We start from the raw sequence: 138,085 nt of genomic DNA, 5'->3' as shown, positions 1-138,085 counted from the left end.
TCTGTCCTGCAGAATTTAGATGTGCCACAGGTACAAAATACTGGAACGAAATGGCTTAATTACCTCCTCCTTGTGTAGACAAGTTGTCCAGAGCCTTGCTAATAACCTAATTATTCTATTCAGGTGGTGCAACAGAGGCACATCTAAAAGTTGCAGGACAGCGGCCCTTGAGGACTGGAGTTTGACACCCCTGTTTTATGTCATGTCCAGATTACAGGCTGACCAGAGCTTTGGGAGATGTTCAGTGTTTGAGATACAGTTCTGGAGCCTAACCCTGCTTCTCCACAGCTTTCTCCCTGACCCGGCGCTGCATCCCCTGGTCTCCATGCTGCTCTTTGTTCTCTGATGGTCTCTAATAAACTCTGAGGCCAAAAGCAGAACAGCTCCAGCTATGCTTCGATTAAATTAAACACTAATTACCATCAGGAGATTATTTGGTTGCATGTGGGTTTATTCAGTGTATTCAATGAATTTTGCACTGTCTGGAATGATTTCACTTTTAAGTCATTGGCAAAAGAAAATGTCTACTTCTCTTTAACATTTGAAAACATTTGTCTAACTGGCAACAACACACCATCTGAAGTCTGAAGTGTGACCATTAGCAGTACTATAGTACTTTATGTAAATGTTAAAATTTGTTTTGTTTTCTGCTTCAAATCCCAGCTAAAAAATACATATACTGTACTATACTCATAAAACGTGCAGCCGTAACAAGAAAGGCATCTGTTAAAGAGATACTTCTTCCAATTCCATTGTGTTGGTAAACATTTGGTTAGAAAACACAGGATTCAACTAATCATATAGCCAGTAGCTGTTCTAGACCTAATTTACCACAAGGTTTTTAAGGGTGGCACAGAACAAAAGAATGAAACCAAAAGCAGGGGATTGTTTAATATATGAAGTGAGGCAGACTGTGATCTTGTCTCAATGTGGCTGAAGCCAGGAAAACAACTTCTTCATTTTTAGTCCTTTGTGAAAGTAAAAGTGCGGAGGGAAAAAATTTCATTGGTCCAAGATAAATTTTCTATGTCAGCGCGTATCATTGTTAGAAACTGATTTAGTATTATCTCATCAGTACAGGGGCCATAGCAGGGGCCAGTACTGTTATGTTACTGCTGCTAAGTGACTCTTACGAGGTGGAAGCAAGTCGGTTGACTGACTGTTGAGGCGGGAAACGGTGATAGAAGCTGCGCGGAACAGCGACCTCTGCTGATGGAGGTTCAGCACCAGCTGCAGACAGAGAGAAAAATGGAGTCAGAGAAAATACCCATGGTTAGCAGGATTTTCAGACTATGAGATCTCTGGGGAAATAAGGAGCAAGAGTTTAGTTTAGTATTTAGTTCTCTACGAGTATTTTAGAGCTTCATCAGAGTCATTAAATGGAAAAAGCTTGTTTCAGTAAAAGACATTAAAAAAAAAAACAACATTGGGAGGAAAACAGAAGGAAAAAATAGTTCAAGTACTAATTCATCACACAATCAGAACTATGTTTATTATGGTGAAAATGAGCAACAATCTGAGGTCTATTGTTACTGAGTATCATGTGATCAGTACTCACATTAATCCAGCAGGTGGCGGTGTGCGCCTACAAACTGTCCACTAGAAAACTGAGAGAAGAAGAAATAAAAGGGAAAAAGAAAAGGAGGAAACAACACAGCTAGAATACATAACGTATTTATTTAGAGTAATTTTCCAAGAAATAAGATCCTTTATGGGATCTTTTGAATTGAAACTGTTGAATTGCTACCCGCCAAAGGAAGCCCTTCTCTAGCTCTACATCCTTATAAAGCCACCGCATATTGCTGCGTAGTCTCTGAGTTTTAGCAGCTAACGCTAGCTGATACTTTCTGTAGCTGTCAGCTGGTAAAATTGGGAACGAAACGACAACATGACTCGACATGGGAAGAACTGCACAGCCGGAGCTGTTTATACTTACCATGAGAAGAGGAAGGACACAGGTGAGCTTCACTGAGCAGCAGCATCTGTTGGCTAATGGTGTTACTAATGGATCCTGAGCTAAACACACACCAGATCAACAGACAGGGTGAGGGTGGCTATAATAATGAGCGGATGGGTCAGAACCTAAATCCATTCATTGTCTTCTGTTTATCCCAAATCGAGTCCCGGAGTTTACAAACTGTTAACTGATATATATGATATAGGGATGTAATTACTTTAGCAATGATCCGAATCATTTCACATTTTATAGATCTGAAATGATAAACTAGGTTGTTTATTATGTTTGGATTCATGTCTGAAATGTAGCTAGGAAGACTTGTCAACAATAACACATTTTGTTGGAAGATAAATTGTCCTATAAATTATTGCAATAAATGATCATATTGGCATTCTGAGAGCATTTGCAACTAATATAATAATAAAGTACATCCTCTCAAAGATCAAAAGACTTTAATTTCTAAAGAACGTGTAACAGGAGAACTGGAAAACATTGGAAGTATCCAAAATAAATAAACAAGCAGCAAAGGTCTGCTTGTTTCCAACATTTTTCAAAATTTCAGCTTTTTTAATGATATTGAAAGGGAAGCTTCTATTTAACGATTGTTGTCTAGCTGGAAATTATTGAGCTCATTCTAACGTGTCATGCGATTGATTGATCTGTTTCTTTCTTGTGGTGGGATCATGTTTACTGGTCACCAAGGAACAAAAACATCCTCAGGAAATAATGAGAAACAAGCCCAGGACTGAAGTGAAAGGCAGAGCAGCTGAACTCTGACCTTTACACAGTCCTGGTCCGGTCTGTCTCCTTTCAGAACCTCCTGATACCGAAACGTGAACTGGATTCAGATATTTATACGGAACTTTTTCTAGATTTAATGAAATTATCTGTAAAGTGTTCCTGCTGACTTTGTTGTTGGTATGCTGTGTCAATATCATCCTGTTCAGCGGCGTCTGGTTATGGAACCCAGAGCGTCCGTCTGGGAAAAGATGCTATCAAAGACTTTGACTGCTGCTGTCTGTCCCTGCAGCCCTGCCAGGACCCTGTGGTGACGTACGATGCTCTCTCAGATCCACTGCACTCTCACACATGCACACACAATCACAGGTTATGATTTATGGCTTCATCGTATGTAATAAGGAGCACAGAAAACAGCGTATATCCAGAGCACATAGAACCCCTGAGACAAAAGTTCAACTCACTCTTGTGACATCAGTAAACGGTTTTCAGGCAGACATTGTTTAATCAAGACGGACATTTTGTTGTACTTCAAGAGATTTTTCTATTTTTGATAGCTGATATTTGTGGTACTTTGCTGTAGAGTGACAAGTAACTTTGTACACGTGCACACACACACACACACACACACACACACACACACACATACATACATACATACATACAGTAATGTTAGTTTATTTTTTCCACAGCCCAGATGGATATTTGTATGAAAAGCAGGCCATTCTTGAATACATTCTGCACCAGAAGACAGAAATAGCCAAAAAGATGAAGGTAAGATCATCACACACCTAGGTGCTTATTGTCAGGAACTACAGCTAGGTTCTACTAGTTGTGTCCACAGTTATATCAATTCATAATGACTGGGACAAACATAGTCCATAATTCTACTGTGTAGTAGGAAGTCTTGCTGAACATCAATTCAGTTCAGTTTATTTCTCTATTCTCGAAACTCGGCCAGGTTAAACTCTGAAACACGGAGCTAAGTCCATCAGATGCAGAAGGAGAACATGAAGTTGTTGGCACCATTATCTCTGCCTCCAGGAAGGAGTCACGGCTAAACAGAACACCAGACCTGCTGAAGCTTGGAAGAAACAGAGAACATACTGTTAAAAGCTGAAATTACAGCAAATAATTCAAAAATGGAGAGTAGTAGAATAATGTGGTCAGTTTGTCCTCCAGTAGCTTATGCCCATAGCAGCATAACTACAGAGGATAGAGGATCAGGATAACCTGAGCTATTCTTCATCAAAAGGAAAAATTTGAGGGTGGTTCTACTCATGTTATCAACTCCCAACCTGTTACCATAGAAATGCCCATATCTCACCAGTGTCCAATCACAGCTAGAAAGAATAGTGCCAAAGTTCAAACAAGTACTAAGAAACATTCTCAGTAATTCTTGTGTGAATGTTCCCTCTGTGGCCCGGCAGGCGTATGAGAAGCAGAAGCAAGCTCTGAAGAGCACCAACCAGCTGGAGTCCAAGTCTGAGGAACGGCAGAGGGTGGAGAGGTTTAAGACCAGAGAGAACAGCATCGTGTCCAAACCCATCAACCCGTTCACATCCGGTGCCACTCTTACTCAGCGCTGATTCTGAACCGTTAAACAGAATTTGTTGCCTCCTTCCAGGTTAAAGTATGGCTTTTTTTTCTTTCTTTTTTTTCTTCAGGGCAGAAGAAGGAGAGTGAAGCGAGCAGCTCAGGAGAGGCGTCCACTGCCAGTCCAGCCCCCTCCTCCAGCCAGAGCCTGCCCAGCTTCTGGATCCCCTCTCTGACCCCAGAGTCCAAGCCCACCCTTCTGAAGAAACCCGTCAGTAGAATTCCCCTTTCACTGCTGTTTGTTTTTTGGTTCACTTGTTTTTATTTTTGATGTTGTCTTCCATTCATCTGTTGATGAAATCCTGCTCACCATGGCAACCACCTCTGGAACAACTCATCATACCTGCCTTTCCAGTTAGCTTGTTGCCTAGTAGCAGAAACATTTCATAACTATATGCATAAAATTAGTCATTTCAATAAAACAAGCTCATTTTATTTTTATTACACTAGCTGGAAAAAAATTGCTTCCTGCCTTGAAGGCATAACATTATGACCACTGACATCATGGCACCTGTTGGTGGGTGGAGTTATATTAAACTGTTAGTCCTCATAGCTGCTGTGTTAAAGTCCTCAGATTACTGAAGAACTTAATGCTGGTTCTGATAGAAAGGTGTCAAAATTCAGATACATGATCACAGATAAATTAGATTCATGATCAGCGTTAACAGATAATACAGCTGATAGAATATTCAATATATAGAATATTCACTGAACTTTGATCCAGACCAGCACAGCATTCTGGGAGATACAGGCAGAGGAAAGGCTTTAGCTGCTCAACCTCTGATGACTAGCTAAGCAATGTGACTAGCATAAACTAACTCACTCACTTTTTGGTTACCTAGCAACAACATGTTGCGTAACTTGCACAGCAGCCTCATAACTGTTTAAAAATAAAAACAGCGGCGTGAAGTGAAAACTGGATAAAACAGGAAACGACACACCACCAGGTTAGCAGGAGTCCAGATATCTGAAACAAAAAACAAGCCAAGAATTCTGAATATCGACTGATATGAAACGCTTATATTGTGGTACGTTTTTTAGTCATGTCATCCAGCCCTGACAGTTTGTTGCACATATGAGGTTGCACAGCTGCAGAGCAGTCAAGTGGTCATAATATTATGCCTGTTTGGTGTATAATTAAACTGTTCAGCTGCTCTAAGATGTGCTTCACCCAGAAAACCTCTCAACATTCTGTTTGTGGAACTTTTGATCCATTCATGCAGATGCCCTGCAGCTGGCTGCTATGTGTGTGTGTGTGTGTTCTTGTTTTTAGTACAGTGGAAGGACCATTTTCCTACCAAATAATGCATTGTGGGCACCAACTGCCCCATCTGGGTCCAAAAGCCTGGACCCCATAAGAATGCTGATTTTGAATTAGGGGTCAGGTTTAGGACTAAGGTGTTAATTGAGTTTAGGTTAGGGTCAGAGAAATGACAACGAATGGAAGTCAATGTTAAGTCCCTATGACATTAGAAAGACAATCTGTGTGTGTGAGACAGAGCATGACTTTGGAAATGCATTAAAGGGATGAAAGAGCAGATTTGCTTCCTTTTATCCACTCTCTCCTCCAGCATGTGACCCACTCTGCTCTGCTCTCCTTCCTCAGCCTCTTGCTGGTGTCAGATTGTGTAAATGATCTGGAGCTTGTTGCGGGTTCAGCTGTTTGCTTTCTGCATGGATGTCATAGTGTCTGCTGATTTAATGTGTACCTTTCTGTTGGCACAGCTCTAAAGAGAGGACAGGTTGACCCTCCGGCTGAAACTCATCTTCATGTCAGCACTCTGACGATGTGTGTGTTCTCTGTGTCAGAGTAAAGCTGTGCTGTGTCCCATGTCTGGGCGACCCATAAAGATGAACGACCTGATCCCAGTGAACTTCACCCCACTGGACTCAAGCCTGGACAGGGTGGCCTTGCTCAACCGCCAGGTCAGTTTACTCACCAGTCTGTGCTCACACTAATGGGGGGAAAAAACCCAGAGAAACCATGTCTGGAAAACAAACCTGGTTTAGATAGAACAGTTTGGAGCATAGCAGGGTTTCACTCCAGTCTGCTGCTTTCTGCCCCCAGGAGAGGTACGTGTGTGCAGTGACCAGAGACGCTCTGGGTAACAGTGTCCCCTGCGTCGTCCTGAGACCCTCGTGAGTCCTTACCGCCATTACTGTCACACACTGCAAAAACACTCAATCTTACCAAGTACTTTTGATTTAGTTTCTAATCTTAGTGCACTTGAAATACAACTAAACTAACTGACAAGTAACTTTTCAACCAGATATAGAAGCTTGTGTTAAGTCGGTAAAATTGATGAAAAAAGTACTAGTTCTATTGACAGATTATTTCAGTTATAACACAGTGAAATAACCTGCCAGTGGAACTGGTACTTTTTCAACAATAATAAGGAATGACTGGCGCCTATGTCTCTCCGAAACTAACTTAGCTTTGTTGTGTTTCAAGTGCACTAAAACATTTGAACTAGAAACTAAATCAAAAATACTTGGTAAGATTTAGTGTTTTTGCAGTGCACATCAAGTGCTATGTTTCAGCCTTACCACAGGGTGACTGATTCTCCTGACTGACTGTTTCAGAGGGACTGTAGTGACTCAGGAGTGTGTGGAGAAGTTGATAAAGAAGGACATGACTGACCCCGTGTCTGGAGCCAAACTAACAGAGAGAGACATCGTCCCACTGCAGAGGGTAGGTAGCTGAAAAATCTGCTACTAACAATGAAGAGAGCAGTCGGATGAAATTTAATTGTTCTTCCTTGAGTTACAAAAATAGTCAGTAACACATTTTGATGAGGAAGCCTTAGGCAGTGTTCAGAGTTCCTCTGTCTCCCTGTGAGAGCTTTGTCTGTGTGTAGCTGAGCTCCAGCTGTCTGTGTTTCCTCCCAGGGTGGAACCGGCTTCGCAGGCTCTGGAGTTGACCTGAGAGCCAAAGAGGCCCGTCCAGTGATGCAGGCATGAGGATGTGAGGATGAGGAGGCATTAGCAGCTCAATGAGGTGTCACAGCCTGATGCATCTGTGGAAGATTTCTGCAGCTCGTTGCAACCTGTAAGCGTACAGTTCCTGGGTGTTTTTTTTTTTTTTCTTTGAGTGGATGCAGTGGCCTTTCTGAATGAAATGGTAAATAAAACATTTTTTAAGCCAAGCTCTTCCTGAATGATTACTTGCCTTCGTACAGTTTGAATGTTTAACGTGAGGAAAATAACGGTGTGCTCTAAGTGTCGGGTCAGATGAGGTTTGTCCAGTTGGAGTTGTTTTTCACAGCTCGTCGTGCTCCTCCACCCTCATGCCTCCATAGTCAGTGATTGTGCTCGTCCTGAAGTAGTCTGTTTGGTCGAGCACTTCGGACAGAGTCAGGCGGCCGTCCTGATGAGCAGAGACAACACATTTTTATTTCATAGTGTGTGGTTTTAAAGTCTCCAAACTTTTTTCCCATCACATCCTTCACAAGAACACAATGACGTCAGAGGAAAACACGAGTATTTACGTTTAAGTCAACTTGTATGGAATCTTGCATAAATATTCATACCTCATTACAAACACGCTTCTAATAGATCGCTAAACCAAGTGAAATAAAAATTGACATTGAGAAAATGTTTTTTGTTAACTAAAATAAAACGGTAATTAATGGTGTAAAGCTAACTGGAACTGTTTATAAAAATGACTGAACCACTGAAATATATCATTTCATGTTGATAGGCTTTTGAACTGATGTGATTGATTACTGATGGATTCCTCTACACACACAAGCAGTTTACGTCAGCTGTCTGACAATTACGGCACAACGTACTCCTGACGGCACTTAAGTTAGTCTGCAAAACAGCAAAAGTTGGATGAAATTAAGTCAGTTGTTGTTCAGGCATGGACTACACTGGCTCCAATAATTCCCAACAAACTCTCCTGACTCATTTATATTTCACTCTCTACACATATTACACACCAAAACAGGTTTTTCTGTTGGGAATCAGAAAATGTGACGATCATTGATGTGACATTTACATGTTTATGGCAAATAGCCAAGAGGATGTAAGGAGTGAACAGATTCTCATCCCTCTCACTGCCTGGTGTTGATCATACAGAGCTCTGTGTGAGAGGAGCCCAGGCAGAGAAGCAGGTTTATATAACTGGTGTTGGACAAACTTCTGGTGCTAGAACTCTGAACTAATGTACAGAATGTGACTCACTGAACCTGAGCGTGTCAGTAACATGTCAGTGCTCTGAGTGAGTCTTTAAACTCTGCAGCAGCTTGAATTTTGGGCTCAAATTCAGCCTTTCCACGCCTGTACTGGTCACATGACCGCAACCATTCTAACGGACGTTCCCCAGACTGGTGGGCGTCACTACAATGGATGCGTCTCATCAGCTTCATACCTGACATAAACTGCATTTTTCTGTTCAATTCTGGGTTTTCACTGAACATGTTTATCCTATTCACCTTATTCATAGCCTTCATGAGGCTTTGCGTGATTTATCCGCGCCCATAATTTTTTGTTTTGGGAGCTCGTTCAAAACACACAAACGAAACGTTTATTATTATTAAATTATTACAGCCACGAACAGCACAACAGTTACTGAGCTCCACAGGGGCATCTTACGACACTTTCCAGTGGCAAGTTGCTCTAGAACAGGTTAATGTGTGGTTCGGTTCGGTTCTGGTCCAGTGGGGAGATTCTCCGTATTACGGTCTGGAGCGCAGCAGCTGCGGTCATTTCTCTGCTGATTTCTCAGCAACGGAGAACCTCGAGGTTCTGGTTGTGATGGACTAAATAATCCCAGATATTTTATTTTGTCTTATAAATACATTTTGCTGGCCCAATCATAATGATAAAGACTCAAATTATGAACTTTATTATTTTTAAAATTCAAACGAAAAATAAAATTCACATCACACCAAGCTAATATTATGTAGTTCTGGTGTTTTATACTGTCGGCACAAACGTGCACCTCAGATCTCTGAGCAGCTTCTCTGCTTTTCTCTTTATTACTTTCAGAACTTCAGAGAAACGAGCTGCTAATTTACGGTCAGTCCGTTACAAAACGTAACGATCGTGTTCCTGTCGCTCCCTGTGATTAAACTCACAGTTACGATCATCTGTAGTGAGACGCTCTCTAATAGCAGACGGTGTGTCCGTAAACAAGTTTTACTAAATATTGAATTATAACCAAAAAGAGAGATGTAACTTCTATCATAAATATAGACTAGCAAAAAAAACCAACAAATTACAATGAAATACTGCTACTTCCGGTGGGCGCCGGAAGTAAGACCCATAATCGTTTCTCCAGTAAGCCAGTAAGAATAAAGTGGATAAACCTGGATGAAAAAAAACACTCAAGTCTTGGTTTTAAATGTGTCAGATATCTTTGTGGTCTGTGTTACTAGAGCAGCTATATGAAGGAGTCTTTTCCTTTCAGTCTATAGTTATATTCAATAAAATTAAATGTTCTTCACAATGCGTCTCATTTGTCAGATTAAAAGTATCATTTATAAATATATTTTTGTTTAACGTATTAAACATAATTTTTGTTGCCCACATTACATTTTTAAAAATACCCGTTTTATTGGTCTGATGTAATATTCAAATTACATCGAAGTGGGAAATAGTCATAATTAACCAGAATAAAAGCAGGAAAACATCTGTGTGTAATTCATCTACAGCGAGTGTTTAACTTATGTTAAACACTCATGTAGTCACTGAAATAACTTGACTTTTCATTAATAATTCTACTTTACTGAATGGGTCAGGAGAACCTTAACTCCTGAAGTGAAACTCGTTGAGGAAAATAAAAAAATAAAAAAATTTTAGCAATGAAATATTTTGTTTTAAATTCTTGAGAACTTTCTTAATGCAGCATAGAGCTCTACTTCCAGCAAAACTGTGTCATATTTCTACCATTTACAGCCTCTTTAGATTAATACAAAAAGTGACATTTCATAATTGTTAATACATATGTTTTTATTAGGATGTAATGATGTGATTTTCTTTTGTCAGACTCACCTTTTAAAACACAACAAGGTTCTGAGTTGCCTCAGATTCTAGAACACTAGTTCTATTTGGAAAGGCACAGATCAGGATGTGATATTCTGATCTTAAATGTGTTTTTATTGGCTGGAAGCTGAAAATTTGAATTAAACAAAGGCTTGAAAACAGTTTGTGGAATTAATCTAGTTCTGTGTGTGAACCGAGTTACTGAATAAATTAACCTTTCAATTATATTATTCCAGTTTAATGAAGATGATTGTATCTAATGACTCAGATTTGCAGCAGTGAACCTCCAACCTTCACAGGTTGATGAGCTTCTTTACTGAGTAACTAAAGCAAAACAAAAATCATACAATACAGCTTAAACACCACAAATATTTGTACAAAAAGACTTTAATTGTCAAACTATAAAAATTCTGTAACAAAGTCCATCATTGACCTCTTTCCCCCCCTCCAATTTCTGCCCTTTTTAGTGGCTTAACTTGTTCAAGTTACATTTTAATAGAAATCATTTCCTCTCTTCTGAATATTGTTTCCCATTAGAATCCACTCAGCCTCTTTTTCAGCATTACCGTCCTGACATACACAGTATGTGACTGCTTCCTGTAGCAGGGTCTGGAAGCTACCAGCAGAGATGCACCAATCAGAATGCAGAGACAGATTTCATGTGTTGTTCAAGGAAGGAATACAGTTAAGACCATAATTATTCATACTCCTGGCAGAAGGTTTCTTCCAGGAGGAACAGTATTTTGGGGGATTTTATTAACATGTTTCATCTGATTGGGGGTAATATTAATATTTTGTAGCGGCCAAGCCAGAGAGGCAGCACTGACAGAATTTATGAAGGGAGTTAAAGATGATGAAGGTCAGTAAACTGTCCAACTCTAAAGCCTTTCAGCTCATCAACAATTATCAAAATACCAGAGAAAATATGCAAAAAGCTGCTCAGTTTTGATAAGATGGGTCTGACTGCTGTAATGGAAATTATTTTTTTTGGCAAATCAAGTAGACATTCTGATCTGATTCTGGTCAAACAATGCAGCCAAGTTCAGTTTGTTATTTGAACAGTTTTCAAGGAAACCCAGCAGATTGACCAGCAGCATCCTCTCATCCTGGATGAACACGTAGCATCGATGGACAAGGGTATGAATAATTTTGAGTTTAACTGTAAGAACAGAATTGAAATAATATGTTTTTCTAGCTTTCCTGCCATGAGCAGTCATTAAGAACATGCAAAGGCAACGTCACACTGAGAGAACAGTTCCTAGAAAACAGGGTTGTAAGAAGACAGAATTCACATTTAGCATGTTTTTGCATCTCATGCCAAAAACAACCATCTGTGTCTTTTCTTTAGACAATGCATTTCTTTACCTGATCACTGAGATTTCCAAAAGCTTGCTAACATTTCCAAAGCCAGCATGTTCTGCAACATGAGCAGAAACACGAGCAGAAACACCGCTTTACTAGTGCAGCCTTCCTGTTATCTGCTCAAACTGCCAGCTCCTTCTTCAAGTTGGCAATAATTGAAAACATAAGGAACACGTGAGAAGCAGTTTGAGTCTTCTCTCAGTAACTACATCCACAACAAAGAGCACCAACGAGACCTGGTAGTGCTTAGCAAGGTTCAATCCCTGATCAGGGTAAAACATTTTTTTTAAAAAGCAGGATTTTTGAGTGACCAGCAGGTTACTGCTCATATCTGCTGATTCCTCAGTGCATCTCTAGTTGCAAACCTTCCATACATGAATAAAGGGGCATGATTAACCAAGACTGCCGCATAATGAAGAGTCAAAACTTTAGAGACTTAAGTGAACCTAGTTCTAACCCACCCTTCTTCCCCACCCCCAAACGTCCAAAGGACACTTCATCAAAGTTCGTCATGTTTCTTTGTTAAATCTTCACCATAATTGGTCGCCTGGCTGCCCACAAACATGTTCCAATTGGCCAGAATTTCCTTCTTGGTGATTTTCTCGTCCTGTTGAGTGATTACAGCATTTCATCCAACATGGGTTGATTGGGAGGTGATTAAGGGAAGCAGGAGAAAGGAGGGATGAAGAAGTGAGAGAGCGAGAGAGAGAGAAGATGATTAGTAATTAATTCAATTAAGCAATTATACATCGCTGTGCTGCCAGCAGAGGTGGAACCGAGTCTGTCTAATGTCTGGAGTCAGGGCCTGAGTCGAGTCAAAGTCCTAAATAAAATGTTAGATTTTAACCCGTCACTTAACTCAATATGCAACTTAATCACAGTAATGAGTTCTAGAAACTGAACATTTTTAAAATAGATGTTTAGTTTTTTAGATAAACCAGCAAGAGAAACCAAACTAAAAACAATCTGAGCAGATGTTGAGTTTTAAAGTAAATATTAACTAAAAACAAAACAGAGAAATTAAAGAGGGAAATAATCCATAACCAAAATAAACCCACTTGATTTCTTTACAAAATTATAATAAAAAATGAACCAACTGCAACAGTATAATATAGCTTTGACATTATTTTATGAGTAAGATAATTAAAATTATTTCTACAACTGTAGGAAATTAAACTTTCTGATTAAATTGATCTTAGAAGCTTCTGGCTTAAAGCAAAGAAACTAAACATAATCAGACAAAATGATTCAGTTTTAATAATGAACATCGGTAATGTTACCATAATGTTTGCTTTTGTAAAGTTAGCATGTTGCAGAGATAGCCATGTGATTCAACAGCTGATTTGCCATCTTTCTAATTTGATGAGAAAACCTGCAACATTTTGACTCCATGATTCAACTAGAGAATAAAATCAATCATTTAGATAACAGTAACTGTAACTTTGGTGAAAAAGTAAAAAGTCAAGTCATGTAATTAATTCATGTCGTAGAAATATTAATCTGGCGTCATGTAATCACAGCCAGACAGATCAAACAGGAAGTAAAGAGATCCTTTGATTCCTTGGTCTGTTTGGGTTGACCCAAAAGTGAACTGTGCTGTGGAACATTTTAAGCGCACACTTAGGGGATGAATGTACTGTTTCTAAGCAACCATGCATCTACCTTGTTTGTGTCGGTCTCGTGGATCAGATGCTTGGCCTCGTTGTCAGCATGGTCCACCTCTCCTGGTAGAACCCACTGGGCCACTTCGTTAGCATCCAGGTAGCCGTCCTGCAGCATGAACGAAGATGGAACCTTATTTTATCTGGCTGGACAGAACTGGACCAGAATCAGCAGCAGCAGCAGCAGAACAGGAGACGGGTAGCATCGAGTCACCAGCAAAAAAAAATGGGACAAAAACCAGCACCAACTGGTTTGTTCCTCATCAAAAGATTGACTGAAAAACTCCAATTTAAAGGGACAGTGTTATGTATTTTCCAGGCACCTTGTGCTATGAAAGTACACCATCAAGTATCAATACATTGTCTTCTATTATACAAAGCTTTTTTTTCTTAATAAAAATTTTAAACTCCAACTTCTTTTAAGTCATATTTGATTAAATTGGGCCTCTGTCTCTTTAAGAACTCCTGCTGTTTTTGAAACTCCACCTTCAGGAAGTAATCACAAAATCCATTACAAAAAAATCCCATGAAAATCACATGTGCCACATGAAAACCACACACGTGGTTCATACAACTTTTCACATGTGAATGATGTGTGAATAATGTGAAAGCACATGTACAGTATATGTGTGATTTTGGGACGTTTAGTGGTAAAATCACATGGGATTTTTTTGTAAGGGATGGCTCCTCTATTACCTTGTTAACAACTTAACCAGCACTGCACTGAGAAGTAGCTCCTATAAGCTCAGCAGATACACAGTTCCAGCAGATGTTTGCTAATTGCTGCTGGCTAGTCTGAAGGAGCTGAGTGGGAGAGAAGTGGGTGAGAGCTTCTATGTGAGGAGGAAGCTTGGCAGGACAAGCTGTGCCTTGAAGGCAGCACTCTGTCCATCAAGGCATTTTGCAGAGCTGAAGGGTGATAGTTTGGACACACTATCACCATGGTGATGCCAGAGTTATAGTGGTTAAAGGAAATCCGTGTGTTAGAATGGCCTACTCAAAGTTCTGACCTAAAGCTGCTGAATAACAGTTTAACATTTCCCTGGAGATTTTTGTAATAAAAAAAAAAAAAATCACAAACCATTTCCTATTGTTCTTCCCCTTTATAATCATACAGGACTGTGTTGGCCTGTCACATCAAATCCTGAGAAAATACGGTAACGTTTTAAGACATGATGAAATGTTCCAGGTATGAGCAGCTCTCACCTTGTTGACGTCTCTGAACTCTCCAAAGTGTTTCCTCTCAGTCTGGACCCAGTCAGGCTCCGACTCGCCGTCCTCCATTGTGTACATGTCACCTGGTGAGGGCACACATGATGAGCACCAGCTGGTTCCAGTGCAGAGGTAACTGGTCAGACTGGAAACAGGGCTGACCTACCAATATACTCGTGGAGGTTGATCTTTCCGTCACCGTCCTTATCAATGTCCTCCATAGTTTCCTGTAGAGAGAACTAAGTGATTTACTGAGTTTCATTTAAAGGGCCAGTATTGTGTGTTTTCCAGGCACATAGTGCCTTTCTATAGCACAATCAAGTAACTATGTGACCTTCAATTTAGTGTTGAAAATGCTGTTTATGTTAAATATGACTTAAAAGAAATATGACTGTGCAATTTAATGCCTTGAATTTGGGCCTCTGTTTCTTTAAGCACTCTTGCTCTGATGTTTCCCTTTGGCTACAACAATATTTCTTCTTCAAGCCTTTAACATTGTTCTTAGAAGCAGTATAATGAACTCAGCAGATGTGTAGTTCCACCAGGTGTTTGCTAATTGTTGCTGGCTAGTCTGTAGGAGCTCAGTGGGGAGTTGCTGCTCTGTGAGGTTGGAAACTGCAGCTCTGCGGAGAAGCTTCATTCTAAAAAGTGGTGCTAGCTCCCCCCGCCCCCCAACGTTTTGCACAGCTGAATTGTTGCCATGGCGATTAAAAAGGATTTCTCAAATATGCATGAAATGATTAAAGCAACACCTAAGGTATGTTTTTAATGAGGGAATAACATTATAACATGATGTAAATGTCAAAAGTAACTGCCCCCATTATTTTATGACACTCTGATAAATAAAGAAAAAATGTCTTTGAATGTTTGCAGTCATTTTTACAACTGATGAGACCAATATGTCACAGCATACATAACTGCATACACTAGTCATAACATGGCCAACTGAATAAAACTGATTGAACTATTTTTTCCACTCGTTACATCACAGCCTGAGCTCCACTGGTCCCTTGAGGTCCGCTCATGTTTCTGGCTCCACAGTCACAAACAGATCAATTTAATAGGGGCCTGCCCATAGCATTGCATAGGGATAGAATCCCTATGCAATGCTATGGGCAGGCCCCTATTGTTCTACACCTCAAAATAACTGCCCCTTCCTACTACCGTTAATGCGGCTCGTAACGCTGCGTGGCCCCTCACAATATATATATCAAAACGTGCGGCTCAATCCTGTGAGGGGAGCTATTACTTTTGTTGGCATTTCGAGTAACTGTGGCGACATAATTAACAAAAAACGAGCCAAATTTAACTCAAAACAAAAGTCTAACTGACACAAAACAGTGTCAGTTAGACTCAAAATAGACAGAATTTAGTCTGCCTCTCTGAACTGCTCTTTAGAACCACAGTGATGGCAGAACGTCAGAACTACAGACATGGTGGAACAACTGCTATAAACTCATCGCATCTCTGAATGGTGCTGTTTATGTTATATCTTATATGCATATCATCTAGTGGTGGCAAAAGCAACAAAATGCTACTATGCTCTGGACATGATGACATGCTTTGATTAAATTAATAAATGTGATTCCAGTACCAAAAAATTAACTTTATACCAGATGAGTCTCTCTAACCTGAGAATGTGAACCTGTACTGGGCTGATTCTGTGCCTTCAAATAATTTTAACAATACTCCTGGAAAAGATTCATAACTTATAACTCTGAAACAGGAACAGGTCTGAAAAACAGCCTGTGTGCTACACTCAAGAGAGAGATTCATTTGATGCATCAAAGAGTGATGTCATCACTGCTGATATCATTGTTACCAGTAGAACTGAACATTCTACTGATGCATTAACATCAAACATGTTTTGAGCGTCAGGCGAGTCTGGTTTATATTCAAGGTCTATGTGAAGCGTTGGATGCGCTAGATTTGTCAAACGCTCCAAACGGTTCAAATCGCGCCGCGCTAGAGGCTTGAAGCACGATGCAACGGCCCTCGACGCGCCTCCACATAGACTTTGAATGCAAACCAGCTGCGCCTGACGCTCAAAACGTATTTGGTGTGAACGCACCATTATATGTGCAGTGTCATATTAGGTTAGTGCTTCTCAATTCCAGTCCTTAAACCCCCTGCTCTGCATGTTTTAGGTGTGTCTCTGTTTCAGAACAGCTGTTCCAGAACAGCATGACCTCTTCTGCAGTCATCAAGTACTGCAGTAGCATGTTAATCACCCACAGATTCAATCCAGGTGTGTGGCAGAAGGGGAACACCTAAAACATGAAGGGCAGGGGGCCTGAGGACCAGAATTGAGAAACACTGCATTAGTTCCATCATATTAGGACCAGGCTTTGGTCCTAATATGATGGACTCATTGTTTTGGGTCAGGGGTAACATTTAGAGGTAAGATGCTAATTAAGTTTTAGTTAGGGTTAGGAATAGACTAATATTGTTTGGGGTTAGGGAAAATGTGTGGATTAGGCAAAATCGCAGCTACTAAAATGAAGGAAATCAATGCAAAGTTCTAATATGGGTCGAAATAGTTTTGACAAACCTGTACAGCATTTTGTTTTCTAAATCATTATAAACAATGATGATATAATATTAGGGTGTTTTTCTGCCAATTGTGTAGCTGCAGTGTACTAGTAGTCTAATGCGTTGAATGTGCTGAGACACATTCAACGCATTAGAAACCAATCAGAACCAAAGGTTTGCCTTTTGGTTCTGATTGGATGTTTCTGGATAGTAGCAGAGCTAGATACATTTTCGCAGATTCTCTGTTTCATATTCTACTGTCAGACACTTTTAACAAATATTCATCCATCCATCATCTAACACACTTATCCTTGCGCACACACATTCACACCTTAGGACAATTTAGAGAGATCAATTAATCAAGCAATTAATGCCGAGTGTTAGCAAAACCTAGGTTTGGATAGTGACCTAGGTTAGTGCCACTAGGTTAGTGCCACCTGGGGGTGGGTCGGCGTAAAGGCCGAGCCGGGCATAGATTGGCCTTCATGCCAACGCCAACATGAAGCCCCTTCATGCAACCAGTGGAGGTTGGTCGCATGGACGTCTCTCTTTCCTCTGACCTCCATGTTTGTGTGGAGGTTTGGCTTTGCGTGGACTCCTCTGATTGCAACCTGGGTGTGGGTCGGTGCAAAGGCCGAGCCACGCTATGCATGGAGACCCCTGGTTGATTGGAGGTCTGTATTTCGTTAGACCTCCCAGATAGATTGGACGTCTGTCTTTCCTCGTACCTCCCTGGTTGATGGGAGGTCTGTCTTTCGTTAGACCTCCCTGATAGATTGGAGGTCTGTCTTTCCTCATACCTCCCTGGTTGATGGGAGGTCTGTCTTTCGTTAGACCTCCCTGATAGATTGGAGGTCTGTCTTTCCTCGTACCTCCCTGGTTGATGGGAGGTCTGTATTTCATTAGACCTCCCTGATAGATTGGAGGTCTGTCTTTCCTCGTACCTCCCTGGTTGATGGGAGGTCTGTCTTTCCTTGAACTCCTCTGTTCGTAGGGAGCCTTCTATTTGCAGGGGAGCCTCTGGTTGGGTGGAGACTCTAGGATGGTTGTTTTCCAGAGCAAGTTTTAACTTCACCTTCAGGTCTGCAACCTGACCCTGCAGAGATTTCACTGTTTCCTCCTGTTCTTTGAATTTGGAAGCTTGCTCTGTGTGACTTTTGAGCTGCTCCTCATATTTAAGTCTCACTCTATATTCTTCAACCATTACTTCTATCAGACCTTTATTGCGGGAGGCGTATTTTTCAGCCTCCCTCTTGAAGTAGTCCAACTGTTGAAGAACGCTCTTGTCGGCTGTAACTTTGGTAGAGCAAGAAACCTTTGATACATGGATCTCTGGCACGTTTCTTTCATGTTCGCGTTTGACTCGCAGGTGATGTTCTTTTACTACCATTTTTTGCAGTTTTTGAATCTCCTCCTGCTGTGATTTGACTTCAGCCTGGCATGCAATCCTTCGTTCTCTTTCCTCATGGAGATCAAAAATCTTACCCTGCAGTTCTTTTTTAAGATCGTCTACCTGCTTTGTGAGATTGATGACGTGTTGGCTTGACTCTTCCACGACTTCCACCGAGGGGGTAATCTCGAAGCCAGCAGAGGGAGTTGTTTCCTGCTCGACTTCCAATGATGTTGGATTCTCTAAGTCGCCGGAAGGACTTGATTCCCCCTGGATCTCTGTTGATCCGTCTTCCGGCTCAATGGGGCTGTCTGTGTCTTCCTCGAAAGGGAAAATGACAGCGTCGTAGTCGACTTGGATGTTCAGGTCCATAATGTCGACCCATGAAAGCTCAGGTGGAAAAGCTTCATGTTCACAAGCAATCTGTTGTTGCTTCATGTCGATGTTCTGGTAAATTCTTGCTTCTCTGAAAGGCGTGTAATATCTGGAATCGATATCCCGCTTGCTTCGATTAATTTCGAACTTGCTCTGAAGAGTGATCTGTCGCGATAGAACTGAGGAACAGGTCTGAGAAAACGCTGTCTGCGAGCTACATTCAAGAGAGAGACTCCTTTGTGGTATCAGAGTGTCGTCATAACCGCTGATGTCATTGATACCATTGGAACTGAACATTCTATCAACCTTATTCCTGGGAAGCTTACTGGGGAAACGATTAAGGGTATTACTTCCATCGCCCACCAGAAGTAGAAGTATTTCATTGTAATTTGGAGGGTTTTTGGCTAATCTATATTCATGATAGAAGTTACATCTCTGTTTTCAGTTATTGTACAATATTTAGTAAACTTGTTTATGGACACCGTCTGCTATCAGAGAGCTATTCAGTACAGAGGATTGTAATTATGAGCTTAATCACGGGGAGCAACAGTGACACCGCGTTAAGTTTTGTAACGGAATTTCAAAATAAAAGCCTAAATATTCCTCTCAGGGTAGTGCTAACTAATATTAGCATTTACTATCTTTTTTCTCTCAGGTTATTGCACTGCCCTGCTGCGCAAGACAGTAAATTAACCTTAGCACAAACCTTTGCATTTCACTGCCCCCATTAGCATTAGCCTTTTCCCTAAAAGAAGCTTTTAGCTATTTTTCTTATTTATTAGCCATGCTTAGTACACTGAATGGAGTGATGCTCCACATGCTACTGACAGCATTTTGGCTAATGTTAGCAGTTTGGCTCATTTTAACTTGTACACTAATTTCAACATACTGAATGACATAAGTCCATGTTACTCAACATGTTTGTCAATCTCCACATGCTATTGAGTACATTGTAGCTTACTTTAGCATTGATGCTAATTTGTAGCATCAGAACGCCCACGAAGTGTGCCAACCGACAGGCACACTTTGGCAGGCCTCGTTTAAATTTCTTCAGAAATTTTCTAGTTTTCTTATCAAATTCTACTGGGCAAAACCAGGTGTTACTCTTCAGAGACCGGCCTGTTGCCATGGTGTCGGGACTGAACTCTACCTGCACCACTACGTCCTTCATATAGTCAAACTCCTCAGGATGCAGGAAGGCAGTAAACTCCTCGCGCGTGGCGATGCCGTCACGGTCTTTGTCGGCCGCCTTGAAGCGTCTCTCGTCCCGGGCCAGCATGGACTTATACGTGTCTTTGTCCTCAACGTCACTGAACTCCTCACCTGGACAGAAAGAGGCCTGAACTGATTCTACAAACTTTTCAGTCCTGACTATTAGCGATTAACTACCCAAGCTGATTATCGCTCAGTGTTGTCAGATGAGACCGAGTGAAGTAGGAAGTCAGACAGGAAGCTCGTCTTACCCAGGTAGTAGCCGTAGGTGGTGTTCTTGTACTCTTCCCAGGCGATCTTGTCGTCCCGGTTCTCATCGTAGTCCTTCCAGTGCTTGTTGACGTTCTCCTCGATGTACCTCCTCTGCCTGTGCTTGATCCACTGGTGCAGCTCTGGGTGGGTGACGTAGCCGTCCTTGTCCGTGTCGATCCGGTCCACGATCTTCCTGTAGAGACAAGACTCACAGTTAGTCACTGAAAACGACACAGAGTCTGTTGACAAACATGTTTATTTCTGAAAGTCTCAAATATTTTATTGAGATCATTTCTTACACAGATCAATTTCACAGAAGTTCTTCTTGACTTTAGACTGAGCCAAAATAATATTTTCATCTGCAGATTAATGTTGTTGTGATTGTTTAAATATGGAGCTTATGAAGTGATCAAAAACTTGAACAGTAATCTTATTTGACTTAAAAAAAAAAAAGAATCCATGTCATTTGGTGATGGTGGCGACAGTGGTGGGAGTTTGTCCCTAAATTGATGAGTTGCCAGTTCGATTCCCGCTCTGTCAGCCTCTGTCCAGATTGGACAAGACACTTCACCTGCCTTGCCTGCTGGTGGCGCCGATGCATGGCCGCTGCGGCTCCTAACCAGTAGCAGATCAGTGTGTGAACGGGTGAGTGAGTGAAGCACTTTGGAGTCTGGACTTGATAAAGCACCATACAAGTACAGGATATTTATTCTTTTTTCAAATTAAAAAGGCAAAATTACTGAGTTTTTTGGGGGGCTTTACCTGCTCAAAAATAGCATCAGAGTAAATATACAATATTGTCATCTATGTAGAAAATGAATTTGGAAAACATTAAGAGAAATTTAAGGTTAAATTATAGCCATGTCCTTCGCTCATTTTTCTGGGGTTGGTTATTTTCTGTAGAATTCTCGTTAAGAAAAGAAGAAAACCATCAAAATAATGAAGCAAAATTTGGAGCAATGAGGAACTGGACCTCTACAACTTACCTCACCGTGCCAGTACTTTAGATTTTGTCCTGAAATTTCCATTCAAGATCATAACAAACTTATAATAATTACTCTCCATTTTCAGTTAGAAATGAAAAGGCCAGTAAAATGACCTGAGTGTTTTATGTCCAGTGATGCTGTGAACTGTCAAACCAAAGGAATGATCAACCACATTCATAGTAACCTTAAGTTTTGATTTGTCACCAAATGATAAAAGAAAGCTCAACAACACCAGTCACAACTACGTTAAGACAGAAAGTAAATACTCTGATCTTACTGATTAATGATCGTTTTTCTACAGGACCAGGACTGTCAGAACCTACGCCAGTCGGTCTTTGCTCTCCTCGGGGGTCAGCTGGTCGAATGTTTTGGCTTCCTCTTTGCCCAGGAAGGCCTCATGGTCGTACTGGTAGTTCTGACTGTCGTCGTGGACGTGGTCGCTCAGACCGGCCTGGTGATGGACCCGCTTCTCCTGAGCAGGGACGGCAAGAGCAGCGGCAGCCAGGAAGTACAGGTACGCCAGTGAACTCAGCAGCATCATGGCCGATTTCTGATAACTGATGTATGAAGAGGGAAAAAATAGAGAAAATATGACAAATTCAAATTCTGAGGACATGAGAGAATATGGCTGAATATTCCTACATCTCCAGGTCGACTCGGTCTACGTCGTCTACACCATGTTTTGTGTCAGGCATCTGGAACTTACCAGGTTGAAATATGATCCGAACACAAGCCAAGACAACAAGCAACTTTTTACAGCATTTTATTTCATAAAAATAAGGCAAAAATATTCAACTCCACACCAATCCAGGAAGCTCTACGACCAACCTGAAGCTTTCATTTGAGTCATGTTTTCCCTTTGGGCCTCATCAATGAGAGAACGTCTGGATCTCTATGCATCACTTCATTTTCTGGAAGTTATCACACACATTTCTGTTTACAGCTCAGTTAAAGTCCAAACAGCATTAAGGCAGCTAGTCTCACCTTTGACCTTACAATACCCTTGTAGGTCTGTTTGGGTTACTAGTATCAAGGTATACCAAAGTACTGCTGGTCCACTGGCAGAAAAAAAAAATGGCTGCTTGCACTTTTCCTGACTGATAAATTCAGCAGTGTGGAGATAATATGATTAAAAACACAAAGAGAAACGACAGGAGCTGCAGTGATCACTGATGAAGGAATCATTTTAAATTTACAGCTGGCAACATGTCTGTCAAGCCAGAACACATTTCACTAATTAGATGATACTAGCGTATTACAAACATTTTTGGGCAAAACACATAAAGATTAATTATATTCTGACTAATGACCACTAAATGCTACTAAATTTAGCAAGGTTTAAGGCATATTCTTTCCCGGGGTCTTTCTGCACAGAGTTTGCATGTTCTCCATGTACATGGTGTGGGTTCTCTCCGGGTACTCCAGCTTCCTCCTACAGTCCAAAAACATGACTGTCAGGTTAATTGGTCTCTCTAAATTCTCCCTGGGTGTGAGTGTGTGTGTGCATGGTTGTTTGTCCTGTCTGTCTCTGTGTTGCCCTGCGACAGACTGGTGACCTGTCAAGGGTGACCCCGCCTCTCGCCCCGAAACGTTCACTGGAGATAGACACCAAGGGTGTAAGAAAATGGATGGCTGGGTTTACTTGTAAGCCTTTCAACTTCTAGACTATAAAAACAGAATCAGAGCCCAGCAGTGCTTCTCTTTAGACAAAGCCACTAAAATAACTACTACTGCCATGAACATTTTTCTTTATGATAGAAAGTAACCCTGGATCTATATAAAACTGTACAAATTGAAGAAAGGTAGCGATATTTTTTTCTCTTCTACATTTCATCAACACATTTGTGCAAATACTGGAAAACCATCATGGTTTTCATGGCCAACGCCTGAAAAAGCCCATCAGCCCCTGTTCTACCACCATGACATGATGGCATGTTGACATGCTCAGTTTGGTTTTCACTAAATCTGTTCATTTTGGCCTGAAATTCTTCCTTATCCCAAGGAAACTTTCATGTCACATTATTGTGTTTAGATGAAGGTCTTTCCTGACAATCCTTCCAAACATGAAATACTTGTCCATTCTTCTGATTTTAACACCACAGGCATCAGCATGAACACTGAGGCCTACACAGTTATCGCAGGTTGAACAACCTTAGAGAAAAAAAAACAGGAACTATTCTGGAAATTTCCAGGCATAGTTAATCTTTGCCACTCTCAGTTGGTGGGCTTGGAACTGCTTCTCATGATTACCATGATTATCACTGATCGTCTGCATCTTTCTGACAGGCAAACTACCAGAAGTCCAGTTTGTATAAAAGATGTTCAGACATGCTGATCAGTTAATCAATGCATATGATCAACTAATGCTAAAAACATCAACATAGAGAAAGGTCTAGTAGACAGACAGAAAACATCTTGAGCCATTTTTAAAACACTTGTTGGCTCCTGGCAGGTGAAGGGTCAGCTCACACTGACACCAGGAACACTCAGTTTCCTGAAAGCCTCAAATTATCATCATTGAAAACGTTTTTGCTTCCTGCCTGCACTGTGAGCAGGATACCAACGGAACCATGACATCTTTAACTAAATGTGGGGAAAAGCAAACAATAAGCTAACAGTAAACTGGAGTATCTGCAACAAAGTTTAAAAGCTCACCAGCTCTCTGGCAGCAGAACGGTCCTCCTTCCCACAGAACAGCTCACAGAACAGAGGTCCGCGTTGGCATTTTGCTTCTTTAAATAACAAAGAAAAAGGGGCGGGACTTCTTCTGTGGCTAACCAATTACCGACGCCTTGAAGAAAATTCCAACCAATAGAAAGTGACACATAGCGGGAAAGTATTTCGTGATAGATTCTTATTGGCTGGATACCGCCACGTTGTCACGCGCCCCACCTCAGAGTAACTCTTTTCCCAATTTATGCATCCTTCACTTCCCACCGCAGAATTTTCTGTCTCGGGCGGCTGGGCTTAACGGGACCGGGCCAACTAATTTAATTGGGCCCCCCTGCTGTTACAATTTCTTGAGTCTATTTGACCCATAAAAAACGGCACAATTTTAAAAGCATGCAGCTGCCTTGCTTTCTTGTCATGACACTTTGTTATGAGACAGATAATCTGTGAAAAGATGAATCTCCACCTCCTCCCTGACCTATAACTGATGCTAATTATTGTGATTGACAGCGCTAAAAACCACCTCATTGGCGCAGTATAGGGGGGGAAAGTTATGACAATTCTAAGGGCCCCTGAACGACAAGGGGGCCCTCCACAATTTATTTATTTATTTTTTGTTCATAGAAATAAAATTAAAAAAAATTGGGGCCCTGTCAATTACAAAATTAATCATATTGTATTTTTCGAAGATTGTTTTTAGCAGTAAAAATTAAATGCTCCCGTTCCCAGACCAAAAAACGCACATCCGTATTTGCTACTAGGGGCCCTTGGAATTATTTTACAGAGAATAATAAATAACTTTTCCCCCCTTTACGGCGCCCCTGGGACCAGGAATACTTTTCATTTTAAAGAGGCAGAATGGTGTGCAACTATGTTAACTTCAGTTTTAAAAAAAAAAGTGTTATGTAATAAATGACTTAAAATATTACTGAGTAATTTCACTCCTTGAAATCAGGGTTCTGTCACTTTAAAACCTCTGGGTCTTTCTGAAACTCCACCTTTAAGTCATCACAACATGGCTCCTCTATTAACCCTTGAACAACGTTTTTACCAGCACTGCTGAGAGAAATAGCTGCTATGAGCTCAGCAGATCCTCAGTTCCACCAGGTGTTTGCTAATTGCTGCTGGCTAGTCTGAAGGAGCTGAATGGAGATTAAAGGACTTCTCAAACATGCAGTTAAGAATCAAGGCAACACTTCACATATGTTTTTGATGACATTATGTAATTATATAACATTATGTAAAGCTCAAAAGTTGATTTTACATAAAACTGCACCTTCAAAAGAACATACAGAGATATGTCAGCAGTCTCTCTCTTTGTGGTTTTGTTTAGCAGAGAGAAAAACAGGCAAAAGGGAAAGAACTGGGCAAGTAGGAAGATATACTGGGGACAGTGGGAATAGGGGTTGAACCAGCCAGAGGCAAAACAAGCTAAGCAGAATTTCCCTCGCTCTTCCCGTTGATGCTTGAATGTGAACACAAACCATATATGGGTAAAATTAGTATTGAACACATAGTAAACATATTTCTAAATGTACTAATGACATAAAATGTTCACTAGGCGTTTGTAAGAAACCTAATATTTTATTGAAAGAAACCAAAACAAATAAGTTAAGATATTAGGTTGTGGCAAAAGTATTTTTGCAATAAGGTTGCAACGGTCTTGTGCGAGTTCTTCCATCATGAGACGTTCCTTGTGTGACACCTTATTAATGAGAAACCTTTTTATAGCCATCTGGTTGGGACTGAACCAGCTGATATTCATTTGCACTGATAGATTTCAGCTGATGTCTTGGCCTTTTCTTGGAACAAAATTCAGGAGTTTTCATTGGAATAATACCATATCTAAAAACTGGAAGGTGGCGGTAATGCACCTATATGTTGTTTGCCAACTGCAATAAAGAAGGAAAGAAGAACTCTTAAAAACTCAGGTAAATGCTTGATGTATAATAGACATGATAAATGCTTAAGTTTTTTAACTGTTTTCCTAAAATAACTTCAGTGAAAATAATCAAGAAACACGTGTTAATTAAAATGGCATTTATTTGTCACAATACAAGGACAGAATGTTTTATAGACGACATTTATTATTGTTATAACAGTTATAGCTAAAGTAATTACATCAAGACCTCAGATCACCAGTGCAAGTAGTTAGACTTGTTTAAAAGGACGTCATCACAGGGACTCTGTGTAATACTGACTGACAACAAACAGACAGGCACTGTTGTCATCACTAACACCATGCTGGACATCAGCCTGCCCACACGCAGCAAAACCTGACCCAAACTCACCCTGTGGAATAAATATAAGACGTTACATTAACTGGCATATAGTTTATGGATGACTGTTATAAAACCAACGAACATGTACTCATGTATATAACTGGATATTATTCTAATTTAACTGTAGTAACAAAATTAACTGTAGCTACACTTTAAATGAAGCCGTTCACATTCCTAACACACGCTTCATTCAGGGACACAACAGAACATCAGTTCGGCTGTGAAACTGGTCTGCTCCAAATTCTCAGCTTTAACTCAGCAGGGACCAGAGCTGTGCTGTCTCTGTGCCCTGTGTCCATCTGCCTCAGGAAAAACTCTACATTTCCTCTGAGCTCTATAATAAGGACGTTAGGGTGGGGTAAACTTGCTCTAGTATGCCTCTTGTGGCCACTAGAGGAAAAACAAACATCTGCAGTGGAGTGGAGGAGATTGTCCATCATGTAAGCTACAGAGATCACACCTGAACATGTCCACCTTTTTTCTGCTGATATAAGAATTACCCAGCATGCATTTCTCTGGACACATGTAGATTATGCGCAGATAAGCCACAATAAGAAGCTTTTCTTACTGAACTTGCACTGTTAACCATTGTAATTAAAACAAGCAAAAAAAGTAGAGAATCTTTAAACAAGCCAACTTGGCCTTTTAATATGCTTAGAAAAGTTTGAATCTGTTGTATCATTGGGATATCTGTGGCATCTTTATTAAATTTGAAGTCAGTTGTACTCTTACAGGTTGATGTAAGAAATATTAAATGAAAAAGTGGTCAAGGGAAACATAAATTGAATAATATGGGCATGTTTGAAGCAGCCTAAGATATTGTCGTAGTCTGTTAGGATTCAGGTTTGTCTACAACAAGGCTGAACAGTCATTCCCAAACAGGACAGCATTAAACCACATGCAGTCTGCTGGTTTGCTTTTCACTGTCAGGGTTCTGCATTCAGGACCATATTCAGCCTTTCTTCTAACACACTAAATACTTTGGTTCTTCATGCTTAGGATGGGGACAGCCTTATTAACATGCAGCTACATTATCATTTACAGATTGGACTCTGTTACAGGATCGCACACATCCTTATTCAAATATTTGCAGACGTTCTGCAGCGTCTTCCTGTAGAACGAACGCCGTTCTTTAGACCAGGTGAAGATCAGATGACACAGAACGGTCACGAAGTAAACAGTGAACGGGAAATTAATTTGTTTCTGAGCTGTTAGCGCTGGATGCTAATTAAAAGGATGTGAAACAGCTGCGTGGTGGAAAACATGTTCATGCGCTTCACCAACACCGCCTGGCTGAGGTGGCCAATAAGCTGAGTGGTTTACTTTGCATTTCTGGGGAACAGCTAAGGGGCGTGCTGGGGGTCTGCCGGGACGTCATCCAGTCTGCTGGCAGCCTGATCAGTCTCTGTGGGCCAACATGAACCCAGCTGAATGACATAAAGAATATCTTAGCTGATTTATTTTAGGGAAGCATCTTCATTCTGAAAATGGATCCTCTGGTCCAAACTCTGCATGACTTACTGGCTCTGTCTACATGGCTCCACGAGTAAAAGGATGTATCTGTAATATCTAAGGAAAACTGCAGTTTTAAATGTTATGAACCTAACAGGTTCTGGATGTTTAAACTGAAAAAAAACATGTTATCTGTGCTTATCACGACAGCCAGATTCCCTAACTCTGTCCTATGTAGGTTCTGCTTCGGTTCCTTCAGGCGCGGCCTTTATTTGTACTGAGTCAGGACGTCGTTAAAGATGTTGAGGAAGATGTGGACGTGGTATTCCTTAAAGACGAGAGCAGGACGGAAACGGATGGACTGGTCCCCACATCCTCCCAGGAGCACGCCTGTTGGCGACAAACATGGTTACTGTTACTGTGGCCTCCTGTCCCTTACACAGCTTCAACATAAATATAAAAACACACTTTAGTTTGAAATTCTTTACTTTTTATTTTAAACTTTGCATGTGAATTTGGTTTAGTAGGAAAGTTAAATTTGTGGGTTGTGCCCATGAAAAAAAACTTTATTTTCAAGCTACTTGTGGTGGAGGCAGTGTGATGATGTGGGATGAAGAAACTTTTAGCATTCTGTAACTTTTAGCATCCTATAACATCACGTTTAAGAGCCAAACTGTCCTCCAAGAAGTTAAACACCTGGCGATTTATCAGTCTACCTCTGGAGAAGACGGACGGACCCAAACTGAACCCCTGTGGGATCAGCATGGTGGTGCTGGCCTGATGTGGCTGTTTACAGGAGGTGTGGAGCCCTCTGGTGGTTAAGTGAATGAATTGTTAAACTGACAATAGGTCTTGTTTTGTCAAACCTTAATCATCTAAGCATATAAATGACACCAAAACAAGCTTAGCACTATCACAGAGGAAGAGACACAACCAATATCTGCTACTAAACCCAAAAATACATTTTCCCTACATTATAGAACCATTTCAAGAAAAATGTACCTTTGTCTCTGGCCTGCAACAGCAGTCTGTCTCGCGTGGCAGCGTCCCGCACATCAATGGCACAGAACGTCCCCTGTCCTCGAGCTCGGCTCAGCAGGCCGGGGTACTGAGCCTGGAGGGGGGAGGGGTTGGCTCGTTATCACAAACACTCACATGATAAAAACACCAACAACAATCTGAACTACTGCAGCTCCTTAGGATTTTTCTTAATACTTCAAATCATTCACTTTGAAGATTTTTAACAATTTTAAAAAGGTAGAGCTTACAATACCTGAAAGTATTCACACACATTTCAATTTTCAGATTTATTTTTTTCAAGATTGTGAGCTTATAGTGACAGATCCCAAAAACATCTGCAGATGTAACCGCAGCAAAATGTGGTTCAAGAAATGAATGCCACACTTTTCAGACTTTTATTTGTGAGAAAATGTAAAACTCTGGATGATTTTACTGCAGCTCCTCTTATTTTGTGCTGGCCCTTTATTAAAAATCCTAATAAAATACACTGAAATATCTGGTTTTAATGTGGAAAGTGTGGAAAAGTTCAAAGAACTATGAATGGCAACCATTCCTGTCAAGGCATGTTTGTTCTTCTATCTACAGTAGGTAATCTATTGCACTTAAAGTGTAAGTAAGACTAAAGCATTAACAACATGAAATGACTGAAACAAAGTGATGTTCCAGAGGTGATCTGCTGTACCTGCAGCTCATAGAGGCCGTTCAGCAGAGCCTTCCCAGAGCGGGCCACTTCCTCCAGGAGGTTCTCTCTGCGGATCACGTTAAGAACCTCAACCAGGAACAAGTTCTTGGACGGGTCTCCCATCCAGGTGTTAAAAATACGGTACGGCTGAAAAACAAACACCACAAGCATAAGATTATTAACATGAGACATTTATATCCCGGCATCTGCTCTAATCTGATCTGACAAACGGCAACAAACCCAGATTATTTTCTGCAAGCTGTAGCAAGTTTGTAAAGTGTAAACCAAACTTCTGCTCAGCGTTCTGACCCGGTGCTGCTGCTGCACAGGCAGGCATGGTGGAAGAACCAGACTGGTTCTGGTTGTAATAGCTGGAAATCAAATTCTGGAACCTTCATGTGTGCTGAACAGTGACAGAACCATGTCGTGATATTAATTTGATCAGTTACAAACATCCGAACTTTTTCCCCACAAAGGAAAAGGTTCTGATCACTTTGAACGTCTGAGTGTGATTTTATCTTTCATCATTTTAGAAAGCTAGCTTTTTCATATAATCTCATGTATTCTCCATGCATGGTGTCATAAAGTGTGACTCTTTAGAAGCTGCATTAATATACATGAGATTTTTTAGATCTTTGTGTTTTTGTTTGCAGGTCCAAAAACGACATCATTCAAAATGTAAAATGTAAATTTTTTTGGGGGGGGGGGAAATATACACACAAGTATGTATTAACTATACTAAATGAATATTCTATTAATAAAATACATATACTTAGACTTAGACTGACTTTATTGTCATTTTGCATGCACAGGGTGTATACAGAACGAAATTTCGTTGCATACATTTTTCTTTCTAAAATGCATATGCATTATTGCACAGTTTAATAATGCTATTAAACTATTGCAATATCGTTAAAGCACAATGACAGCTTTAATAGAGCAATAATATGATTTGATATTTTAATTAAATATGTAACTTCCCATTTTAATGACTAAATTTCACATAAATATTCTATTTACTTACTGCATTGTCACATTTACAAAAGATAATATATATAAATTATATGGTTTGAATTTGTTAAATACATTTATTTCACATATCTAACATGATGAATTTTAAATATTGTGCATAATACAGTGTGTGGTTGATGTACTCAAGCTGGGCCTGAAATCAACAGCTGACTTAAAAGTCCAGCTGACCCACCTTATCGGCCTGCAGCTCGTCCTTCTGGTAGTAACCTCCCGTCAGCAGCTTCTTACTGAAGGAGACGACCTCTGCCGGGTCGTCCATGCCCCAGTGCTCATGGGCCCAGAACTTCCCCGTGCATCCGCCGCCAGTCTGGATCTCATCCACATGTAAAGCACAGCCATGCTGAGAAACAAAACATTAGAACGCCGAGATGTGAGACAGTGACCTCTCATGGTGAAGCCCAGGTACCTCTGAACATTTCACTTCTTGGCTTTCATTTATGAAATATTTGCAAAAATGTAAAAGAAAAAAACCCCATAAAATATGTTGTCATTATGTGTTGAAGTAAAGAAAAAAAAACAACAAGATTTTAATCCATTTTGGAATGAGGCTGTAACAGCAAAATGTGTAACTGTTCTGTCAGTCTGCTCCGGGGCAGCTGTGGCTACTATCCAGTAGCTCACCATCATCAGTGTGTGACTGATTTCATATAAAGCCTCTGAGTGTCCCACTAAAAGCACTACAGGTCTGATTTCATTTGGTTGCTTTTACTGCTCCGTTCTTCCCTCCCATTCAAGCAGAACCGAGGCTGTGAGGCCTCAGCAGGACGGCTGACCTTGCGTGAAATGTTGCGGAGGTTTCTGAAGAAGTCTGGGGAGGCGTGGTTATCTCCACCTTCAGACTGAATCGGTTCAATGACGATTCCTGCAACAGGTTTCCCTTTCTGCCTCCACTTCACAATCAAGTCCTCCACCTAGAGAGAAACATACATACACACACACACACACACACACAATTGCTTCTTTACTAGAGGAGCTAAACCTTCACCTCTATATTAATAGTCATCTCATAGTTAGAGCTCATAGAAAAAGGCATCAGACATTCACTGTAAAACAAAACATAAACAAAACATATAAATATAATAAACAGACTTTAAACCCCACCTACTATTTATTATTTTTAAAATTTTTACTTACAGTACTTTTTGAAAATACATTTTATGAAGGTCAAATAATAAAAAGGCTTCACACCAAAATGAAGTTTATATGAGAATGGTCTTGTTATTTTTTCCCCCTTCAACAGCCACTGCACATTTATTACCAATGACCATAAATAAGAGATGAGACTTCAGCCTGTGCTATACATGGGTGTGTGTGTGCGTACCCCCACACACAAACACACGGTCACACAGTCAGCCCACCTCCTCCAGACAGCGGGCCTCTTCCTGAGCGTTCTCTCGGCTGAACTCCTCCAGCGGATACTTGAGTCTGGGAAACGGAGCAACTGGCCAATCAAACGACGGTATATCCAACTTGTGAATCACTTTGGAGTGTGTTGTTGCCAAACAGCCTTGAAAAGGAGCAAAATATGAAAACATACATGGATATTAGCCATGATTAGCATTCACTGTCTCTATACAGAAAACAAACTTGGGACTGAATTAATAATGTCTAAGAAATCTTCCTGCTGTGAATGAAAGCTTAGAAAATGCTGCTTCAGAAAACTCCTGTTAACATTATTTTCATACACATATTGGAAGTGTTATAATTACTTTGGGTGCATTTAATCTTTTAGATACTGATATTTTGTTTAAAGAAAATCTGTTTTTGCTGGTAATCAGGTGCCGGAAACTCTGACATGTTCTGACCCAGAGGCAGCGACGCTACACACACCGACAGCACAAACACAGAAAAACAACATGGATCTATACACAGATCCTACTGTACAGATGTGTATGAATTCTAAAGTGTTATTGTTTTAATGCAATTTTTTTTTTTTACTATAACAACCGGAGGAGTTCAGTGTACCCAAATCATTTACTCAAGTAAGAGTAGAACTACTTTAACATATTTTTACTCAAGTGAAAGAAAAAAGTATCCATTCAGAAAATTACTCAAGAGTAAAAAAAGTATTTGGTAAAAAGTCTACTCAACTGATTGAATTATCAATCATTTAATATTTAAAAATTACATCATCAGACTGATCAAAATATAAATCTATTTATATTTACCAAAAGATACACACATCTTATAAACAAAACAGAAATATAATAAGATTTTGGTATCTTAAGGATGAAAATGACAATAATTTATGTAATTAATAAAAAATAAGACTATCAGGGGGAAAAAAACATTTTTCCAAATCAGTTTCTTTCAATAAAAAAACTTAAGAAACTTTAACATAAACTGCAGGTGTGTGTCTGTCTGGTGGATTTTGGATGAAACATGTTTGTTCTTCATTCAGGGGGTAAAAAAATCCAGAAATTTTACTCAAGAGTAGAGACACTTCATGATAAAATTACTCAAGTAAAAGCAAAATGAACAACGTAGTAAAAATCCTCCTAAAATTAAATTTTTTCAAGAAAGTTACTCGAGTATATGTAATTGAGTAAATGTACTTAATTACTTCCCAACTCTGGTAATAACACTAGACATAAACAGGAAGTGTGTAACATACCCAGTGTTCTGCCATGAAAACCTCCCATAAAAGACAAAATGCTGAGGTCTGGACATCCTGGGCCCTGAGGGGCACAAAGCAAAACGTGAAAAAAGAAAACGACGGGGGTTGAGTTGTTTCTACACATTCAGCACTAAGCTGGTAGGTGGGCCGACCTGGTTTGTCATGCAGGAGGTCAGCTCCTCCTCAGACGGTGTGTTGTGGCCCCGCTCCTTGTTCTGAAGCGAAGCAAACAAACAATCAGGGCTCCACAGGAAGATCATCACCACTGACTGTGAACATGTTACTGATGAGGATCACAGAGATTCAATCAGCCCTAAAACACTCCAATTCAAAAAGAGTTTGGTTTTAGCTTAAGTCATTGTCATGAATGTGTCATGAAGAAAAATGAAAATAAATCTTAAGCATAAAGTATGTTAAGTTAATAAAGAGGAGCTACTTAACATTCCACTGAAAATCTGATGGTTCTGATGGTACCTGCCTGAAGGTTGATGCCTCCTTCCAGCTGCTTTACATCTGTTTACCATGACGGTGTGGACGTTCTGATGGCTAACACCACTCTGGGTGGACACACACACTTACCCTGTACCAGATGAATATGGACTTGAAGGCGTTCTCGTTGGAGCACGAGCCACAGGCCATGGTCTGAACACGAGTCATTCCACTGGGAGCGATCTGACGGAGAGAGGAACAGCCGGGTTCAGTGGGATCATCTTCTCTCCTGTTAACTACTGGGAACTAGAACACGTGTACAACTGTTAAAGAGCGTGTGTGTCAGTGTGTGTGTTACTAACTGAGAGAAGACTTTCAGTGATTTTTTCTGGAAAATTCTCAGGCGGCAGGATTCCCAGCGCAGGTCGGTTCACGAATGTGCTCTGAAAAAAAAAAAAAAAAAAGCAGAAACTAAGTCAAAGAAACACACAAGGCTTTAAATACGACTGTATTCCATCACTTCACTGAAACAGTTTAGAACAAAATGTCTTCATTTATCATCATCATCACCTGTTCTTATTCAGAAAAGTCAAAGAAAGCTGTTCTGCAGAATCAGTCCTGACTCCTCCCTGAGTACCACAGAGGTTCCACATTTTACTGTCCATCAAGCTGCATCTTGGGACATGGAGTGTTTCTACTACCGTTCAGTCTGACTGATAGTTTGGAACATCTTTTTAATTCATAAGCTTTACTGGATTTGATTAAGAATTATGTATCTAAGCTGTTTTTAGAATTGTAATACTAGTATTTATTCAATATTTATATGGCTAGTTGTAAAAAAGTTTTATGTTTCTATTGTGTTCTCCTGGCTATGTGAAACACTCTGTCTCGTATATTGTGAACAAAGTGCTACCAAGATCTATAAACTCATGTAAATATGAAAATTCAACTTTGTACAGAATTTGTTTCAAAATCCCCATTTGCGTTTCAGTAAATGTACAGCAGCTTGAAAAACTTTTCATAATTTCCTAAATCATATTTCATCATTCTATAACCACAAACTGTAATGAATTTTATTGGGATTTTATGGGACCGACCAACACAACGTAGTGAAGATCTGGGAAGTTGAAGTGAAATTATTCATTGTTTTAAAATGATTTACCTACAAAGAAATGTCTCTTCCATTTATCTTCAGAGCCATTTTGTAGTAATCGCAAGTAAAATGAGACGATGGTGAAAAGAAAACCTGATGGAAGCTGCAGAACACTTGAGATATTGGTGGAAGTTCCTCTTCCAACACGACTACGACCCAAAGCTGCAGCCACAGTTACTATGGAAACATTTAGTTTAAAGCACATGGGAGAAAGCCCAGCCTTTAACTTAAAATATTTATAATGTGTATATTTACAGTATATGTGTATAAGGGCTATTGTAGATAAATAGAAAAGAAGTACATTTTCTGCCAAAAATTCAGAAATGTTGAGATTGATCTAAGAAATAAAATTAAAAAAACAAACTTTCTGTTTGTCAAAAGTGGAAAAGTTTAGCCTTTTTCTAGGCCTTAATATTATGCCACCATATGAATCATTTTCCTTCCACTTCACAATAATTCTTTATGCTGCTCAGTCACATGACTGCAGTTTGTTTGAGGTGTGAAAACCATCAGTGTCTGCAGGGCAGCATCTGGGATTGTTTTTACCAAGACAACATGCTCCTTTGGCTTTGTCAACTTTAGATTAACAACTTTGCTAGGCAAGTGTTTGTGTTTCCATAGTAACAACATTAGGGAAAGATCAATTGTATTTTTTTTAATTTATTTGATCTAAAATTTGCTCTAGTTTTATAATAATTGTAAAGACTTTTTTGGTATCGGTATTCTTCTTCATGTCTACATACCCAGAAGCTTCCTGCTGACTGGAGCAATATGTGTGTGTGTGTGTGTGTGTGTGTGTGTGTGTGTGTGTGTGTGTGTGTATGGACCTACCAGATTGTTGGGATTGGTCATCAGCTTGAGCAGAGCAGGATGGTTGTAACCTGAAGACAGAACAGAATTGGACAGATTAAAAACAAAACACACACACAAACTTAAGAATCATACAGTAAAATTTTGTATAATTATTTCTTACAGAAATAGAATAAAGAAAATTAGATGATTATTTGTGTCTTGCTATACAAGAGCACTAATGATAAAGCAATGTATATAATCAAATGGAAGACAAATCAGTCCATCAGAGACAAGTGAAGCTTTGCACAAAGAGTTGTTCCTGTAACACAACAGATTCTACACTGTCCTTTGTTTGACAAAGATTAAAATCAAAATGGAAAAGCAATAAGAAAAAAAACTAAGTACACCAGGGCTGCAACTAAAGATTATTTTACTAATCGACAATTCTATCAGTTATTCTGCAGATTAATCAGATAAAACATTTTTTACATTCTGTAGATTTTTCATGTAACCACTTAAGCTTATTTTTTACAATACTGGAAATACAAAAAAGATGCAAATACACAAATAATTTCACTTGACAGACTGATACAGAGAATCAGATATGCCACCCAATTTCATAATGTTCCATATAATTTTATTATATGTTTTTTATAATGTCAATAACAATTCTTATTATTAATTCTCTAAGCAGGCCCCTATTTGAGGGTGTATTTAGTTTTATTGACTTTTCTATTCTGGTTTATTTCAGTAAGGGTCATGAGGAACCTGATGAGCTTTTCTACAGACTCGTGGTTAGATTCCAGTTATTATGAACCTGGTAAATATTAGGATGTTTGTATTATGTGTAATCAGTAAAAGCCCTGATCTGGAGATCTATCTCTATCTGTGAGGTAGATGTGCATGTGTGTGTATCTACACCTCAAACACTAGTGTGTTAGTGTAACAAAGCCGTGAGTCTGATCCTTACATAAACTGATGCAGCTGGCTTATATAAATGCCGGTGCTGTTCCAGCTGTGACCAGCAGGGAGCAGTCAGCTACCAACTCAGTTAGAATAGAAATCTCTCTTATTGGGGAAATTCAGGTGCAGCAGCAAAGCGACAGGCTAACAGAACCATGCAGATACACAGAAGGATAGAATATATAAAAGTAAATAATAATAAGAAGAAGAATGAGAGACGTCCAGCATAAGAAAAATAATACAGTGCAGTTATTAAGAGTTCCTCTCTCTCACCTGTAGGGAAAACAAGCTGCTGCTAAAGCAAAGTGATGACACAGTGGCATCACTTCACCACTTGTTGGTATTATTCCTTTCTAAAAACTTTTTATTTTTTGAAAAACTGAAAAGAAACAATTCTTAAGAGAATCAGAATGACACAATTAGAGCTACAACTAACGATTGTTTTTGTTATCAGTTATTTTATTGACTATTTTGACAATATGATAAAATAATTGGCATCAATTTTTCATTTGACTACTTCTGGGATAAATCGGATTAATTGTTTCAGCCCTATTCAATGTGTGAGATAAGTCTAACGCTTGGTTAGGATGGGACATGTGTAATAGCAGGGATGTTTGACTGCATGGTGTGAAAATACATGTTAGTGCTGAACATTTTAAAATAAGGCTTAGGTGAATAAATCCTCTAATCTGCATAATCCCAGGTTTTTAGAAATAGAGGAATCTTAATCACACCAATAAGTTCAGTAGAAACAGTAACCAGCTCAAACTGTCAGGCCTGTTGAAATCCTGCATTAATTAGGAAGGAGCTGCAGGCGACAACAAATGCCTTCTGTCACAGAGACCCTAAGGCCGCCACTTCAAAATGGATTTCAGAAATGCTGCAGATCGGGGATGACAGTCGGAGAGCGGCGGAGCAGAGTTTATGGTTTCACAGAGGCAGCCGTCTGGATTTGTGCTTTAGAACCAAACTTTGTCAAATGTGGCTGAATGTGGTGACATTTACGGGACATTTCAAAGTAAAAAAAACAAACAAACAAAACTATTTTGTGGAGGGAATAAAAATACAACTTTTGTAAGTTTAGTACATAAGTGTACTAAATAAAGAGATGGAAATGTAAGTCAGGGGTCAGATTGTCTGGCTTACCTAAATAAAAATCAAGCATTGCTGAGTTTATTTTATTTTATTTTTTGGATCTGATGATTGAACTGGATCTTGTGTTACTAACCAATCGGAATGGAGGAGATCTGAGTGTAGATGTCCAGCATGCGGTTGCCGTCCACGTCCACCAGGTAGTTTCCTCTGCTGTCTTCATAGTTACAAAAGAAGTTGACTGCACCAACATTCTGCAAACAAACACGTTTGGTTTTACTATAAGCCAATCAACAACATTTGATACAATTAATACTTAAAAATAACAACCGACCAAAGAGTTTGATTTTATGTCGACACATTTAATCAAACACCACCAGTGCATCCCCCCCCCACCAAAGGTCAAAGTCTACCAGGGTGATGTTAAGAAGAAACTTGTAGATCCAAATGTTTATCACACTGGGCTGGGAAATATATCATCATTTAAGAAAATACTTAAAATGACTATTTCCAATTTTTATATAAATTTACAAAAGTCTTTACCCTTCAGCATATAATCTGCTTAAAACCTAGTTTTTCCTTATGTTCCTGAAAGCATCGCCACCTTAACCACCTTAACAACCTTAACAACCTTCAGTGCAGAGTGACAACACCATGGCAACAGCAGAACAACTCAAACGGCTCAACAAGAACGGCAGAGGTCGTGTCACCTGCAGGGCAAGCTCAATGAAATGTGTGCTGAGTCAATAAACATGCAAAACGCAACATCTGGATTTGTTCCATGTTTTTCAATTCATGCATGTGAAATCAGAAGTTGTATCTGTGAAAACAAACATTTAGAAGTTACGAATACAAGTTACAACGTTCCAAGTAAAGATCAGAGATTTAGAAATACAAATCTTCAACCCTGAGGATCTAATAATGACAGACGTTATGGAACACTGGAGAGATCAAATATGACTTAATAGAACTTTCACTACATAATTTAATGCCTTAAAATTGGACCTCTGTATTCTTACAGATAACCCCTGATTTCACATGTATACGAGTTGAAAAACACAAAACAAATATTACATTTATACATATTCACCGACTTAAATTTTAAAATTTACAAATTTTGACTCCTAGGCAAACACTTTTTACAGACAGTAACCATACCCATATATCAATGCAGTTTAATCATTTCCCTTTGTTGACCAATAAAATCTTCTATCCTAATCTGTTCTGTGGTGATCATGTCTGGACGTGAAGCAACAGAACAAATAATAGATCAGTTATGAGTGTTATTTCACACACAGATCTCTGGCCCTCATTAAGCTGCAGACTGAATAACTTGTGTGAAGATAAAGTAATTAAGACGGAGCGGAGGCTCCGAGAGGCTCGCTCTGTACTTACACAACAGACCAGAGGTGGCTCTCACTTACAGCTCACTCTGTATGAAACTCCATCCTTTCATTAGCGCTGGCCTTAGTGATCATGTGTACACAGAGCAGACGTATTAGCAGGCTTATACTTTTAGTGGAGCATGAGAAGATATCCGTGTTTTATATTTTACAGCATGTTTCTATAGTTTTTGGTGCTGAAACTTGACTTTTTTTTCTATATCAATTTCTGCTCCTGTAAGAAAATGAAATCATAAATAAATGTATAAGTGCTAAATCAGTGTTGTTTTCCCAATGTTTGCACGGTTAGTGTAAAGACGAGCCAGGACGGCTGTAGGCCTCTGCAGAGGCACCGTGTCTCCTGGAGAAGTGAAATGTGGAACAGCGGCTGTGCTGCAGGGGGCATTTAACTGGTTCACTGAGTTAATACAAGAGGAGATGAATCTGACCACACACACTGATGAGCTATATGTATGAAGAGGAACCAGCCTTACACTAGTTCACATGGAAGGGAGAATAATAATAAATTTACAACTAATCAGAGTATTTTAGAATAGTTACAGTTTATATCCACCCATATCCTCCATTATAAAGGGCTAGTATTATGTATTTTCCAGGCAGATAGTGCCTTATAGTTACTTTTAGCACAATAAAGTAACTATGTTACCTGCAGTTGTTTTAAAAAAGCAATAAATGTCAAATATAAATTAAAAGACATTTGATATAAAGTTTAATGCCTTGAAATGGTACTTTCCAACACTCCGCCTTCTGGAAGTCGTCACAACAATCTTTCTGCATTAAGCCTCGTCTTTCTTTTCTCTTTCTTTCTCACCCTAAGAAAGGGGCCCAGCACACTAGGACCAGGCTTCGGCCCCCAAAAGGTCCATCAATCTGCAGCAGGTTAGTAAATATGTTACAGAAGGTCTTACATAGAACAGCTAAACACGTACGTATGCACGCACCCACACCCCCCCCCCACACACACAGAGCATGTCTTTCTATCTTCACAGAGACTTTGCACTGACTTTCATTCATTTCTGTTGCCTAAACCTAAAACTAACCTGAACTCAAACCACACTTTGATCCTAAACAACATTTCTTCTTATGGGAAACTACTTTTGGGCCCCATAAGGAGCAGTGGGTCCCCACAATGTGAAAATGGGCCTTACAATATATCAAATAAAAGGCCTGACACAGAAATATTCCCACTCACCTGAATGTCTCCCAGTTGTTTTGTCAGCTCCTAAGATAAAAGAAAACAAAACAAGGTTTGTAACACTCCATATGACCTGAGGAAGGTACTCTGTTTTTGAGTGCTTGCATGTGATTTGCTGTGTTTTTGCCTCTGTAACATTGTGCAAGGTTGCATTACTTGTGATCGGGGCCCAGGAACTGTAGTTTTCATTAAGGGTCCATCATAGTCGTACTCCACCTGCGTCTTCGCTGCTGCCTTACTGACGTAGCGGCACCCTGACAGATACACATTCAAGTGAATGAATGAACAAATACATGAACAGAGACACTCTATGTTCATGCATCTACACTGAAGTTAAAGTAGAATAACTTCAAGGTTAATGTAGATTGTTATGGCCCCCAAATGTTGGCATCAGTCAGGTGTACAGGTGAACGTCCGGCTGCTCCTCTGTTATGTTGCTGCTGTAATGTGACACTGGCCAGGCCAACTTTCCCAACTGCTTTACCTAACAAATGTCACTTTACTCTCTAAGCTTCAGCTAATGATGTGAAGGCAGGCAGCTCCGTCAGCTTTTTTTTTGGGAAAAAGGTTATGACTAGTTAAAGGGCAGAATTATATTAATTAATTTTTTTTTTTTTTACATCGTGTAATAATGTCATTCCCTCTGAAGTGTTGCCTTGATTCTTTCAGGCATGTTTGAGAATTCCCTTAATCGCCAGGGTAACCACTGAGCTGTGCAAAACACCTGCCTGGGTGGACCTAGCTCCGCCTTTGAGAATGAAGCTCCTCCTCTGAGCTGCAGTTTTCAAGCCTCCACCTCACAGAGCAGCCCTGTCCCACTCAGCTCCTTCAAACTAGCCAGCAGCAATTAGCAGACACCTGGTAGAACAGTGCATCTGCAGTTCCAACCAAACAACTTCTCAGTGAAAAGCTGGTAAAAATGTTCATGAGACTGTCTTGGGAAAACAAAGTATCTTCAGTCAGAGGCTTCTTCAGATTCAGTGCAATACAGACTGCTACAGGAGATCTTTCCTACCAAAAGCCATCACTATCTATAATAACTCTTTGAAGACTTTGAATTAATGAGTTTCAAAGCATTTAATTCCCCTTTAGGATCAATAAAGCATTTTTGAATTGAATTGAATAAGATAGAGGAGCCATGTTGTGATGACTTTGTTAAGGTGGAGTTTCAGAAAAACCATGAGTTTTAAAGAGACAGAGGCCCAATTTAAAGTCATTCAGTTACACAGTAAAATGTTTTAAAAGTCATATTTTATGTATATAGCATTTCTATAACAACTTAAGGTGACATACAGTACAGACCAAAAGTTTGGACACACCTTCTAATTCAATGGGTTTTCTTTATTTTCATGACTATTTATAAGGCAAGAAATCCCACTTATTAACCTGACAGGACAGGTTGACCTATGAAGTGAAAACCATTTCAGGTGACGACCTCTTGAAGCTCATCAAGAAAATGCAGAGTGTGTGCAAAGCAGTAATCACAGCAAAAGGTTGCTACTTTGAAGAAACTAGAATATAAGGGCTATTTTCAGTTGTTTTACACTTTTTTGTTTAGTGCATATTTCCACATGTGTTATTCATAGTTTTGATGCCTTCAGTGTGAATCTACAATGTCAATAGTCATGAAAATAAAGGAAACTCATTGAATTAAAAGGTGTGTCCAAACTTTTGGTCTGTACTGTAGTTACATGGCTATGCTATAAAACGGCACTATGTGCCTGTAAAACACATAATGCTTCCTATTTAAAATAATTTAACAGGATTTAATGAAAACAGGGTACACAGGGAGGAGGTACAGAGATGTAAACCAACAGAGTCTGATGCAGCATCCACCAACATTATTCCATATAGTAATAATCAATATTATTTATAAGCCCATAAAATGTATGTCTCAAATTAAGATCTCAAAGGGCCCATTCACACACTGATGATGGCAAAGCTACTGGATAGTAGCCACAGCTGCCCCAGAAGTGAGGCTGCCATTTTGCACCATTGGCCCTTCTGACTATCACCAGCAGGCGAGGTGGGTGAAGTGAGTGCCAACGACACAAACCGAATGCAAGGCAAACTCCTACCGCCGTCCTGCATATGATCTGGAGTCATGTAAAGAACATGTCTAACCTATGATCTCATTTTTCTCATGTTTATCTGAACCTTTAAAGAATCCCTCTGTGTTGTCCAAGCCCCCTCTTCAGATTAACTTTAGGAGAAATAAATGGAAATTTGACCTTCTTCAAATGCAAAGTATACCCCATGCACATCTGGAACCCAGTATATCAGAACTAAAGACCACACTGTCACTGAAGTAGAAAACAACACTTCTTACTCTTCTGACATGCTTTAACTAGAATTTGATTGGAACAAATAGTTCTTTGAGGCTGATATCTGAGAAGGGTCAGAGTTCACCTAGCAATGGTGAATGAGTTAAAGGTGAGTCCATAAATGGAGTTTATATCTGGAGGTCGGCCGGATCTCGGAGAAGCAGGACAAACTTTGCTTCTTGTAATCTGTTAATTTGTCAGCCGAGTTGGCAGTCCCTCACTGGAACTAAAGGAAGCGGTTTAAACCAGCTCAGTCCTCCAGCACACATCGCTTTATTGTCACCGACTCTTATTCTAGTTCAGAGGGCTGGACTTCAGCACAGCTGGCCAATGACACATGGCTCTGTTACTGAGCTTTGATAAGCACATCCTGAGGTCAGTCAAACATTCACACAGATCATTCCGTGAACTGTTGAACACATCCAGGACTCCAGGGCTGAAGCTGACTGAAGATTCACCTGAAAACACTTCAAAACGCCACGACTCTTTCAGTGGTTAACGACTGAATTATACTGACCAATCAAAGCACTTTACACTACAACCACATCCAACACATGCACCAATTTGCAGATCAGTAGGTAAGTTGAGGCTAAGTGCCTTGCCCAGGGGCACATCAACATGTGACAGGAGGGTAGTGGGATTCAATCCCAGAAAGAGGAATACTGCACTCATCAAGGCCCAGTGTCACACAAACAAGGACGGAACACAACATTATGTAAAAGAGAGGCAGAAGAAGAGATAGTAGAAAGTTATTATCTTACAATAACAATTTTATTTTATTATGAAAACTGCTCTCCATCTTGTAAAAATGCCTAAATGATGGTGACCCAAATACTGCGATCATCAGCTTTAATGAGCTTCAAAGCATGCCTTATCAGTATTATTATCTTCTGTTCCTCAATATTTTAGTGGAATTGTTTTATTCTGCATATTAGAATACAACATTTATATATAAAAACATAATATGCAGACATGCACTGAGAAATCATCTGACAATTTTGAGCTCAAATCTGAGATTATCTCTTCAGTAAATTAATAATACTACATAACACCTTACAACTATATTGCAACAATTCAAAATTACGCATATATAAACGACTTGTTGTTCAAAGACAGAAAAGAGAGACAAACAAATATATAAAACAAATCTATCTAGAAATGTGCACTTAAAATTTAAAGTGTAATAACTGACATGAACACAATGCATTTCTAGATTTTTGTATATTATTTTGTAGATGTGTAGAGGTCTGTACTTTTTGTTTTTTAAAATCCAATTTTTACATAAAAAAGTGGTATTTTTAGTCTTTTATGTATTTTGTCCTTGTTAAAAAACCAAAAAAAACATGTTAAAACCAAAGAGTGGGTGGTGGGTTGTTGTTTTGGGTTTACCTGCAGAGCTCAGCCATAAGTTCTTCTGCACGCAGAGAGACAGCTGACGGCCGATCAAGCAGCTCGCCATGACCAAACAGTCACAGAGCGGAGAGCGACAGCGGCTGACACGGCGCTCACCGACCGACTTCACTCAGCCACCTGCAGACCGGCACAGACGGAACGATGCTTCAAATCAAGTGATGAGGAGTTGAGTCAGAGCAAAGAGGGAGCAGGAAAAATGAGAAGTGACAGAGCTCTGCGATTGGCCGCCGGGCCGGCTGAGGAGAGCAACCAGCAGCCAGCCGGCTCCTCCGATCACAGCCAATCAGGAGGTCATGTGTCAAATATTTACTACATGGCTGATCCATCAACTGGCTGGCAAACTAATATTTACTTCCTGTTGCTCAAACAATCTCCAGGGAAACATTCATATGTTCACAGTCCATGATCTCAATCATGTTAAAATAAAAAGTATTTTTTCTGTAAAACCTGCTGACATTAAAGCTGCGTGGGGCGCTGATGTTTAAGGGCAGAGATGTCGAGCTGAATTAATGTGAGAGCAACTTGGAGTGGCACCCAGATCTCCACCAGAACAACAACAGAACCAGAACCTCCAGCTTCTGATCTGCCTCCAGTAAACAGGAAGAATGCTACACAGACATGGCTGTCTGCTCCTTCTCCTCGCTCTTCTGCTCTTACGTAACGCAGGCTGCAGGAACAGGAACATTCCAGTTAACTGCCTTCACATACAACAGAAAACCCGGCCCTTCAGACACGCACACACACACACACACACAAGGCACATACCAAAAAAAAAAGAAGAAGAAACACCATAGACACACATGCATTCACACCCAGACGGTCTCTTGGCAACAACTCATGAACTGGATCAAACTGGTTTAGGTCGAGAGTTACACAAGACTGCATCTATGAGCCTGAGAGGGGGAGGGGAAGGGTGGGGGGGCTGCAACAGAAGGGGGGTACATAACAAAGTGATGGAGGGGGGGCGAGGAGGGGCTTGGGGAAGCTGGGAGTTTCAACTGTTAGGAGCTAAAATCAGAACACAAAGTTCTGATTTGAAACCCAGGAACCCTGCTCTGCATGCTGGGAGAGGCTGCGTCCTGATTGGTGAGTCTTTATGAAACGCATCAGATCTTCTCCTCATGTAACCTGACAGAGATCTGATGGTCAGCTCCATCCCCAGTTTCTGCTGCACTCTGTCCACACTGAGCTTCTCCCTCCAGTTCAGAGGCTTCACAGTCTCTGCCACCCGGATGTAGAACATCCAGCTCACTGCATGCATGTGGTCTGAATGTTTAACTGTTGGAACCTCATTCAGGACCCAGGCTGGGTCTCTGGAGACATGTTTATTACAGATGCGTGATACATTGGTCTGATAAATACAGCAAAACTGGGCCAAAATCAACAACCGATGTTTGTTTCCATCTTATTGCTGGGTAGGGGGGCTGGCCGTGTCATATTTGTGACAGCGGCAGTAATGGAGTGAAACATTGTGGGGCATTTAACTGAGGCAGAGAAGCAACATATGTAAGTAAGTAAGTAAAACGTTATTTGTGTAGCAACTTTCACACATAAAAATCACAAGGTGCTTCACAAAACATGTAGGAAAAATAATTCAAAGTAAGATTGAACAAATTAAAAGTCTGTTTGTGCGTTTTAAAAAAAAAGGACAGAGAAACAACAGATCTTCATGGGTTTTATGTGTTTCCAGGACATCAATCAGGTTAAGAACTGTTTACCAGTTTTTTACCTGATAGACTGAGCCCAGAAAACGACTCTCACTCTCCGACTACTGTATTGATTCCTTCTTTGTCAATTTTTGTCATTTCAGTTCTTTATCTGATCCAAGCAACAGTTTTGTATTTTACATCAGCTACTAGTTTTACTCTGGTTCCACAGCAGCAGCAGCAGCAGCAGCAGAAGGAGGAAGAGAAGGAGAGGCCCTCAGCTGATGGAGGGATGACAGATCAGTTTTTCATGAGGAAAAGCTTTGAATCTTACAAATTAAAGATAATGATACAGGACGAAATGTGGATCTGGTTTGTTCATCAGCCCAAAACAATTACTGAAGCAAATTTTAATGATGGTGAAGAAAAATATATTTAGTAGACAAAGGCCCGTCTGAATGGGTCCGAATTTTATTTTTTTTTTTTATCCGCCCGCAAGGGGTCTTTTTGTGGGCTCTAGTGTCCCTTTTTTTTTTTTTTTTTAAAGTAGGCTGACAGGAAAGGGGGAAGGAGAGAGGGGAAGACATGCGGTAAACGTCGTCGGGTCCGGGAGTCGAACCCGCGACAGCCGCATCGAGGCTACGTTTGCCTGAATGTGGGTCGCACTAACCCCTCCGCCACCACGGCACGCCCGAATGGGTCAGAATATTTAACGCTAAAAAAGATACACTGGCTTCTTCCATGTCCTGAGATAAAGAAAATCAACATCAACGCATGAGATAGCATAATATGATTTATTCTGATGCTCTACATTTGCTGCAGTGCCTGGATTTCTAATCCAACTGTATGACCCAGTTTGGAGCGAGTTCCATCTGCTACACAGATGGCCTGACCTGACACCAGAACAGCCTGGGGGAAGCAGAACCACTGGATGATCCCAGGCCTGCAGCTGTCCACAGGTCTGCAGCTGACCACAGGTCTGCACCTTACACATGAGGACAGAACACAGGAACCGAAAAACATGGTTGGTTTCCAGCACTTCTGGATAAATATTCTCCTGAGACAAAATATGAACTTTCTTGGAGGTGTGCACCTCTGTACGTCTGGTGTAGAACAGTCCCAGTGTTTCAGGAAAACTACATTATACTGAGTCAGACATGGAGGTGACATTCTAATGGTCTGGAGCTGCCAGCTGCTTCAACACCTGAACAACTTCTCAAGAAGTCTGCTCTCAACCAGAACAATCATGAAGAATCATGTCTGGCAGAGGAACAGTGAGTCAAAGCACACATCTGATCACATCACAACCCAACTGACTGGCTACAAGAAGAATGGAACAAACTTCCTCCATAGTGATTCACCGCTTGATAGTCGTTGTGGCACAAACATTTATGGTGCAACTTGTTTTTCAAGTTAAGGTTGTTTTTTAGGTTAGTTTAAACTTTATTAATCCCATAGGGAAATTGAGGTTATCTGTTGCTCACACATTAATTCACATCCACACAGCATTAAAATCGTACAGCTGGAGACATCCATAAAAGGTACAAGAATATAATAAATAAATACATACATTACTACTCTTTTCCCAAGTCTTTGTTCTTGAATAAATGAAATCCTAATTTCAGAGTTACTTTTTCTATTTACTCAGGTTATCATTGTCTGGTTAATTAGCATTAGTTTGATGATCTGAAAACACAGCAGTCCATGCTAATACAGGTAGATTTTGATTTAGAAAAACTTACCAGCTGATTTAAGAGTTCCTGGTTCCAACCGTCTTAAATGTCCTTGCACAAGGCCTGCTCCTGCAAAAACATATTGGGCAAATTAATATCAATAATTAGTCATTTCAGGAATAAGGAACGAAAGGAAAAGCGATCTGGATAAGAAACTCAACCCTGGCCTTTTACTTTAAATGGATGGACCTCATCCAGACATTATAGTGTTGGATTTGTTTAAACCCCAGGCACTGCTGGCTCTGTTTTCAGCACAAAAGAAAATGGTTTTATTTTCTGATTCCACAACTTTTTGTTTTTTAAATTAGAAACAAAAAAAATCAACAGAGCTTTCCAGCAGAGGAGATTATGCTGCTCCACATTTCCCTTTACAGTTGATTGCTCTACGGCACAGACAGCTGACAGTCCTGGCTCCAGAATAATCAGAAGAATGACCGAGCTACGGCTGGGCCCTCACATGTTAAAACAACCACAGTTTACTGACGGCTGCTGGTCAGGCGGCGAACTTGGCCTGGTCATCGTCTTCAAGAAGCACACTTTCAATGGCTGCCATGGCAGAATATTTATTTCTTGGTCAAATCTGTAAACAAGAATTTTGCAATTTTGCGTATCTGTTAGAAATTCTGAGAGCTAGCCACGCAACCATGTAGTGTTTTTTAAAATTATTATTAATGTTAAACAAACAGTATACAATGACTTGTTAAGGTACAAAGAATATTGGAACATAGGTAGGGAAAAAACAAAACAAAACATGGGGCTAAGACTATAAAAGACAAGCATGTAACAGTAAGGCAAATGATAAAAATAGTGCAAGATTTCAAACAAAAGGAAAATAGAGATATTGGCAGTTACTGTTTTTGCATACACAGATTTCAAATGTTTCAGTGAGCTGTAATACAGTTTAAATTGGTCAAGAAAAAAAAATCAAATCAAGCAGTAGAACCTCTCCATTTACAGCAGTGTATATGATATTTAACAAGCAAGAAGATAATATTTACCATGTCAGATATTTGGCTATTAAGGTCATCAACACAGTATAATATATGTTGTCCTTAATGTTAAGGGACAACCAATTCTTAATGTCTCTCCACATTTTACAAGAAAAGAGACAATTAAAAAAGAGAGATGATTAAGGGATTCTCCTGGACATTCACAAAAGCCACAACATGCTGGATCAAATTTTAATCTTCTGTGCAAAAAATCAGCCACTGGGTAAATATTGTGAGAGATTTTGAAGTGAGTCTCTTTAACCTTTGGTGAAACCGGCCATTTGACATACCTGGACAACGCCTTCTCAATTATAGACAAATTTGTTGTTGCCAAGATACTATTAGTGTAATCATTAAATAATTTAGATTTGAAGGTAGTCACAAGTACAACATTGTTGCACTTCCTATCAGTTAGAGTACAGTCTCCAATTTTCAGTTTGGGTAAGGATGAAGAAACATTAGAATATCTTAAGGTGTTTTGGATAAGATGAATAAGAGCTACAGGAATAGCTTTGCATATTTTCAGATATTCATAACAAGTACAGTTCAGAATAAATTTGTTGGTAAATTCTCTATGATTTAACAATACACCATTATTGTATGTTAAGTCAGTGACAAATACAATACCTTTTTCATACCAGTCAGTTTTAAAAATGGATTTTCTATTTACCAACATTGATCTGTTATTCCACAAAACGGAACCATGTGGGGTAAAATTATGGGTAAATATCTTTTTCCAAAAATGCAAAACTTTTTAATAAAAGTTAAGAAATAGGAATCTTGGTTAATTCAAAATCACATTTAAGCAAAAAAAAAATCCAAGCCACCGAGCTTATTAAATATGACTTTAGGGATATGAAACCATATTGAGTTGGAAAAAGACAAATAGGTCTTCAGCCAATTTATACTAAATGAACCAATCAGAGCCTCAAAATCTAAAGCTCTAATTCCTCCTTTATCATAATCTTTAATAAGATGAGATCGTCGTAAATAGTGAATTTTGTACCTCCAGATATACTGAAAGAATATTGAATTGGCTTTCCTAATATTTTTGTCAGAGATAAAAGCAGAAGGGCATGGAGAAATGAATTTGGATAATCCTTCAGCTTTGGATAGAAGAGTCCATCCAAAAATAGTCAGATCTCTAGTTAACCAAGGGCTCAAGGACTTCTTCATGCTATCCAAGCATCTTCCAATGTTTTCCTCCTCTCTTCTAATAGTATTTTTTTCAAATCAATATTCCCAGATATTTAACTTTGGACTTAACTGTAATGGAGGCAACAGACGCCTCAGAGCCTGAATGGATCGGCAGAAGTTCACATTTATCAATATTGAGAGGCAAACCAGACGCTCTGGAAAACATTAAAAGCTACTGCAGTAACTGCTGTGGAAACTATTACACGTCCTGACCTATGGGAGGTGCTATTATCAAGGATTGTAACTTTTAACTCCGTGACCTCAAAAGTGAATTAGAGTATTAGAGCAGACACACCACATACAGAGGCTACAGTCCTCTACCCAGCGGTCCCTGGTTCGATTCCCAGCCTGGGACGTCCGCTGCATATCTCCTTCTTCCTGTCTAGCCACTGTTGAATAAAGGCCACAAAAAACAAAAAACCTATGTGGCGCGCACACACACATATATATACATATAGGAATTAAAACCTGAGTTTTTGCTGCGGCTAGCTAAAAGGTTAATTGGGCATATCTAAACATAGCAACAGATAATTGGATGAAAGTTACTTCTTTTTTTTAATTTTAAACAACTTTGGCAAATGTCCAACTCTACTGGGGACTTTAGTTAGATGAGGCTTATTTCACTAAATGTCTGAAAGGATCCTGATGGAAGTAGTCACAGACTCAGAATAATGACATGAGGCTGCAGAGTCAATTCAAGAATAAATCCTGAGTCTTAAGGTGGTTTAACAGCAACAACAAAATAAAAAATTTTATTCCTAAAAACATTGTGAGGATTTACATCAAGTTATTATCCCAATATTTAATGTCATTTACAATTTATCTAAATTTTCTCATATGCAACTTATTTTCTATACATGTTGGGAATGTTGTCTTGATAATATTTAGGTTTTGGACTTTTCTGTTACCCCTCAGGTCACAGACAACGGATTGTTGGCTAACAGAAACTAAAAACAGGACATCCAGCATCTTGTAAATAACTTTTAGAGAAAACTGGACTTGATGTTTCTGCCATTTGTAAACATCTGAGATCAAGAACAACTTTCTCATCTCAGTTTTTCCTTGACTTCATGTCAGCATATTAGCCTCAACATTTTATGTCCTTTATGTTTTCTGCCTAAGTTGCCTTCACACAAAGGAGATAAAGAGATCTCTGTTACATAATGTTCCTCTGATGGTCAGAGTAGTCTCCAAAGGATTTCCATTCATAACCTTTACACAACACGTTAGTGTGTTAGAATGGAGCGACAGCTGTATCATCTCTAAATGTTCTTGCTCAAATCTTTTCTATCTAATATTATATTGAAAGACTCTGTAATGTACTGATAACACCAGAAGTGTTGTTCAGAGCCTGTGTTTTCTGTTTGGGCTTCCTGAAGTATTCTTTTTAAATTGCACATAAATGATGATCACTGAGATGAGATCAGAGATCAAACACTTTAACATTTCACTGATATTCTGGAGCAAAATTTAGGTGTCTTTTGTGTATCATGTGACTACCATCGACTACCCCTTGTGCCCTCACTCATTGCTATTCCACAGTGAGACGTAAGTCAGGAAGTGCCAACCTGTCACCATGGCAACGCTCCAGGCAAAAAGGGGGGTCTGTATAAGCTTTGTTGTGTAAAAGGAAAAACTAACCAAGAATCAGCTGAGCTGGAGTGTTCTTAGAGCATGTTTTATATAATCCGTTCATTTTCTAGAGCAGCTCTCTGCTTTCAGGTTGTTCTGTGTCAACAGGATTTCAGCCTCATGCTGATAACTTTATCATATTAGACTCAACAAAGTGTGACCTGAGGTCATGCAACTGATACATGGGTGGTCTGAGCTGGAGGAACGTGTCTAACAACATCTACACACAGATCACACTTCACCGGCAGATTTCTCTGACCTCCGACCTGCTGACATCTTGCTTCATGTCTCTAAATGTTCACAATTAAATAAAGCAAACAAGAAGCAAAGAAGAATTTGCGGTTCCCAGGTTGTGTGTGCTTAACAAACTCATATCTATATCTGACTGTCTCATCAGTGTTCAGAGCTGTTTCTGTGATTATTTCAGACAAAGTTATTCTAGTAACAAGATTAACTTCTGTCAAAGTCATAATGTTCATGTTGATGGATAGTTGTAATTCCTCTAATTTCTTTGACAGGAGCTTAAGATGTGCCTGAAGGCCGTGTATCAACATGTTGATAATAAAGCTTAACTAAAACTGGTCTGCTCCAGTCTAAAGTGGCCTGCCCTTGATGAGCTGAAATTGCATCGACGAGAAAACTGTTGCATAATCCCAGCTGTAGCGTTCAATAACACCGCGCAGCCTGAACTACTGGATTCAGTTACGCTGTGACTGAGACAGAAATGTCTCTGAAGGTAAAAAAAAAAGCAAGATATTAATAAAACTGTAGATCTGAAGCTGAAATCTTAGAACTCTACTGAGTCCATTTAACACCACATATAGCTGAATAGTGTAACTAAAATCATATTTTTACAGTAAGTATCAATATAAAAGGTAAAGGTTAAAGTTCAAACCTAACAACACATTTATGAAATTTATGAAAGCTTAGATTAAAATAACTTCATTATTTTAATAGTTTTTCCATTGACTACCAAGAAAGGTATCAATGATTTTTGGTGAGCAATTTTACTAAGACGCAAAAAAAGGTGTTCCTTTTAAGATTGATCTGGTTCTGGTTCTGGTGCTGTGCGGGTCCTTCACAGCTGTGTGCAGGCTCTGGGAGCTCCGACTCCAGCTACAGTCCAGGTCCTCTCAAGGCTGCAGCGATCCCTGTTTCTTGTTCATCTTTTCCTGACACACTTTTTCCTTCCACTCATTTTTCCATGAATTTGACTAAGCACAGAACTGTGAACAACATGCTTCTTTAGCGATGAGCTGCTGTCAAATACTACCAGTCCTCTCTTTGATATTTAGACTACAACTGAACATTTCAGAAAAAAACAAAGCAAAAAAATGTGTTCTTTTTTTTTATGAAATATTCAAATTTTTTGAAAATGACATTTGGCTTTGATTATTTGGAAGCCATATTAATCTAAATTAACATAAATAAACATGTAAAATATATGAAGGTTTAACTTTTTGAACTGAATTACTTAAGTTAACTTTGAGATGATAATTCAGTTTAGCGAGATGTATCAATACATGGTCAGTATTAATGAATGAATGAATGAATGAGACAGGCCTGTAGTATGTGATGAAAGTTTATGGCTGCAGAACAGACTCCAGCTGGAGATAAAATAAGGCTGATTACAGAGTTCTTTTATCTGCATGTTTCCGTTCTTCAACAACAACCAGGGAACAGAAGTTGACTGGTAAAGGCGGTCAGTAAGAAATGATTATGTAAGCTGTAAACGCATCACAGGTGCATTGTTGTGAACCTGCAGTGTCTCCTGTGTATATCCAAGCACCTAGAAATGATCTGTGCGTTTGAATTTCTTACCAGATGCCCTGAAGGCGTCAGACAGACGGAAGTCCTGGATGGAACAGAACAGGACCTGGAGCCACAAACACCTGATTAGCAAAGACATAAAAAAGGGAGGGGTGGCTAAATGTTGTTTAACGCAACGTTACTAACAAATTTGTGTTGGGATCAGAGCAGGCTGAATGTAGAGTTAAATCTGTTCATTTATCCCCACTATAGTCTCCCGCCCTCTACTCTCCCCCCCCCCCCAGGCTAAATCCACATCATTGCGACTCTGAAACTTGTTAAAGATGCTGAGAAAACTCCTTCTAATGACTGAGCGCGTACAAATCTGGTTCTGACTGGATCCTGCCGGTTCATCCGGAACACATTAATATTAATGCGGGCCAGCCGGGCTGACAGGGATATGTACCGGCAGGATATGTCCCACTCACACAGATGCGGGAACGGGCAAAACCGCGCTCGCGCCGTGGACGCCCCAGCCCCGAAGACCAGATGCTAGAAGTGTTCCTGAGCGCGTGCACAAACATCAACGCCACGCGGCAGAAACCTGGTCCATCCGAGAGTCTCGTGCGGCTGCCAGCGCAGAGCAGCCGAGTACTTACCGGGGATGAGCTCCAGCAGGAGGACAGCGTGTACCGCTGCGGGACTGAGGCGTGTTGGTACCGAGTGAGAGTCTGAGTGAGAGTCCCTAACTGCCAGGGGAGCACCGGGGAGGGGAGGGGCTTGTTCTGCCGGCCCCCGACACCATCTGCCCTGCTCTATCTCTCCATCTAAAATAAAACACTTCTGCTGGGTTTAAAGCCACATCCTGGAACTATTCTCCCATACTCCAACTATATTCTCTCACTTTCTGACTTAAAATCAGATTAGATCTTTCTTTTTATAAATTACAATCAATATTCTGATTGTGAAAGGGGAGTACTATGTACATCTGAAGATATAAAGGGCATTATAAATAAAATCTTGTATTTCTCCATTAGATTGCCATCTTATAGTAGCCTACAATAAAATAACAGTGTTACTTCAGTTATACAAATGCAGAATATATTTTTTAAAATGACTTAAAAGAAATGTCTTCGCAATTTGATGCCTTGAAATTGACCTCTGCCTCTTTAAGAAGCTCCTTCTCCTTCCAACACGTCACCTTCAGCATGTCATGACAACAAAAGCCATTCCATAATACCATTTACATCCATTTTTAGGAGAGTTGGACAGAGAAATAGTTCATATGATGAGCTCAGCAGACTCCAGTTACAACAGGTGTTCACTAATTGCCTCTGCCACTAGTCTGGTGGAGCTATGCTATGTAAGGTGGAAGTCTGAGACTGCGGCTTCAAGGAGGAGCTTTGGTTAAATAGGCGGTGTTAAGTGAGAGCAAGCTTTTAGGCCCCCCATGAATTGTTGTCATGGGAGAGTCAAGGAGTTCTCAGACATGCATGAAACACTCTAGGTACATTTATGACGACAAACGTACCCAGCATTCCCAGTCATTTTTGATGGCAGTGGAGGCCATCAGAGCAAAGTCACTGGCATGTCGACAAAACCAGTTAGAGATGATTGGAGCTCTGAGACACAGTGGATCAACCTGCTGGAAGCCGCCATCAGAGGACCGGCTGACAGTGATAAACTTTAGTATCAATCATTTATAAATGGCTGGGATTGTTTATAAAGGGATGCATTATGTAAAATTTAAATGTTGAACTTTATATCATATCTATATCATACCATTATTTCCTCATCAAAACATACCAGGATGTTGCTTTGAATCTTTTCTGCATGTTTGAGAAATCCTTTAGTCTCTTGTTGCAGCCATGGGGTGGGGGGAGGCCAAACGCAATTTCTCCAAAGATCCTCCTATAAGCTTCGGTCTCCAGCTGAGCTTCACCTCACAGAGAACTCCTCTCCCCTCACGCAGCTCCTCCAGACTAGCAGAAGCAATTAGCAATTACCTGGTGGAACTGCACACTTGTAGCTAGTTTATTGTACTAGCTACTTCTCAGTCCAACATTCCCAAGAACAGCTGTAAACTCCATAATGGAGAATTTATGTGATGACTACATGAAATAAAGACCATAGTTTGTGAGGCAGGTGTGTGTCTAACCATGTGAACAGCAGCAACACAGGGGACTGTTCTCTCACCATTCCTCTTCTCTCTGTACACTTCAGATTTCCAGCACAAGTCTGACTTGTGTCATCTACAGAAATGACACATATATTGTTTTTCAACCCTCAGACGCTTTACAATGAAATCAAGTCATTCCCCTTCACACACACACATTTACACACTGATGATGGCAAGCTACTGGACTGTTACTACAGACTGACAGAAATACTCAGATAATACTGCAGCATCAGAGATGGAAAAGAATCCAAGTACAGAGATCTGGTGGAGCGCATGGTGTGGAAACAATCTTCTTATCTTGAAAATAAACTAAATAAAGTTGATTGTTGATTTCAGGAGAAACAGAGTTAGATCAAATCCCATTTTCATCATGGGTGAAGAAGTGGACGTGGTTGAGAAATATAAATAGCTCAGTGTTCATCTGGACAACAGACTGGACTGGAGACGCAACAGTGAAACTGTCTACAAGAAGGAACAGAGCAGACTGGACTTGTTGAAGATAAGATTCTTCAAGATTTGAAGCAAGATGCTGCAGACCTTCTATCAGTCTGTTGCTGAGAGTCATCTCTGCTGCCATCATCTGTTGGGGCAGCAGCATCAGAACCAGGGACCTAAAATGACTCGGACCTGATAAAGGCTAGTTCTGGTTCTGTTCAGGGGACGACTGTGGAACCTTTGGAGATGATACAAAGAAGGATTTTACAGAAAATCAAGAAAATTATGGAAACCACTGAGCATCCTCTTCGTCACTGCTAGAAAAACTGTCTTGAGTCAGACGCTGTAACACAGACCGCTACAGGAGATCCTTCTTGCCAAACGGCATCATCTACAAAAATTCTGAGGAATTTGAATTAATGAATTTACCTTTGAGATCCACAGAGTATTTTTGAATTTGAAGGCAGTGTCAGAAAGACCAAGAAGTGACTTATTAAAGTCAAATTTCTTTTAAGTCATATTTGATTTATGCAGCAGGTAAGTAGTTACTAGATTAGGCTATAAAATGACGCTGCCTCTTTAAATTATATTTAACTGGTACAAACTGTGCGAATAACAAAACTCCACACCATTATACCACCACCACCAGCCCAAATCACATATACATGGTTAGACAGATCAGTTCTTTCATATCTACATTAAATTGTTACCCGGCCATCTAAGTATTTCAGGCCCATCACATTAGGCTTTTTTATAAAGTCTGTTTATGTCCCGTTTTAGTGAGTCTCATTCTCCTGGTGTGGCCTTCTGTTGCTGTAGCCAGTCTGCCTAAAGAGCCCCTGTGTTCAGTGATGAAGTCTGCTTATTCTACTCCAACACTAACAGTACTTCCATCCACATAACTGCTGCTCACTGGATAACTGAAGGTTTATCATATCATTTATCATAGCAGCTGCTGGAAGCCTGACAACAACTACACCATGTTAGCATTACTTCAATCCACCTTTTTCTCTGATCACCTGTTTTAACAAGCCACTAGCAGGTGGATCTGAACGTGGGGGCAGCATGTTTATGACTCCATGATCATCACTCATTTGAATCCTATAAAAGCAAAACGTAGCTCAAAACTCTCTGTATATGTAATCATATCAGCTTCATTTTCATGTTCAAGTTGATAGAAATGACTAAATTGTTGGTTCCTAAGGTTCTAATCATCATTCATCTTTTGACCAGTTAAAAACCTCACTGGGTGAAATATGACGTTTTCAAGCATTGTTCACCTTTGAGTTATGGAATATTTGTATTACTGTAGAGTTTATGGCTTGAAGTACTGGAACAAAGACTGGATTTGGTGTTGCAGTACAAAATCGATCTACCTGTAGTGTGGAATGAGAGAACACTGCAACCTCTAGGACTTTCTAAAGTCGCGTCTTGAGCAGAAGAGTCAGTGTCAGACAGCGTCAAACATGTTATTTCTCATTGGTCAACACACACAAATGACAGTAATCCTTTACACTGTTCCATGATCAACAGTGGATGCCACCATTTGAATACAGAGAGCATGAGTCCATGATGAGAGGGACAGTAAGACTACAGGCTAACTAGCACATGGAAAACATCGCTTGTGTCCACAGTCTATATTACAAAGAGGAAAGAAGGAACTAAAGCACTACAACATTCCAGGATTCCAGGATGGGTTGGAACATCTCCACATTTAATTTCTTTTTTTTTTCTCTTTTTTTTCTTTTCTTGTGAAAGAGGAAAAAAACAAACAAAAAAATCAAGTCAACAAAAATAGTTCCTACTAAGAGACATTTTCCTAAGCTCTCCTAAAAACTTGCAAAATCAAGTTCCAACAGTTGTGACACTAGAAGTAATGCATAAAAGTGTCAGTCTCTCTCCTTCCTTTCCTGATAAAAGTGGATGTGGGTGGAGGCTATAGACGACGATGATATGCTGATGCTCGTACGGAAGTGAACGGATGAGGAGCTCCGGCTCCCGGACACTTGAGTCTCAGGTAAACGTGAAGTGGGGGACGCAGAGGAGGTTCCAGGGGCCGCTGCCTTATGCTCCGTTCTTCCAGCTGATTCCTCACAAAGAGCCAGGATGAAGGAGCCCATGCTTAGGCTGGGCTGAATGTTTCAGCAGAGCAAAACATTCATCACCTTCCATGCTGAGTGTTTAAGCAGAAGAACTTCTCTCATCTGTTTGCATATAAAGGATATATATATATATATATATATATATACTTCCAGTGGAAGTTAGGGACAGTAGCAAGCAGTTATGTTAAGTTTTCTATTCCATGTGTGTTTGAGTGAAATGGCTAAAACCTTTCAGAGGTGCAACCATCCTCCATATGAACTTTCTTTTCAAGTTTTTTTTTGTTGTTGTATTTTTATGTTTTGGATTTTGTTTACCAGCACTGATATGAAGTTTCAGTGCTATATATATATAGCTGGCTATTTGACTGTAGCTCCATGTCACTGTTTGGTCAACTTCATGCCTTAATCGTCAAACCCATCAAGCTCTTATGCTGCAAAAGCGAAGTCTAACCAAGTATCTATGTCTAGTTTCTAGTACAGATATTTTTGTACATTTGCATACAACAAAATTAACTTAAAAGTAATTATTCAGCAAGCTATAGGAGCTTGTTTTAAGTCAATCATTCCTTAATATTGATTAAAAAAAGTAATAGTTCCACTGACAGATTTTTTCACTTAGAGCATGACATTTTCCCATGTTATAAGTGAAATAATCTGTCAAAAATATGTTCACTAGAAACTGGAGAATGATGCTTGGTTAGACTTTATGTTTTTGCAGCGTATGCCCATCCAGCCCCACTCACCACAGGTGGAAACAGTTTGTGTGATATTTCACAAAACAGCCTATTCATCAATTTAAAGGTTTCCTTCTAGATGATCTGTTCACCATCAGCAGATTAAATTAAGTTTAAAACCAGAAGCATCACCTGACATTTGAGTCTATATGAAAACAGTTGTTGAACACTGCCCCCTGCTGCTGCTAGTAAAGAATGCAGGTTAAAAAAAACCTGTTCCTTCCTACAGTGAAGATTATTAGGGTTGATATATAAAAATTAAGTGCACCAACGCTGCTGTGGGTTTTGCTTCATGGTAAATCTTTTAGGTTTGATACAGATATTTAGTTCCTGCCTGGTGAGTCTAGAGGAACATTTGAAGCAGCTTCACCTCATATGGTTTTAAATAACATCTGTAGATCCGCCAGCTTCTATAGACTGGTCATGTGGTAGAGCACAGAGAGCTAACGCTAACAGCAGACATGTTCAGAGGCCTGACAGCATCACTCAGCATGGAAGGTGACCAGCATGCGTCTCCTAAAGGTCTCGAAGCTGCATGTCATTAGAAAACAAGCTGGAGGTGAGTACCGGACTGGGACGGTCTGCTGAGTGGGCCCGGAGACGAGGGTCACCATGGAAACAGGAAGACAGAACCCAAGGCAGAGGGGGTCAGGGTTAGACAGAATGGTGAAGACAACAACTTAAAAGGTCCCGACAGTTAAAAACAGAGCAGAGCAGGAGCAGTATGTGGATGGACTGTGATAACGGTAGATACTGGAGGAGCTCCACAGGGAGGACTACTGGGACGCCTCAGTCTTCAGCAAGACAGGCGTGGACGGATGGACAGGGCAGGGGACGCCAGCACAGCACTAGCTTTGGTTTCCTGGTTTTGGTTGTGAATGGTGAAGGGGGGAGGGGTTCCTGTCATGCGGGGAGGGACAGAGGGTCCGATATGTCTTTACAAGATCTTCACTTTAACTGCCATAATGCATGGTGTTGCTGGGGATGACCATGGGGGACGCCATGGAGATGGCAGCGCCCCCCATGGTGAATTGGTTGGTGATGGGATAGTAGGTACCGCTGCTGCTGGGGCCCGACTGGCCTGTTGTGGCCCCTGGAACAGAGAGCAGAACATGGCTTCATGACGTCTGAGGACCAGGCTTCAGGAGACGTTGTGTGAACGGCAGATTACCTTGGACTATTCCTGTGCTCATGATGGAGCCCATCCTCGAGTGGGTGTGGTTCACTATCCCTGTGTTTACTGGGAGGGGACAGAGACAGACAGAGAGGACAGAGGGAACAGAAGTCAGATTAAAGAATCAATCCTCGCTTCTTAGATGCTATGTAGTAACTATAGCAACCCAAACGCCACCACTACCTAAGGTAACTTGGTAGCATCAGTTAGCACATGATGGAATGTCCTGTGGGCCCGGTCAGGACCGGCACTGCTAGAACCTGCTGCTGTTCTTCAACAGAGCAAAACGTTCCAAACTTTAACTAGTTGAGCTAGATAAAGTGACGATCATTAAACCTGTCATAATAAACAAATTAATCAATGGTGAAGTAAAACTAACTCAATACTTCTTGATCATTCAGAGGGTGTGCTACATACTGCATACATTTGATCTCAGTCACTTCTAGAATGTTAGAAATGAACCAGATCACTTTTCTGAAAATAAAGACATAAGCAGATGTGAAAACAACAGCGCTGTGTATTCAGTTCAGCAGGACCAGCGAGTTTATTTATAACAGCATCACCTAGATAAAACCAGGAGTTGCTTTGCTGGTTCCCTGCATGAGGAGCAGAGAGGCAGACACCTACCTAGAGGGATGAGGTTGTTGTGAGACACTGCTGGGCCGCTTCCAATGACTGTGCTGAGGTCATAAGCTGTTGGCATCCCTGTTGGACACAGCAGACACAGCGGTTAGCATCTACCACTAAGGTTCTCCAAGGTCACCCAGATTTATCAAACAGAAGCTCCAAATTAAAGCTGCATTTAATCATTCTGAATCCAACTTCATCCAATAAAACACCAGAGGAGATGAAGGACACCTGGTATTTATAGCTATGTAAGTTTTTATAGAGGAAGTAAAACATCCTGTCCAGGTTAATCACAAATGTTATCATATTTTCAGATGATCAAAAACAGTAAGAGGTACAAAAAAAAAAAAAAAAAAAAGAAAATTAAAACACACATAACAGGGTCTGGAATAGTTCTGTTTGTTCTCTTCCTACTCTGTTGTTTAACAGAAAAATTAAACATGATGATTACTGGAAACGTCTGGGTTCCAATCCCAGCATTTAGGAACAATCTGCATCAGGTGAACCCTGCTGCTAGTCAAACTGTCTGAGGTTTTGTCAGCTGCACCCACTGAAGCATGCAGCCATGTTTCTAAAAGTCATGACCTCTTCAAGGCTCTGCAGCCTGTTCAGCTGATCTGGGTTTCCTTAAACGAATCCATGTTTACTGTGAAGGATGTTATTGTGCTCAACGTGGAACACGCCAGTCAAAACGATGATGTCTGCCGGTCCAGTCAGTCATGGTGGTAAGGCTGTGTGGGCTTTCGATGACGGACCCTGTGGTGAGCGCCACCAACAGGCCGAACACTGCCATTTAAAGCATCATTTATGAGGGCTGGACAAGAAATACATCAATCATATATATATATATATATATATATATATATATATATATATATATATATTAGCTATAGTGATAGACACACGATATAACACATCTGATAGTATATTCACCCAACTGAACAAAAGGCTTTAGCTGCTCAACCTCTGAGGGCTAGTTGAGCAAAGAGGTCTTTGGTTACCTAGCAACAACCTATTGAGTAACTTGTGCAGCATCAGGTTAAGGTTTTGCCACAGTGCTAATAACTGGCTAAAAATAAAAACAATTGTGTGAAGTAAAAACTGTGGCTAAAACAGGACAGGTCACGTCATCAGTTTGGAAGGATTTCAGATATTCAAAACAAAAAACTCAATAACTATCAATATCTACTGATATGAAAGGCTTATATCGTGATACATTTTTCAGCCATATTGCTCAGCCTTATCATTTATAGTGATAAATTCCTTATGATAAGAATCCTGATCTGTTCAAATAAAATCCAATTAATGATGTTTATATTGTTGAGGCTTTTTCCCCACTGTTTATTTAATGGGAGTATCAATGAATATGCAAATATGATTAAAGGCAGTTACTGTGTGCAGCTTAGTGATAAAAATCACTTTATGCGACTGCTGAGCTAAAGAAGCTCATTACAAATGGGTGTTTCTCAAAAGCAGTATCTGTGTTTGTTGGGGCTTTGATCGATTCATACAGTCACAGCCATTCTGTTACCTAAAAAAGTCCTAAGAAATAATTCTTTTTGCTATCATAGTGCCACAAAACATCACGACAAAACTTTTAAATCCAGTCTAACTGCAAGGAAGCACTCAGTGGGAGATTGCAGCATCCAGAGCATCAGCATGATCCACAGTATGAGTGAGGCTGGCCCCTGATGGAAGAGTGTGTGTCTGGTAATGGACTGGTTGGGATTCGACTCCAGCTTCCTCTCAGCACATGCCAAAGTTCCCCCGAGCAAGGCACTGAACCTCCAGGAAGATCTGAACGACTTTAGTCCATGAATCTCATGCTGCAGATGAAAGCTGATGTCATTTTACTCCACATGACAGTCAGCAAAGTACTGGAGCCTGACTGGAGGTCTGCAAAGACCCATTTATAAAAACCCACCACTGGGAAGGTTCCTCTCATTTCACTTTAAGCTCTCATTAAAATCTTTTCAGACAAAGAAGAGATTGGATGCATGGATTACCCTGATAGATTATCATTCCCTGACCTGAAAGGTCAGGTGTCAGTTAGGGTCAGGTTGATGCAAGTCTGACTTCAATGTTCTGTTCAGGTATACAAAGAATTCTGATTGAGGGAGTTTATGGTGGGACAGAAATATGAAGCAGCTTTAAACATGAAATCTGACTGGATTACAGAATGAGGGGAAAAAAACAAGCAATATTACACAAAGGCATGGTATCAAAAATACCAAGCGTTTGCTGCTTATCATGACACTCTACTCTTCTTGTCTTTGTATATTTGCAAAGACAAGAGCAAGAAAAAAAGTCTGCTTCATTAAATCTTTTGTATTTAACTTTATAAAAATATGTTTTACATATTTATTAAAACTATTGCCATATCACAACAGCACAGTATGAGACAGATAATCTGAAAAGGTAAAGTTCCACCTCTTCTCAGTAATGACTGCAGAAATAAACAGCACCGTCAAAAACAACCAATCAGAGCCAGGAGGAGGGCTGTAGCGCTGTCAATCAACCTTCTGTAAGCACTGCTCACATCCTTCAATTATTTCTGCTATGCTGCAGCTTCTCTTTGTCAGCAGATCCTGCCATGAATGCTAAGGCTAGTTAGCATGGCAACCGGTGACGGCGGATAAACAGATTTCCTGGAATAGTGAGTCGTTTCTCCACTATTAGCACATTTAGCAGAGAGTACACCAGATTGATTGAGAGCACCAAGCTCCTCCTCTCAGCTCTGATTGGTTGTTTTTGATCCGTGCATTTATTCAGAGGGCACCAGTAGCTCAGGAAGGAGCTCGATATTTTCACAGATTCTCTGTCTCATTCTGTCACGACATGGTGACAGTTTTAATAAATACGTATAAAACCTATTTTTCATGAAAATTACGTACTGCAGTTTTAAGTCTGTTAAATTGTTTTCTAATTGGCTGGATGGGAGGACCTCTGCAGTGCTCTCCCTTCAGTCTCGGCTAGAAAGCTGAGAGAGGGTTTCAAGTTCTGCCCAGAGTCTTAAAATAGCCTCATGCCTGGTGGGGGGGCAGGAGGGACTGGAGCCAGACGGAGGAGGGTGTATGTGGGGGGTTGGGGGGGCAGCTTTAATCTGAGTGTTTCTGTGTTCACCTGATCCAGCCATCCCCTGACTCATACTGTAGGTGGCACCTGTGTTCCACATGTTCTCAGAGGGGGAGGTGTAGTGTGAGCCAGGAGGGGGGTTAGGGGTGGTGCCTGTGTACCTGCGCACAGAAACAGACACGGTTGGAGATGAAAGACACACACACAGCAATCTGTGTGTGTGGTCCTACGGGCACCGTGGCAACCAGCTGCAGTGAGGGGAGGAACTCACCTGAAAAAGGGGTTCTTCAAGTCCAGGAGGTTGCTGGACTTTGATCCGGTCTGGTCCACCTGGGCAACAATACTGATGTCGTAGCTTTGTCTGGAGGGACAGAAGGGATTATGGCAAATATTAATAGAATTATTCAACGAGACACAAGACCTGGGTTTCAAAATGTGTAGCGAATAAACATCTGAAAACTGAAGCTAAAGCTCAGCTTGTTAAATGGCTAAAACTGAGTCAGTCTGTTGGATGGAGAGTGGAAGTTTTCAAGTCTTGCCGGACTCACTGGCAGCCTTAAGTCTGGACTTTGACTAGGCCACTCTAACATGAATAATTTTGGCTGGATGTTTAGTCTCAGGTCTTCTGTGCTCAGCTCCAGTCATGTGCTGATCTTTCACCAGTTTCCATGAGGAAGAACAAACATCCCCACCTGAAGATGCTGCCAACACCGTGCTTTATAGTGTGGATGGTTTGGGATCTCATCTGATCAGAACACCTCCTACATGCTTGATGTGACCCTTAAATGGTTTGTGAAAAACTTCCAATTCTTAATCACTTTATTTCAGGATGATGATTGTTCTCTGACAAAGTGTTCAGACAGAACGTCTTTCACATGTCAAATGCCTCAGGTTGGACGCTTGTGCACCTTGAAGTCAGATGCTTGACATTTTTGTCTCACTCGAACCCACTTTGGTGATCTGCTGACCCGTATTGTTAACTACACCAATACAACACAATTACAAAAAAAAAGTGACAAATTTGCACCACAGAAAACAGGATTAAAAAGGAGAAACAAAGTAATCATTCATGCATCTCCTTAAACCGGTGCCTTCAAATTTCTTAATTCATTATTTTTGTGATGTCCTTTTGATCCAGCCATATCAAAAGATTTACAGCACCGCAAGACTTCCTGACGCGAGACTTCTCGACTCACCCTACACTGGTGTCCACATGGACTTTGCATGTACACCAGTCACCCCTCAAATCTTGTTGGGTCTGAACCAGCATCAGACTGAACCAGCATCAGACTGACCCAGAGCAGTGGATTTGTGCTCAGATTTAACACAGCTGGCCTGTTTCCTAACTGGGTGACTTCTGAAGGCAACTATTGAAATTAACCCTAAATGTTTGCAGAAAAAAAGAGAGTGAAATTATGTTTTTGTTCAATTCAAAGTTGAACAATGATGTTCTACTTTGTATTAGTCCATTCCTTCAGAACCCGAGCTAATAAACTACAGTTGTGGTTGTGAAGTTACAAAAGGAGAGGAAAATCCATTTGAGTGTGATTTGTGCTCTCTGAACACTTTGAAGTCTAATTCAGAACGGCTTAAGCATTAAAACTATTTTGATTAAAACCAGAGCGAATACATCATGAAGCTACCTTTTGTTGGCTACCAGCATGGCCGTGCCGGACAGCGTGTCCCCAGCTTTAGCGAAGAGGGGCGACTGCAGCAGGCAGCGCACCTGGTACCAGTGGGTGAGGGGCTCTGTGGGGGCTGTGGACAGCCACACGGTCATCCTACAGGGCGACAGGCAAAAGACAAGCTGTTGGAATCCAGTTCCAGCTGCAGGCAGTGCGTGTCTGTCAGAGGACTTACACTGATCCCATAAAGGCCACATCAAACCAGAAGGCCAGGCCGTGTACCAGGCCAGAGTGCATCATGTGGAACTTGAAAGGAATCTCTATCCTGAGAGCAAAGCAAGAGTCAGTAAGTAGACACTCTGCAGAGAGAACACGCAGTCTCAAAGTCTACTTTACAGTCAACTCATCAGATGGACCAGACACAAAGAATCAAAATTATGTGTCTCGCCATCATTAAAAACTTAAAGACATACCACATAATAAATAAGAACATATAATAGCCAAAGTTTTCTATGAGCCACAATAAAACAATATTTAAAAATGTCTTAAACCAGATACCATATGCAGCCTTGAAAACAAACTCTCATATAGTTAACATCTTAGACGGCTGGAGCTCTAACACATTCACAGACCTGTAGAGATCCTCCTCTTTGGCCTCCAAGAAGTTCACCGTGTATTTAACTGACTTGGCCATCAGGATGCGGATATCAAACGTGTCCTGCAGGGGGCAACATCACAGGATCCAGTTCACACAGAGTCCAACACTGAGCTCTGCTGCCATTTTTTCCAAACCACCAGACCAGACCTGCACTCTGTGTTAATCAGTGAGTTACGCACCACAATGGGCTGGCGGAAGTACTCGTCCACTGCGGCTCCCCGCAGAGCAGAGAGGTCAACGCCGTGGAACGAGGGCTGATACCTGAGGGGACAAGATTACTCATTTCAACAGTCAACAAAGACTTTCATCTAAAACTATGTTGTTTGACACATTTCTCTTTTTTCTAGAACCATATTCACAGTAGGTTGTGCCTGCACAGACGTAGCAGTTTAATGTAGGAGCTTTCATTGTGTATCTTTACCATTTTTAGAGTAGGGGTGGACTTAAAGGTTTATCACAATATTTTGTGATATTATTGTGATGGCATTGAGTGATCTAAAGAAGAATTTATTACTCCTTTGTTATGCAACTCTATGACAGCAATCAAAACCTCACAAACAAACACAACTATCTGTAATCTGAATCAAAATTCTTATAAGAAATTTATCACAATAAACAAATATTACTATGTTTTGGACCTAAAGGAATCCTTTAAATAGCAAAACATTTGATTTTTGTGTTCATTTAATTCATGTTTCTTGGTATTGCGAGAGGTGTGAATAGTTTTAAGTTTTATCTGCCGCTTGTCTCACCTAACATAGAAAAAGAAGCTACAACAGAAGCAGAACTGGTAGAATAACCTGCATCGTGTGTAAAAACTGTTCAGCCACACAGCAGCGCCTTGAGCTTCCTATTGAGTGGAACAGCAGCAAACACTGCTGATGACGCTTAAAAAAACTGCTGACAGAGTGGAAAGAGGAAATAAGGAATTGTGTCCTGATTTGATGGCATCTATAATCCAACTGTTAGATTTGTTTCCACCTTAAGATTTTCTATAAGCAAAGACATGCTGACTGTAAAATTATTTAGGGCGACAAATATTGGGGCCTGACAATCATTGCGTGGAGGCATTGAAATCCCTTGCAAAGCAAGGAATCCATGCATTGCATGGCAGGCACCTATTCTACACCTCAAAATAACTGCCGCTTCTCTTCACCGCTAATGCGGCTCGTACCGCTGCGTGCCCTCTTACAATATATATATAATATACAGTACAGACCAAAGGTTTGAACACACCTTCTAATTCAATGGGTTTTCTTTATTTTCATGACTATTTATAAGGCAAGAAATCCCACTTATTAACCTGACAGGGCAGGTTGACCTATGAAGTGAAAACCATTTCAGGTGACGACCTCTTAAAGCTCATCAAGAAAATGCAGAGTGTGTGCAAAGCAGTAATCACAGCAAAAGGTTGCTACTTTGAAGAAACTAGAATATAAGGGGTATTTTCAGTTGTTTTACACTTTTTTGTTTAGTGCATATTTCCACATGTAATATTCATAGTTTTGATGCCTTCAGTGTGAATCTACAATGTCAATAGTCACGAAAATAAAGGAAACTCATTGAATTAAAAGGTGTGTCCAAACTTTTGGTCTGTACTGTATATCTCAGGTCATTGCAAGGCTAAAATGAAGCTAAAATAAGGCTAAAATGCTTATGTTTTTTTAAACATCTGATTTTTACTTTTGCAAAATTTAACAACTGTAAATTTCTTGTGTCAAAGTATATAAGCAGTATTTCAAAAGAGCTTATGTTTAATAAACAATGATACTACTGTACTTGTTATTAATTTGGTGTTGAGAGATGAGTGTTTTTTTCTGGTAAAGAAGTATAAATCAGATTTTTACTCTTGTGTTTAATCTCTGTTTTATAATATATTTACCAATGGCAAAAAAACAAACATATTCACTTTTCTGCAAAATTCACCAACTACACAATTCTTGTTAAGTAGTAAGTACTCTAAAATAAGTAGTATTTAAAAAGAACAGAAGAAGTTTTATGTTTTTTGAACAATAACAATATTTGTTGTTAATCTGTTGCTAAGAGATGAGGTGTTTTCTGGTATCCAGGTGGCACAAAGTAAACAGCTGATTTTTTACTAAATTTAACTGTAAATTTCTTGTGTCTAAGCAGACGAGCAGTATTTCAAAAGAGTTTATGTTTTATAAACAATAATATTACTTGTTATTAATTTGGTGTTGAGAGCAAAAAACTGGAGGCATTGCATTAACATTAGCGCAAACATTAGCAGTGCACTGCTAGCAGACACTAGCAGTTTAACTGTGGTCTTTTCCCTATAACAAGCATTTTTAGCTATTTTTTATGTATTTCCTATGTTCAATATACCGAGTGGAGGAAGTCAATGTAAGACAACATGCTAGAGATGCCCCACATGCTACTGACAGCATTTAGACTAGCATTAACATTTTGGCTTATTTTAGCTTATAACTAATTTTAACATACTGAATTGAGTAACTCCATGTTACTCAACATGCTATTGAATACATTGTAGCTTACTTTGGCATTGATGCTAATTTTTAGCATCAGAACGCTGGGTTCCAACCAACGGGTACAGTTTGGCAGGCTCCGTTTAAATTTCTTCAGAAATTTTCTAGTTAAGCAACTAATCTTCTACCATCTGTCTAACTCATTTGAATTGCGTCTTGCTCATCCTCACCAGAAGTTGGCCTTGGTGAACTGCTCCATGTAGAGCTGTTCATCTGTGAAGGGAGCCAGGTGCACATCTCCGATGGTGGGGAACATTTTACCTGCAACACACAGCAGCAGCAGAAAGTCAGAAAAACAGAGGCTTTCTATACAGCTGCACATGTGCAGAACCTGTCACAGCGTGCGTTTCATCCAGAGTCCCCGACCTCCTCACCACTGGGTTTGAGGAACTTCTTGGCGTGCAGGTAGCTCTCCAGCATGCGCTCGTTGAACAGCATGTAGCCCATCGGCTCTGAGATGATGATGTCCACCTGCTCTGGCAGTGACACCTCCTCCACCTTCCCGGGGATCACCACCACCCGCTCACTCAGGCGGTTGCTGTTCACCAGCACCTGCAGGGGAAACACGGCCTGGTAAGAACTGGACTGGACTCTAAATGGAACAGGTGAGTATAAGGTTAGAAAAGTGCAGCAATGCAGCAATAAATCAGTGTTTCTTGGGCTGAAACGATTATTGGATATTTGTCAGCTAATTTAGAAAACGATTAATCGGTTAACTGGAGTATAAAAAAAACCAAAAACGCTGACAAAACTGCACAAAAAAAAAAATATACATTTTGGATTTAAGGTAAAACATCTCAGATAAAACATTCTTTGTAAATCTCTTCTACCCAGAACTCCTCAAGTGGCAGTTTTACCTTCACCTGGTTCAAATTCCAAAAACAAAATCTCCTATATGAACCTTTTTCTATCCAACAATGAATCAGTTAATTCAAACCATAACCAACAGATCAGTCCTGTACTGATGTTCAGTCTGGCAGAAAGAGCTAGAAGTATTTATTAGTTTCCTACCGATCTGTGTATAAATGTGAGTGTGTCTGTGAGTGTGAATGGGTGAACATGACAGTGTCTCATTTCCAGTCCTCGGGGACTAAAACCCTGATTCTGTTAGACGTGTGTCTGTTCCAAATCACCTCATTCAAATGACTGCTTGACCTCCTCTGCATGCTGCAGAAGCCTGTTAATCACATACTTATTCAAGGGGCAGAAGGGAGACACCTCTAACATGCAGGGCAGCACTTCCTTAGGATTGGAAGTGAGAAACAATCCTTTCAAAGGAATGTAACTGAAGCTTTGTTTAAAAGTAGAAATGACTTGATTGAGCTGATGAGAGTTGCTGGCCTTTTCTAGTGAGCAACCAGTAACTCTGTTCACTGGGCTGGAGGAGAAGCCATGGTTATATTTATTTAAAAAAAGTTTTTTTTGTGTTTTTTTTTTTTAACATATTTATTAAAACTGTCACTTTGTCATGATAGCATGCTATGAAAGATATAATCTTTGACAAAATAAGAAGCTCTTATTTAGCTCACTGGGAGAAGCTCCTCTAGCTTCACATTGAGCTAGAGGAGTGCTAGCTCCTCAAGCTCCCAGTGCTAGCTAGAGGAGTTAGCAACTTTTACACAAAAGTTGTGTAAAAGAAATACACAACTTAGTCACAAACAATCAGAGCTAGAAGGAGGGCCTTAGCGCTGTCAATCACCCTCGTGTATGCACTGCTCAGAGTCTTGCTCTCTGCTATACTACACCACAAAAGAGTCTGTCATCAATGCTAAGGCTAGTCAGCATGACCACTGATTACGATAAGTTCTTTCTTCGCCATTAACACAGTGAATAGCGATTACATGAGACTGACTGACAACGCCAAGCCCCTCCTCCTGGCTCTGATTGGTTGTTTTTGATCAGCGCATTTGTTCAGACAGCAGTAGTAGCTCAGGGAGGACGTGGAAGAGATCCATAGATCCATAGACAGATTATCTGTCTCATGTCTTACTGTCAAGACATGGTGACAAATTGAATAAATATGTCATAAACATGGTTTTTATTGTTACATAATGTAGTTTTAATGTTTTAATGTCCCTTGAAGAGTGACTTCAAGGGACATTTAAAATGTCAGGAGACTCCACATGCAGCCTGCTGTACTATGTAAACTGGTCATCACATACATTATAACAGTAAGATGAACCAACTCCTACAGGCAAAAAAGACTGAAGAGTTTTCTAGAATGTAGATCCACGCTAGTTATTCTTTAATGTGATTTCTTCCCTTCAATAAATGTACTCAAATCAAAGTTTTTGTTTTTCTGAAATGTTCTAAAAGCTGTTAGGCTGCTGTGCTAAAAAGATCAATTTTATGTTTTCTTTATCGTCTTTCCCCAAGGTGCCAGCAAACATGAGCACCACTGTAGCGGTCACAGACAGGTACGCACCTCAGCATGCTGAGCCATGGTGCTGGCCTCCACTGCATACACCTTCCTGGCTCCAGCCTGGGCCGCAAAGAAGGACAGGATTCCTGATCCGCAGCCCACATCCAGAACCACCTGGAGATCAGGAGGGAGACTCAAGGTCATGGTGAGCCACAAGTCAAAGCATTAGTTCTACTAATGAGGCTGGTTTCTGTGCACCAAAGAAAGCATGGAGGCAGACGCTCTTAAGAGGAACTGGTGAACAGAACAATTTGCTTCTTGTTTGGGTTTCATTTATTCATTTTTATCCATTACCAAGAGCCGGCTACATAGAGCTGAACCTGACGGGTCAGTCAGGGCCGGAGGTTACCTTGTCCTTGAAGTCCGTGTGGTTCTGCAGAATGGCCCGCTGGTAGGTTCCTGTCCGGACATAGTCCTGCATCATGTTCTGTTGCTGGGAGAGGTAGCCGTAGAACTGCCAGAACACCAAACAGGAAACGGTTTTAGAGTACAGAAAGGTTTCATCAGAACAGACTGCTTCAGTTTCAGCTGGACCTAAACCCAGGCTCAGACTCCAGCCGGGTTTCCTCCAGCCACCCAGCCATCAGCTCTGACCTGCTCCCTGTCTTTGAGCTTTATGCCAATCAGATCCAAGCCTCTTCCTCCACATGTTCGCTGTGTCCCTGAATCATGTAGGGATTTCTATAAAGGGGCAGTTTGTGTTTTCCAGGCACGTAGTGTCATTTTATATCACAATTAAGTAGCTGTTACCTTTGGTTGTTACAAAATGCTGTATGACAAGAACTGCTCTGTGAGACTGGAAACTGCAGCTATGAGGAGGAGCTGTGTCCCGAAGGTGGGGCTAGGTCCACCCAGGCATTTGCACAGCTAAATGGTTGCCATGGAGATTAGAGGACTTCTCCAATATAAATGAAAGAATCAAGGCAACACTAAAGGTGTGTTTTTGATGAGGAAACAACATTATAACATGACGTGAAGCTAATACTGCTCCTTTAGCCAAATGTTTCATTTCAGCTGTTCATAAATAATATTAGTCCTGTCAACACATTACAATATCTGAGCTGATATTACTGCACATCCTAATAAAATTACATCAAAGTGAAAACTGCCTTCACAAGAGGAAACATAAGAATTTGAAGGGGTATGAATACTTTGGCATGGCATTATAACCAGAGGAGCTACTTTCATTTCACTGAACCAACCGAAACAAAGACAGGAAAATAAGAGCTGGGTAACAAATCAATGTTATTGATTAGTTGAATTATGATGGTTGAATCTCTGGAAAGTCTGGATTTTTTTCTCCCCCACCAATAAACTTGTTGTGTTTCTGTAGTTTCAAATTCAGGGCAACTGGGAAGAGGGAAGACTTGGGGAAAAAAAGAAAAAAAAAACTTTTCAAAATATTTTTTGTCACTTGTAATCTCTTTTTAAAGTATCTAATCTAAAATGGGATTTGGCATGACAAAAATCTGAAATTGTATTTTGGAAAGTGATGCTGGTAACCTGGGGAACCAAAGCAGAGCATTTAAACATAGATGTAAAGATACAGCTGTAGCACTGCTTGACCACCAGAGTGCAGTGTTCCTTATGTTCTGTGAGAAAAGATCTGCTCACTGGCTCCATGCAAACACAAATTCAATTCAAGTTTATTCCATCAAGGACAACACATTAAACAATGTTACTTGTTAAAAACAAAGCAGCTGTTGTTTTGCACAAAGGTTTTCTAGCCACAGGCTAATTTGCAAACCCAGCCTTCTACACTCTGACCTAAAACCTTAAAGAAGAGTCTGAGGTTTCCTCTTTGTGGAGCTGGAGATGACTGCTCTGTGAGCCAGAAGCTCACAAACTTGGAAGATGCAGTTCTGAGGAGCAGATGCGTCTTGAAGGTGGAGCAAGGTCCACCCAAATGTTTTGAACAGATAAATGGTTGCCTTGGAGCTCATAAGATGTCTCACACATGCATGAAAAAAATCAAGGCAAAATGCCAGGCATGGTTTGATGAGAGAATAGCATTATAGTATGATGGAAAGTCCAAAAAATTCAATTTGACATCATACTGTCCCTTTAACCATGAGCCATGGTGACTGAGTTAAAGACCTAATGAACCTTACCAGAGGGGCCGCTTTTCATTGGCTGATGCCCATTCTACGTGATCACGTGCGTGGCCGTCTCACAAACACACTTAGCTTCCCGTTAGCTAAGTACAGCATAATGGCAGAACTGATACAACTTCTACACCTTGAAGCCTGTCTGCTACACAGTCTTACGTTAGCTAAACAGATCAATATGCAATGTGTCTGTATCTGACATACACTAAAGATTTTATTTTAGCAGAAAAGGCTTTGGACTAAACTGTTACTCCTGTTAGCCACGTTAGCACCAAGTACAGCCAGTCAATCAACCATCGCTGTGTTCAGGGAAGCGCTGATTAATAATCGAGAAATAAATATCAAGCCTGGAAACTTGATATCATAACGGACTGAATGTTATGTTTTTACATAATCTTTGCTCGTCTTGTGGGGCGCAGGCGGTTGCCACGGTAACAGGTGTGCTTAAACTACAACGAGAGAGAGAGAGTAAAAAGGTAGGAGTGATTTTGAGTTGATCACCTGTTCAGGTTATTTTACCTTTATTTCCCTTTGCTGTGGCGATTTACAGCCGCTGTAGTTTCTAAACGTTGGACTAATTACCTCGTTCGTTTGTGAGTTTACGTCATTCACAACAAACATCAAAAAGAACAAATATATTTCATAAAATTTTAACAAACAAATGGCTTCTACCGCGGTAATTATGTGAAATTAAATTAATTATATCCCAGCTTCAGAAGATTTGCCTTTACCTTTACAGAGCTCTTTGGTTCCTCCTATCAGTCTGTAGCTTCTCATATTGAGGTCAAAGTTCAGATCTACCATAACTGACTGACACCTGCTGGCCTCAGGTTTGCAACCAGCTTGTGACTGAGAAACCAGTAACCTCCTCCCAGATGATGACATGAACTTGTTAGTTCCTCTGTCCATTTAGTAGCTGATATATTGTGAAAATCCAGTAGAAATGATTCACTAATACAGTCATGTTTACATAGAAACAACGCGCTGCGAGGCTTTGCTTGTGAGACTTGCGGTCACGTGGGTCGGTTGTGGGCGGAGCTTGGTAAGGTCCATGGTGAAAACAGATGGGATATGCTTGTTAGATTACATAATTCTAGATTTCAAATCTCTCAAGAGCACAAAGAAGTCCCGTAGAGAAATATGGAGAGGCTCTTTGTCCTGATGGTCTATTCTGAGACAAAAACTAAAAATAGTCAGGCAGGTAAAGGGGAGGTGGGGGCTGGACAGTGTTCACTAAATACTCCAACAAAATAAAAAAAACATTAGTTTTACCAAACACACCTTCATACCTTCCTTATTCCTAAAGGGCTCAGAGATCTGGGGTGTGTTTGTTTTCCTCACCTGGAAATACTGTACAGCAGAGGACTCCTCTGTTCTTTCACTGAAGACGGAGTGCTCACCAGCATGCCCCCGGCAGTTCTTCAGAAGGTTATAAAAGGACTGAAAGTCTGCAGCAGAGCACAAACACAGGCGTCACCAGAGCTAACCTAGCTAACAGCAACTTTCCTATCAAACTCATATTCATTCAGCATCATGTTTGCCTGCAGCCAGGTGAAGCCCAGCAGCGGCAGGGTCTCATGGTGCTGGTTTTACCTGCGGGCGAGGAGAACTGCAGCAGCACGCTGTTGCAGCCCAGAGTGATGATGAACGACTGCTTCCCTACGCGGCTGCACTCTGTGTCACGAGAAACTGAACACTTGAACACACTCGTCTCCTCTCCTGCAGACACACACAAGGACATGCAATGAATTTAGAACGCTGCATTAGAAACAAATCAGCAAAAACCAGCCAATAAATCCGTTTCTAAACCAGGACAACAAAAGGCTGATGATGGAACATTGATGCCTTTACAACATTTGAGTGGGAGAGAGCATTTCAGCAATTAATGGCACCCCACAGGCTGAAGATGAGTCACAACGACCGGCTTTAAAACCGCTCCAACAGGATCGATGTAGATTTTCCACAAAACGATGAGTCAGCAGGTGGAGCAGCCTGGGGTCGTTATATAACGGGAACATTAACATTGTTTCAAAGACAAACATTTTAAGTAAAACGTAGCACTTTTATTTTTGTACACCACCTCACAAAGTGTTCACACCCCTTCAGCTCTTTCCCATTTTATCACAGTTCAGTTTTAATCTACTGCACTGGGATGTTTTGGACAGGCAGACAAAGTGCTGCAGATTGTCACATGGAAGCAAAATGAGGGGCATTTTGAAAGTTTGCTACAAGTAAAAATCTGAAAAGTGTGGCATGTGTTGGTATTCAGAGGTATTCTACTGAGTCACTGCTCTGACACATTTTAGTGTATCATGTTGCAGTTTTTATTGCAAGTCTGACAATTTATTTCTACCAAAAGTATTTTTTTGCAAAGAGATTTTTTTTTTTTTTTTGACAAACCATCGTTGGAAAGAAAGAGGTGGTGGTTTTGTTGCCAGGTGATGGGAGAGAGTCAAATTGCATTCTTTTTTGCTAAACTACTTAACCTAAATCATGAAACCAAGCTGTGTGTAGAGGTTTCAGATTCTCAATTGATTTTAGGCCTGAACTTTGACTGGACTATTCTAACACAAGACTAAACATTAATCTTTCATTTCACAATTATTCACTACTTTATGTTGTGGAATAGGTGCAGCTTGTTTTTGGAACATATCGTGTTTGATATACACTGGAGTTATGAAAACAGGTTTTTCCAAAGCTCTACAGGTGTGTGTTGCTTCACTCAGTGACGTTCAGTGTAAAGGCTCCTTCACTGTTAAATAGTCACACACTCTTCATTCTAAGATAAAATGGAACCATATTTCTGACCAGCCTGACAAGATGCATTTCTAAAATCAACCCAGAAATTTTCACAGTATATTTTCTGTAATATATTTCCCTGAGTGTATCATGAGCCTGGCAGGCCACCAGGCTTTACTTGCCTCTCCACCAGGCGAAGCGTGGTTTGTTTATTTTAATTTGGGTTTTTTATAGACAAGTCACAGGTAAGCTAGGTTTATAGTTGACGCATCAAACTGGGAATGACGGGTTGCACACCAAATACACCATCCTGTATCTGCCCCTTGACCTCTGACACCATCATTTCCAAGTTATGATGCCGGCTCGTGGACCTCCAAATGTTTTTAACGTAACATTTTTTAGCACAAAAACATGGTAGGGAGCTGGTGGGTCACCAGAGCGCCCCTAACACCGGGCTCAGCAGGTTTCCTGGGGAAAACCCTGCATTTCCATATGCAAATTCCCCTGCAGGCATTAAAGCAGTGAGGCTGTTGAGCAGGCTGAGCCAGAGCTAATCCAGTCCCTGATAGAGAGCTGCTGGGTGAGGGCAGCCGCTAAGCACCTGTCCAGCAGATCAAGTAGAAAGGAGGAGCACAGATGATCCTGTCTTTAGCCCTGTGTCTTTATTACAGCAGAGCAACACTGAGCAGCATGCAGGAAAAAAACTGAATCCAAATGATGTAATTGTCATTATGTCAATGTATTTGGTTTCAGTGACAGAATGAAACCAAATACTGAAGTTGGTTTGTTTGTTTACTAGGATCTTTATCAGCTATCGCCATGACAATGGCTACTCCAGCTGGGGTCCACATCATACAAACAAAAATTAATAACAAAATCAGTAACACACTCTTTATATAAAGTTAGTAATGTGACATGTCAGTTGAATAATAAATCTCCATTTAACACTTTGTAACATGAATTAATCAGGGAGCTAAAGCAGGTGTTACATAGAAACAGTGAAGGAAGGAGTTCCATGTTCTCAACTGGCTGCTGTCTAGTATGTTTATCACATCATAGAAGATCAAATAGCAATTATGTGTTACAATTATGTAAAGTGTGGCTTAAAAAAAGTTACTTATTCAAAACATTTGGTATTTTAGATTCAGTATTTCTTAAAAAACAAAAAGAGCAAGAAAGGTGACGTCGACCTGATGAATATGTTTCTGGAGGAGTTCAGCCTGAGACCTGCATTAAGTTGGACTAACTGTAGTTTGTTCAAACTGGACCACCATGGGGTAATACTGCAGCCAAGACAAGAAGCTGTGTTAATAACTTGAGGGATTAATATTAAAAATATATAATTGGAACATAGATAGTTGTCTTCCCAGCAATGTAACAGCCATTCTGTCATCTATAGTAACACACAGCAGTCTGATTTCCTGGCTGTAGTTTTGGCTGAGTTGTAGTCTGGTGAGGGTGGTCATGACAACACAAGCTATCTCCTTCTAGATGTTTGGTTGAGCAAATTAGATATAGAACAGCACAGATCAGCACTAACCACTCCACATGGTATGGGCGGTGCACTCATTTATTGTACATTATGTGAGCAATAATCACTGGTAGGTTTAGGGAGCCATTTATTTCTCTCGACGTTGTGGTAATAATGTTAACATTTTTCCATGAATGTTGGACAGAGTCCATGAAGTTTGTTAGGATGCTGAAGGTGAGAAATGACTTGTTTTACTGACACTAAAAAAACATAGTCTACTCTATTGTAGACTTTTGGCCTCCAATAGAGCTCTATAGTCTACCGGCTAGTCACGGTAATGCTTGTTGATGTAATCGCCATCAAATCAGAGCAGTGGGAATGGCTGAGAACGCAAGGGAAGTTTAGATTTTTGCTTTAAGGTGGCGCCACAGAGCTTGTTAAAAAGGCCTGTGCTAAAACATCAATTATCTGAACCTGGTTTGTGTTTAAACAAGGGCCGTCAACGTTAACGCATGCCATTACCTAAAAAAAGTTTAGTGCGTTAGCATTATGTAACGCAGATTAATCACATTACCTATTTTGACCTAAAAGCTTCTCTCCTGCAGAGGATCTCCTGGTTCACAGCCATCTGGTACTTGCAATGCAGAGTCACAAACACAAGTGAAAAGATGAGCGAGGAGTCGGACTGCTGTGTTCAGCGGCAGATTTTGCTTTGAAGAAACGCAGTGATGATGACAGTCTTAGTATGCAGAACAGTTTTTTCCCCACATACAATTTGATGAGTGCCTCATCAAAATCATCAATACACATCAAATGTTGATAAATGTTTCTTATATTATAGTTCTAAAGTAATTCTAAACAGGTGGGATTTTAGTCTAGATTTAAAAGAACTCAGTGTTTTGGCTGTTTTGAAGTTTTCTGGAAGTTTATTCCAGATCTGTGGTGCATAAAAGTTGAATGCTGCTTCTCCATGTTTGGTTCTGGAGATGCAGTGCAGAACCAGAAGACCTGAGAGGTCTGGAAGGTCTTTAATGTATCTGGTGCTTAGCTGTTCAGTGATTTATAAAATAAAGTTTATTCTCTCTTGCAAATAACAGCACCAAACACAACTTAACACATTTTAAAATTGATGTTTGAGCATTTTGAGGAATGCTGATTCTCTATAGAATCCGTTTTTTTCATCCACATCCTGGACACAAACTGTTTAGACTTTTGCTTTAAGGTGGCACCACAGAGACAGTTTCTTCCCTCAGCCTGTCTCTCTGATGAACAAATTGAGCACCTTGCAGCCAGAGCAGTCAGCTACTCTGCTAGGAAACAAAATAAGCATATTAGCACTACAGCAACCCACACATGGTCACACCGTCTCTTTTACTGCTCATTTCCTCAAACTTTAGATATTTCTACTTCATGTTTGGATGCTTTGAGTACTTGAAACCAAAGTCAAATCCCTTGTTTGTGCACACAGTGTGTTGCACAGGTCTGCTGTGCAAGTAAGCTTGTCTGATGCAATAAGCAGCTAATCACATAATAAATTAACAGGAGCTCAATAATTTCCATTCTGATGATTATTAGTTCTGCAGAACAATTCTGTTCTCTATAGAACAATTTTGTTCTGCAGAACATAAATAATCCATTTTATTCATGGTTTCAGTTGTAGGTCAGTTTTTGTTTCTTTTTCATTTATTGTTTTTGGTTGTTATGTTTCACTATGGAGTGTTCTGTACAAAATTCAAGTTTATTAGTCTTTGAGAGGGCAAAAACTGTGTGAATACATTATTGTTTGCTGCAATAACTACTGAGAATTTATTGTCCAGCAAAATTTGTTATATGTGTAACACACATTAGACCTTCAACAGAGTGAATCAGCAGAGCAGAGGAAGAGTTGTGACGAGGTTTAGAGCCCAGACTGTAGTGGCTGCCCAGCATGTGGAAACAGCGACGTTCAACTGCCTGTCTGTCAATCATAACCTATTAAATATGAATTTGAAGAGCAATTACTCAGTGACATGCTTCCATCTGAATATTTTTTACAAAGCTAGTTAAAAAACTTGGAGCATTTATCTCTTCCATCCATTTAAAACAGAACAGAGCACCAACAATAAAGGGAACATTGGTAACTGGGCCAGCGGCGCTGAACAAAACCAACACTGGCTATTTTTACTTGGTCATTTCCACAAGCTCCCTTTTCTGGTGACCTCATCCATGCTCAGTTTATTACCAGCAAAGCTGTTAAAGACATTAGAGAGGAGATAGCATCTGACTGTGCTTCACACAGAGACAGCTGGGCTGCAGAGAGCTGATCTCCTGCAGACAACTAGCTAAAAACAAAGCATTAGCATACAGCAGCAAGTTGTTCAAGTTAAAGAGAAAAAACCTGCTAACGAGTCAAATTACAAAAAAAGGAAGGAAAAAAAATCAGCAGCTTTATGCCAGAATGAGTGGTTTTATGTTTAATAAATAATACAAATAATACAGATAAAACTAATTGGAGCATAAGGATCATTCTTAGGGCTGAAACTAACAATTATTTTAGTAACAGATTATTCTATCAATTAATCCAACAAATTGCCACATTCTGTAAATTTTTCATTTAATCACAAATCTTGTTACAATATTATAAATATATTAAAAGATGCAAATAAATAATTCAGTTCCCTTTCTAAATCAGAAATGGAACATTATATTGCCTTTATTTGCAGCAAAGAAGAGATCTGTAGCTAAAACAATAGCAACATGTGAAAAAGTCAGGCCTTTCTTATTGAGTTAACATCAGCACAGTGTATAGCTGATGTGGAGATTCATTTCTGGATTAATGATTAATAATTGATAGCAAAAGGTGCTTAATATGAGGTTTATTTTACGGAATTTGAACTACTTGAGTTCTGAGTAGAACAGATTAAATCAAATGTATATTGTGTTTTGGGCAGTTTTAACTGGATTACTGCTCTGAGTGTGCTGCTCTTTCATCAAATGGACTTTTTTAAGTCTGCATAGACTGGCTAGCAAGATAGCAATTGATTAATTGTTAGTTAATCAATTGCTATATAATAGTTCTGTATAGATATTTGCATATTCTTTTTGGTTTAAATTCTCAGTCTGCTCGTTGGTCTCTATTCCCTATTAAGTTTTCTTTTCTATGATGTCACTGCATTTACTGTGGAACTGCTGAACAAAGTCCTGACTTTCAGCTAACCAATTTAGTCAATCCGCCATTTTAAATAGTCACAACATTACCACAAAATATCTCGATAAAACTTTAAGTCTATTTCGCCCAGCCCTGGTCTGTCTGCCTTTTACCTTAAGGCTTTACAAACATGTAGAAGCTGCTCCGGTCAAATGACCAGTATGGTGGCAGCATCATGTTAAGACTATTATGGTATAAAAATATGTCTTTTGCATTCCTTGTTCATGTCTGTTATTTTATACTGCTATCATGTTTGAAATAAGAAATGATGTGGAGTTTATTATTTGTATCTGTCAAAAGTGACTCATGGTGTAAATTCTGTTCCACACAGATCCTCCTCCCCCCTCTAACTGTAGTCACTCCAGAACTTCAGGACGATGTGCTTAGAGCCAGGAGGCATCCTCAGGAGTATCAAGGCCCCAGACATGGACTCATTTAGGAGGAGAAAAACACAACTCTTTATGGATCACAATAAAGACAGCTAACATTTAAATAAGCAGGATAAGGTTATTTTAAATGGTTGTTCTTTGACCTGTGGAGGAAGTATTCAAGTCACTGCAACATTGCTATGTGTAAAGCCATAGGAAGTTCACACTGCCTTATTCCTGGCTCTTATTGTGAAGGTTTGCTGCATTGATGCTATAAATAGAGACACACATCACTGTGTTATTGTTTTGACTCTGCTGTCCAGCGTCAGCAGACCTTTGGACAAAATGCTGGCAGTCCAAGAAATCTGGAGTTTCACGTGCTTCAATGTTTTCAGGTCAAACTCATTTTAACATCTGACAAAGGTAACCTTAGAAAACACAGCAAACTTCAAACTATGAAGATCATTCTTCATTGTTTGATGATTCCAATCTGGTCCAATGTAGAAACATAATTAGCCCTATTTGTGAAATCATAAATTAGGTGAGATAAAAACTTTTTTTGGTTCCATTCTATTAGCCATAACCCTGTTTTAAGTACCGTCAGACCTACAGACTGAAGAAAGCACTTAAAAAAAATAAATCAAACACCTGTCTGACAACATAAAGTTGGTCACAAGATTTCAAACCACCACACTGTGCCCAGATCCAAAGAACTTCAATGAGGAAACAAAATGATTGACATCTATTAACTTGGAAACGGTGAGAAAAGCATCTCTGCCAGAGAACATGGAACAGAGGCGAAGCGTCCACAGACAGCAGACAACACGCCAACAACTATAACAACCAGGATCACTGTCTGAAGCTCAGCAGGCCTCACATCATTTAAGGTCAGAGTTCACCATCCTACAATAAGGCAGAGAGACTGGGGCAAAATGGAATCCAAAATGGCCAAAACCACTCCTGACCCACAACAACGTTACGGTCCAATTTGGGAATATAACCTGAAGTCTAACAAGCCAGATGTTGAACATTTTGGAATGTTAGCCTTCTCTCTCATAGGCCATAAAAACAAGATAATGCTTCAGAAAAAGGAACACCAACAGTTAAACACGGTGGTGGTCATATGATGATCTGGGGCTACTGCTTCAGGACCTGGAGGACTTTCTGTAACCGATGGAACCAACGATTCTGTTTTCTATACTGTCTCAACATGGTGACAATTTTGACAAACATGTCGAAATCATATATTTGTAAAAGTTACATAAAGTTTTAAACAGGTTGTTCCTACTAGGAAACCCCCAATGTGCCCAATTTAAAACAATTCTGCAAAGAAGAGTGATGCTCGGCAGACATTCCCACCAAGAGCTGACAGCCAGTTGCTTGGTTTAGGTTTGGCCAGGTGTCTTTGGATGCTTTTTTCCCCTTTAATACATAAAATCCTCATTTGGAAACTGTTCAGGTTGTTATTATGACATGTTGATCTGAAACATTCACATGCAACAGAAAAGGAAGTAGAGATTAAATCTGTAATGGGGCAATTACTTTTTTTCACTGAACAGTAAAAGCCAAGTGAAGCAGCAGGACTTGGAAATAGGCCTGTCACAATAATCAATAAATCAATTAATTGCATGATAAATTAAAACAAACAATTTTCACTTGCATAATTTATAGTTTTTCTATTCATTTTTCTACCAAAAAATGGATGATTAAAGTCTTCAGTCTGGTGACTTGGTCTCAACTAGCCCTTATTTTGAAGGACAGTTTTGTTTACAGAGACTTCAGCATCCATTTAATTTGTTGTTTCTGTTTTGTTTATTCATATTGGATATTTAAAATGTCTTCCTGTTACAGTGCTAAATGTTCATCAGAATTTAAAGTTTATTGGTCTGTAAGAATGGGTTCCTGCATTGTTATTACTTGAAAATGGCCTCAAAACAACAACAATATCGTTTATCACAATAACTTCTAAGACAACTTATTATTCAGCAAAATTTGTTATCGTGACAGGTCTACTTGGAAATATGCCTTTGTTGTATGTGTGCGTTCGTGTGATTTCTAATCGGAATCATTTGTCTTCCACACACCAGGAGCAAGTCCGGATGTGTGTGTTGTGAGTCAGGTGCGGGTCGCTCCCTCATGCGTCCGCTTGCTAAGCAGCTCACCGTCAGCTCACTCATCACCGTCAATCTGCAAATCTTTTTTTAGCCGGAATAAGAAACTTATGTGAAATTACAGCACATTGAAATTTTAGAAATCAAACAAGCCATGAATGCAGTTATTGATGAAAAACTATCCAGAAATAACTGAAAACAACTAGAATGGTCCAGCACACAGTATTAAAAAAAAGGGATTGATTAAGCAGATCATAAGAAAAAACTATGTGCAGAATTCAGACCAAGGAAATTCCCTGCTTTCAGGGATCCCCTGTAATTGTTGTAAAAAGCAAAACTTTAACACATTAAATGTAAACAGGAACAGGTTATGCAACTACTTCAGTTTAGCTAGAAATGCAACTTGGTAGTATTTATTTTGGTAAGTTTATTCAAGAATGTTGTATAATTGACAGTTTATCCACAAGAAGCAGAAAAGCAGTTATTCAATAAAACTGACCAAAAATAAACATTCATATTAATAGATTGATTTTCAACTTTTTGCACCACAAATTCATTGTGTGTCTTATTTTAATGTAAATCAAACAGGTTTCAATGTTCTCTTCCCGTATGAAAACTTTCATACTCCATTTCATATTCCCTTTACTGGTATTGTATTTGAAATTGACCGACTCCAATATATTTTAGGTCTATTTCTACAGATATCTCGACGTTGGCTTTCGCCATGATAATAATAATAATGTAGCGCTGAGGATACCTCTTAAATTTTATTTATTTATTTTTGCATAACCTTGGACTTAGACAGCCGCAGTGTGTTGCTGTTTTTTAATAGGGGAATTACATTCAGTGGGAAAATGTGCATAGCGGCTCTGATGCTGCCTTCACCGCACACATGAGGTGGCGGGGAAGGGGATGCAGCCATTGTTCCAATGAGAACAAAGATGAATGCATAAATAATGAGGGCCCGGTGTGGCTACGCTACCAAATCTGCCTCAACAGCTTTAACGTGAAACTGCTACTTGTAAAAAGTTTCAGTGTGCCTTTAAATCCACGGTCCGGTAAAGGCCACGCAGTGTGAAGCGCCGCCCGGACCGAAGAGCACAGCGGGGGGCCAGAAGTGATGTCTCCACGTCTCTGCTGCGAATCAATTCAAAGCGGCTAATTCAAGCTAAGCACTCTCCTACCTACCCGGCTCCCAGGGGGACAAAACCGATTCATGCTGACTTATAAAAACACAGCTTACACTATTACGACAAAATATAAATAAACAAAACCAAAAGTGTTAAATGGATGCAACCATGTAAGCTTATCACGTCACTGTTAAATGTAGGCTAGTGGTATTGTTTAACTAGCATGTTTTAGTTCACCTTATTTAGCAACCGTGCTTACCGTTAAAACTACTCTACATGTTGTTGACCGCGTTATTCCAAGCAGTGAACTTCGTTGTTTGCTACCTAAACCCAATGCGTTCAGGCTTCAGAATCCCAAATAAGCTATAAAATATTTAGTTTTCTTTAGTTCCCTCGTGACAAGTAAAGGGAAACGAGGTGGTCTCAAGATGGAACAGCTCCTTGTTGGCTAAAGCTACCGCTGGCCACATTAGCACTGAGCATTAGCAGTTCAATCAGGCCGACCGTCCAGAGAGCAGTTGTTAGAAACAGTCACACTCACCATTGGAGAGATTGATGAGGGCAGCATCTTGTGAGGTTTTCACTTCTAGCCGCAGCGGCTGCTGCTCTGAATGTCGCTGTATGTCTCCATTCGCGTCTCCGATAGAGAGCAGCCGCACGCCGCGGAACACAGAGACCGCCATCTTCGATCTGGAAGTAGAGGCAGGTCGACGGAGCTCACATCCAACCAAGCAGTGCTCTCTACTGGAGGCAGGACAGCCATCAATCCGACGAGCTGCTTCAACAGCGCCTCCTACCAGGCTTATCATGGCAGCACACAAACACAAGTAACGTATCGAAGATTTCTTTTCAGTCACAACTTTAACATTTAATACTCAATTAAAATTAAAGAAATTCAACAACATTTATAAGAATAAATCTATAGGTACTTTTTAAAAATCATACATTAAGATTTGCTTATTCATACAAATCGGTATTAAACAGTGGCTTTCCTAAATGCTTCACATTTGATCACTTTACAGCCATAGACTTTATTATTCATTATATACGAAGCATGGGCGTAGGTTTGGGTATGGACGGTCGTGACATGTCACGACCAATATTCAAGGGATATAAAATAGTCCCGACCAATTTTTGCCATATTAATAAAAAAAAACATATGTATTTTTTAACAAAAACAAAATAAATAAACGAAAATCTACACTGATTAGTTTAATATTTCGATATACTACACAGTGGTAGCATTCATTTTAAAATTCGCTGTTATGAACTATGACGACCCGCTATTGGCTCAAAGAACGTGGATCTTCGTTCCTTGATTAGCTGCACCAGGCGGCGGCCAGCTGGCCACACGCGGAACGGAAGCTTGGTCCATGGTGCTGACAGTGAACGCGTCTCCTTCTGAGTTTGACATTTATTATGAGTCTCTGAGACCATGTCGCCACCAATAAAGAAAAGGACGACAGACATTAGAAGTTATTTCGCTACCTCGGCTGTAAGTACAGTGAGGGGACCCATAAGTTAGATATCTATCACGCAACGCATTTGTTGTAAAGTCCGGTGTTTAGTAAGGTCAGCACTGAATGTGAGGTAGAATAGGTCTGTTAATTATCTAATATTTTTTCACATAGGATGCTCAGACAGCAGAGCAAGGGGCAGAGCAGAACGATGGAGAGGTGGCTGGAGCTTCAGGGCTCCAGGTGAGGTGTTAGTTATACTGTGAAATTATCTCAGTAAATATGGCATTTGAAGTGTTAGTCTTAAATTAAGTTAAGCTAGTGTGAATACAAACCAGGTTACGCTTTGTTTGCTCTATAGGAGGCAGTCAGTGTGAGTGCCAGTGACCAGGGAAGTCAAGGCAGCAGTTCCCTGGACATGGGGAGTGCGCCATACCAGCCTGATGTAAAATTCATTGCAGCACAGCAGCTGCCCAATAAAAGGTTGCTGTTTCAGGCCAAATGGTTTAGCCTCTTCCCATGGCTGCATTATAGCTTATGATCTTACTTGTAATGTTTGCTGAATTTTGAAAAGGAAAAAGTGAAGTGTTCTTGAACTGATCTGCTGAGTATGACTGTATCTGGTTGTATACACAAGATGTATGATCTGGTTATGGTTATGGTTGGGGGGAGGGGGTAATTAAGCCAATGTGGTGCCCCCCCCCCCCCCCCCCCCGCCCCCACTGGTCAAAAACGGTCGGTGCGGGGTCGGTCAGTAAGTTGTAAGGTCCCACCAAAACTTAGACCAAACCTACGCCCTTGATACGAAGCAATGAATAATGGCTAAGTGGAATAAAAAGGATATAGGCTTTCAAAATACTTGACAAATTCAGGTCTGAAAAACGTGGTGTGCATTTTTATTTGTAACTCAACACTTTGTAGAACAGCATTTTTCTGCAAATAGTCTTTTATTGTATGTCTGTACCAGCATCATACATCTGGGACAGAAATTGATAACAATTATTGTATGCAAAATGTTTCAAGCTCAGTCATGTTAGGTGGAAGGTCTGTAAATATCAATATTCAGGCCTTGGTACAATCACAATTGCATTTAGGTCTAGTTTCTGACAGTCCAATTCTAACACATGGATATGCTTTGATTTAAACCGTTTTATTGTAGCTCTGGCTGTATATTTCGGGTTGTTTTTCTGCTGGAAGATGAATCTCTGGCCCAGTGTTAAGCAGCTTGCAGTGTCAGTTGGTTTTCTTCCAGCATTCCAATGTAATTAGCTATTTCAATCACCCACCATCTCTGACCAGTTTCCATTTTCCTGCTGAAAAAATGTGTATAAAATGATCATCCAGCAGACTGTTTCATTGTGAAGCTGCTGTTCAAGTGCAAAGTTATCAGGTGGCATTGCACCTGAAAACATGACAATGTCATATTTACAACTTAAATCTGATATTTTGTGATGAAAAACACAAGCTATTACTTAGTTGACAGTAGAAACATTATTAACATTTTGTTCTGTGTGACCTTAGTGAAGGATGTAACAATTTTATTGTTTTGGTCTTTTTTTTTGGATGTTTCAAAGCACTTTATAAGTTAGTGAATTAATATGTTACAATTGCAGAGAACCGTTTAAAAAGCAGTTGAAATACAACAGAACATTAGTGAACAAAATATCTCTTTCCATGAAGAGACAAATCTGTAAAGCTTACAATAGATCAGAAAACATTTGTTTAGCTAAATGCATGTCAAACTCTTTTATTAACAGGTGGAATTAAATTACTGAGAACGTTGAATAGGAAAAGAAACATTTGTTGCTGTACTTTAAATGCTACTAAAGTAACTATTGCTGAACAATAAAGGCACAAAGTGAACAAAAACAATTCTAGCATGTTGAAATATTGTATTTTATGTCTTGGACTCTAGTAGGAGCAGAGCCTACTCATTCAATATTTAACTTTAGATTCATTCTGGAAAAGCTTTGGAAATACAAAGAATTTGGGGGATTATGTTTCTCTTCACTGCAACATTTTTTTGTGGTCAGAAAGTCCCTCTGAAAACCAGCTGCAAGCAGTGGGGTCGACTTCTTTATCTTCAACGGCTGTGACACTTTGTGAAAATCCACAGGAAACGGTTTGGTTGTTCCACACCCCTTTGCAGCCCTACAGATAAAAGATGAATTGACATTTATATGAAGTTATTATCTCCAAAGACACATAAAAAGAGCCCTCTAAAACTGTCAAAAGATCTGCTGCTGTACTAGAATAAAATGTTTCACGTCATCTCATTCTGGATGACATGTTTGTTAGAGATGACATCTCCATCTAACAGTAAAACACAAAACCTGTGAAAAAGCCCTGGATAGAATCCACAAGCTCATATTGGTCATTTTTATTTGATTTTTAGGAAATACATTTTCAAATGAGACGATTAGGGAACGTGGATGTGAACCAAGTATCAAATAAACATCATGTGAGAAGAAAACAAGACATTTCAGGAGAGTGTGAATAATATTTCTTTGGTTAATAGAGCGCCACACACACACACACACACACACACACACACACACACACCTCAGAGCAGAACACATGACTTGGGAGGCCTGAATGGGTTATCACTGGAGGGAACCCCGGTCAGCAGAGGGTCTTTGTGAGCGTTTTGCAAACAGAAGGTCTTCAGTTCTGTAGCTGCCTGAGAAACCTAAACAATACAGAAAACACAAGAGAGGACTGTTTGTTGATTATTAATATCAACTCAGGTGGTAAGAACGTGTGATTAAAACTGACCCAGTGTGGGACAGAACCCCGACAAGTACCTCAGCCGAGTTCATGAAGATAAATCGTCAGCTTGTTAAAACTCCAGGGATTTTCGGTCAGAAAATGAGCCCAAAATAAATCCTCTGAACACTTTGCCCACCTTTAGAGTGATGCATTGTCAATAAATTAGAATATTAATTAAAGTTAATTGATTTCAGTAACCCAGTTCACACATTGTATAGATTAATTCTGCATAGACTGATGTTTCCGAGTCTTTATTTCTGCTAACACGATTTTCCGCTTACAGCCAATGACAACACAGCATTTAAGGTAAGAATTGTACATCAGGTTCATAATAAATCTTTTCATATTGGGAACTTAATAGAAAGTAAGTTTACTACCTGCTTAAATGTAATTTTCAAAAAGTGCTTTTAATCTGACAAAAGAGCCTCATTGAAGCACATTCTCATTTATGGAATACAACATTATATTTGGGACAATTCAGCTGAACAAGAAAAAAATACAATGACATAAAAAGCATTAGCCCCCCTACACTAAAACTATGGCTGGACAACTTACTATATATGACGATAGGCATGTGACCAATATCAATAGATAAAATATTTAATATTCAATATATAGAATATTCAATCCAGAATCACACAGCATTCTGGGGGATGTAGGCAGAGGAAAGGCTTTCACCACTCAACCTTTCAGAGCAGCTAATCAAGGCTGGTGGCATCAATTCATCCCTCTTTGGTTGCTGCCCTTCAGAACTGCTTAAAAATACAAAACTTCACAGAGTGGAGTGAAAACTGTGGATAAAACAGGAAAGGTCATACCTGCAGTTTGGCAGGATTTCAGATAGTTAAAACAAAAAAACTTGTTGATAATCTTGATATAAAATGACATGAAATGCTTTTATCATAACAAACCTTTCAGCCATATGGTCCAGCATCAACCAAGACTAATAATTTGTTGAAGCACCGTTTAATTTACATACAGTCTCCAGTCCTTTAAGTGCATCTTTCAGCATGCAGCACTTGAGTTGGGAACTTTTGTCCATCTTCATAGCTAACATGCTCCAGCTCTGTTTCTGCTGCAGGTGGACAGCCCTGTCCTGTCTTGTCCAGCCCTGTTTAGTCCTGTCCAGGTCATCCTACAGGTCTTCTAATAGGCTTAGGTTTTATCAGAAGTCAGTGGGTTATTGGCACGCTAAAAAAAATTCCTCTTAATTTTCAGCTTTCAAAAACACACCTTGTGCTGCAAACCTGAATGTTTGCAGTAAAAAACAATCTGTTGATGGTTTCCTCCACATTTGCTAGCAGAAGAAAACCCACCCCAGAGCATGATGCTGCCACAACTGTGAACTTTGGTTTCAACGTACATTCATAAAAGAAATCTTTCACAAAGTTTTGTGGGGATTTCAGCCAGCCAGTGGTTTTAACTGAACTGGACCATGAGAAGAACACAGCGGGTGATTGCTGTTGCATGTAAAACATAACCAGTAATCACTAGACATTTCTGCAGCTCCTTTCATTTTCTTCTTGCCTTTTCTTCGGTTTCAGATCTGCTCCTCTTGTTGATTCCCTTCTTCACTGTCTTTTGTTGAATCTTTGTCCTGACTGATATCTTTGCCCAATAAGAACCTTTAAATGCTCTCAGCAAATCATTTCTTCTAAAGGACAGAATAGAGTGAATATGAGTGAACAGAGGATCTCTGCTGGAGGGTGTGGCTGTCCTGCTGCAGATTCCACATCGGCCTGTAGTTATCTCTTCTGACTGTGGGGATTTTAGGATCTGTTGAATGACTTAAATTTGCCTGATGATCAGCTCTTCCAGTAGAGTCGAGTGCCATATTTTCACCAAAGTTTATCTGAGCTTCTTGCTTCCTAGCTTCAGTTTCTTCCTGGTGCTCACAAAACTTCCCTGGGTGAAGTTTTGTTGCTTTTCACATCATACCTCTTCAGGACAGATCTCCTCTGGTTGTTCACCCATTCTACGGTGGTCTACTGTCGTCCCCTGCTGCCTGCTCTCCACACTCTGTTGAGGAACCACTTGGACCTACTCCTGGAAGATAAGCCCTTGCTGAACATCGTCCCCTCTGTATCCATTTTGCCCCTCAAAATCTGCTCTGTACTCTGGAATCTTAAGTCATTCTGACTTTTGTTAAGGTTAGTCTGTTACTGTTCTTGCCCTTCTAACTGCTCATCTCTTCCTCTTTTGTTTGTTTACACTGAATCCTGTTATGATTCTGGTTGTGGGTCAGGAAATTACCTGGACACATGAAAAGTTGAATTTGATTTAAGCTTAATCATATAGACAATTGATGTTAGTTGTGAACTCAAGGAGACTGAATGGTGTGTTTAACCTATTAGTTTACCGTACACACAGATGTGTGTCTCTGAGGAAGTTTATCTTTGTGAGATGGCGCTCCATTATTTGAAAAATAATGGTGATGATGATGATAATAGTGCCATTTAATTCAGCATTATATATGATGTATTATCATATTTAGTTAGAAATTGTCGAAAATGTCAAATTCTTGTTGCCATGTGTGACGTCATCAAACTGCACCATCACCAATCAGCCTTTTTTATTATTATTTGGTTGTTTTGCTGTACACTCTTTAGCTGAAGTAAAATCTGGCATTGCCACTTCATTACACAACTGTGATTTTGTTATCACTGTTCAATAATTAGAAATTGCTCAATTATGTACGGAACACACTCACCCTCTCAACCAAAGAGGCATCTCAATGATGAGATGTTGATGCAGTGGGCGTTCTACAAACTGTTGCACACAGTCCCGGATACTGTACTGATGGGGTCCATTTTATTTTCTGTTTTTATTTTCTGTTAAGCTACACACGTTTGCTGATAATATTTTTGTGTTAGTTCTCTTGTTAACAAGAATTGTCTTGTTTTTGCTTCAATTCAAAGTCTCCAGCGTATAGTTTCTATTCGGACTGTAACTTAACATTTTCAAACTAACTAATACTTGTGATTTATTTTTGTTTTTTCACCCTCACTTTTCACCTCCCTCTTTGGGACACATACTTAAAGCAAGCCTGACCCCTGTTCTAAAATAAGTATCCCGCCAACAATCCCAGCAGTCACACAGCAGCACAATCAACAAAGCTATCACTGTGCTCAACTCCCAGAGGAAACTGTCTGCAGCAGCCATTTCCTAGAAATAATACAGTCACACCGCTTTCCCATTACTTTGCAATGTAAATAATGAGATGTAATTTTGAACGCATACGTGGGAAGTTCAACTCGGTTACGGAAAAGTATTTGTGTTATATTGCATCTACTTTTAAATTAACATAAACATCCATCTATAGCATCCAAACATTTAAAATGTTATAAAATACATTTTAAGACGGCACTAAAAGTTACAGTAAAATTACTTTAAAAAGTCAGTTACGCTTATATTAAATTTCCCCATATTAATAACAAGCATCACGCGCACCGAAGTTCGCTGAGGATGCGCTCCAGAGCGGGAGTCACGCGCAGTCCAGTCCTGAGCGGGACTTTCTCACCTTTATCCGCCGGACGCTAGCTTCCAGCCGCAGCTGCTTCACTGCTTTCTGGGCGATGACTAAACTGCTGTTGGCCGCGCTGTTGTTCGACATGACTGCGTTCAAGAAACAGAGAAAGTTACAGCAACTTGGCAACTGAACCCATATGAACCAAGTCCTCAACTGTGAGAGAGCTGTGGGACTTCCGGTAGAATTTTTCAAAATAAAACCTACATCGTGTGTTAGTTCACATTTTAGGCGATCCCCGTCTAAATTGCATGATCAGTGATTTCATTTATTTATATAGGCAATTCATTGCTAAATGTAATACTTTAACCCTATTCATATGAAATAAACAATGTGTTTCTTATTAAGATTACTTTCTGGAAAGTTATCATAAGGTTATCTGATATGTATCATGACATGATAACCATGAGTGTAAAAAAAAAAGAAAAGAAAATGGATGGATATTTTTATCTAGTTGCCAACTTAACTATAGTTATGAAGTAATGCCACTGGGATAAGAGCAATGGCTGAAAATCCTTCATTTCTGTGGGGTCTTTTTAGATCAAAAACATTTTTAAACAGATGGCTGGGTCTGGAGCCTATTTTTTTAGCTAACTGGGAGTGTGCTGCAGCCTTATTGATTTCATTTTTACACTATTACAAACATGATTGGATTATTTGCCTCAAAGTCACCTTAAAACACCTTAAAAATTAAATAAATATTTGATTTTTGGCACACTTTTTCATCAAGAAAATAAAACATTAAATTATAAACCAATCTTTCTGGCCTATATGAACTACTTCCTCGTCTGTTTTGTTTGTTGTCTTCCACACACATGGAGTTGGTGAAAAGCAGATGTTATCTAGTAACTGCAGAAAGAGGTGCATTAACTAAAAAGTCCCCCAGGTGGGGGTCAGGGAGCATTATTTGTGCAATCATCACCCATAAGCACAATCATTTCAGTTTTATATTTTCATTTAATTAAATGAATCTGTTTTCAATTCATCATTGAAGATTTTTTTGTGCTAATTTTCATTGTGAATGATTGGTTAAAAAAGAAAAGGTAAAATAAATCCAAGAAGGCGAGTACTTTTTATAGGCACTGTAGGTCAGAATGATAAGATAGTCAGATGAGCAAAGATGTTTTCATACAATAGTTCACAAAAGTCTGATGAGCTCCATAGCAGTTATAGCTCAATCCAGAGGTGAGTAGAGCAAGCCGTATGATTTGCACTACTTCAACATATTTTTGCTCAAGTAAAAGTAAAAATTAGCCATACAAGAAATTCCTCAAGTCCACTAAAGAACCATTTGGTAAAAAATGCAACTCAATTCAGTAACATCTGTTCATAATGTCTGATTTCATAATTTACAATCAAGTCATCTGGTAGACAAAAATATTACATTTTATGCAAATTCAGGTATTCTAAAATCTACAATAAAGAAATATAATTCTACTCATGTTTTGGTGCATTTTTCTGATTAGTTAAAATTCTCAACGGTTTTATAACATCATCATTAGCTTTTATCATCTCACTCAAAATGAACTTGCTTGTTTATGCTGAAAAGTCGTTCTCTGTAAAACTAAAATAAAAAGAAAACCAGAGAGAGAGAGAGAAGAAAAAGAAAGGCCACCCGACCTGACTGAGTCTATTCACACCACACGGTGGCGACAAGGCAATCCTGTAAAAGACGGAAATGATGAAAGAGCTCACCAAAGGTCGAGTTAGAATAGGTTCCGGTGTAGCAGGGTCAGGCAGACGGGGCTGCAGCTGGAAAACACTTCCAGAATGTTGTTACGGGTGAGTACAGAACCAGTTTGTGTTCCAGCAGTCTGTCGGGTACAGCTGCGCCACTGAACGCGGCTCACGTCAAGTTCTTGTTTGCTGTCTTTTGCTGTTGCTTCGCCTTCATGGCAGCATGGCAGCTGCTTTAAGGAGGCAGCCGCTGCCAGACCTGCCCGTTAGTGTCAACCGAGCAGCAAAAGCAGCTGTGTCTGTTCTCCACTGATTGTTGCCTGGACAACAGGACGGCAGCATCCTGATCACGTTCAGAACTGTTCGGTCAGGAAATATGCTACAAAACCTGTTTTTATTGAAAAGCTGAACATTCTTACTTCTTAGCAGACCTCTAAAAATGACTGATGTAATTGGAAGCTCTATTTTTCAGATCAAGTAGAAAAACTTTATGCTCGTGTTTTCTCACAGCTCTGGTTTAGTTTCTGAAAACTGGTCCATGACTTTCAATTGTTAATATGATTTAACAGTTTCTATTCCGGTGTGACTAATCTGATTGTTAAATCGGAATTGCTTCGGATTTAACGCTTCTAATGTGAATTGTTAAATCCGAAACCAAAAGCGATCGACAGCAAAATAATATGAATGAATTGTTTTTTCAATTTTTTTTCAACTGTATGAAGGATCAGACTGGCTGGTCACATTCACATCTCTCTGCTGCAATTTCACACTATTAGTTAAACATCCACTTCTAAATGAAAAACTGTTTTTAATTCATCAGAAGGTAATGTTTTCGTTGTAGTTTTTACCTGTTTGCTGGACGTGTCACTGAGATGATCAAACTTTCATTATCATCACAAAAAATGATGTACAAATTACTTTTTACTGATGGAAAGAGAAAATGTCTGCCTCTACATCTCCCACCATCTGCAGCACCAGATGATGGGAGATGCAGAAATATCGGCTTGGCCAATCGAAATCCAGCATTCGTCCCATATCTTGCTTTCATCCAATCATCGCTACTAAACAGCTTCAATCTGCTCTTTTTCTTCTGTTTCTGTAGTAGTGGCCGCTCTATGTTGACTTTCCAGGAAATGAAGTGACTTTCTTTACTAAATAAAATGTTCAGGGGTCTGCAACCTGTATTCCATTTTTGTGTGTTGTTCAGCTCACTAAACTTCACTTAGCGCCACAAACATCACATTATGTTATTATAAGCCCAAAATGGTCCAGACCCCTGGCAGATCAAGTTTAATGTAGCCTTTGAGTGGCCTAGCCAAAGCCTGACTTTATTCTCAAACATAATCAGAATAGCAGAGGAAACCCAGTACAACTGCTGGGTTATAAAAAAGGCTTAAATGCTGTAATAAAGACTTTTCTATTGAATATAGAGAATCACTCTATTAATGTTAACTGGTAGATGGAGTCCAGATGGACTCTCCTTTTACATTGAGGAAATATTTTTAAAGATGTCCGTCTCATTTCCTTTCTGAAACAAACATATTGGTTGAAGTGAATATTTTTAATCTAAATCTTAAGATGAAAACTTGATTTCTGTCTGATAGAGGGTGTTGAACATCGGGGGTCTGACTGTGAAGGTCAGCAGGTCTTTCCACCACAGTCCGGTGTGGAGGAGTCCTCTCATCCCTATAGTGGTGGAGCAGACGGTGAGTAGCCTGACTAAGAATTACCCACAATGCACCACAAGGTGGTCTTCACTGTGGGGTTTTGACACTGTTAAGATCTCATTACAGCATTCCTCTTGACTTTGACTTGGCCTCTTTTTCAGTCCTTGTGTTGAAAATGTGCTGCGGTGTTGGTGGATTTTATGTAAATGTTTTGTATATTTATTGACTGAATTCACATAACCAGAAACGTTTGTTGAACATGTTGCAATGATAAAGCCGCTAAAAGCACAACTGTGTTTTAGGGCAGAGGAGAACGGGCGTACGACATCTACTCTCGCCTCCTGAGAGAACGAATCATTTGTGTGATGGGTCCTGTAAGTGTTATGGTAATGGTGAAAATATGAAGACATTTTCAGAGGAATTTGTTATCAAGTATCTTTTTGAATCGCTCAGATTGATGACAACATAGCCAGCCTGGTCATCGCCCAGCTGCTCTTCCTCCAGTCAGAAAGCAACAACAAGCCCATCCACATGTACATCAACAGTCCAGGTAGGAGCTTCACTGTTAGCTCACTGTTAGCTCCACTGTTAACTCACAGCTAGCTCTTCTGCTAGCTCTTCTGCTAGCTCACACAGTGGCACTCACTAATAGTGCCACTGTTAGCTCAGTATTAGCTCACTGTTAACTCACAGCTAACTCTTCTGCTAGCTCATTGTTAGCTCCACTGTTAGTTCACATTGACATTAATGACGTGTTCATAAAAACTTTAAAACGTATTGCTATTGTTATTCATCAGTGTCTACTTTCATTTTTAACTACTCACATTCCTCTGAATGTGTTTGTGTTGAAGGATTTCCTACTCAGTCCTGAATCTTGACCTATATTCCCTCTTCTGTCCAGGCGGGGTGGTGACAGCAGGGCTGGCCATTTATGACACTATGCAGTATATCCTTAATCCCATCTCCACCTGGTGCGTTGGCCAGGCAGCCAGCATGGGCAGCCTGCTCCTGGCTGCAGGTACGACTGGCATGAGGCATTCGCTGCCCAACGCCCGCATCATGGTGCACCAGCCTTCAGGTGGGGCCAGGGTAAGCAGGCCAGTTCAGACCCCTCAGAGCTAAGATCTGGAAAGTTGACACCTAGAATAAAGATGGAGCTAACAGAGTGCCGTGTCTCCAGGGCCAGGCCACAGACATCGCCATCCAGGCTGAGGAAATCCTGAAGCTGAAGAGACAGATCAACCACATCTACGCAAAGCACACAGGCCAGCTGCTGGACACCATAGGTAGGTTAGTGAGGCTTAGTGAAGATGTGAGCCTGAAGAAGTAAAGGTTTTTAGGGGAAGATGGGCCCTGCTGTGATGTTATTCTACACTGAATGCAGCCAGTAACAGACTGTGGAGACTGTAAATACTATATTAGTGAAAATAGAGAGGAAATTATTCAATGGAACTAAAGACTTGTTTCTTGCGAGATAAATTAAACTTGTACTTTTGTAAATTGATTAGTTCCCAGAGGTCTGAATAAAATCTGGGCTGGACAGTGGCGCAGTTCTATTGCCTTGCAGCAAGAAGGTCCTGGGTTCGATTCCCGGCCCACGGTCTTTCTGGATGGCATTTGCATGTTCTCCCTGTACTTGCTGTGGGTTCTCTGGCTTCCTCCCACAGTCTAATAACATGACTGTTAAGTTAATTGTTCTCTCTTAAACCACCTTGGGTGTGTGCTTATTAAATAACCACATTTTTGCCAAATGTGCAAACATTTTATAACTAGACAATGTTATAATCTCATTTGGTAAATTGTTTCAATGACAATGATTTCTTTGCAGCTGCTGTCTGTGTGGTGTTAGGCAGCCTGTCCCCTTCTGTCTGTCTAGCAGAATATTCCATGTTTTTGCTTCTGTGATCAGCCATGAACTGATATTTGTGATTTTCCTGGAGGACGATGCATTTAAGAATATATGGGGAATCTGAATTAAAAAATCTTTGCAGTCCTCCAATTAACTCCTTCATGCTGCTTCTCTTTTGAATTGTACTCTTCTGCTTGCTGTAGATTGTTAGGAAGCAGAGGAGAAATGATTTATTAGAAGTTTGCTAAAAAAATTTGCAACTCATTGCTCTGCCAGCTTAGTACAGACATGTGTCCTGATGGGTGCTGAAGTGACCCTGTCAGCTGAAAGTGTGACAGTTCAGGTTTTACAGAAACCTGAGTGAAGGTTTGAGTTGAGGTTTTCACTGGGCTGATGTGATCTGACCAGCGGTAAACAGAGGCTGTTTTCTTTCCACCTTTCAGAGAGTGTGATGGAGAGGGACCGCTACATGAGCCCCATGGAGGCTCAGGACTTTGGGCTGATTGACCGGGTTCTGGTGCATCCCCCGCAGGCAGGCCAGGATGAGCCAGAGCTGGTGCAGAAGGAACCAGCAGCAGCAGCAGCCAGTCCCTCCCCACAGCCAGAGTCTGCTTCCCCAGATCAGGTCCTGCCTGGTACCAGCTCCCCCTCTTCATACAAACCAGAACCCTGAACTCTGAGAGCAAAACCCAGCTTCCCTCTCTGTCTTTACTAGGTCTCTGTTCTCCACCATGGACGCTCTGCTGAGTAGCTCAGGTTCATATTTTAAAAGAAGCAGAACTTCATTCCTGCAGTGAATGAAATAAATTCCACATAATCCAGACTGACTGTAGGCATCAGCAGTCACCTTTCACCCTGCTTACAGTCTCTTCATCAAGTCTGGTACAAATCAAGTGTTTCGTTAATGGATGTAAAAAAGAAACAAAAAAAAACAAACCAGTGAGCTTCCTGAAGTGTGCAAGAGTTTCACAAAGATGGCTGCCAGAAATCCCTTCAGGAGTGGAAACCTTTGTTATTCAGATTTCTAATAAAGACTATTAGTTTGACCACAAAGTGTCTCTGCTTGATCCGTCCATGACTCCGAACCCTTCTGACTGAAAACACTCTTATAATCTTGTAGGGCTTTAAAACTCTTAGTTACAGTTTTTACTTCTGAAAATCATATTTTATTGTCATAAATTTGCACATTCAGTCACTGTTTCCTTTTCCATTTTTGGAGAAATGTAACCCATTTGCAGCAATGAATTGAAAAAGATCTTTAAATAAATAACCAGACCTCTTAATGAGTCATAATGACTTATTAAACATGTTTTTCTACATGAATATTTTTGAATTAGAGAAAATAAAAGATGTAGGTGAACAAAGTCAGTTTTTAGCTGAACTTTGAACATATCAGTTCAGCTTTCAGTTTGTTTTTAGTCTTGATACGATGATATGATCATTCAGTGATTAAACTGAAGGCAGCTGGACGATTTCTGGCGTTTCCTGCAATATCTTGGTTCTGACCACAAAATACTCCCAAAGAACAAACACTTTGTTTTTTTTAAATCATATTTCCTTTGTGGAGCATATTGTTCTTCTGTAGTGTAATACTCATTCATCCTGCATCTAAAAAATTTTGAATATTGCATAAAATTGCAACATTTTTTGCCCATCATCTCAAAGTGAATCTCATATATTATATAGAATCATCACACAGAGTGACATTCCTTGTTTCTTGGAGTTTTGATGATTCTGGCATACAGATAATGAAAACCCAAAAATTCTTTCAGAAAATCAGAATACTGATTTACTGATATTGAATAAGGTTATGAGTGGAAACTTGTGATGTCGCATCCTAAACAGCAGATGAACTCTGAACACCTGCTGAGGTTTCCTGAGTCTCTCACTCCAGGTCAGTAGGACTGGACAGATGTCCAGGAGACAATCAGACACACAAGGTCATTGCTGAAGAGAGCTGGCTGTTCACAGAGTTCTGTATCCACAGCATATTAATAGAAAATTGTGTGGAAGGCAGACGTGTCCCAGGATAGGTGAGCCAGCAACAGGGAGAACCACAGCCTGGAGAGGACTGTCATGTGAAATCCATGCAGAAAAGTCTGACTTAAGGAAACTGATGGAATTCTCTGTTTTGCAACAGAAGTAAAAAGGAAAAAAAAAAAAAATTATTTACGTTATTCTGACTAAAGGGACAAATGCTTACAGTTTCACAAAGACAATGCTATAAATGATACCAGTGTAGCAATATTTTCAAAGAAAGGATCTCAGCAAAAAAAAAATCATCTTAAAAATATAGGCAGTAAAATGTAGAAAACTTTACACCTTTAAAAGAAGTGATATTAATTTATACAAATACACCCACAACCTTCCAAAATGTTGCAAAAAACCCACTTTATTTTCCTCCTAAGCTGTTTCAGTGTAAAAAGTTTCTATTTGTCTTAAATTCTCACATCCATCTTTGCCAGGCTGCCTTTGAGAGGCGCGTCACATGAGAGAGCAGTTGCTGTGTGCAGACGTGGTCCAGCGCAGCCACTTCAGCTTGTCTTCACTGTAAGGCGGGTAGCGCAGGCCGTTGAGCCTCTCCAGAGCCCAGCCGCGCAGCATGCAGGCGCGCCGGTGGCTGAACGTCTCGAAGCCCCAGCGGCCGTGGTAGGAGCCCCAGCCGCTGGCCCCTGGATGAGCGGGGAGAGAAACACACTGCAGCAACCTCCACCATATAAAACACAACATTATATCCGCTCCTACTAAATAAAATACCTTCAAAAAAGTGTGGCTCATCACGTTTTATCAATACAAAATATATAATTGTTTTGGTACTTGAACCAAATCCTGGTTAAAACAGTAACAACATTTTCTTTCTTATTTTGAAGTATTAGAACAAAAGAACATATCAACCAGTTTGTTCTTGAATGGATTTTTCTACATTTATGGAAAATAAGATAGAAATGGCTCATAGTTTGTAACCTGAAGAGAAAAAGATGGAGTAAGCATGTACACCTACCTACGCCCCCAAAGGGCAGCCCAGGCAGGGCCATGTGAATGATGCCGTCGTTGGAGCAGAAGCCTCCACTGCTGGTCTTTTCCATTGTCGTCTTCACCACCTTAGAGAGCAACAACATGGTGATCCTCACAGCTCCGGGCTTCCAGCTTTCAGCAAGCAGCCAGCAGAGTTCTGGTCCTTACAGAGGATTCATTAGAGAACACGTAGAGCGCCAGCGGCTTCTCCTTACGATTCACCAACTCAATGCTCTTCTCCAGCTCCTCCACAGTCAGGATGGGCAGGATGGGGCCGAAGATCTCCTCCCCCATCAGGGCATCGTCTTCCTCTACATCCACCAGCACCGTGGGAGCTGGAAGACACACACATGGAAAACGTCACAATACATTATCTTTGAGTGTTAAGTTTGAATTTAGGCAAACCTGAAAAAAATGTTCTCTTTCAAAAGTTACTCACTTTTACTACAAAACTGCATCTCAACAACTCAGAACACATTCAAAGAAACTGGAGTATAATTTAAAAAAATTATTTAACTAGCCATTTTAAATCATAAATTTAATGTCCATTACATTTATTACACACAGAGTGATATATTTATTGTGTTTATTTAACCCATAATCATAATGTTTATGATCATGGACTAAAGCTGATAAAAATTCAGAATTAAGGTTTTCCAAAAATGTAATATTACGTCAAACTAATCAAACAAAATTCTGATAAAGAATCAGAATCTGTGGCCTGTCGTCAAGAGGAGATGAGACACCAGAACCAACGATGCAGATGAGCTGAAGGTCAGCCTGGCTTCCTGACCTCCTCCATGCTACGCCGCACTAACGCAGGAATCCATGTGCTGACTGCTGTTCAGTGTAACGTAGGGGAACATCCATAAATCAGTCCCGATCCATAAATCAGCCCCGATTTACTTAATTTTGGTGATCAGTCGATACTTGCATGTCAAGACGGTCTTATCTACCTCGTCTAAAAATCAACCACTGTTACCAGCTCAGCGACTTTCTTGCTGTATTTAGCAAAATTTCACAAAATAAAAACAGTATCGGCCAAAATCAGGTCAGGCTTTTTAAAGATCGGTGATCGGCTAGAAAACTGAAATTGGTGCATTTTTAGTATAATATACTAAATTCCTAAGAAACTGACATGTATAACTTAGTGTGTAATGAATATACATATAAGTTGAACCTTTTGCATTCAATTACTGAGACAAATAAACTGTTCTATGATTTTCTAATTTATTGACACACAAGGTCATTGCTGTGCCAATGACCTTGACAGCAGCTTTACATGACGCAAAACTGCTGCAACAGCATTTATATGGCAACATTTTATTATCCTTAATTAGAAAGAGGATTTAGTGTTTTCTTCACTTCACCTTAAATACATTTGAACACGTCCAGCTTATTACCAACTTTCAAAAAAGATCTTTTAACGGCTGGTGTGAACACGTCTCTCCGGCGACAGTAAACATGGCTGAGTCAGAGTGAGCTTTACATAAAGGAATCTCGCTACTCAGATGCTACGATATGAATAAATGTTTGGAAATGATTTGTCAGCAGCAGCTCCTGATTAGTCAGATGCATAATATTGTTCTCCAAAGTCTAGTTAAAGGCCCACCTATGTATTTATCCTTCTCGTCGCTCTGTCCTCCGATAACGACCTTGCCCTTGGTCTTCTCCAGCAGCTTCATGAGGCGAGTGAAGTGGCGAGCGGACACGATGCGGGACAGATCCGGACTCTTCTGCGGCTCCTTCCCATAGAACTCCTCCAGCACGGTGGTCAGGGCGGGCACCAGGGCGTCCCGGGTAGCCTTGGTGCACAGCACGTAGTCTGGAGCCACACAGCTCTGGCCTGCATTGAAGTACTTGGCCCAGACCACGCGGTGGGCTGCGGCTTGGATGTTTATCTGGCCGTATATGAGGCAGGGACACTTACCGCCCAGCTCCAACGTTACGGGTGTCAGGTGAACAGAGGCGGCCTGGACCACGCTGCGAGCCACCGCTTGGGAGCCTGGAGGGAGGAGCTTCAATGTCAAAGGTCACAGAGGAAAGAGCTGCAACATTTTCATGTGAAATTGTAAAAGGACTGAACTTAGACATTCATCATGGACATCAATATCATATTTTGCAAGAATGCATATGATGTGTCCTTTTTCCAGGCTAGAAGGATCATTTAAAGGGGCAGAAAGTATCAACTCATAGCACAGTTAAGCAACTATGTTATCTTTAATTGTAATAAAAAAGATCAAAATAGGACTTAAAAAATGTGACTTTGTAATTTAATGCCTTGAAATTGGGCATCTGTCTCTTTAAAAACTCCTGCTATTTATGAAACTCCGCCTTCAGGAAGTCATCACAGCATGGCTCCTCTATTAACTCTTTAACATTTTCCCAGGGTTGCTCTTAGAAGTAGCTCCTATAATGAACTCAGCAGATCCACAGCTCCACCAGGTGTTTGCTAATTGATGCCACTAGTCTGAAGGAGCTGAGTGGAGGAGTCACAGGGAAGGGCTGCTCTGTGAGGTGGAGGCTCAAAAGTTTGGAAACTCTGAGGAGGAGCTGCATCTCAAAGGCGGGGCTCGGTCCACTGAGGCGTTTTAACAGCTGAATGGTTGCCATGAGGATTAAATGATTTGTCAAACAAGCATGAAAGAATCACACCAACACTCCAGATATGTTTTTGATGAGTGCATAACATTATAACTGCACAACAGCTGAAACACTAAATGGCCTGTTTAGAGTTGCTTTTGATTCATAATAACATACTTGATAATGACTAGACTTGACGATTTTGATGATGGCATTTAACAAAATGTAATGTGCATTGCAGTTTCATAATTGGTTATTGTATGATGATTTTATGGTGTAGAGTACACAGCAGTGTGCTACACTAATAACCTTGGCAGCAGTAGAGGATTATGGGACGTAAAACCTCAGTCAGACTCTTCAAAGCCCCGTCTGTACCAGGAAACCAAACGGTTTCAATGAAGCCCACCATGTCTGGTAGGAGGAGTGCTCACATATTCTCATGGCTTCACATGTCAGGTGACTCATCTTTCCAACCAATCAGCAACCATCAGATGTACACCTCTAAACACCATGCAACCTGGTGCTGCATGCTTTTGGTTCAGCGCAGCAGATGTGGAGTTCCACAGGGCTTCTACCTGTGTAGAAGATGTGGTCAAATCGGTTCTGCAGCAGAGCCTTGGTCTCCTCTGCTCCCCCACGAACAACCGCATAGCAGTCCTGAGGAAGCAGCAGCACAGTGAGGGCAGAGAACGAGCTGACATGAAGCTGACATGGAGCTGACATGAAGCCGACATGGAGCTGACATGGAGCTGACATGACGCCGACATGACGCCGACATGACGCCGACATGACGCCGACATGACGCCGACATGACGCCGACATGGAGCTGACATGACGCCGACATGGAGCTGACATGAAGCCGACATGGAGCTGACATGAAGCCGACATGGAGCTGACATGAAGCCGACATGGAGCTGACATGAAGCCGACATGGAGCTGACATGGAGCTGACATGGAGCTGACATGAAGCCGACATGGAGCTGACATGGAGCTGACATGACGCCGACATGACGCCGACATGGAGCCGACATGACGCCGACATGACGCCGACATGACGCCGACATGGAGCTGACATGAAGCCGACATGAAGCCGACATGGAGCTGACATGACGCCGACATGACGCCGACATGACGCCGACATGACGCCGACATGGAGCTGACACGGAGCTGACACGGAGCTGACATGGAGCTGACATGACGCCGACATGACGCCGACATGACGCCGACATGACGCCGACATGGAGCTGACACGGAGCTGACATGGAGCTGACATGACGCCGACATGACGCCGACATGACGCCGACATGAAGCCGACATGAAGCCGACATGACGCCGACATGACGCCGACATGACGCCGACATGACGCCGACATGACGCCGACATGGAGCTGACACGGAGCTGACATGGAGCTGACATGACGCCGACATGACGCCGACATGACGCCGACATGAAGCCGACATGAAGCCGACATGGAGAAGACATGACGCCGACATGACGCCGACATGACGCCGACATGACGCCGACATGGAGCTGACACGGAGCTGACACGGAGCCGACATGAAGCTGACATGAAGCTGACATGGAGCTGACATGGAGCTGACATGGAGCTGACATGGAGCAGCCACAGAACAAAACTGGACCAGCATAAAACATGAAAAGTGTTTAGAACAGGCAGTGAGCCCTCAGCTCACCTGAGACAGGTACTTAGGAATGAGCTCAGCCACCAGGCAGTCTGTGGCCGAGCTGATCTCTGAAGGCTTGATGACTGCACAGTTTCCTGTCAGGGACATTAACTGTTACTTCACACAGCTTTAAACACGCGACACATGAGAACAGATTACAGCATCGAAACGAAGATAAAAGCTGCATGAAGAATCTTTCACCTTGGAACAGTCTAAAGGATTCAGACACAGCTTGCTGACATTTAATAAAAATGTCAGCAAGTTATAATAAAACATAAAGTCTGCAGACCTGCAGCAATGGCTCCAACTAGTGGTAAAATGAGGAGTTGCAAGGGGTAGTTCCAGGGTCCGATGATGAGCACAACTCCCAACGGTTCCCGCCGCACAAAACAGTCATCTAGTTTTGTAGCCTGTGAAAACGACAAAAAGGCATCAGCTCAACTACAACAAGCCACGACACATTGGGTTTTGAAGGAATCTGTGAAAATCTGTGTAACGGATCTGTGATTGTATCTCCTAAAATTAATTTACTTTAATTTAATTTAACTTATTGAGCGCTTAACACTTTAAGGGCAAAGCCATAAGCTTACAACCAATTCAAAATGATTAAATCATGTCAGGGGGAGTTTGGTCATCGCTCTGTTCTGCATGTCCTTCCTGCTCTGACTGGTTGGCTCACACCACAGCGCAAACAAGACTCAACAGGTATTTGTTCTTTACACAATAAGTATTACTAAGTGTTTCCTGGTAAAACTAGATTGTTGGATTAAATGTGAAATTTTAAAATGATTCCTAAAATTTCTAAAAGCAGATATGACACGTAGAATTGGAATTCTTAAAAAGGATAAAACTACATTTTTTCAGCATCCTGTTATCTGACATTTTTCTATTATGGTAGCCTGAATGAAGAGCCGACATCACTCCACAGAACTGTTACTGTCTATAAACATTCCCACCAAAAGATGGTGTGGTCACTAAGGACTCCACAACGTCCAAATATCTACAGGCCTCACATTCCTTTATAAAGGTCAGAGTTTATGATTCAACAATGAGAAAAGAGACTACAAAAATGGCATCCCAGGAGAACTCCAAGGCTTTGAAGATCTTCATAATTCCCAAGACTGTTGGGGAAACTATTCTGTGGACTGAGGGGACAAACATGGACGTTTTTAGAAGGCATGTCTCCTTTTTACATCTGGCGTAAAACTAACCCTGTACTACAGGGTAAATGATTAAGCATGAGTAGCTTGTTTTCATGGTGCGTTCACACCAAATCCATTACATGCGTCAAAAACAGGTCTGGCGCTTCAAGTTTGATGCGTGTGCACTTTTGGTGCATTCACACCAAACGCGTTTTGAGCATCAGGCACGTCTGGTTTACATTCAAAGTCGATGTGAAGCAACGCTCCTGTTGGACTCACTCGGCGCGTCTAACGCTCCAAACTGCGCCGCTCGAAATGCGCCGCCACATAGACTTTGAATGTAAACCAGAAGCGCCTGATGCTCAAAACGCATTTGGTGTGAACGCACCATAAGGTCCCACCACCACATCTCGAAAAAATTTTAGTCCAGCATTTGACAAAAGCACCCAAAGCCTTTGTTTTATTGGGTTTTTTTTTTTTTAGCTCTTTTCATGGGCCAGGATTATTATGGTTGCAAACTGATAAGGTGACATTCAGGGATTTTTCTCAGAAGAGGACATTTGTGGTTCCATTAATCATAGCAGATCGTTCAAGTAGCAAAGACATCCAAGTGTTGACTGTCGGCATGGTGTTACCCCCTTCATCCCTAGAGGCCCCAAATTTGGGGGCAATTGCAATGGTTTCATGAAACTCTCCGGAACAAAAAGCCATCCAACATGGCTGAATTAAAACTATTTTGCAGTGAGTGGGCCAGCAATTTTATGTCAAAGGTTCCCTGGCAGTTATCAGAAATGCTTCATAGAAATGTCAATGCTGGCACAGGTAGGCATTAAGTTACCGTAGTAATTAGTTTTAAAACAGTTTTAAAAACTGTTTGCCTTACATTAAAGGCTTGTATGTAGGAAATCTCTAAGGGAACAAATACTTTCTCCCAGCGCTCTCTCTGCTGAAAGCAGCAGCAGCGAACGCAGCGGTCAGGGGAACCTACCAGGTTTTTGGACACATACTCCGGCTGAATCCAGGTCGCCACGTTGGAGATGGCATGATGCAGTTCATTGGTCACTATTTCCACCTCGGAGAGGATGCTCTCAAATTTTGGCTGAAATGCAGAAGCAGCAGTGCAGACAAATGTTATCCCTCAGCAGAAATTATGCATACCGATCCGAATTGCATATGCAGCTTAAAACAATTTACGACAAAGTTGAGTAAAAACTAAGCAGGAACTTTCTGCAGTCGGATGGTTGCAGCAGGAGTAAAACAACAACAAAAAACTTTCCTTTTGCATCATAATCAGGACAGGAAGACAAGTAAATCCCTCAGGCTTTGGTTGCGCAACTCTCGTGTGGTCATATGGTGGTGCAGTCTGTGTAACACCGGTGTCAGGTACCTTTGCTAAGTCTTGGTGTAACGCTTTTACAATCTGCTCCTCGTTGTCTTTGACCAGGGCCAGCAGCTTGGTGAGCTGAGTTCGACGAAACTCCAGCGGCAAAGTGATGCCTGACCTGAAGGCCGTCCGTAAACGTTCCAGAACCTGACTGTGGGAGTCCATCCCTGCACCTGGAGCACATCATTCCATTCAGACTTTTAGGAAAGGGTTTGACATAAACATGAAACAGGTCTGGAGATTTGTTTTGGTAAAACAAGCAGTAAGTTGTTTTTTTTGAAGACAAAAAAACATATTTCACAAGGTGTAATAAAACCTGACAAGCCTGTCTGAGTGATTCAGCAAAAGACGAGGATTAAAGAAATGCATTAAGTTTCACTGTTGACGCACACAAAAGCTTTAAAAATAAAGAAACGGTGATGAGCAATGGCTGATTGGGAATCTTACTGTGAAAAGGCAGCTGTCTAGTTCAAACTGAGCTAAGGAAACTCAACAGGAATGAACCTCATTTTGCAATAGGTCAGCAGAAGTTGGTATCACATTTGACTTCACTCTTTGTGTCTGGACTACCTTTGTTGACACTTGGGTCAAACCTAACTCTTTGGATTATTCTAAACCAAAACGTTTCTTTAAAATAAAGACTGCAATATGTGAAACCTTTACCAAAGAGGCAATTCAATACGTTCTTTCAACTTTTTAAAGGTATATATTTATTTATTTATTCCCCAAAAAATGATGAAATGCCTTATCCCCAGTGAATGATTTGAACTTTGTTGGCCATCATTCCTGTGAACATTTTTTTACTTGACTTAATCTTTAGAAAGGAGAAAAAGAAAAAAGGTGGTGATTATTAACTATTCCATTTCTAAAGAACATGAGCAGTCATTCACACCTCTACCAGTCTTACCACGTCATGATGTAGTGACCTAATGGTTGTGTTCAAGGTCCCATGAAAGTTTGGGGAATTATTGATAAATAAATTAGCCCAGGAAACTATTTCACATGAAACATTTTAGAATCGAGTAAAGAATTTTAAACAGACTAAATATGAAAGTTCAAATCACATATGCAGTGGCAGATATTGTCACCTTCCAAGCAGAGGTTCCAGTGACTGGCCGACCACACTGTGTTGTTTAATTACGCTCTATCAATCTGGAGTCACACAGAAGGTTTTCCCCAAGTCAATCTTCTTAATCAATTAGGAATATTGATTAAGAATATCAATATCAAAACTATCAAAAAGAATATCAAAACTCAGCACTGTGGTGTCAAGCTGAATCCCATTTGAGGTTGTTGTAAAACTAAAACAAACAAAAGAAACACTGAACAAATCCTTTTGTGTTTTTTCACAAACCAAGCTTTATGTTCACTGTAGAATAATCTGGTTTCTGTTTAACCAGGTTGGGGATTTTTGACTTCTAAAGAGAGAGAATCGGGAGTCCAAGTTTGTTAAAAGAAGTGAACTAAGTGCTTTATCACCGAATCAGATACCAACTTCAGCGTCAGCGAAAAACTCTCCCAATAACATAAACAATTATTTAAATGTCTGGAACCGCAGGTTTGGTCACGTTCTGTCTTCAGCTACATTATATTGCTTTAGAACGAAATGAACATCTGCAAAAAAATTATACATAATTAGGTTGGGGAAATAATCCGCCTGAGCTCACGTGCATAAAGCACAGAAACATGACAGCAAACACCGCCCCTGATTGATGAACAGCTTTACCGGTTAGTTTACAATGAGTTATGGGTTGGTTAAGTTAAAACACTATCAAAGCTACTTATAGTTCCAAACGCACCACAAATGTTCGAGCAGAAATGTAAAAACCCTCCATCTTCTACAAGTTAACAGATAACGCCCAAAGAACATGGCAAACTTCGTTTATTTCCTCTATTTCTTATATTATGCACAACCAGTTCGTCTATTCTGCGATGTATCCTTCCGCGGTGACTGGTGAACGTTGTGTAAACTGCTCAAAATCAACTGAGATACGAGATATAGCTGCGATTTCGCTACCTGCTGATGAGCTGGTTTCTCCAAATATCAGAGCCGACAGTAGCCGTCGTGACGGGCCAGTGCTTCAGGTGAGAAGGACTTCTGGTTTCCGGGTGGTGCGTCCTCTACCGGTCTCGGTCCTGTTCCATTTGGGAGGTGGGACCTAGTTTTTGTTCGAGCTGGAAAAACTAGTCAGGCAGGAGAGCACGTGCACCCTCACCCCAGCGCTCTTGTCTGCCACAGCTGACATTTTATTCAGAAACTTCTGGGAAAGAGAAAAACTAATGCCTTCTGCTTACGAACACAAAATATTACAAAAAAGAATCACATTTTACACTGCAACATTTTAGCAAACCTGGAGCTCAACAAAACCTCATCATACGAAACATGGTCATGGAGGATGATTTCCAAAAAAAAAAAATAAATAAATAAAATCTGAAATCCTTGAACCTGCGAATGGATGATACGGATATCTTTTATTTTATTTTTTAAACAACTTAAGAAATATCTAATACGTGCATCTTTCTAATGTCTCCAGTGAATGGGCTTATTAAAATAAAAAGCCACCACCACAAACATTTTTATGCAGCTCATAAAACAAAATAATCACTGCTGCAGCAAATCAGTATTGATACAAAACTTTATTTTCACAATATCAAAATTGACAGAGCTAGAGCAACCCAGAGATTAAAATGAATTAAGAGGGGAAAAATAAAGAATATTGTGACTTTTCTTAAGTTAGTTACACATCTGGCGTTTACTTGTAATGGTGCTGAGCAGCAGCACTTAGAATGGTAAATAACGCACGCAACAGATGACAGACAAAAACGGAAGAAAAATAAATGGAAGAGGGGCATTTTGTATTTTCTTCCATCAGCAACAGTTATACAAAGTCAAAGACAACAAATGAACTGAAGGACTTCCTTAACTGATAAAATTTGTAAAATCTCCTACAGCTGTATATCTCTGAAAAAGAAAAATAATTGCTCCATCCAAAAAAATTCTAAAACTAAATGAGAATATTAGTCATAAAAAATAAAAAGAACACTAGAAAAGAGTTGAGCTGAAAAGAAGGTTGTATCTACACAGAATGAGGAGGGACACAGACGGAAGAAGTTGGCTGAAGGCTTTAAGAGCAACCCCCAAACAGATGAGAAGAAGCAACAACAGTCATGGGCCCAGGATCTGCCACTCCCTTCCACTTTTCACTGCGATTCATCCGTCAGGCTCGGGCAAAAAATTCAGCTCTTCAGACTGCAGCTGTGCAAGAGCTCTGCAGGATCGGGCGGGTTTTCTGTCTGCTTCGAGTTCAGGCTGAGAGAATGGTCCGGCAGCAGGATGGAGGGTGTTTCGTGTTCAATGGTACCAGAATTTGACACGTGATGGCTGGCTGTTCAAAGACTTTACAGGAAATAGTCAGCTACTGGCTTCTTGGAAGGGATGCCTCTGGTCTCCTGCGGTGCCGCCTCAAATATGATGAACTCTCGCTGTAAGTGCTCGTCGAGCTCCAAGATGGCTGCCACGTTTCCACACCTGGTAGTCAAGAGAATTGGTTTGGTCATTCTAACCCAATACAATGAGCTTAGGTTGAAAATTACCTTTGTTTAACGTCATAGATCACACTGCATGCTGCAAACATTGCTTACCCCCTCCAACCACTTCATCTGTAACTAAAACTGAACTCCAGACATGTTTGACCCAGCTGAAGACGCGCTAACTACTGCGATTCGGAAAAGCCATAGTTACAGCAATGAGAGATTCTGCAGGAATGGCTTTCCATACGTCACACATTCCAGATATCAGACTAGCTTGTGACGCGCTCACTTTGTTTTGGTTTTCCTGCATAGATGGTGTCGCGCTGATCTTCAGCTCAGATGCTTGGTGGTAACAGATGGAATAAACTTTGTAGTTAGCTCTACCGTCTCTGAGTTCGGGGGAATCTCTAGCATGGCTGGCCTTCAGCCTGCGGTTTGTTATGGCAGGAATCATCAAACGGTTTTACTTTCACCTCAAAATCAAAACATCCACTTTATTCCTTTTAACTTTGTGCTTTCTGCATAGATCTTATCAAGGTAATTTTCTTTTCGCACATGACCTGAAAGTGAATTTTAAGACAAGCCATGTTTTAACATTTGTTAATTGGGTTAGAACTGTCTATGTCTGCATCTCAAGGAATCCAAAAAAAAAAAAAAAGAAAAAGTATTTTTCTCTCCTACCTCTAAGCAAAATGCTGGCTAGAGATAAATATATTTAAATATGGCTGGTTGGATGGACATGACACCGTCTGTTATGTTCACATTGATGTTAGTGACCAAGCCTAGTGCAGGGAACAATATGATATTGGAAAAGAAGGAGCTATGTGAGGGAAATTATTGTTCAATTTTAATCCATATAGTCCTTGAAATTATTTAAAAAAACAATTTCATTTTATAAGTCCATGCAGCCCCAGGTAAAAGTCACTTATACGTAGTGAAGGATCATGTAGGAGGACAGCTGCAAGCCTGTGGCAATAAGCAATGAATCAATTAATCGCACGATAAATTAAAGGTAGCTCAATACATTCAATAATTGCCGATTAATATCTTTTAGAGACACTTCATAATCCATTTTATTTATGGTTTTGGTTGCTGGTGGGTTTTATTATTTTTATTTATCGTTTTTGGTTGTTGTGTTTTATTGTATTTAAAATGTCTTCCTGTTCCAGTGTGGAGTGTTCTGTACAAAATTCAAGTTTAGAACTCTTTCAGAAGGCAAACCTGCATTATTATACCATTATCATTATATTAATTGAAAATGGTCTCAAAATTACAATATTATCATTTATTGTAATAATTTCTGGGACAATTTATAGTCCAGTAAAATGTGTTATTGTGACAGGCCTAGACAGTTGTTCGGTGTGTTTTATATCGGTCTGAGTTTGCCTCTGGATTATAAAAGTTCAATTGAACATAGTGACCAAAAACACACTTTAAACACTGCAAAATATGAATCGGTTGTCGGCTGTCCAGTCAACACTGAGTTGGACCCAACTGAAGCCCCACCTGTAGCAGTAGTTGGGTGCTGACCACACAGTGAGGACCGTCTCATTGAAGTGCCACTTGTAGCCCTCCATGACCAGCTGGTGGGCCCGGCATATCATGTGGATGTCATTGGCGGCGTTAAACTGAGCCACCACGTCACTCCCAAACAGGTAGCCGGCTCCTCTGGGACTCACCCCCCACCCTGTGGTGTCTGAGAGCAATGAAAGAGAAACAAAAACATCAGCAGGAAAACTCCTCCCTCCCTCATGGAAGTGCTGACTGGCTGGAACGTTAGAAATTAGAGAGGTTGAAGAAACCTGCAGATGGATACCTTCAGGGTCTGACCACAGAAGGTCACACATGGGCCCATCATGAGGCACTTCCTGTTTCCTATCAATGGTCCTGATCTGGTCCAGTGTCTGGATGGAAGGAGACAGGCCACCATGCACGCAGAAGATCTACAACACACACCAAGTCACGTTAAAGTGGTGCGGTAAAACGCGACCAGTCAGAGCTGAGCAGTGAACACATCTCACCTTTCCATCAATGATAGCAGAAAGCGACAAGTAATCAAATATCTCTGTGCAATATCTCCACACGGTGACGGAGCCATATTTGCGGAGGCACTCGTCGTAGAACCCATAGACCTGGGTGATTTGCCGGGACTCGTGGTTTCCTCGGATTAGGGTTATCCTATCAGGGTAACGGACCTGATGTGAGAACAAGAGGAGGTTGGAAGATGAAATGGAAGCACAGAAATACAAACTGAGGAATATTTATTTATATTTTATCTTGTCTACAATTGCTACTCAGTGGTGGTTGTTGTGTGTCTTGTCTCTATGCTGGAACTGCGAAATAATTTCCCTGCTGGGATGAATAAAGTAATTCTATTCTATGTGATAGTTTCATGTTCACCTTAAGAGCTAGCAGCAGAAGAAAAGTCTCCACGCTGTAGAAGCCACGGTCCACAAAGTCCCCCATGAACAGGTAGTTTGTCTCTGGAACGTCACCGCCAACCTGTTGAACATTAATAACAGGACAGCACTGTCAGTACAGATCACCTTCATTTCATTGAGGGGGAGCAGTGTATGAACCAGGTTCATACAGGTTGTAGTTAAACCCTGGGGTAGGTGGGGGAGGCATGAGAGAGCCGTCAGTACTGACCTTCCAAACACAAAAGCCCAGCCACTCTGAACTACAGCTTCCTTCCTAGCTAGTGACTAAAACACATCGCTCCTCTTTCTCTGATCTGGGCTCAGAAACAAACACAGCTCTCATCTCTCATCTCTGTAAGAGGGAGCAAAATCAAAACCCTCAACTTATTGATCTGTTTATGAATCAACAATGAATGAGGCCTGATGCCCGCTGTGCTGAGCTGACAATAAAAAGAATGGATTGGAAGTATTTTTAATGCAGACACTCGTCATCTGTGAGGAAAGGCAGCATGTCCATAAACAGTTCAACATGATCTGGGCTCAAAATGTTGGTCCAACTCTTTTGATACAGAATCTGAAACTCAAATGTTAATAAAAAGGCAATTAAAGCTCCATAACACTGGTCAACAAAAAATGTCCAAAGAATACTTTTGTAACCCTTTACTGTAACTTAAATGTTTCTTTACATTTTAAAACAATGTTGGTAAATATTGCTTTAGCATAATATAAATTTTGAAACATGGTTGCCAAGGAAATAAAGAACTTAAACAAGAAAAACCTTGATTATGAGCTCCATTCTAATTTTGACCTTTCAACAACAACAACAAAAAAATCCACATAATGGTCACATTTTCTCTCTTGACAGAATTTGAAGCAAAAACAAATCAAGCAGTCCTTCTATCCCAGTTTCAGGCTGCAGGACAGCAGCTGGGATAACAGATCAAAACCCAACTCAATCATTTCATTTTGATTCTGGAAGTTGTGTTGAAAGTTTCATGGTGGCCGTAGCTTTGGGGATCCGTCCACAGACTGCATTCAGAGCTACTCACTATGAAAAACAATGAGTGGTCAGAAGGAAGGGTGAAAGATGGAGACTTACTCTGAACAACTCCTTCAGGTCATAGAACTGTCCGTGAATATCTCCACACACCTGCAATAGGAGAAACATTTTTAAAAAGACTACATGACACAAACTATCAATCTAACACATGCTGGATGTTCCTTACTGTGACAGGAGAGTCTACCCTCTGAACGTTGCTTTCTTCAACCAGAATCTCTCTGAAAACATATTCAGATGAAAAGGAAATTAGAATGTTATTTATCTATTTTATTTAAAAGAATAAAAACCCGTAGGTATGTTTGGACAGTAACTCCTCCACCAGTCACTTTCTACAGGGAACAGCCAGCCTTTCCCACTGCAGGAAGGAACTCAGCTCCTACTCTGTATGTGCTGTTTAGACTGCAACGCCCAAATATCCACTCTGCATGTGAACTTGGTATTAATAACAGTCCCATAAATTTAAACTTTATAGAAATTAATCAGTCATGACCTAACCACCTATTTCCTGCTGCAGGCACAGAGTCCAGCACTGGACGTCTTAATGGATTACATCACATCTAACATTCACCTCTGACCACTGAAGAGGCCAGTATAGTCAAAGTAACAACAGAATTGCTCGTTCAGGATTTTATTAAATGGTAGACTAAACCTACAGAGGTTAAAAGAGCCAATAAATGAAAACTTCATTTGATTGGGCAAATAATCATTAAAGAAATGAAATGATCAACTTTGGTCAAAGGTCAGCAGACATTATGTACAGATAAAAATCTGTTTATCCATTTTATTCTCAAAGAACTAGAATAATGATGACTTATTATACAATAAATTGGAAACAAACCTTCATTAAAACTGCTTTAACAAACGTCCACCAATCACAGAGGAAGAAGCCAAGCAGTGCTGCATTTCATGACCATCTCAAAAGCTAACATTCTGATGTGCACTCACATTATTTTTCCTAAAGAGAACACAATATGGGCTCTCATATGCACAATATCCTTTGCACAAAAAGTAATGTCACACAACTAGAAAGTACCTACAGTTATATATTCAGAATCTCCATAACAAAAAGTTATTAGTAAGCTTTATATGATCATGATGTTCACTTATGATACTCCCAATCAAAGCAACACTGAGTTATATGTTTGCATCACTTTTCCAGTTAGTTCTAAGACGACAAACAGATGCTGCATTTATATTTCAAATTGTGACCGAACATAATCACAGTAATGTTTCCCAACATAGTTGCAAAACTACATGGAACAGCTTGATAAGGAGCAAAGTTCATTGTTACAACGATATCTGGGTTACTGAGGCTCCGTCATACAGTCAAGTGTAAAATTTGTTATTTCATCCTCACAATAACACTAGAAAAGTTAGTAAAAACATTTAAACGTAGGATTGACCATCCACAGGACATCTAAACATGTCAGAAAGGATCCCAATCTACAAATTGATACCCGTCTATTTAATAACTGCTTTTTCTGCAACTGTAAGAAACAAAACCAGAAAAATAATAAATTAAAGCCTTAAGAGATAGACACTTTTGTCAAATATAGAGTAAACAATTCCTAAGTATAAAACATATGCAAGTATAAAGGCTGTCCAATAAATGACAAGTTTAATTTTATATATATGTAGCCACTTTTAATGCAGCATGAAACGTTTTAGAATGTAAAGAGGTGGAAAAGTTCTTAAGTCATTAAGAGACTATAAGTTGTCTCATTTCCAAAACAGCACAAAACAGCCAAAAGCAATTTTTCTATAAAAAGTGTTGAGATGAAACTATAGAATTTTAATTTTTCCAGTAGCTGGACAGATTATTCATAATTAGAGTGAGTCTATCGCATAAGTCATACTGTTATCACAACACTCTCCAACATCTCTGCAGGTTACATTTTTCATTAAAATTTTCTATCCCTACTTACAAACAGAAAATGCTATTATTATTATTTTAGAAGTGAAATACCCAATGTACTCCTTTGCAGAGACAGTTTTACAAAGCAATGAAGATTTACTATCATTTCTTGAGACGTTTTAATGCGATGATTGGCCCGATGCAGTACTATGACGGTTTCTGATTAATGTACATGTATATATATCTACTGCTGCACTCACCTGGCTTTGGCACACAGTGCTTTCACTTCATTTTCCTTGATGAGCTCACAGCGTCGGAGCTGCTCTATCTGTCGGTCCAGGTCGCTGATGTCCCCCATTGTCACACACATAGAGCTGTTCACACTGTTCACGTTTCACACACCGGGATCCCTGAATGCTCGGCTCCTCCAACCCCACAGCAACCGAGCCAATATCCAGCACGGGACGAGGCCGGAGGTCCGCTGCAGTCACAGAGTTCTGAGCAAAACAAGCTGAGGGGGAAATAAAACAAAACTATTTATTAAAATGCTAAATAAACAACCTCAACATTCAAAATAACCAGCCTTGTATGTGTTGTGAGGCTGCGTATACGGGTAGCCCAGTGTGCTTTCTAAAAAGTAAAACAATAGTAACTTCAAAAAAGTCTTAAACGTGAAACAGACAACAAATGTGACAGTAAAGTTATAGGTTATAAGGTTATTTCTTCCAATAGGTTATTTCTTGAGGAATGTGAGGCCTATGAGCGCAGCTTAACCTATGCTAGCCACTAGCATGTTAGCTTACATCACCACTAATACGTCAGAGAACAACTGATTCTTTGAGAACTAAGCCAACCATTTTGTTCAGGAATTTGTCATAACGGTTGGACAAACGCCTCACAGTGGACACCGACCACCTCCCTGTATTCGATGGCCGGTTGTTTTAATGAACTGTGTCAATTTGAGAAGACGAAAGGCTGTAGCGCCTGGTTAACTTTACATTCGGCGAAAACGCTGGTTAGCTTTCCTTGGCTAACTTCACTAGCAAGACACTACCGCTAGCGCGGTGAGCATATCGCGTCTGAATCGATAAGACTATAAAAACGTAATTACCGTGTCTCTGAAAGTTTGAAAAACAGTCATCAACGTTACTCTCCTTAGATGGCTGATTCTTTCTACTCGTTCACCGGCTCCACTCCCTCCCCCGGTATCGTCTTTGCCGGTTCAGTCCTGCTGTGCTCACCACCAACGTCAACCGCTCCACCTTAACTTCCGGTGCGGGGGACGCGAGTTGCTCTAATTTTCAACCGGATAATCAGTATCTGACTGGAAAAGCTTACAAACCAGGTTAAACTACATAGAAATAGAAATCTATAGAATGTGTGACTGAGTCGTAAAGACAATTCTGTTTTCAAGGCTGTGGTCAAAAATCTTTTTTTTCCTTTTTGATTTTAAAGAAACGGAGATCAGTGATTCTTGAGATAAGGGACAAAATGGTTTTAAAATTCTTCCACCAAAAATGTTATTTATTCCTGAAGTTATGTATTCATACATGACAAATAATGTTTTGGGAATGTAAATATGTTAAGGTGCAGGCTCCCAGCTGCAGCATTTTCTTTTAAATTACATTTTTACTGGATCTGACTGAGAAATTTGTCAACACCATCAGACAAAAATAAATTGGTATAAAATTATTTTTTAATGAACTTATGACTGATATTTTTACTCTCTGTGGTATCTTAATTATTTTAATTATGTCCATGTTTTTTAAATTAATCATACCACAATTTAAACATTTATTTAGTCTGTATTTAATTACTCCAGTTCAATTGATACAAAAAACAATTTTGAAAGTAATCACCACAATGAACAGTGTCATTTATTAGTAAAAAACACATATGCACCAAATACATGAATTCAGACATTTCACAAACAAATGCCTATCAAGAAACAAAATAAATGTTATTTTAAACAAAATGCAACATAAACTACATCTGACAGAGTTGACGGCACATGACGGTGTTGACACAAAACTGATGGTGGTGACAAACTAGTAAGTAAAAAGAAAACACTAAACTTGAAATGACATTTAAGAAGAATTAAATGCTGAAATGTTGTAGAATGTGAAGATATGAAGAAAAAATGTGAAATAACCATATTTAGATTTCAAGGAACATCTAAATTTTTGAGAATGTACCTTTGTCACTGAAGTCATCAACCAGGACGATTTTCAATCAAAATGTAAAAGATGAATACAAACAAAAATATACACGACAGAACTTTTTGAAATATATTGTGAACTAATTCATATCTTTCTAAATCGCTTAAAAGTCAGAATATTTAATCCCCAGGCAATAGACGTGTCACATATTCTCCTTCAATAAAATCCATAACAGCTGGTGAAATGCGGTATACACCCCTGGTGCTGCTTGTGCGGACTGGTGAGGATGGTTTTCTCAGCCTAACTAGGACATCCGAAAATGGCACAAAGCAGATATCCCGACGACCTTGTTTTTGCTTGAAGCTAAGAGTTGGTCCATGAGGATGAAAAAATTCCACTTGTACATCTTCGTGCTCTTTGTCAATTTGTAAGGCTTTAGCCAGCCACCATTTTCCATCATACATCACAACAAGCCAGTCTTCACTTTGGACATCACAAGGATCTATCAGGGTTGTTGTTCCTTTAGGTGTCTTGCTCGGCTCCTTCTCCATTTCCTCCATCAGCATTTCCAGAGGATTTTGAACTTTAGCAGTGGTTGAACTTTCATGGACATCTGGGTCCTGTGTTGTGTTGCCAAAAGAGTGAATGGTGGGACTGAAGCACTTGCAAATCTGTGGCTCTCCGCAAAAACATGAAAGGAACCTACAATGGATGACATTCCCCTGAGCTAGCACTTGGTGAATGTTTCTTGTTCCTGGAATTGATTTCAGGGTTTGCAGGAGGAGAGAGTCATAAGACTGAAAATCTTCATTTGTCACAAATTGCAGCTTGACACCACTTAAGCTGTTGGACACCTTGTCAAAGAATAATTTGCCATCTATGATATCCTGACCTCTCAGCACAATACTGTCAGCACATCTCTTCACCGTCGCCCCAATGCCATCTGGAGCGCCTTTGCCATGTGATGTTGGGAAGAAATTCCATGTAGCTTTCTCAAATCCCAGACGTTGCGGGACAACACAGAGGAGAAAGAAGTTCTTCTTATTTTTATATTGTTTGCTTGGACCATCAGACCAAAAGTGGATAGTGTTTATAGCCGGATATCTGATGTGAATATCTGTGAGGATTTGATCCATATAGGTCCATATGGCTGCAGCATCCTGACGCTTTGACTCCGAGATTGTGCAGAATCCTGCTTTTTGTTGCCCAGTGTAGAACATGCCTGTGTGAAGTGTGATCTGCGGGAGATTTTGTCCATAGTGACAGGATTGTACTTCTGAGCTGAATTTACATTTCCAGGCCTCAGAAAAGTCAACATGAACAATGGCTGTATTTTCTGGCCTTCCTTTGCTCTGTTTCTGCGTTCTCTTGCCTCCTTTTGTTTTTGCTTCCAAAGTCTTCTCTTACGTCTCTTATCTCTTTCACCCAGATTATTGATATGTTTTATTTTTCCCTCTTCCACTCTCTGTCTCCATCTTTTCCTTTCCTTTCTTAAAAACTCTTCCTTCAGCTCAGGCTGGCTATTTATTTTTTCTCTCCTTCTTTTCTGATACTCCCTGTTCCTTCTTTTGCGCTCCTCCACTGACAGCTTTTCTCTGGCCATTGTAGCCTGAAATATAGGCAATTATCATCAGTACACTGCTTGTCATGGGATAAACATACCCTTCCCTTACAAAATAAACTACATCTTATTAATTTTAAAGGACTAATAAAATTGTATTAAATTTAAACCATTAAACTTTACAAGTTGCTGAAAATAATCAGAAACATTTTTTAAAAGAAATACATGATGAATGTGAAGTGCTGTCAATTATGTAAAATACAGTAAAATGAATTAACTGCACACTTAAGTGACATTTGTCAACACCATCACTAAGAGAGTCAACACCGTCAGTTAAAAAATCTGATGGAGTTGACATCTGACGGAGTTGACAAAACGCCATGCTAACTTCATTTATATGATGATATTCTGAAGGAGGCCATATTGTAGCTCATCAGTTCTTTTAAATCCTTAAAATATACTAAAATTAAGCATTTATTTAACAAAATTTCATCAAAATTTTGAAAAATGTTACTTATGGTGTTGACACTTTATGGTTGTGACAAACAACTTAGGAATAAAAAAGAAGAAAAAACAAAAGAATAATATAAGCTTACCAGAGCTGCTTATCCCCCCAAGCACAGGAAGAGAAAGGAAGTGGTCATGGGGTCCTCAGAATTTCTGGTGCCCTTCAATAATGCCTGATTTTTTTCACATTCTTTCTATGTCTGACGGTGTTGACAAAAACTGAGGACACAATTTCAATTGAATTTGAAAATACATTAAATGACTTTTAATTGCATTCATTGATAGTTATGAAGTTAGTTGTTTGAATACTTATAAAATAATATATTATGACAACTAAATATAATTATTTTAGTTCTTTTAAACTATGATAATGTATTGAGTTCTACACCAGAACAAGGGCTTTTACAGACACCATTCACCTACTACAATGTTTAAAATAAAAAAATATTCAGCAAACACCAGGAAAACATACATTGTTGTGCTCAGATGACCCAGGTTAGTTTAGTCAGATATTTAAAAAATATATATTTGGTGTATATTTTATTCAAATTTTGTACTTTATCCATGGGACCTGTTTTGTCCCTATTCTCAAGAATCACTGAGATATATTTGGTGGTACTTGTTTGATTGGTCAAAATATATTTATTTTCTTTGTCACTGGCTAAGAAACTAAGGAAACGTAGTCACTTAGTCCATTTAAAAAAACTGATTCTAAATTGTTAGAATCAGTTTTCATTTCAATGCTAAACTGAAAATCCACTATGTCTGCAGTGTATGTAAAACTTTGTCATACAGCTGCAGGGATGAACTGGTTTCTGCATGTTTACCTGTTTCTCCATAAATATATTCACATACACGTCACTAAACAGTCTTCTTTAATGGTAATCTGTAAATTCCATTGGATTATAATTCAGAACTGGAACATGATTTCATTTTGTAAATCCAAGATTGAGATTCTGATAGGTTAATGGAACAATGCTACTGTATTTACTCTGCAAATTATGAATACTAACACTGTTAAGTACCACTAAAGTCTGTTTGGGTCACAAGTAGCACTTGTACCATAGTTTGACACTAATGCACCACAAGGCATTCTCTGGTGTTATGGAATTAGTATGAACATTTTCCACAGCACTAGGAACTATTTAATAATAATAATAATAATAATAATAATAAACATCATGTAAAATTTTATTTTTAGAAGTTTTTAAAATTACCATTAAAAGAGTATTTTATCAGTTCTTTTGGAAGTCTCCCTTTATGAGAACATAAATTAATAACTTGTATCCAGTGTTACTGTAGAACAAGAGTCACAGAAAATTAAAACATCATTCTTTATTCAACAAATGAAGATAAACATGGGCATCAAATCATACACAAACTCATGATAAAAATAGAGCATGTCAGCCATGGCTTTATGATCACAACAGTAGGAATGAGCACACTGGTTCGTTTTTGGAGACATTTCTGAGACACAAGGCACATCTTCAAAAGCTTATCGGTGCATGATGTAACTATTTTCTTGTGAGTAATAAGCTAATTGTATGTTCATAACTAAAAGTTGAAAGCGGATTAAATTTGACTCATTATAGCTCTGAACATTGTTCAACGGGTGGGTTCATTGATCCAGTTGGACCACTGACACCCTTACAATCAATCCAAAAGTTCCCAAAAGTTTAACGCAGTTAATGTAGCAACAAGTGCTAAAAAAGAAAAAAATGTATAACTCCTAGTAGAAACTAAAAATGGTAGTAAAGGCCCATTTTTGAAGCAAAAACTTGATTGAACCTTTTTAAAGGCCCTGTAAAACTCATCTAATGACAGAGCTTCCAGCTTGCTGTTCAGATTGTTTAGTCTAAAGGTTAGGATAAGATTTATTGAAAAAAATGAGAGGCTTTTCCACTTCCAAAGTTTTATTTATTGGCATATTAGTGCTCTTCTGATATCTATAAATATCTACTGAGAAACTGATTTATTTCAAGTTTATTTGATGAGGAATGTTAAAAAGTAACCATTGTCCTGTTAACAGCCCAGTCCCTGATTAGGCTGCAAGAAGTTAACCTTTAAAACTAATAGTACAAATAAACCTGATTAAAACTAAAATTAAAATAAGACTTCAATACTATCTGGTATATATTTAAATATAACAAAAAAGAATCAAGAATTACTGTTGTTTATTTATAAATCAGTGAAAAACTTAGCACCACGACACATTAAAGATCTGCTGGTGTATCAGCAGATCTTCCAGACCTTTCAGGTCTTCTGGTTCTGATTCTGATCTACATCCAGAACCAGAACCAAACATGGAGAAGCAGCATTCAGCTTCTATGCACCACAAAGTTCTTATCATGTTAAGCACTTTGAATTGCCTTGGTGCTGAAATGTGCTGTACAAACAAACTTGATTGTTAGATTTAACGAGGTGCTTAGCTGCATCTCTGCTGTCTGTGTCCCAGTCAAAGGTTAATATTTTCCATTTCTATTGATTGAAGTTTGCAGGAATGTAAGAGCTTTTATCAATCAAACACTACCACGCCGGTGCGTTCAGGTCCAGGTGCTTTCAGTTAACAGTGAAAATGTGAAGGTCTTTAAAACGCAAACATGAAGAGCTATTTTCTAACATCAATGTTTCAAAAGAATGCAGCAGAAAATGCTTTTAAGCAAATGTTCCAGTTCACAGGAGCCTGTGTTATCCTTCCTGAAGACGTTACTGATCATAGAACACACTTCAGACAATTAATCTGTACAAAGGATATCAGACTTCACATCACAGTTAAACTGTCACTGAATGACATGAAGCAGAATCAGCCGAAGTAGCTCTGGGTAACAACACATTATTTAATGAGTTTCTTAAATTTGTTGTATGGGGCAGACACAATATAAGGCAGAGGTTCTCAACGTTGTCAGTATTTCCATCTGGACTTGTGAATCCTAAAATGTCTGAACTGTTCTGGGAACCATTGCTGATGTCAGTTTTCTTCTCAACTGCAGAGGATTCAGCAACTGGTCCTGCTGAATTCAGGGGGGATTCTTTATGTGTAGATGAGGATTTTTATGAACGAGTTATGTGTTTTATTCTAAGTCCCAATCTTTAAAGAAATTGTTAACATAGAGTCCTCCTCTATGTTGGTTATTCATCAAGCTGGGGGGTGCAGGCGCTTCGTCACAGGGAACAGAAGTAGCTATGTGTGGGGAAAGCTGCAGCTCCAGCCACAGCTATTCCCAGACTGTCTCCCACACTGGACGTTGCCATGGCAAACTCTCTGTATCTGCTCTCAGTCTGTGGAAGAAAGGACATTAGTCAGGAAACGCTTAGAGGTGTGTTTATGTGAAGATGCAGACAAATGTTTGGCCATCCTGGTAAAGATGTGGATCAAATGTAAACATCTTTTAATGCAGAAGAATCATCTCAAACTCATTTTGTTTTTTTTAGAAAAATTCACTCTTTAATTAGAGTAAATTTACTACGAGGGACAGATGAGAGGGAATAATTAAATACTTAAGGGGAAATTCCCCACTGACATCTTTAGCAACACCCCTGCAGATGATGTACTGCACAGCCTCCATCCTCTACTGGACACAGTTTAATCGTCTCTATCATTTCACAATAATGAAGCAAACAGAGAGAAGGATGTTTGATCAGTTTATATTCATGTATCAATATATTTTGAGTTGCTGAACGATGCAAAGATAATCATATCTATTAATAAACAGAACCTGACTCTATTGTTTCATCACTAGGACCAATTGGAATGGATGGATTATGGTTTGACTTTTTTTTATAAAGTGCCTAGAGATGACTCGTGTTATGAATTAGAGCTACATTGATAAACTGGACTGAATTGATGTTTTTTAGTTCACTGCTAGAGTAAACCAGATTTGTATTCAGATCCTCCTGGTGTATCAGGGAATTCAAGATGCCATGCTATCAAACAAGCTCCCACAGTGCTGGCAGCTAAACAGGCCCACAGCATCACTGCTCCTCCTCCGTACATAGTGTGTATTGGCAGATGTTTAAAACAAACACACCTGCAGTGGCTCAATATGAGTCTCATCTGGCCAAATCAAGCACTACCAGTTAAGGTCAGAGTTGACCAGGTCTGTACCCCAACAATTGTGACTGTGGTAATGTTTTTATTAAAAAGTATTTCCTAACATGTCTTTTCCACCCAACTGAATTTTGGCGAAATATTCTCATCGATTTGTCTTTCATCTTCTACAAGATTTATGCTTCTGTGATAAATGATGAATTAATTTTAAGTGTTTTTTTTTTTTTACCCATTTTTACCAAGAGGCAACAAATTTGTCCACAAAAGTAAATATAAACAAAGAAAGTCAAAACAGTAAAAATATGCATTCTTCAACTCAAAAAACAAGCAGACAGACAGACAGACAGACAGACGACCTTACCTCCTTGCTGATGAAGTGGAAGGTGTTTACATAGGCTGCTCCACCCAACAGACCCTCATAGAGAATAATACCAAAGACAATCCAGATGCTGGGCAGAAACTGGAAGAGCACAGCAAAGATGAGGAATACTGCGTTCACCACCTGCAGAGAGAAGGACAGGGAATAAACATTAAGCGCAATCTTTACAAAAGACAGTGAAACTGCAGAACTTGAAGCATTCACACATTCTATGCTAAAATGATCATCGATATAACACCTATTATCTATGACTTGCTTGGAAAGTCTCAGCTGAGCAGCAGCTGCCATGCCTGTTGGCATGAGACATTTCTGATCCTTTGCTGTGTGGTCAGTCACTTCGGCTCTGACTGTCCTCTCTGTACTGTTGCAATCCAGCTAATATACTTTCCTTTTGTCCAGCCAAAAAGATCAGACTTGTTCATATCTTTTTGTAATCTACTTTAACGAGTCAACATGTACACTGATATGTGTGTAGTCCATCTGGAATGACTTCATTATCTCAGGGTAAACCTCGCTGTCAGACTGAGAACTTTTGTTGAATGTTTTCTATTTGAGAATTTACAACATGACCAGCTGCAAGTTGTTGGATCAATTACTAAATATATTTCAGGGCAAGCAGGAAAACCCAGACCTCCATGTCCTTAGCAACACTCTTGAGCTCATTCTGGGATACTCTAAGGCATTCCCAGGTCAGAGTGTAATCTGGGTAATCTGGGTAATCTGGGTCTGCCCTGGTGTCTCTTCACAGTGGGACAAAAACAAAATGCCATCATTCAGGATGACAGTGTAATACGATACAAATAAGCTGTGAAAAAATAGAGCTCCTCTGCCTTCTCCCAGTGCTCCCAACTGCAGAAGTACACAGGTTGCTAAGAAGGAGCCAATCAGAGTCAGAAGGAGGGTCTTCTGGATTTTTGGTTTTCCTGTAATGGTGAGTTGTTTCATTATTCAGTGCAAACACCAGGGTGATTGGCAAGTTTTATTTAGTTGGATTTCGATTGAGAAACGGTTTCAGAGCCCCTGGACTAGTCTGAGGTTGAGTTTTTCTTCTTTCATAACCAGGTAAAAAATTACATAATCATTTATTTTTTTCTGTCCCACTGTAAAAAACACAAAATGCTTTATCCCTACTATCTCAGCAGAAGGTAGTGTTTATTGGTGTATTATGCATCTTTTGTTTTAATTTCCATAGCAACTGAAATATTACAAGTAGAAAACATTCATCAAATATGTTTCCACTAATAAAGAAACGTCTGCTACAGTCAACAATAAATCTGTCATCTAAGTTTAATAACTCATGAAGAATAAACCAACAAATACTGAATTATTGTATTTTTTAGAGAGAGATTCCACCTGGTGTCTTTTTCCACCAGCTGGCCCTTCAGGGAGCCTCCTGCACTTATATAACAGGCATTATTTCTAATTCTGGTAAGCAGATATTACCATATAAGATTCTGCTGTAGTTGATAAACCTTAAGCTGGCTACAAGTGCAGTTACAAGTTACCATGGTCACTGACAGCTGATGCACTTCTAGATTTGTAGTTGGTCCATTTCTCACCTGCAGTAGCGAGAAAATCCAAGTTTTCCTGAACTTTTTCAAACGCAGAGAGGATCGGGACACAAACACACCAACCTGGTATAGGGTCTGGTACCTGAGCAAATACACAAACAACAATCAGAACCTTCCATCTGAATGAAACTGATTCTAAAAATTAAATAAAAAGACGGTTTACTGACCAGCGATACTGTTCCGCATGTGATAAGGAAGAGTTGTGAAAAAACAGGAGCTCCATCTGACAAATACAACAAAAAGAAAATCAAAATTCTTCTCATAAAAATGTTTATAGTAATTTTATTGTTAAAAAGAATAATTTCTCCTTCATGATAGTTGGAGCTCATAATTCCAATCATCTCACACAAAATTACAGCATGCAGTGAGATGAGTGTGAGGCCAGAGGTCACTAAAGAGCTTACCAAGCCTTGGTTGATGAAGTACTCAGCAAAGTAGACCAGTCCCAGAGGAATAACAAACGGTAATAACAAGCCCTGTTCACAGGAACAATATGAACTCTTAGTGTTTGATGACAATGAAGACAATTTTCCAAACGTGTGAGAGATGCACTTACCTTGATGACAGCTAACTTCTCCTGCAGGGTGACCGGCCCCATGGTCCTGTCCTCTGTTACAGTCAATGAGGAGAGAATAATCAGTCACTATACATGCATTCACTGTAGAGATCATCATCATCATCAGTACAGCTGTTACAGTTACATGATAAAATATTCATAATCATTTTACTCAGGTCACACTAAAGCTACAGACTTTAGTGTACTTTATTGGGACTGAATGTGACCAATCAACACACTCAACTGCGTTTAGTGTTGCCTCTGCTCAGACAACACTAAATGTTTTGGCCTATATGTTAAATGTTTGGTGTGAATGAGAAGGCACATTTCAAATCCCCATAATTCCACCGTCTCCACAATGAAGCAAGGTGGCGTTTACTGATGGGATGTTTTTCTTCAACAGGGAAGCTGGTCAGGCCTGATGGAAAGATGGATGGAGCTAAACCCAGAGCATCAAAACATCCAGGTTTGGTTGGATGTGTGAAGGGTTTAATCTAAAGGTGGGACTTGAGTTAATTACAGGGTTAGACTGAATCAAAGTGCCGATCAGTTCCTCATGTTTCAGGAACTCCTGATCATTCCTGGAACTTGTTTGTGGACCGTGGACGCTGACGTTAGCGTTGGGGACGTCTGTGCTGCTGCTATATGTTTAGCACTGAGAAGCTATTTAATAGCTTCACTGATAGGCTAACTCCCTTTAGCACAACTTGAACACACCAATAGTCTTTTCCAGCATCTAATCAGACCAGGCACGTGCGGAGGGGAAGGGCGAGGGGGGCTTGAGCCCCTGCCCTTTTTATCCTTGATGCCCCTAATGCCCTTTTTGAGTTTTTTTTTCCAAACTTTGTTTTTATTATTATTTTTAATCTGTATGTCAGAAGGCCTGCTTGTGTCCCTCAGCAATAATATTTAGCTAAATATAATAATTTAGTAAAAATAAACTAGTCTGGCTGCCCTCAGTCTAATAATGACTCTCAGAGCCTCCATGTTGTTCAGACACCAGGTCAATGGTGAGGAGGAGGAGGATCTGTGTCCTCTAACTATCAAATTATGGGCAAGAATATTTTTGTCATACACTGGTTGTGAATAAAAACGTAGGTCTGATGTTGACGTTAGAAAAACTGTTTCTATTTATATTTTTATAATTGTCCTCGCAATAGTGGGACAAAACCAGCCTCGCCCCTAAACTCAGAAATGCTGCAGAGAAAACTTCTGACTTTAACTTCCTCATTCTGCTAAAGGCCCGGTTCACTACAGGCAGTCTGAGTCGGTCCACCAACAGATAGAAAGAATATCTGTCTTTATATCAGACATCCTGATATAAGACACGATACTGTCACTGTGAGTCGCAACGCAGTTCAAAGCCCCGATACCACCTGGTACCACCTGGTACCACCTGGTACCACCCGGTACCACCTGCTCTCTGTTCGCTCTGCTTCTCCTTAACGTTTCTACCAGGCGGGTTAAAGTCGCTGCTGACGGGATCTGGGCTGGAGGTCAGCAGCTGTAAATAAAAGTTATTGCAGAACCTCAAGTGTTAAAGGAAGATTCGGCCCAATTAGAGTCACAAAATAAACATCAGAGAAAATATTGTAGCAATAATTAGAACCGCAGCAAAAAGCCAAACATGCCACAATGAAATGAATCAAAATGTCTCCAGAGCATCAGGGAACTGGCACCGGGGGATTCCAGGTAGATTCCAGGTAGATTCCAGGTAGATTCCAGAGATGTGCATCGCAGCAGCTGTTCCTCCAGGGCCGGCCCGAGGTAATATAGGGCCTTAGACAGAACCCCCTCCCCTGGAACCCGTCCTACTAAGAACCTCAGCATCACTAATATGTTTAAATATAGATAAGGTGAAGTCTGTGAGAGGGAGACCAGGTTTATTGGCCGAGTTTAAAATCAATCACTGATTATTGGTTATTTGCTGTGATGTATTTGTGAACAAACCCAACTCAAACACAAAGATTACACCATATTGTAGCCATGGTAACACAACAATCAAACTATCAAGATGATTCTTTAAACTTTTACAAAGTAAACGTCCTAATTAAATCCTAAATGTACTATTTATTTTTCTCAGCTGAATGCATTAAATTAAATGTAATAACATTGTTATTCTCTATAAATGATGTTACAGGTTTAGATCTATGATCTGTGTTACAATTAAACCATTTAGGGGTCCCTGAATGTCTGGAGGCCCCTGAATGGCCCCTACCAGCAGCTACTGAGTTTTCTTTGCCTTGATATCTCAGTCTTATAATTCTAGATCTCAGGGGTTTAACATCAAACTATTATATAGAGTTAACCCCTTTGAGCTTTTGGATCTATAAATCAGTCTGCAGCCAGGTTGTTCTAGAGCAGTGGTTCTCAAACGTTTTTCAGTGATGTACCCCCTTAAAAATATATTTTTAGTCAAGTACCCCCTGACAAAACATTTTTGGAATAAAAAAGAGGTACAGTGCTGTAAAATCACTGTCTGATTTATTAAAGCCAAACAACTTATATCAGTGAACCTGACAAATACATCCATATTGCAAACATTGCTTGGTTAAACAAAAAAGAAAAACAGAAGACGGTGACCACCAGGAAGGTATAAAACCAGTCAAAACTGAAATATGCAAAACGTTGCTAATTTATATTGGTCTCTGTAATGGTACAAAATTAAATATATACATAAATAATAATTCAGTGCATGAACACACATTTATATTTTATCGAACTTTTTACAAACTAATTTTTCCCAAGACTTATTATGAGGAGCCTACTGATTTTTTAAAGATATTTTGAAAAGCTTCACGTACCTCCTGCAGTACCTCCACGTACCCCCAGGGGTACGCGTACCCCCATTTGAGAACCACTGTTCTAGAGGTTAAATAGATATTATTAGGGCTTAATTAGTAAAATGGCAGCAATTTTGCTTATTTCATAACTTTATAACCAGCGACCTTCTCTCCTCTGATCTGTTTAACAGCTACAGTCTCAGATCAGCTCAGCCCTCCTGGACTGTCAGCAGCAGAAACAGAAACTTTTTACCTGTTGGGGAAAATATAGACTATATTTGCTTCGCGTTTCCCCGCATGATGGCAATGATATAGTAGGATCCAATTAGATTCTTAATTAATATGGGTTGTTGCTATGTTGTTGTATGGAGTTTTTGTTCAATGTGCCCCTTTCTTAAATTTGAGCCCCTGCCCCTCCATAGGTCTCTGCACGGCCCTGAATCAGATCAATCAATCAATCAAATTTTATTTGTATAGCACATTTCAGCAGCAAGGCATTTCAAAGTGCTTTACATCATATCAACACAGAAACACAATGCAACATAGAATCAACAATCAAAACACGACATTAATTCAGGTTCCAGCAATAAATTTGTAATTGATTATGTTTCAAATACAATCCTAAACAGGTGGGATTTTAGTTGAGTTTGCATCCATAGCAGGTTTACCTGTTACACTCCTACTGTGTTATATGGAAGAAAATACCTGTTGCTATTTTTATTCCCACTCACGCTCACAATCACACAGTTTAAAACGATGTAGACAACATTTTAATGGGCTTCTGGCACAAGGCTCCGTACACCTCTTTCATGGAATTTCGAGCAGAGACCCCATCGTCCCTCACTTATTTTTTTGTGCACTTCTGTGGTACCTGTTAGTGTCTAGAATTTACAGATCTGTTTTAGAAGCAGAAATGAACCTGAAGCAGCTTTGTCCTCCATCATTTTGTTTCACATCAGATTTTCAGGCGTCCCAGAAACACAGAACAAATATTCCGGCTCGGGTCTTTGGTATTCTCATCATAATACAGGTATGATAGTCAAGTATTCATTCTTTTTCTCTCTGCCTTCTTAAATCCAAACATAAGTAGTTTAGACTTCAACACATATACTTCTGGATTTTGATAACTGCTGTGTGTAAATGATTTACATTAATTATTATCATTATTATTATTATTATTATTATTCAAGATTATTTACTTGATGTTTGTTCTGTTGCTGAATTGAACTGAGATGAATCAGATCATTTAAAGTCCTAGAATGCTTCGTTAAATGACTCTTTAAGTTAGTAAAGATGTTCCATCAACCTCCCCCACTTATTGGTGACTTGCTTATTTTGTAGAGAATTAAACTGATATACAAATATGAACAGAATTTTTCCAGCAAATCAAGCTTACATCTAGATTCTTATCACTTGCTCTGAAAAATTAAAGCTAAATTAGTGGACAGCAACCACATTACATGATAACAAGCACGTCTTATGAAGAGGAAATGTTCATTTAGAGATTAATTACTTTCTAATCAAACCAAATATCAACACATTTCCTCAAATAGAGAAACTGACATTTCAGTCAGATCAGATAAAACCAATGGAAAACGTGACACTGGCCAACTCATATTGATGGACAAACTCTGATATCACATTAACTGATTGACCAATTACAAAATCAAGCATTCTGGAAATTCTATGTTAATGTTAGACATTCTGGATGTTGTTGGATGTTGCTGGATGTTTTACCTGGAGCTGATGTCTCCAGGTCATTTTCTGATTCGTCCATCAGTCGCTGTCGTTCCTCTGAGTCCACAGGTGGACACTCTGTCTCCGACCTGCTCCACTGAGGTAGAGAAGGTTCAGGAACCAGCAGAACGAAATAGCTGGTGATGGAGGAAGAACACATACAAATGATGATTATGTTAGATATTGATTCTCCTTTGTAATGTGTTCCTACATGACATGAGTTTTAAGGGCACACCCTTTTTCAGCCTACTGTCCCACAATAAAGCCCAATAAATCACTGAAAGTGTTTCACTAGATTCTTTAACATATACCTGCTTTGCAAAAGTTTCCATACCAACAGACTTTCAGAGTGTTTATTTCATTGAGATTTATTTTAGTAAACCAACACAAAGTAGTCCAGAATCATAAAGAGCAAGAACATATTTGTAAATTAGAAAAGTGTGCCTTTGTTTTCCTGCATTCATTCTGTTAATAGCTCACAGCACAGCTGCGTCTCTATCAGTTCTCCAAGCTTCTGAGCTCCCTCCTCACAGAGCAGCTCTCCAATGCAACTCCTTCAGACTAGCCAGGAGCAATTAGCAAACACCTGATGGAACTGCACAGCTACTGAACTCATAGTATTCAACTTCTGTGCACCACAAATCTGGAACAAACTTCCAGAAAATTGCAAAACAGCTGAAACACTGAGTTCCTTTAAATCTAGCCTAAAACCCACCTGTTTAGAGCTGCTTTTGAACCATAATAATTGGATATTTGATGTGCATTGATCATTTTGATGATGGCACTCATCAAAATGTAATCTTTGTTTCTGGTTTCTCAATTGTTGACTATATCTTGTTTTTATGTCTTTTTATTTATGTGTTTCTATGAGGTAAAAACTTTGAACTTGATTCAAACAGCTTTGAACAGCTTTATTGCTGAAATGTGCTGTACGGCTAAACTTGTTTGATTATACAAGCTAATTCTCAGAGCAACGCTGTGAGGAGCCATGCTGTGATGACTTCCTGAAGGCAGAGTTTCAAGTGAAGGAGCTTTTGAAAAGACAGAGGTCTTTTGCAAGGAGTTAAATTAGTGAGTAAATTTTCTTTAAGTCATATATGATATATACAGCATTTTTATAACAACTGAAGGTAACAGTTACTTGATTGAGTGATACTGCCCCTTTAAGTATGTTGCAATAAGCAATTAATCACATGATAAATTAAAATGAGCTCTGTCATTTCTATTGCGATGATTAACATTTTTTCAAGAGTAATTTTGTTTACATAAACACAATAATCCATTTTATTTATTGTTTCATTTTGAAGTTGTTCTTATTTCTGTTTTTTTATTGATTGTTTTTGGTTGTTTGATCTTGGATACTTAAACATTAAACCAGATAACAACTAAAACTAAAACTGTCATGTTGACAGAACCATGCTCTTCAATATCTAGAATTAACAGCATGAGAACTTAAACATTTTTTCTAAGCTCAGCTTAAGTGGCTTGTGACCAAACTGAAACTGCATCATCAGTTTGAAAAGGGAGAGGCTGTCAGCATGTTTCTATCACTTCCTGAAAGCAGCTCGTTACAGAAGTAACATGTTTTTAACAGCATTTCAACACTTACCTAACTAGCATGGCAATCGGAACAATTAGCATGATGAGCAGTGTGGTCCGGGGGGAGAGATGTGCTTGGATGAGGCCTGCATAGAGGAGGGAACCAGCAACACCAGCAGCACCAGTGCCAGAACCCCAGCCTTCCAGAACATTCCTGAGGATGAAGCCAGCAGAGTTACTAACCCCAAACCACACAGTGTAACGGATTACACTTAATATTATATACTGGAAAACGGAAAAGTATTCACACTCCTAGAACCCTTCCACCTTTCGCCCAAATATTTAAACCTAAGAACTACACAATATTAGAAAAATATGAAATATGCAATAATATTGTGGAATATTGTGATAATAGTACAAGTTGGAATAAATTAAATACTTAACAATATTAAGGATAAATTTGCTACATTGGAACTTATTAAACAAACCTGTTTCCATCTCGCCTTTAAAGAATTAACTTTTTTTTTTTTTTTTGGAAAAGCCAGAAAGCATCTCAAGTGAGCATGATTTTTTATTTTTTGTGAAACTGAGAAATTTATTTCAAATTTTGACATTTACATCAACCTTTTCTAATGTGATACTTCAAAATGTGCATAAAAAGCATTGATAGAAACATAATATAAAGGTAAAATGAAGCCACATAGTTCTGTTCTTTGTGACTGGGAGAATGCCTGGACATTTTAATCCAGCAGCCACAGTCCAGTGCATACAGCGGTAAAGCTAACTGACCAAGCCTGACCAAACCTGCCCGTCTTCTAATGACGAAGTGAGCGAAGGTCCACTTGGGTTGAGACCCAAATGGAAGAACAAAAACATGCAGAAAGAAAATTTGGCATAATAAGTCTCCTTAAAGTATTTATTCACATGTCATGAGTCACATTAATATGACATTCACCAACGTTATCACATGTTTTTCTGCAGGTTGTAGAACAGACACTTGGTTATGTGTTTGATTCAGTTTAAGCACCTTATAAAACTCAAAAGAAACTAAGACATAGATGTTGGTTTTACCTGTTGAAGAAAACACTGAGTGACAGGAATGATAGTTCCCCCAGCCCAGAGCTTATACTGGCAAAGATCACTCCTGTAACAACACAGAGTGAGTCTGGTGTGAATGCAGGAACTTTTAGTACACATGTAAAGAAACCAAAAAGTTTATACAGAAACATCCCCACCTTAGCATTACTGTACAATTTCTTAATGTGCAGAAAGATGTTCTCTTAAGTGTCGTATTTATTTTGAATTTACAAAAACTACCAAAAAAATCTAATCTTTTGTCACCACAGACAAATGTTAGCCTGAAATGTTAGCCTAAACCGTAACACATAACCAACAGACAGTAGGAAGGAGCAAAGTGTTGGTTTGTGCTCTACGCTGTGCATAGAGGCGCCACTAAAACGACCACCGAATTTTTTTTCCAGTCAGAATTTTCTGTATTTAAACAGATGTTTGTGCTTTGAAAACACACATCAATGTGTCTGCATACATCCCAGAAAGTACCTAGCTGCATCCTGCAGGCCACAGGCAGTACTGTCTTGTTGCCAGCTTGTGCCTGTGTGGACATTCACAGTATTCTGAATGTCAGTAAGTCAAGGAGAAGCAGACAGTTGGTGTCTCCACCATCAGTCATAGCACGTCTGGAGTGAGCAGAGGAGTATAAACACTTGGGGATCATTTTTGATTATCTCCTCCAACACAGAACATAAAGTGAAACAAAGTGTCAACAACAGCAACAGCTCCTAGGGAAGCTCAATTCCTGTAGAGTCAGGAAAACATTTTTACTGACATTCTGCTGCGCTGTGAGGAACTTATCTATGTGAGCAGCTATTCTCCCGGCCTGTTGACCTTTGCCACATGCCTTCCCCTTCGTTCATAACCCACCTTCCTGTCAGACTACTATCATTAAAGGCCACTAGAGCCAGAAAAAAAACTTGGAAAACCATTTCAGTATAATGTGTTTCTTCGTTGGTCTGATGTAATATTATAATTGTAAATGTAAAGTTTCATTAACTGCAAGTCGAAAATGATCATAGCTAATAGAAATAATGGCTTTTAAACATTCATCTCTATGTAATTACTCTATATGATGTGTTTTACTTGGAGATAAAGTTCCTGAAATAAATGGACATTTCAATGATATTCCTTTTTATTATTTGAATGGATCACATTGTAGGCATATATGTACACTGAGTTATGACCTTGCATAATTATGTATGTGTATTTACGTACATATACTGTATGTGCATGTGTGTATAAATCTTCCTTTACTGTTGCAGTTATTTAAAATGTAATTACTGACACATTTCATGGTGATCCTTGTTTGCTTGTTTTTTGCTTTTATGTGTTAATTTTTTTAAACGATTCTGTTTATGTTTGTGCTGCTTTGTTGTATCTTTAAATTTTCCCCTGGGGACAAATAAAGTTTTACTGAACTGAATTGAGTAATGTAGCAGTGTTTCATGATAAAATGGTAAATGGCTTGAGTAACACTTTATTTGAAGGGGTGGGCATAAGACTGACATTACACTGTCATAAACATAATGTAACATCTGTCATAAACATAAAGAAGTCTTCATGAATGATTACAAGTGTTGTTGTGAATTGTCATTAAGGAAATAATGACACAAAATTGACACTTTTAATTCACATTTAATGCAAGTTTTACTGCAACTTTGCATAAAAATATAGTTATTTACCAAATAATGCTAAGTTGACACTTTTAATGCAACTATTAATGCACATTTGCATTAAAAGTGTCAAAATTTTACATGCACTTCAAAGACATTATCTTTGTTGTTTCCTGGACTCGTGTAGCAGCAACACGCTGCTGTGTTAAAACTCTCAGTTGGATCATATCAGATTGCCTCCTTTGATAAAAAATGTCCACAGAAGGATGTATTAATAACTGCACTTATCATGATGAGCTGCCTCAGGCTCATTTCAGCATGAAGCTGTGATATCATATCTCTATGCATGCAAAGAAGATAAGGTGCAAACTAAACTGAAATGACTTAAATCTATCATCTGACTTCTCCATCATTATCAGCTTCACCACATATATCGAGAAGAGTTGGACGATCAATAATTACCAATAATACTTAGCCACACAGTGGAGGAAAAGGAAACAAGCAGGAAACTTGCTGCTGCCATGGCGACACAAAACAGCACCCGAAAACTAGAAATAATAAAAGAATTTGCTTTTAGAGTTTTGGAAAAGAATGCATCCTCAAATTAATTTTCAGAAAAATATAAACAATTCACAAACTGTTTTACTTGGAATACTGTGAATAAAAATTAAGTAATGAAAAAAAAACACTAAAACTTTCAATGTTCTTCTCATCAGATTTGTTTCTTAAACATGTCAAGCTTGATCAAATATACTGACGGAATTTGAAGTAATAGTGATGAACTCACCCATAGGGTACTTTGTGGATCACAAAGGGAGCCGAAATCTTGATGAAGAGTGTTGGAAGAATGTCAGCCAGCAGCACAGCCTGCAAACACACATTACAACTGCTTACCTTCATTCATTCTGATCTAACAGAACTAATTATGAAAAGTTTTTCTTCCCATGTTAAATATCTGATCTCAGCTGAAGCTCCATCAGCAAAACAGTTCCAAAATAAGTCTTCCCCTTGATATAAAGCATATGATCCTTTACGATTACATCTGGACATCTCATATCCATAGCCCCAATTAAATAATCTCAATAAGCAAACAAAAGCCCTTTAAGTTAGTGAGATCAGGTTATTTCCAGGATGCATAGAATACTCAGGAGGAAAACCCAAAAACAAATTATGCAATGAGGAAATGGGAAACCTTTGTGCTCGACCGAATTCCTATAAAAGGAAAAAAAAATGGCAATATGAGGTCATATTACTATTCATATTGAAAAATGCCTAAACATTATGACAGCAGCTGCCTCTTATTGTGTGGTAAAGTGATGTTCCCAGTTGTCCACATCATCATCTGAATGGACCTTCCCATGAACACTTGAGTAAATTCATTTTTCATCTCTTTTTATGGGGTTTAAAGGAATGGAGCTAAACGCTTTGCTGTCTGATGCATCAGAACAGCCTGGAAATGATTTCCAAGGATAATGGTGGATGTTACTGGTCTGGTCTGGTCAGAGGCAACCAGAGAGAGAGTCTCCTCTTACCCCTGTGCTGACAGGACTGCAGTCGTACCGACTGCTGTTGCTACGGTTTCCAGCTCGGAGACCCACAGCCAGCTGATCTGAGGCCTAGAATGTAAGGTTCACAAATGATCTTATGAAACGCCTTTCTAACCATTGATAACATACTGTTTATCCAATATGTGCTTTTAATCACAAATCACAATATTTGCTTCTTACAGTCACTGTTGAGTTTTTTGATTCTTGCTTTTCCAGGATGTCATGAGCCGCACTCAGCATGACCACATAAGCAAAGTTGTTGCAGAGTCCAAGGAGCCTGAAGAAGGAAAGAGACAAAAGAAGCACTTTTCATTATATATATATATTATATATATATATATATGTATGTGTGTGGGGGGGAACTGCACTTTGTAATTGCAGTTAAAGTTTCTTTAACTAATCTGTGCTGAATGCACAGCAGACGTTTTTAATTTTAGTCTATCACATAAAATACATTACGCTGCAGTAATATGGTAATAACCATATCACATGTTATGACAATGTTACTTTTGCAAGACTCTTAAGCACAATAAATGACTGAAACTGTCTAGTTTCAATTCTTTATGAATAAGGAGGAAGTGACATTAGAATCACCTGATATACAGGAGGAGGAAGGCGCAGCTTCACTGGCTGGACTTTAGTTCTCAGACTTTCTTTTTACGTTTTTGTCCCTTTCAATATTATTAAACATATTAATCAGCCAGCCATGCTAATATTACAAAAAAAAAAAAACATTCACTTTGCAGAAGCAGTGGCTCTTGTCTCTGCAGACATATTTTAGGATTTTATAAGTGAATACTCACCAAAAGCCGCACCAGTTGCGCCATTTAACGCAACAACCTGGAGACGACAGAGAAGACAAAGTGAAACAAGGTCTAATCCAAAGTTGGGTGAAACTGTCAGCTGGGTGACCCACCATTAGTACCAAGCTGCTCGGGTTGGTCCGCATTAATGCTGGCTGAGCGCTCCATGGTCCTAACCATGAAAACATCCACCGAAACAAGCTACCAAAACGTCCCAGAGTCAACGTTCACCAACATTCTCAGTTTCAAAAAAACAACAGAAGACTGACTTTGTCTACTGTTTACCCAAAAAACGTCACAAGTTGTGTGTTTCATTTGAAAATGCTCCCCTAGAAACACACCAGGGCCTTCCGTTCCTATGTCAGTGGCTGGAACGCCGCAGCGCTGGCCCACGTGACTAATACAGAACACCGGCATTAATGTCAGATTAATTTGGGGCTGTAATTATAACATTTCCGGAGTGGATTAATGTTACAATACAATAAATACATCTACGAAGCACTATGGAAAGAATTGAGTTACGACATTTATAATGTGATTTTAAACTGGTTTAAATGTGTTGTATTCATGTCCCTGACCCAGCTTTAAGCATAGTTTATATTCAGTAGGGTTCTGGTTGGGACCATTACAGAAGTCAGATCTGCTTTATTCATTAAACTATTGTTTGGATGAAAATCTAAACCTAAACTTTAAATTCAGAATAAATTTTAAAGTATGCACTCAACCTTTATTCTTAGAATTAGACTGTACAAGATAGAGTGCCTTGTCTCTGTATTAGATAGAGGATGGAATCCTTTTAGTCTTCAGAAACAGCCAAATTTCTTCATAGGAGAGATTTTTTTGAAAAAGTGACAAAATAAATTCTCTTAGATTTTGGTCCATGTTAGCATGATACAGGAAGTCCAAGTGCTACTGTAACATATTGGTAGGCTACATGTCTCTTGTTCTACCCAGTCCTAAAAGACTGAGATGTGGTGACCATGTGGAGGACTTCACCATACAGTGAATGCATTGTCTTGCTGGAGACCTCTTTAATTTGATTTGTGCATCATCCTGCTGGAAGTAGTCATCAAAACTACTTTCATGGCCATGAAAGCGATGAATGTATGTGGTCAACAACAATACTTCACCAAGGCAGTGAGGGGGCTTTTCCTTTGTTATACTGGTGGGGGTTCTTCCTGGTTGTTTGCTTTGATAAGTCAGGTAACGGTCA

At 39.8% G+C, this 138,085-nt stretch overlaps 10 protein-coding genes and 2 long non-coding RNA genes across 20 annotated transcripts; 4 read left to right on the top strand and 8 right to left on the bottom strand.

Moving 5' to 3' along the window:
* The first annotated feature begins 1,618 nt into the window (after positions 1-1,618).
* Positions 1,619-7,437, top strand: nosip (nitric oxide synthase interacting protein). Its single transcript, XM_028022115.1, has 9 exons — positions 1,619-1,958; positions 2,905-3,010; positions 3,388-3,469; positions 4,126-4,261; positions 4,363-4,502; positions 6,101-6,217; positions 6,360-6,430; positions 6,875-6,983; positions 7,181-7,437. The coding sequence occupies exons 1-9, from the start codon at positions 1,889-1,891 to the stop codon at positions 7,250-7,252; spliced, it is 903 nt and encodes a 300-aa protein (XP_027877916.1). The 5' UTR covers positions 1,619-1,888; the 3' UTR covers positions 7,253-7,437.
* On the bottom strand, positions 7,016-24,042 carry rcn3 (reticulocalbin 3, EF-hand calcium binding domain). Of its 2 annotated transcripts, none has more exons than XM_028022113.1 (8): positions 23,917-24,042; positions 21,585-21,818; positions 20,275-20,468; positions 19,962-20,134; positions 14,681-14,741; positions 14,509-14,600; positions 13,304-13,411; positions 7,016-7,658 (listed from the first exon to the last, which is right to left on the bottom strand). In XM_028022113.1, exons 2-8 carry the CDS (start codon positions 21,800-21,802, stop codon positions 7,551-7,553), a joined length of 954 nt encoding a protein of 317 aa, XP_027877914.1. In that variant the 5' UTR covers positions 21,803-21,818; positions 23,917-24,042; the 3' UTR covers positions 7,016-7,550. The 2 variants fall into 2 exon arrangements, with proteins under 2 accessions (XP_027877914.1, XP_027877912.1); XM_028022111.1 differs by lacking the exon at positions 7,016-7,658 and adding an exon at positions 10,649-12,248.
* LOC114147619 (uncharacterized) lies at positions 17,667-19,655 on the top strand. Its single transcript, XR_003596087.1, has 2 exons — positions 17,667-17,720; positions 17,937-19,655. It is a non-coding gene; the product is annotated as an uncharacterized LOC114147619 (long non-coding RNA).
* A 1,914-nt stretch (positions 24,043-25,956) lies between the features above and the next one.
* Positions 25,957-53,536, bottom strand: abat (4-aminobutyrate aminotransferase). Of its 4 annotated transcripts, XM_028022101.1 has the most exons (18): positions 53,386-53,500; positions 52,799-52,869; positions 47,169-47,228; positions 43,757-43,897; positions 40,200-40,297; positions 40,041-40,070; positions 37,582-37,699; positions 35,430-35,479; positions 33,808-33,888; positions 33,596-33,688; positions 33,169-33,231; positions 33,014-33,077; positions 31,758-31,906; positions 31,173-31,310; positions 30,572-30,739; positions 29,368-29,514; positions 28,668-28,779; positions 25,957-28,055 (listed from the first exon to the last, which is right to left on the bottom strand). In XM_028022101.1, the coding sequence occupies exons 4-18, from the start codon at positions 43,824-43,826 to the stop codon at positions 27,934-27,936; spliced, it is 1,503 nt and encodes a 500-aa protein (XP_027877902.1). In that variant the 5' UTR covers positions 43,827-43,897; positions 47,169-47,228; positions 52,799-52,869; positions 53,386-53,500; the 3' UTR covers positions 25,957-27,933. The 4 variants fall into 4 exon arrangements, with proteins under 4 accessions (XP_027877902.1, XP_027877905.1, XP_027877906.1 ...); XM_028022104.1 differs by lacking the exon at positions 43,757-43,897 and having other exon boundaries at positions 52,799-52,853; positions 53,386-53,536; XM_028022105.1 differs by lacking the exon at positions 43,757-43,897 and having other exon boundaries at positions 53,386-53,446.
* A 3,254-nt stretch (positions 53,537-56,790) lies between these two features.
* carm1 (coactivator-associated arginine methyltransferase 1) lies at positions 56,791-84,106 on the bottom strand. Its single transcript, XM_028022100.1, has 16 exons — positions 83,920-84,106; positions 73,966-74,091; positions 73,714-73,820; positions 70,614-70,718; positions 70,268-70,378; positions 68,217-68,394; positions 68,013-68,103; positions 65,515-65,596; positions 65,310-65,395; positions 64,913-65,002; positions 64,696-64,833; positions 63,324-63,413; positions 63,101-63,213; positions 59,978-60,055; positions 59,348-59,416; positions 56,791-59,269 (listed from the first exon to the last, which is right to left on the bottom strand). Exons 1-16 carry the CDS (start codon positions 84,059-84,061, stop codon positions 59,130-59,132), a joined length of 1,746 nt encoding a protein of 581 aa, XP_027877901.1. The 5' UTR covers positions 84,062-84,106; the 3' UTR covers positions 56,791-59,129.
* LOC114147620 (uncharacterized) lies at positions 68,329-81,687 on the top strand. The gene is made up of 3 exons (XR_003596088.1): positions 68,329-68,447; positions 70,219-70,409; positions 80,101-81,687. It is a non-coding gene; the product is annotated as an uncharacterized LOC114147620 (long non-coding RNA).
* Positions 84,107-85,715: 1,609 nt separating the features above from the next.
* On the bottom strand, positions 85,716-91,333 carry LOC114147618 (guanine nucleotide-binding protein G(I)/G(S)/G(O) subunit gamma-5). Of its 2 annotated transcripts, none has more exons than XM_028022118.1 (3): positions 91,125-91,333; positions 87,398-87,524; positions 85,716-86,986 (listed from the first exon to the last, which is right to left on the bottom strand). In XM_028022118.1, exons 1-2 carry the CDS (start codon positions 91,215-91,217, stop codon positions 87,399-87,401), a joined length of 219 nt encoding a protein of 72 aa, XP_027877919.1. In that variant the 5' UTR covers positions 91,218-91,333; the 3' UTR covers positions 85,716-86,986; position 87,398. The 2 variants fall into 2 exon arrangements, with proteins under 2 accessions (XP_027877919.1, XP_027877920.1); XM_028022119.1 differs by having other exon boundaries at positions 85,716-86,976.
* A 1,452-nt stretch (positions 91,334-92,785) lies between these two features.
* clpp (caseinolytic mitochondrial matrix peptidase proteolytic subunit) lies at positions 92,786-102,918 on the top strand. Of its 2 annotated transcripts, XM_028022117.1 has the most exons (8): positions 92,786-92,912; positions 94,412-94,513; positions 94,777-94,848; positions 94,928-95,024; positions 95,376-95,563; positions 95,655-95,760; positions 96,767-96,910; positions 102,584-102,918. In XM_028022117.1, exons 1-8 carry the CDS (start codon positions 92,901-92,903, stop codon positions 102,622-102,624), a joined length of 762 nt encoding a protein of 253 aa, XP_027877918.1. In that variant the 5' UTR covers positions 92,786-92,900; the 3' UTR covers positions 102,625-102,918. The 2 variants fall into 2 exon arrangements, with proteins under 2 accessions (XP_027877918.1, XP_027877917.1); XM_028022116.1 differs by lacking the exon at positions 102,584-102,918 and having other exon boundaries at positions 96,767-97,379.
* On the bottom strand, positions 98,693-108,299 carry aldh3b1 (aldehyde dehydrogenase 3 family, member B1). Its single transcript, XM_028022106.1, has 10 exons — positions 108,147-108,299; positions 106,133-106,302; positions 105,734-105,844; positions 103,893-104,013; positions 103,613-103,698; positions 102,497-102,578; positions 100,951-101,343; positions 99,507-99,673; positions 99,325-99,424; positions 98,693-98,995 (listed from the first exon to the last, which is right to left on the bottom strand). The coding sequence occupies exons 2-10, from the start codon at positions 106,292-106,294 to the stop codon at positions 98,808-98,810; spliced, it is 1,410 nt and encodes a 469-aa protein (XP_027877907.1). The 5' UTR covers positions 106,295-106,302; positions 108,147-108,299; the 3' UTR covers positions 98,693-98,807.
* A 448-nt stretch (positions 108,300-108,747) lies between these two features.
* Positions 108,748-116,333, bottom strand: LOC114147615 (serine/threonine-protein phosphatase 4 catalytic subunit B). The gene is made up of 9 exons (XM_028022114.1): positions 116,107-116,333; positions 115,256-115,506; positions 113,307-113,358; positions 113,180-113,230; positions 112,061-112,162; positions 111,682-111,855; positions 111,477-111,603; positions 111,167-111,356; positions 108,748-109,658 (listed from the first exon to the last, which is right to left on the bottom strand). Exons 2-9 carry the CDS (start codon positions 115,363-115,365, stop codon positions 109,529-109,531), a joined length of 936 nt encoding a protein of 311 aa, XP_027877915.1. The 5' UTR covers positions 115,366-115,506; positions 116,107-116,333; the 3' UTR covers positions 108,748-109,528.
* Positions 116,334-116,780: 447 nt separating this feature from the next.
* On the bottom strand, positions 116,781-119,827 carry LOC114147613 (uncharacterized). Of its 2 annotated transcripts, XM_028022110.1 has the most exons (3): positions 119,312-119,827; positions 118,516-118,763; positions 116,781-118,433 (listed from the first exon to the last, which is right to left on the bottom strand). In XM_028022110.1, the coding sequence occupies exon 3, from the start codon at positions 118,372-118,374 to the stop codon at positions 117,334-117,336; it is 1,041 nt and encodes a 346-aa protein (XP_027877911.1). In that variant the 5' UTR covers positions 118,375-118,433; positions 118,516-118,763; positions 119,312-119,827; the 3' UTR covers positions 116,781-117,333. The 2 variants fall into 2 exon arrangements, with proteins under 2 accessions (XP_027877911.1, XP_027877910.1); XM_028022109.1 differs by lacking the exon at positions 119,312-119,827 and having other exon boundaries at positions 116,781-118,428; positions 118,511-118,914.
* Positions 119,828-120,542: 715 nt separating this feature from the next.
* cln3 (CLN3 lysosomal/endosomal transmembrane protein, battenin) lies at positions 120,543-137,222 on the bottom strand. Of its 2 annotated transcripts, none has more exons than XM_028022108.1 (15): positions 136,986-137,222; positions 136,873-136,909; positions 136,250-136,346; positions 136,055-136,138; positions 135,310-135,389; positions 134,985-135,070; positions 132,907-132,979; positions 131,906-132,049; positions 130,297-130,433; positions 125,777-125,829; positions 125,625-125,696; positions 125,388-125,443; positions 125,284-125,302; positions 123,632-123,772; positions 120,543-122,501 (listed from the first exon to the last, which is right to left on the bottom strand). In XM_028022108.1, the coding sequence occupies exons 1-15, from the start codon at positions 137,050-137,052 to the stop codon at positions 122,385-122,387; spliced, it is 1,263 nt and encodes a 420-aa protein (XP_027877909.1). In that variant the 5' UTR covers positions 137,053-137,222; the 3' UTR covers positions 120,543-122,384. The 2 variants fall into 2 exon arrangements, with proteins under 2 accessions (XP_027877909.1, XP_027877908.1); XM_028022107.1 differs by having other exon boundaries at positions 125,209-125,302; positions 136,986-137,221.
* Between the last annotated feature and the right edge of the window lie 863 nt (positions 137,223-138,085).

The sequence above is a fragment of the Xiphophorus couchianus genome, chromosome 7 (assembly GCF_001444195.1).
Source record: "Xiphophorus couchianus chromosome 7, X_couchianus-1.0, whole genome shotgun sequence".
NCBI classification, from domain to species: Eukaryota; Metazoa; Chordata; class Actinopteri; order Cyprinodontiformes; family Poeciliidae; genus Xiphophorus; species Xiphophorus couchianus.
The sequence above is the reverse complement of the archived record's forward strand: the minus strand, read 5'-3'. Positions and strand labels throughout refer to the sequence as shown.

Excerpts from the sequence above, each read along its gene's own strand:
- LOC114147615 (XM_028022114.1), bottom strand. The coding sequence starts at position 115,365 with ATGTGTGTGACAATGGGGGACATCAGCGACCTGGACCGACAGATAGAG. Across the intron at positions 113,231-113,306 it reads GGGTAGACTCTCCTGTCACA|GTGTGTGGAGATATTCACGG; the intron begins GTAAGGAACATC and ends CTCCTATTGCAG. Across the intron at positions 111,856-112,060 it reads TTCTGCTGCTAGCTCTTAAG|GTCCGTTACCCTGATAGGAT; the intron begins GTGAACATGAAA and ends TTCTCACATCAG.
- cln3 (XM_028022107.1), bottom strand. The coding sequence starts at position 137,052 with ATGGTTAGGACCATGGAGCGCTCAGCCAGCATTAATGCGGACCAACCC. Across the intron at positions 135,390-136,054 it reads GCAGTCCTGTCAGCACAGGG|GCTGTGCTGCTGGCTGACAT; the intron begins GTAAGAGGAGAC and ends GTGTGTTTGCAG. Across the intron at positions 125,830-130,296 it reads CCTGGAGACATCAGCTCCAG|AGGACAGGACCATGGGGCCG; the intron begins GTAAAACATCCA and ends TGACTGTAACAG.
- rcn3 (XM_028022113.1), bottom strand. The coding sequence starts at position 21,802 with ATGATGCTGCTGAGTTCACTGGCGTACCTGTACTTCCTGGCTGCCGCT. Across the intron at positions 20,135-20,274 it reads CACCTACGGCTACTACCTGG|GTGAGGAGTTCAGTGACGTT; the intron begins GTAAGACGAGCT and ends CTTTCTGTCCAG. Across the intron at positions 7,659-13,303 it reads ACGAGACCGACACAAACAAG|GACGGCCGCCTGACTCTGTC; the intron begins GTAGATGCATGG and ends TCTGCTCATCAG.
- nosip (XM_028022115.1), top strand. The coding sequence starts at position 1,889 with ATGACTCGACATGGGAAGAACTGCACAGCCGGAGCTGTTTATACTTAC. Across the intron at positions 3,011-3,387 it reads TGCCAGGACCCTGTGGTGAC|CCCAGATGGATATTTGTATG; the intron begins GTACGATGCTCT and ends TTTTTTCCACAG. Across the intron at positions 3,470-4,125 it reads AAATAGCCAAAAAGATGAAG|GCGTATGAGAAGCAGAAGCA; the intron begins GTAAGATCATCA and ends GTGGCCCGGCAG.
- carm1 (XM_028022100.1), bottom strand. The coding sequence starts at position 84,061 with ATGGCGGTCTCTGTGTTCCGCGGCGTGCGGCTGCTCTCTATCGGAGAC. Across the intron at positions 65,597-68,012 it reads TTCACCAAGGCCAACTTCTG|GTATCAGCCCTCGTTCCACG; the intron begins GTGAGGATGAGC and ends TTGTCCCCTCAG. Across the intron at positions 65,003-65,309 it reads AAAGAGGAGGATCTCTACAG|GATAGAGATTCCTTTCAAGT; the intron begins GTCTGTGAATGT and ends CTTTGCTCTCAG.
- LOC114147613 (XM_028022110.1), bottom strand. The coding sequence starts at position 118,374 with ATGTTCTACACTGGGCAACAAAAAGCAGGATTCTGCACAATCTCGGAG.
- LOC114147618 (XM_028022118.1), bottom strand. The coding sequence starts at position 91,217 with ATGTCGAACAACAGCGCGGCCAACAGCAGTTTAGTCATCGCCCAGAAA. Across the intron at positions 87,525-91,124 it reads CTAGCGTCCGGCGGATAAAG|GTTTCTCAGGCAGCTACAGA; the intron begins GTGAGAAAGTCC and ends TGTATTGTTTAG.
- aldh3b1 (XM_028022106.1), bottom strand. The coding sequence starts at position 106,294 with ATGGACTCCCACAGTCAGGTTCTGGAACGTTTACGGACGGCCTTCAGG. Across the intron at positions 102,579-103,612 it reads TTCCTAAGTACCTGTCTCAG|GACTGCTATGCGGTTGTTCG; the intron begins GTGAGCTGAGGG and ends CTGCTTCCTCAG. Across the intron at positions 99,674-100,950 it reads CGAGAAGGATAAATACATAG|CTCCCACGGTGCTGGTGGAT; the intron begins GTGGGCCTTTAA and ends TGTGTCTTCCAG.
- abat (XM_028022101.1), bottom strand. The coding sequence starts at position 43,826 with ATGGCGAGCTGCTTGATCGGCCGTCAGCTGTCTCTCTGCGTGCAGAAG. Across the intron at positions 37,700-40,040 it reads AACAACTGGGAGACATTCAG|AATGTTGGTGCAGTCAACTT; the intron begins GTGAGTGGGAAT and ends GTTTGTTTGCAG. Across the intron at positions 29,515-30,571 it reads ACGAGCTGCAGGCCGATAAG|CCGTACCGTATTTTTAACAC; the intron begins GTGGGTCAGCTG and ends TTTGTTTTTCAG.
- clpp (XM_028022116.1), top strand. Across the intron at positions 95,025-95,375 it reads CATGTACATCAACAGTCCAG|GCGGGGTGGTGACAGCAGGG; the intron begins GTAGGAGCTTCA and ends TCTTCTGTCCAG. Across the intron at positions 95,761-96,766 it reads CCAGCTGCTGGACACCATAG|AGAGTGTGATGGAGAGGGAC; the intron begins GTAGGTTAGTGA and ends TCCACCTTTCAG.